Below are 143,593 nucleotides of genomic sequence, written 5' to 3'. Positions count from 1 at the left end.
CATAAAAGACCTTGTCTCAAAAATAAATAAATAAATAAAATCAGAGGCTGGCAAGGTGCCTGTGATAGCTCAGTTTTCAACTTAACACAAACCCAGAGACACCTGGGAAGAGAGAAAAGCGATTGAACAATTGCCCTCATCAGATTGGTCTGCGGGCATGTTGGTGGTGTATTTTCTTGACCACCTCTGTAGGCGCTGCCATCCCTGGGCAGGTGGGTGGGCCTGGACTCTATAAGGTAGTTGAGCAAGCCAGGGGAAGCAGTCTCGTAAGGAGCGCTCCTCCACAGTCTCTGCAGCGTTTCTGCCCTGAGCTCCTGCTTCCCTCAGTGATGAACTGGTGCTGAAGTGTAACGTGAAATCAATCCTGTCTAAGTTGGTTTTTGGTCCTGGTGTTGATCACAGCGACAGGGACAGAGGATAAGGTCTGTCACTTGCCACTAAATGTGAGGACCCAGTTCTATCCCCAGGATCCGTATGGTAAAAGGTTCTCTCTGATTTTCATGTGTGCTCTCCACACACATAAGTGAATGGATGAATAAATAATAAATAAATGTAATAAAAATACTGAGAACAGAGAGAAATAACTGAACCAACAAGACGGCTCAGCAGGCAAAGGCACTTGCCGTGCAAGTCTGGTGATCTCCAGAAGCAGTGTAAAGGAGGAAGGAGAAAACCAACTCTGCAAAGTTGTATACACACACACACACATGTACACACACACATACACACATGCATACACACACACACAGCTTTTAAAAATGCTTTAAAAAAGAAAAAGAGAAAGAGAGAATACAATGCCCAATTGAGGCCCCCGTCCTGTGTGTGAGTTCCTGTTTGTTGGTAGAGGAACAAGGCCCCTGGCCTTTTATTTTTAGTTTGTGCAAGTAACACAACTCTGTGAATTAGAAGTCTAAACTATGCTGTAAAATGCTGGGCCCTGCGTCTGAATATCTTCAACTATAAAACATACCCTTCAACCTACAGGCTGGGGCTCGGGCCCTTGGCTTATACCCAGAGCCTCCTGCACTGTCTGCCGGGTTTCAGATGGAGAGACTGAGGTGGTAAGAAGGTAGTTATGGGTTTTTTGCTCATTTCAGGAATAATAAATTCCCAGGGTGGGAATTCAAAGGGCCTTGGGAGTTATCTGTTTGAGGGGGTGTGTGAGCATTAGTTTGGGGAGGTAGCAGAGAAGAAAAGGAGGAAATAGAGGGGAGCTTACAGGGCCGACACCATGTCCCTGTGCAGGCCAGGCACTCCTGAGACCATGGCGTCTCAGCCCTGGCCTTCTTTTTAAGTTTTGAGTCAGTCTTACTACGCGTCAACGGCTGGCTTGAACTCATTCTGTGGCCTAGGCGGGCCTTCAATTTGGATCCTTAACTTCTCAGTAGTTAAGATTATAGGCTGGCCAGGCATGGAGGAATCTTAAGACTGGTCCTGATGGTGGTCTTACCTAAGGGAGGAACTCTAATTTTGCAGTAATGGCTTGGCTCACATCTACCCAGCCTCTGCTGGAGCAGGCACTCTGTCAGTATGGCTTTTAGGCCTTAAGGGCCAGGTCCCACATCGCTTTCCGTTACCATCATAGGAAACCAAGACAGGAGAAATTAAAAACCTGGTAAATTAGTGAGAGACAGAGATGGGTACTAGGAAAAAAGGGGGAGTCACACACAGGTCCTGACCCTGCAGTCAAGAGAAGAGAGGTGACAGAGATGAGGAGGGAACCGATGCCTCCAGCCGAAGACTTCCAGACCCCTTGAACTTTGAGGAGTGCCGCTGGGCCGGCTAGCAGGGCCTGGGGGTCCCCAGGCAACCTCCCCGCGGTCCCGCCCCCTGAGTCGGCGGCTCCTGACATCACGGACCGGGAGGCGGGCTCGGGAGAGGGCGGCGGGGAGGAGGCTCGGCGCCCGGGAGGGCGGAGGAGGCCGCGCAGTCCCAGCCCGGAGCTTCAAAACAGCCGGTGCCTCACCCCGCGCGCAGCCCGCCACTGCGTCCAGACGCCCGCGCCCGGTAAGTTGGGGGCGCGCCAGAGACTGCGGTGATGTCGGGATTCCGGGATGACAGGGGAGAGGTCTGTCCTCTTTAGGCCACGGGACAGGCCCAGGGATCCGTGGTTGACTGGGAGGAGTTGGGGTGCGGTCCACGAGGCCGTCCCGCTGCTCTTCTCCAGACCTCTGGGGCGCAGATTTCCCCCTGGGGACCCTCAAGGCCACCACGCCACCCCCTGGGTGGCATTTGTCGCCTTTTGCGCCCCAAGCGGGCGGGAAAAGTTTGGGGAAGAGTCAGGGCGGATCCCCTCTCCGCCACCTCTGGCCCAAAGCTCTGGAAGTCTTGGGTAACCCATTTGTCGCCTGTGGTACTAAGCCTCTGATTGCCAAGCAGTGCCAATCAGGCCGGACCTGTTGTGACCAGATCTAGTCCGCCGCTCCCCGCGGGCCGCGCGCTCCTCCGGGCCTGGGCTCCGTGGCGCCCCGCAGCGGGAAGGGGCGGCTTCCTTGGATTCTTAAAGGAGGACCCCGTTCCTGCCTTCTCTTGCCTACTGTGGCAGATTTGAGGGCTTTCAAGGGAGGGGGAGGTGGCACCCATGATTGCACGCAAAGTGAAGGTATAGCTGTGTGTGCGTGCCAGGCTTGGAGAAGGGTTGAAGCTTCTAACCTCAGTTCAGGAGGACCCCACGATTGTGAGACACCTAGAATCTGCAAGTTCAAAGACAGACCAAGGGATGGAGAGCGGTGGGATTTTGGAATATTCGGCAGGTACAGTTTTGGTTGAGGATGATGGAAAGTTTTGAGTAGATAGTTGTGAGGGTTACTCAATCTGGCTGGTTCGTTGCAGGCCATGTGCTTGTACGATCACACATTCAAATCATAAATGCTATCTGTATTTTACCACAGTGAGAGGGACAAGAGACACCTCTAGCCACCCCCTGCTTGGTCTTTCTCAATCAGAAAGAAATCCTAAAAACCAGGCATGGAGGCTGCCCACCTCTCCCTGGAATGTCACGTTCAGATAAAGGTGGAGGTTCCATAGGGTGGATGGATCCATGCAGGTTACAGGGGAGACCCAAGGGAAGAGGATGTGGAAAGCCCGTGGTGAGCTGTGGGAGTGAGCTGTGGAGGTGTGCTGTGGGAGTGAGCCGTGGGGGTGTGCTGTGGAGGTGTGCTGTGGAGGTGTGCTGTGGGGGTGTGCTGTGGGGGTGTGCTGTGGGGGTGTGCTGTGGGGGTGTGCTGTGGGGGTGTGCTGTGGGGGTGTGCGGGCTCCCAGTGCCCTCCCCTCCCCTCCCCCCACAGAGCCTTATCCTGGGCTGTCCCCAGCACCCTCCTGTTGAAGGGGGAGAAACCTGGCACAGAGACCTAGCAGAGTTGGTGACTCCAGGCCGTGGGGCTACATCCTCTCCCGGTCTCCCCTGTGTTCCCCTCATTCCCACCTGGAGAAACCTTTGTAAGAGGTGTGGGTCCCCTACAAGGTACGTGGGCAGATAGATGCCCAGCCCACAGCTAGGGAGGCACCAGGGGTGGCCAGAAGGAGCAGAACCTGTTTTTCCTCCGAGGGCTTTTGGCTCTTTTACCACCTCCACCCCCACAGGAACAGAGGAGTCAGATGCGAGGCAGAGAGAGCAGGTCGCACAGCCTGGAGCCTTCTCTGTAGTCCCTCAAATGCAGAAGCTGAGATTGGCCTGCACTCTGGGCAAGGGTGTTGGTGTGGGAAGCTGGGGAGGGAGCCAGTAGGGAGGAGCAGGGGAGGGCAGGGCTGGGCAGGAGCCACCCCACCTACAGAGGAGGGCCCCTCTCAAGCTCACATGGCCCCAAGGGAGAATTTAATTGTAAATACAGAGCATATCTATTTAGTGTGTGTGTGTGTGTACGCACGCATACACACACACACACACACACACACACACACACACACACTCCTTACAGGTAATGACATCTAGACTTCCTTCTTTCCCTGTCTTATCTTCACAGTCGGCACTAACCACAAGGAGGGCCAGCTGGCCAGTGTTCCTTGTTTGTGGCCAGGTATATACTGACACTCTGCTGCCCCTGGACTCTCCTCTTCCCAGAGCCTCCCAGCTCAGCAGTGAGGTGCACTGGAAGGCTTACTCCAAGGGACACCACAGGAACTAGAGAAATACCACATGGAATGGCTTGGGACCTTCAGTTTGGCCAGGAGTCAGGAGTCTAGCCACGTGTGTGTGTGTGTGTGTGTGTGTGTGTGTGTGTGTGTGTGGCGAGGCGGTACAGCTATATGCACATGTTGCAATGAGAGGCTGATATCCATGTTTGTCATGAGGTGGGGGCCTCTGACACAGGTCTTAAAAAGCTACGGTGGGGCAGGTGCTTAAGCTGTGGGAGGCTCAACTGGCACTGGGCATCGAGACCCAGAGGTGAGCTTGGGTCCCTATTCTGGGACTGGGGGTGGGGGGTGGGGTGGGGGGCAGGACTCTCTTAGAAGCTTGAGTGAAGGTTGTCAGAGAGAGGCCTGAGCAGGGGTGTGCACTCCTAGGAGCTAGAAAGAACTGGAGTCTGAGCCTGGGAAGGGATGGGGTCCCCGGGAGAGGGTGGAAAGAGGAGGTACCCTTGCCTCACTCCATCACTGGCTGGCATTGTTCTGCTCCCTGCAGGTGTTGCTTTAAGCACATGATTTAGGTGGAATGCAGGCCTTTGGCAGAATCGGGAATTGAACGCATCTGACTCTGGTTAGGGCCAGGCCCAGGGGGACTCTAAAAATATCAGAGGCAGGGCTGCCACCCAGCCAGAGTGCCCGCTGGTAACCGGACACCCCAAGTGAGGCTGGTGGCCCTGACAGATGGTGATGACAACGTAGGATGTCTGGATTCTAGCGTCACTTGGACTCCTCCAGGCCAGCCAACCTGGGGACAGCCGCCTGCAAAGGGCGGGCACTCCCTGCATTCAGTGGCGTGGGCAAAAACACTGGAGAATCCCAGGCTCTAAGGAACTTAGAAAGCTCCGTTTTTGACATCAAGGCACGACACCAGAGCCGTGGTATGAGTCGTCCTAGGCTGCACATTAGGTTGGTGGCCAACCTGCCCTTCTTTATGGACATAGAGCCCAGCTGAGTTCAGCGGCCAGGACGTGGTCATTGGGATCCCAGCCTCATGGGCTGAGGGACTTTTGTGGCCTATGTCATTTATCTAGGGTTCCAGTGGAGGAATGTTGGGAAAGACACTCAAGGAGTGGGTCACTTTCCCTAGAGCATCTGGGGACGCGCAGTCCCAGCTGCCGGGTTCTAGAGAAACTGGCTTGTCTTGGGGCAGGATGTAGGGTGGAGGGAGGCTGGAGAGAAACCAAGTAGATGGGCCGTTCCTCTTCTTAGCTGGGATACTGTCTTTGCTTAATAAGTTCCTGTCAGATGTAGAACTGAGCGCCCCCCCCCCCCCCCGCCAGCCACCCTCCCTGCCTTCCCTGGGCAGCCAGGCTTCTGTTCCCTGGGGACTGAGGGCTCTAGAGAGAAGAGAGGACTGCCCCACTCGTGGCAGGTCTGACTGCACCAGCGTCTAGAAGTTTCCTTGGGCTTAGGGTGCTGAGTGAGGGGAGATATTTGGTATTAATAGCATCCACAGAGATCTGGGATGCAAAATAGACATTATGACATTATGACGCAGGACAGCTTAGCTCTCACTACAAAGTGCTGCTAGACTAGGGTCAGAGTCCCTTGTATAAGAGTTCCTTTCCTATTATAAAAAAACATTATCACATTTATTTAGCATGTGTATGTATGTGCTGACATGTAAACATGTGTGGAGGTCAGAGGACAACTTGCAGAAGTTGGTTCTCTCCTTCCACCCTGTGGGTCCTGGAAATAAGACTCACGTCCCTGGGCTTGGTGGCAAGCACCTTTACCTGTTGAGCCATCGTGATGGCTCCCAGTTTTCCTTCTGATGCAGTGTCACCAACTTTTCTTGTGACCTTGTCTTTTTTTTAAAACTTTATTTATTTATTAATTCATTCATATTACATCTCAATTGTTATCCCATCCCTTCTATCCTCCCATTCCTCCCTCCCTCCAACTTTCCCCTTACTCCCCTCCCCTATGACTGTGACTGAGGGGGACCTCCTCCCCCTGTATATGCTCATAGGGTATCAAGTCTCTTCTTGGTAGCCTGCTATCCTTTCCCTGAGTGCCATCAGGCCTCCCCATCCAGGGGACGTGGTCAAATATGGGGCACCAGAGTTCATGTGAAAGTCAGACCCCACTCTTCACTCATCTGTAGAGAATGTCCTGTCTCTTGGCTAGATCTGGGTAGGGATTCAATGTTTACTGCACGTATTGTCCTTGGTTGGTGTCATAGTTTGAGCAGGACCCCTGGGCCCAGATCTGCCCATCATAATGTTCTACTTGTAGGTTTCTAGGACCCTCTGGATCCTTCTATTTCCCTATTCTCCCATGCTTCTCTCACCTAGAGTCCCAAAAGGATGTCCTCATATCTATCCCACTTTCCTGGTAGGTAAAGACTTTCACGGAACATGCCTCTTGGGCTAGTGTCCAGATATAAGTGAGTATATAATCATTTGAGTCTTTCTGCTTCTGGGTTAACTCACTCATTATGATCATTTCTAGTTCAATCCATTTGTCCACAAATTTTGGGAATTCCTTGTTTTTAAAGCTGAGTAGTATTCCATAGTGTAAAAGTACCACATTTTTTAATCCATGGGCCAAGATGGCGGTGACGAAGACGCACGCTGCCTGATTTGCAGGGAAGAGACCACAGACACTAACTGGACCCACAGACCTTGGGTGCTGTGGATAACTGGTCTTTTTTTTTTTTTTAATGAAAGTATTTTTAAACATTTGATTTGAATTAATGAGTTTTCCTCAAAGTGTTATGCAGTTCTGCTGGTGCCCCAGATGTTTCTAAAATAAAAGGTTTATGGCCTGACATAAAAAGAAGAAAGACTAATTCTATATTTTTCTTGATTGGCATCTGAAAAAAAATTGTAAAAGCACATGAACCTGTAGGACCACAGGTGCTGCTGTGTGGGGTCAAATGAAAGGGGATTTTTTTTAAAAAAGTAGGTGATCTCCAAGATTGGCAAAAATCTTGGTAGTGGGACAACTGCCTTTTTGGAAGGTGTTTTACTAACAGGGACTGGAAGGGACACATTTCACATATTTAATATAACATTTTTATTAATTTTCTGGGAATTTCATTCATTTCACACTTTAAACAATTTATTATTATTATTATTATTATTATTATTATTATTATTATTATTATTATTATTTTGTGTGTGTGTGTGCACGAAGGTGCATACATATTATCAAGTGCCTATGGCAGAAAAACTTTTGGGACTTGGTTCTCACATGCTACCATGTGTTCTGGAGGTCACATTCAGGTAAGTTAGGCTTTTGCCCAGTGTTTTTATCGTTTAGGAGCCATCTCACAGGGCCCCATTTCACATTTAAAGTTTTTATTTTGCATATTTATATTTTTGAGACACTTTGGGGGGAGGGGTTGAGACAGGGTTTCTCTGTGTAACCTTGGCTATTCTGGTCTCTCTTTGTGGACCAGGCTGGCCTCGAACTCACGGCGATGCTCCTGCCTCTGCCTCCCGAGTGCTGGGATTACAGGCATGCCACCGTGCTGGGCTTTTGATGAGGAAACTAATCCACAAGCACTGGTGAACCACCCTGCGTACTCACTCCTCTTCAGCAAAGCCCCACGCTCAGCTTCAGACAGGGACCATCCACCTAGTGCCCGACGGAGCGGCCTCATCTTCAGTGAGGGTCCCATGACCTTCACTGGCCGCTCTGAGGGTCAGAGGTGACCTGTAGATGTCTGAAGAAGTAGCAGGAGATGCTTGTGATTCGCTAGACGCCATGTGAGGCTGCGGAAGGTGGGCTTGCCCACGTCAGTCTTGGGGAATATTATTAAGCGGCTGTGTTCGACGAGCAACCCGGAGGGGCACCCCCTGCCGTCCAAGATGGGTATCATCTGGCTGGTGCTGAGTCGAGGTGTACCTGCTCCGAGACTGAGGCTTCCGTTCCAGAGAAGCTGGACTGCGGTCTGCTAGGGTTTCCTTAGGACGTGGGCTTGGAAAGCCCCTTAGTATTTTTCTAGTATCCATGTGCCTGGGGATGGTAAGCACAACAGCTTTAAGTCATTTTGTAGAATATTTTATAGCATATGCTGCGCGGTGGTGGCGCACGCCTTTAATCCCAGCACTCGGGAGGCAGAGGCAGAGGCAGGCAGATGGCTATGAGTTCGAGGCCAGCTGGTGTACAAAGTGAGTCCAGGACAGCCAAACTACACAGAGAGACCCTGTCTCAAAACCCTGCCCCCGCAAAAGAAGAAGAACAAAGTTCAACTATCAGGAAGGCTCATAGAGAAAGGTCCTCTACTACAGGGCTATGTTATTGATTGGGGGGGGGGCAGTGTCTTTCTTTCTTTCTTTCTTTCTCTTTTCTATTGAGGTTTTTTGTTTTGTTTTCTTTTTGAGTTTTTTGAGACATGGTTTCTCTGTGTCGACTTGGCTGTCCCAAAACTCACTCCGTAGACCAGGCTGGCTTTGAACTCACAGAGATCCGCATACCTCTGTGCCCTCTCCCCCTCCAGTGCTCAGATTAAAGGTGTGCGCCACCACAGCCTGGGGCATTATTGAATTAAAAACAAAAACAAAAACAAAAACAAAAACAAACTGTTGGGGTGTGGAGAGAGCTGAGTCAGAAAACAAAAACAAAGACAGACTTGAGTTTGGCCCCAAGACTCACAATCAAAGCTGGGTATGTTTGCAATCCTAGTGCTGGCAAGCAGAGGCGGTGGATCTCTGGGCTTGTAGGAAAGAAGAGAGGGAGCAAGGGAGGAAAAAAGGGAGGGAACGAGGGAAGGAAAGAAAGTAGAGTACACTGAGGTCCCCTGACCTTTACATGTATGTGAGCCACTTGCACCTGCACACACATGACCACGTACATGCATATCAAAAGTATATGTGGGGGCTGGAGAGACGGCTCAGCAGTTAAGGGCACTGACTGCTCTTCCAGAGGTCCTGAGTTCAATTCCCAGCAACCACATGGTGGCTCCCAACCATGTATAATGTCATCTGATGCCCTCTTCTGACCTGCAGGTGTGCATGCAGGCAGAGCACTGTATACATAATAATAAATAACTTTAAAAAAAAGTATATGTGAGGGACAATCAAATGGCTGACTGGGTATAAACCACTTGCTGTGGAAGTCTGACAACTTGAATTGGATCCCCAAAATCCATGGTGGAAGGAGAGAACCAACCCTGGGGGTTGACCTCTGACCTCCCATATATGCTGTGCCATGCATGTGCCCACACTGACCACACACACATGAGGAACAATAACAAAAAGGCTATATATCAAAACATGTAATATATATATGTGTATATATACATATACAAAAACTCTCATTACATGCTCTGTGTCCTTATAAGAATTATGATTCCTTAAGGAACATTGCCCAGAATGAGGCACTGGGTAGATTAGCCTCGGAGAAAAAGGGAGGCCAGGGCAGTGGCGCAGCCTGGAGGAGTGAGGGCCTTCCTATCTCATCTTAAACACGGGATGGCTGCATGAGTTACTTCTGTGTCTGAATTCTTAGTGACAACGAGTTGCTCTTTCCTGAGCTTGGGGAGCAGTGGGGTTTCATGGGTGTGAAGGTGGGCACTTCACAGGGTGCTCATGGCTCTGGGACAACAGCTGGACCACAGGCAATCACGCTCATCCAGGAACAAGATGGTTAGAGCTGTCATCCAGCCCTGTGGGCATCTCTGTGGGATGGCACATGGCGGATGCCCAATAAATAAAATAAGTCCTGCTCTGGGTGCTGTGGATGATGCTAGCAGAGGTTTGGAGACGAGAGGCCAATTAGTATGCTCATGGGCAGTCATCCAAGATGGTGACAGCATCAGGACTGGGTACCAGGGCTTGGCAGAGAACTCCAGCAGATGGGTGAAGAAGACCTGAGTCTCACACTATGCGTTAGCTTGACATTATTTAGGGCGGGAGAAAATGGCCCCTACTTAGCAGTGTTATCAGCAGTAATGATAGTAATTACCATTGCTGCCTTCGGAGCAGTTTGCTGGCCACGTGCGGTACCTCCCTGCACTCACTTAAAGGTAGAAACTGTTATTATCTTTGCTCTCATGAATGAGCCTGTTAAGGAACATGCTCCAATCTCAGAGCTTGCAAGTTAGGATCTGCTGTTGAGGCTCCTGGGCTCCATCAGACACACTAACCCCACTTCTGTTCTTCTTGTCAAAACACATGCTTTCTCCTCTTGAAATAATGCTGGTCTTTTGGGCCCAGAATGTTCGTTTGGTTTAGAAGTCCTGATGAGCATCTTGGATATCAGATATGCTTTCTCCCAAACAGGGGTCTCAGTCCTCCAAGGCTCTGTATGACAGGATGGCGCGAGTCACTTCTTTCTCTTGCTCCTCAGTGTTCTCTGTATATCAAAGTGTGTGTGTATATGTGTGTATGTGTGTGTGTGTGTGTGTATTTATGTTGGCATGTACTCATGAGGCCAGAAAACAACCTCTGTTGTTGCTCTGAGGTGCTGTCCACCTTGTTTTTTTGTTTTTTGTTTTTGTTTTTTGGTTTTGTTTTTGTTTATTTGGGTTTTTTTTCTTTTACTTATTTATTTTGTATACAGTGCTCTGCTTGCATGTATGCCTGCTTGCCAGAAGAGGGTATTAGATCACATTATAGATGGTTGTGAGCCACCATGTGGTTAGTGGGAATTGAACTCAGGACCTCTGGAAGAGCAGCCAGTGCTCTTAACTGCTGAGCCATCTCTCCAGCCCTGCCCACCTTGATTTTTGAGTCAGGTCTCTCACTGGTTTGAGACCTTCCATGTAGACTGAGCTCCAAGGACCCACCTGTTTCTGCCTCCCCAACACTTGGATGGCAAGCAGCCACAAGCATGCAAAGATTAAAAAAAAAAAACCATAAATTATAGGGATTGAACTCAGGTCTTTCTATGCAAAGCAACCACTTTTCCAGCACAACCATCTACCAGCCCCTCCTTCACATATGTCTGTGAATACATTTAATGTCATTAGACACTATGGTAGTGTCCAAAGGTAGCAGGAAAACTACCAATGAATGTGGCCCAAGTCCAGCCGGATGACTATGGGCTCTAGTGCCTAGAGGCTGAGAACAAGGTGTCTAGCCCTCTAACCTCATCACCAGCTTGCCACGGCTGCCAGGACTCGCTTTCCGCTTTTTCCTGCAAGCCCTGTTTCTGAAGCCCACCCATCTCTTGTCCACCATGGCCACCATCTTGGCCTAGACCATCACCATCTCTCTCACTGATAGGCCATCCAAGCTCCTGGCCACTGCCCCATGTCCACTCTGGCCCTGGACTCCACGTTCCATATCCACCCAGAAGGATGCGACAGAGGCAAAGCTGGCCAGGGAGCTCTCACCCACCTGACATAATGACTCTTCACTGGTTTCGATTGCTCCAAAAATAAAGCCTCCTCTCTGCCCACTCCCCCCCACCCCCCAAAGAAAACCAGGCTTTGCATGATCTGGCTCCAAGGTCCTTGGCTGGCTGCCCATCAGACCCGCCCAAGGAGCCGTGATAAAATGCAATTCCCAGTCCCCACCTGGAAGGAGTGACATCAGCCTTTCAGGAGGGTGAGGCCATTCACAGGTAGTTTTTCAGGTCCCCCGAGTATGCTGGGCACAGGACTGCTTCCCTCCCTGAACGCATCATTCTGCCCTTGACCTTCTCTGTACCTCACTTAGGTCCCCAGACCCTTTTTGGGGGTCACTGTGGGTTGAACCCAGGGCTCCTCCATGCTAGCCAAGAGCTCTATCACTGGTGTGTCCTGTACCCTAAGGTAGCCTGGGATTCCACTGTACAGCAGACTGACCTCAAACTCAAATGTAGCTGAAGATGACCTTGGTTTGTCATCTTCCTGTCCCCACTTCTAGAGTGCTAGGGTTATAAGCATGTACCACCACACCTGAGGTATGCTGGGCAGACAAGGACTCTACCACTGAGCCGCACCCCCAACCCTAGCAGGCCCCTGCAGGCTCCAACTCTAGTTTTGGTTTGGTTTGGGGGTTGTAGTTTTCTGGGGGGATTGTTTGTTTTGTTCTAGTTTGGTTTTGGGGTTTTTTGTTTTTGCTTTTGTTTTTGTTTGTTTGTTTGGTTTGGTTTTTTTTTTTTTAGTCTCTGTGTTAGCCTTGACTGTCCTGGATTTGCACTGTAGAGCAGGCTGGCCTCTGCCTCCCAAGTGCTGGGATTAAAGGTGTGTGTCACCACACCTGCTCTGGTTTGGTTTGGTTTGGTTTGGTTGGGATTTTTTTAAAAATATTTTTTTTTAAATTTGGTTGAGATTTTTTTGGTTTTTATGAGACAAGATTACTCTGTGTAACCCTGGCTGTCCTGGATTCACTTTGTAGACCAGGCTGGCCTTGAACTCCCAGCGATCCGCCTGCCTCTGCCTCCCGAGTGCTGCGATTAAAGGCGTGTGCCACCACTCGCAGGCTCCAACTCCTAATGCCCTCTTATCACTGCTTCTCCTGTTGTTTCCTTCCCTCTGGGAGCTGTGTGTTCTACATCCTTTCAGAGGCGCGCTTTCCTCAAGGCCTCCTCAATTCACATGCATTCTTTCTCCATCACTGTCAATGGCGTTGTTTTAAGACAATGGCTAGGGATGGCAGGCACAGAAACCCGAGTCTGTGTCTGCAGAGTCCACGGTTGCATCCCAGCAGCCATCACAGGCACTCCAGCCTTCTGGGGGGTGGGGCTAGGGCTGGGGAGTCTCAGTAGGAGAGCTCGGTGATCTGGGTGAACCATGGGTTGGAAGCTTCAGGCCCCAGGGATGAAGAGGGAGGCAGGAGCAGAGGAGGGCTCAGAAGACCTAAGGCATGACAGCCAGGGTCAGGGCTTCTACGCCCCCTTACACACACACACACACACACACACACACACACACACAGAGAGAGAGAGAGAGAGAGAGAGAGAGAGAGAGAGAGAGAGAGAGAGAGAGAGAAAGCGAGTGTTAGGGTCCACATCAGGCCGAATGACACCTGTTTATGTCCTAGAGACATGAGGTCACTCTTCCAAGCCAGTGTGAGGAACAAGTGCCTGAAGCTACTTAGAAAGGATTTCTATTATATACAGGAAATGTTAAAAACAAACAAAAAGCGACATGCTCAGATTGGCCCTCGAATGATTTTTAAGTGCCTGTAAGCATGGCATGGGAGAGGGTGCATGCCTGTAATCCCAACACTTGGGAGTTCACGTTCAAGGTACTTCTGAGCTGTATAGCCAGTTTGAGGCTAGCCTGGGCTACATGAGAACCTGCTGGGGAGAAAAAGAATACTTGTAAGATTAATCTATTTTTTTCTTTTTTGAGACAGGGTTTCTCTGTGTAGCCTTGACTGTTCTGGACTCACTTTGAGACCAGGTTGGCCTCGAACTCACAGCGATCCACCTGCCTCTGCCTCTCAAGTGCTGGGATTAAAGGCGTGCGCCACCACCGCCCGGCTAGATTAATCTATTTTAAAGGAAAATATGGTCAATAAGTGACACAGGAGTGTGAGGAGAGGATGGGGACGAGATGGCAGTGTGTTTCACACTCCCAGTATCTACCCCAAGTCTGTCACTGGCTGTGGACCTGTCTACCCAGATGCTGAAAGCATGGGATGCTACGGTCTCGCAGTTTTTCTGCCGTCCACGTCTGGGGAACTGTGCTATCACTCCCTGTCCCAGGTCTATTCTCCACGAACAGCTGTCGGACACAGGAGTAAGGGCCAGGCACTGAGTCTCAAGGTCAGACAAACCTGTGGTGCCGCTCACCTTCTGGAACCCCCTGCAGGGTTGGCAAATGTACGCCTTCAGCAAGCCCTCCCTGTTTCCCTCACCAGAAAAATCTCACAGGCTGCCCCCATGGCCCCCCGTGTCTGCTGCCACTCAGGGACTGACATGTGGACATGCTGCTTGCCCCGGCCCCTCACTCTGCCCACTTAGCTTAGCAGATGCCACCTGCCCCTGATTGCTCAGAGACGGAGTTGATTGGAGAATAAAGGTGGCGAAGGAAGGCCAGATAAAGAAAGAGCTTACCTTCCTTGATAGTGTTAGTGGTATAGCGTGTACCATTCTAACCATGGGGTCACGGTATTAGAAACATAAACCAAGCCGAGCCTGGTGGTACACACGTGTTATTCTAGCTGTTTGGGAGGCAGAGGCAAGGAGGGTTACAAGTTCAAGGCCAGGCAGGCCAAGGCAACATAGTAAAACCGTGAAAAGAGAGCAGCGAGTGCAGGTCAGCAGGCAAGGACCTGCTTAGCACGGAAAGCCCAGAATTCTGTCCTCAGCATCGCAAAAAGAAACCAATTTCCTCTCCCAGAAGGCAGCAGTCCTTCCTGAGTCTCAAGAGAAGATGGTTCCTGGGGGATTAGATGTCTTTTTTTTTTTTTTTACATAGTGTATGAAAGTGTGAACTGTTTATGGATTGAATGATATTCTAAACTCAACCTCAATTTTTACAATGTGAGGCAGCTGGCCCTTAAAATAGTACTACACAGGGGCCAGTGAGATTGCCCAGTGGGTAAAGGCACTTTCTGTGCAAGCCTGGAGACCTGAGTTCAGTCCCAGGAGCCCACATATAGGTAGGAGGGAACCAATTCCACAGAGCTGTCCTCTGACCCCCCACACGTGTGCTGTGTGACACACACATACACAATTATAGAAGTAATAAAAATTCTTTCAGTACGGTCAGAGGACAGCCTTCGCGAGTCACTGCTCTCCTCCAGCATGTGGGTCCGGGACGAAACTCAGTTCTTCAGGTTTGGCGCACCACGGTACCCGCTGCGCCATCTCTCCAGCCCCAGCCTGGCATTTCTATAGCTCTGATTTGTCCACACATTGGTTGGGCCCGCCCAGGCCTTGCTGTTTCCCCGAGTCCGTTTCCTTTTCCCTTTGGTTTCTGTAGGAGAGGTGAGGTTCGGGGTCTAACTGCGTAACCCTCAGCCCCACCACTCATGCTAGCCTGACCTTGGGCTCCCATCCTCAGTGCTCCTCCATTTTCTTCTCACCGAACGGCATGCGGTAATGACTCTCAGGAGATCCCGATTTTTATTTGCGTTTTGATCCTCCTGAGTCTTTATAGCAGGCACAGGAGAAGGCCATGTGCAGTCCTGCGAGGCATTAGGATGGGGTTTTTTAAAAAGCCCTTGAGTGTCAGGCATGATGGCTCACACCTGTAACCCTAACTTTAGGAGGCTGAAGGAGAAGGATTCCCACAAATCCGAGCAACCGAAACCAGCCTGGACTATGTTATAAGAATGTGTCTCGAGAAAAATCAAAACATGAGTTATATCTAGAATTTTCCACTTAATATTTTCAGGCTGTGGGTGATGGAATAGTTGCAGTTGTAGAAGTGGAATTATGGGTAAGGGGGTCTGCCCTATGTATATATGGAAAGAGAAAGGTGGTGATTTTATGTTAAAGATCCGGTTCATGCTGGTTCGAGACCTGCATGCGCTTGTGAAAGGTGAGGTGGCAGGCAGGAAACCCAGGGAGGGGCCTTTGCTTTTGCTGTCTTTGCTGGAGATTCCCTGTTTGTTTGTTTGTTCATTTGGTATTTTTGTTGTTGTTTTGTTATGTTTGAGGAGGTCAGCCTTTTGGGCTACTCAGGCCTTCGGCTGATCAGACAAGACCCACCCACCTCTGGAAAGGCTATCTGTTTGCTCCAAACCCCATGAATTCAAATGCGGGGCTCATCCTGAGTATGCTCCCAGCAACACCCAGCCACACTGGCCTGCAACACACCTCCCCTGGGCCTGGTAGCTCAGGCCTAAGATTCTACCGCTCAGGAGGCTGAGGGAAGAGAAGCAGAGGTTTAGTTTAGGACTAGCTTGGGTGGCTTAGTAAGACCCTATTTCAGAACTGATTCTTTAAAAGTGGCAGTGGTGGGGTGTGTGTGTAGCTCTGTGGTACAGTGCTTGCCTGTCGTGCAGGCAGCTCAGTCCCCAGTACCACACAGCAGCAGCAGCAACTGTACTCCCGCTGACTACTCATTTGTTTGGATGATGTTTACTTATTTATGTGTGTGGATGTGGGTGGACACATGTTTGCCAAGGCGCATGTGTGAAGAGTCAGAGAACAACTTCTAAGGGTCAGTCCTTTCTCTTCTCCAGTGTGGCATGGACTGGCATGGGGCAAGGGTCTTTGCCCACTGAGCCATTTCGCCAGCTCCCCCCACCAACACTTTAATGGGACCAGATACATGGCATTAAAAAAAAAAAAAAAGCAGAAGCCTTTTTCAATTCCCCTCCGGCCCCTTAAAGAGCTTCCTCTTGGTTTTGCACTAACACGTTTGAAAACTTCCCATCCTCACATGGCATCCTGTTTCAGCAGACAATTAGCTGGCCAGGCATGTGAGGCCTTCAACAGTGAGGCGTTCAGGCCCATAAGATGGCTTTGCTTCCTCGCCACTCTCACAGGAAGCTGTCGATGGTGACCGAGGCTGACCTCCCACACCGAGTAGACACACTTTGTCTTTTGAAGCTGAACACTTAAAGACTGAGCAAATGACTGTCCGGTCTGCAGGAGTCGGACATCATGAATGCTCTGTGGGGAGATGTTCATGTGGACCAGCTGGGGTGATTCCTAAACACCCCTTAATGGCCCCACAACACCTTCTAGAGGAAGCCCAGATGGCTTACATCCTACAAGAGCCGTGGTGGATGGGTGGCAGCAGGAGATGGGGGAGGGGATTCTGAGGCGTGTATGCGAACCACAGGTCTAGGTCCAAAGCGAATGCGAGCCGTGACCCAGGGGACATAAAGTCTTGGTTGCCCTGAATGAAATGCTCCACCGTGGAAGTGGTTTCACGAGCTTCTTGTAGCCGCAGAACAGCAGCAGGTCACCAATCAAGGCGTTCATCAGATGCACTGGTGGGCAGGGCAGCCCGTAGGTGTTGGAGGGTGGTCCCTGCTAGAGGTGTCAGATGCCGCTTGCTGACATTCTAGGCTTGTGTGGTTGGTGGCTGCTGCTCTGGCAAGTTTGTATGATCCAAAAGGATTCATCTGATGGCCACAAGACGTTAGGTCCCACAACAGAGGATGCCAACGAATTGCTGGTAAGGGGACTAACGATAGGACAAGGAAACTTGGCTCTAGACCTGCCACATTCAAGCATAGTGCTCTCATTGGCCAGCCTTGTAGGATCTTTAACACAGGTGTTACCCTGCTCATAAGGGTCTTCTTCACTGCTGGTGATCGTAGGTTCCCAGCATCTGCAGTGTGTCAGGCTCTAGGCAAAGCACTTTCATTTAACTATCTCCCAGCAGGAGGAAGGTATGCCCATGTCATCCCCATTTTTTGGAGTCAGGAAACCAAGGCACAATGGTTATGCAGCTAAACCCATCCAGTCTGCTTGGATCTGGCCTGTGGCTTTTTTTTTTTTTTAAGGTCTTCAGTAGCCCAGGCTGGTGTCAGTGTTACTTTATAGCCAATAATGTCCTTGAATTCCTTTTTTTTTTTCCCCCGGTTTTGTTTGTTTGGTTGGTTTTGGTTTTTGAGTTTTGGAGACAGGGTTTCTCAGTGTATCCTTGGCTGTCCTGGACTCACTTTGTAGACCAGGCTGGCCTCGAACTCACAGAGATCTGCCTGCCTCTGCCTCCTGAGTACTGGGATTAAAGGCATGTGCCTTTTGTGCAGTGTTGAGGATCAAACCCAGAGCTCTGTGCATGCTAGGCAAGCGCTCTACCACCTGAGCCGCACCCCCAGCCGGCCTGTGTTTGTGTCTCCTTCCACTGGAATTACTTCCTGCTCCTAGTCTGCTTTCCGGCTCCTTCCTCTATCGACTTACTAGTTAATTGGATAGACACCTGGTTTCCTAGATGATTCGCCTGCAAAATCCATCCACAGAAGTGACAGCTCTTGTCCCTTATGAAAGAAGTGGCCATTAAACAGAGGTCATTTGGGATCCCTTCCAAGTCACCAAAGTGCTCTAGAAAGTAAGGACAAGCCTTTGAGTCTCCGTTCAGCTAGAGGTGGGTACTCTTTTCTAGAGTAGCCTGTCTTGAACCATGTGGCCTTATGTCCTCCAGCTGGCCAGTCTGGTCTTGCTCATGTGGTCGCTGGACAAATGCACCTCTCAAAGCTGTCAGTCAGAATCGGGGCAGCTTCCTTTCTGCCACATTTTGCAGATGTAACGAGTTGCGAGGTCAGCTAAGGTCCAGCAGTGATGGATCCCACATGGCTTAGTTAGTTGCTTTTGTGTTCCTGACAAAAACAACTGAAGGGGGAACTCGCTCTGTAGACCAGGCTGGCCTCGAACTCACAGCCATCCACTAATTAAATCAGTTAACACTATTTTCTCATGGGGCCAGGGTCACTTGGTCTCCCAAGTGCTGGGATCCCAGGGGTGTCACCCTGTCCAGTTATGAGGTTCTGGGGGCTTTGTACCTGCTAGTAAGCATCCGAGCAGCTGGGCTGCGGCCCCAGCACCATTGCTGGGAAATGTTAACCTTTCTCCCTTGTGCACATAAGAGAATCTGCTGTTTTTGTTTGTTTGTTTGTTTTGAGATTATAATTTAATTACAACATTTTTTCTGTTTCCTTTTCTCTCTCTAAACTCCCCCGTATACACCTCCCTGCTCTCCTTAAAATTCATGGCCTCTTTTTTCACTAATTGTTATAGTCTTAAACAAAACCCATTCAGCTCATCCAATTTTACTTGTATGTGTGTTTTCAGGGCTGGCCATCCTTCTAATGTTTTTGTCTGGCTGGCGGTCAGGGTCCTGTCGGCCTCACAGACTGATCAGTGGGTAGGGAGGATCGTCGATCCCTTTTCAGCTCCCAGGAATTGGGGTTATTCTCCTTTAAATGTTTGGCAGAATTCACGAGTGAGGCTGTCTGGGCCTGGAACTTTCTCCCTGTGCCCTCCCCACAGCTCTTCAGTCCTGTTAACCTTCTGCAGTGGGAGGTTCAGCTCCTGTTGGGTCCATGCTCCCTTGCGTGGGTTCATCTAGGCATCTTGGGGCATTCTCTCTCTGTCTGGTTCTGCCTGTCATACGGCTCGCCTCGGAGACAAGCTCGAGTGATACTTATTTTACCCAGGGCATACCGTACCCACCACATATGCTACCAAGCCAAATCTGCTTATCTATACACCCTTGGACTTCCTGGGCTCAAAAGCTCCTAGGATGCACAGACCCACTGTACTCAGGTATCCATGTGTCATGGGGGGGTGGGGGGTGGGATGGCTGGTACACAGCAGGTACTCAATCAGTGTTCATTTCATGTATAATGGCTCCTTTGGGAGAGTCTGGTATACTCTTGGCAATAAAGCATTGGCTACCCTATCGTTGATAGCATGGTTATTATGCCCCTGGGTTGGATGATCTACAGGAGTGCGGACAAGTCACTCATTCTATGTGGCTTCCGCACTGGGGCTCTGCCAAATTCCAGTGTCCCGCCTGCGGCCATTCCCGGACAGAGCCAAGTGCTGGCCTTTAGCCCAGAGCCCCAGAGTGAATCCAGAGCATGATGTTGGGCCTCCCTGGGCCCATGGGCTTCCACTGTCCCCAAGACATCCCAGAAGCCTCGATAGTCTCTTCTGGCTGGTGTCCAGACACCAAGACAGGAGGCTGCGTGGCTCTCTGTCTTCCTAAAAACAGAAGCCAGAGCCACTTTCCGCTGGCATGCTAAGGGGATGGGAGAGGCCTGGGCTCCAGGCAGCCTGGGGTGGAGGCACCAGCTCCAGGGTGGGTACCAGATTTCTTCAGTCGGTGTGGCCCAGCATCTCCTTGGTTCACCCTTCCCAGTGCTAGGCCAGTACCCAGGCAGCAAGGCTGTGGGTGGACGGGCTCTGACTAGTGCTGTCTGACTCTCATCAAGAAGCTTAGGTCCGCCTTGGAAGGCCCCACACCTCCAGCCTGCCCGTGTGCCCGTCCCTCTGGGAGGGACCTAGCTGGACGCTGCAGGACGTTCCTTTGCACGGATGCGGCCTGTGCCAAAGCCACTTCCTCTTGGCGAAAGCTGAGGTCCTGGGCTCTTGCCCAGAGGATTATGTGGAGGAAGGACAGGAGGGGACCCCAGGCTGCCTGTAGGCCAGTTCTGAACCCTTCCCATCAACAGAACCCCGCTAGTGGTACCCCACAGTTCTCAGCAAGGGGAGTGTGGTGTCTGGGCACGGGAGGGCCAGTGAGTCAGTAGCCCTTCTGTGCTTTCCTTAGCCCCTGTATCTGTGAAAGAGCAGGAAAAGGGAGGACAGAAAAATGTCCCCCGATTCAGAACTGGCCAACCAAGGGGTGTGTCCCGCTCTGACGCCTTCAGAAGCCTCAGTTTGTCATCTGTGGAATGGGGATGATAAGTCCTTGCTCAGCTACTTCATGAGGGTTGACAGCAAGACACGCTGTGGAAGGCCAGCCTCCACCCTTCACACTGATTTTCACGTGGGGTGGCCCCTCAGGGCACCCATCCCCCGGAATCTGTTCTGGCTCCTACAGATCTCAGCGTTCCAGCCGCCCACAGTGGGATTTACTGGTCTTCCCTGAAGAATGCCATATGTGGATAGCTCAGCCTGGGGCAGCAGCAGCTGCTGAGGTTGCACGTGGCCAGGATCCCGGGCAGACAGAGCCAGGAGAGGGACAGGGAGACTGAGAATGCACTGGGGGGGGGGGGGACAGACTTGTATCTAGGGCTCTGCAACCAAGGCCCTGGTTTTTTGTTTTTTGGGGGGGAGTTTTGTTTGCTTGTTTTGTTTTTTAATGTAGGAATAATATAGAAAGAAACATGGAAAATAGAAGAGACAGAGACAGAGAGAGAAAGATGGGAGTGGCCTGGGAGGGGGGGGGGGATGTTTGTATGCTGACCAGACAGCGGTGACTGTTAGATACAGGGACACTTAGGTGATAGGAGTTGGGGAAGGGCAGCTGATGGCAAGGGAACACCCTTCTTTAAGAACTTAATGAGGGTGTGTGTAAGAGCAGAACCTTGAGTACAGCAGACACGAAAGACCTACCTCAGCACCACGGAGGGAGCGCACCCACTCCTGAAAGTTGTCCCCGGTCAGCATATGTGCACCCCAAACACACTAAATAAACAAACAACATCAAAACAAGCGCAGTTAACAGGCTGCCGTGATGGCTCAGTGGATAAAGGCCATGGCCTCAGGTCCTGGCTACCTGAGCTCGAGCCCCAGGATCCACATGGTGGAAAGAGACAAAGAGGTGGCTCCACAGTTATCCTCTGATCGCAGCAAGCATGCTGTGGCGTGCACATACCCACAGTCACGCACTGAATAAATAAATGTAATAAGCATTTTAAAAAGGAAGTTAATAAGGGGGCTGAGGAGACAGCTCAGCAGGCAAAGTGCTTGCCTGGCGAGCATGAGGACAGGAGTTCAGGTCCCCAGAAACCGTGTGAGAACCAGCCCGGAGCTGTAACACAGCTCCCCTCCGCTCCCCTCCGCTCCCTCCTCTCTCTTTTTCTTTTCTTTCTTTTTACTTTGGCAAGGGTTGGGGGGCAGGTTTTCTGTAGTCCAAGCTGGCATCAGACTATGTAGCCAAAGCTGGTTTTGACCTCCTGGTCCTCCCGCCTCCGCTTGGATAAAAAGCTTAACATAGTCATTGTCTTCAATCGATTGCTTTAAAACCTGAACAGGATGCTGTGTGTCACTACTATGAAAGGCCTTGTGAGAAAGAAAGAATCTTTTTAAAAAAACACAACAAACTGGACGATGCTATTAAACTCTATTTACAAGCTGTGTGGGGCTGGAGGGGGCAATACAGACAAGGTTATTAGCCAGCTGTGTCTTTTTCCACAGGGTTTTCAGAAAGGTTAGAACGGGCTCCCCCATGCTGTGTGGGGAATTAGTATTGTCTGATGCCACGTTGGTGCACGACCAAAATCAGGCCTTGGGCCGGCAGGATGGCTCATTGAGTAAAAGTGCTTGCTGCCAAGCCTGAAGACCTGAGTTCAAGCCACTAAGCCCACAGTTGAAGAAGAGAACCAGATCCCAAGACCTGACCTCTGATTTCCAGAAGCATTCTGTGGTACCTGTCCCCCTCCCACATACACACACACTGAAGGATTAAACGAATAGAGACGTCAGCTCTTATCTGAACACCATCCTTTTGAAAAGTGGGTTGAAGTTTTCATTCACTTTTTTTTTAGGACTGTGTGTGTGTGAGTGTGTGTGTGTGTGTGTGTGTGTGTGTGTGTGTGTGTGTGTGTGATGTGAGCAGGGCCCTGAAGCACACCATCGCAGTCCCCGAGTTTTGTCCTGGTGCCCGAGCTTTTGGGCATCTGAGGGTGCTGTGGCATTCAGCCTGGCTAGTGAGCTTTTATTGGAAGGTCAGAAGTGCAGCCATTTGGAGGCAGTGTGTGGTGGCACTGGGCACAATGCTGGCCTCAACAAAGGGCAATTTGTCCCTTAGGAAGGAATTGGAGGAATCTCTGAGTTGGTGAACTGGCTGTTTCAGGAATGGCTGCCCCGACCTTCCTGGGTGTGTTTTATGGCTGCAGAGCTCCTGGGGCTCACGTGATGAGTCTTAGTCTCAGAAACCTAGCCCCTGTGTGAGCCCACAAGCCTCCGTCAGTGCCAGAGTGTGTCAGAGAGGAGAGCTGACAGAGAAAGGCAGAAGGGTGTGTCTGAGGCGAGTACAGCAGAGGAGGTGGCAGGACAGTTGGCACGAGGAAAGCTTAGCCTTGGACAATTCCATTTTCATACCTGTGGGCGCTCAGACCCTGGGGTGAAAGTTCCGTGGAAGCTGGCTCCTTACTTTATCTAAGAATCTCTCTATGCCTATGCTATAATGTGGAGAGTACAAAGCTAAGAGGAGAAGCCAGGCACAAAAGCTCACACAAGCTGTTCTATTCCGTTCTCTAGCGTCCCCAGTCGACCAGTCCAGGGACTTAGGGCTGAGCGGGGGAGGCATGGCTGCATGCTGGGTGACAGTCTCATGTTAGGGTTGTTGTAGCACTGGGGTCGTGGTAACGGATATATAGTGTCTGAACATAATGACGTTAGGAGCAAATTTAATTTTATTCATATTTTACCACAATAAAGAATCTTTCCCTGAAAATAACTGTGTGTGTGTGTTATGGATGTGTGCACATCTGTGTGTGGACCCACTCGCCGGTGTGTGTCCACTCATGTACTGGCCAGAGGTCACTATCAGCTGTCTTCCTCCCTCAGTCTCCATCTTGTTTTCCAAGACAGGCTTTTCGTCAACGTGGAGTTCCCCGTTTTGGCTAGACTGGCTGGCCAGGAAGCCCCCAGGATCTGGCCATCTCCTCCCCGTTGCATGACATGGGGTGGGGAGGTAACAGGCGCACCTGGCCACCCCGGACTTCGTATGTGGCTCTGGACTCACTCCTCGTGCGTCACAGCTCCCTGGCAACAGACGGCTCTTGGACCGGTCCCTTTTCCCTTCCATCTCTCTCCTTTCTCCTGTTCTTTTCTCTCCATCTCTCTGTGTCTGTCACTTTCTCTGGGTCTCTCAGTCTCTGTTGGTCTCTGTCTCTCTCCCTCTCTCTGTCACACACACACACACACACACACACACACACACACACACACTACAGGATCTGTCGTGTTTAGGTCAGCTCTCTGTCACCAAGCTAGACCTCCAACCCAGATGGCTCTGTGGTTACAAAGGAAAAAGCAAGTGAGCATGGCAGCTCACCAGCTGACCAGCTGGCCCCACCAACCATGGGACAGACAGACACTCTGTGTGTGCTGGTGGCATTCCTGCTAAGAAAAGAGCCTGCACTAAATTGTGGGCGTGGTAACAGTCTTAGCTGTCAGCCTGTTGAGATCTGGAGTCGCTGGGGAGGCAGGCCCGTGTCGGACTGTCTTGACTACGTTAACTGAGGCGGGAAGACATGCACTCTGGGTGGCACCATTCCCTAGGAAGGCTCCTCGGCAGCACCGAGAAGAAAGCGAGCTGAGGACAGGAACCCATCCCTCTCGGTTTCTTTGCTCACACCCTGAGTGCCGTGGGAAGGCCTGTCTTTGACAAGTGTGCTATAGTGCTTGGGTTTCCCCTTGCAGTTGCTTCCTGGTCTATATTATTCATATGGTCCTATCAGAGTTCTTAAAAATTACCCAGAAATCCCAGGGGCTGAACATCCAGTCTTGTCAATCATAATCTCAGTCCAAGGTGTCAGGCTTCCGTGTCACCTAGTTGCACAGCCTCACGCTAAATGCAAGGGGTTCTGGGAAGTGTTGTCTTCCTGTGAGATCAGAGAAGAAAATGAAATCAAAACTTGTCTGCCATACATCAGAGGTACACTTCAGGAGCCAAAACGGTTCAAATGTACCTGCCAGCTGATCTCAGTGGCACAGAACTTTAGTCCCAGCACCTGGGAGGCAGAGGCAGGTGGATCTCTGTGAGTTCCAGGCTAGCCTGGTCTACCTAGTGAGTACCAGGCCAGTCAGTACTACACAATGAGTCCCTGTCTCAAAACAAAAAGCATAACAACAACAACAACAACAACAACAACAACAACAACAACAACAAAACCCACCCAAAATTGACATGGGTTCATGTAAGATGTGGGATGTGTAGGTGTGCATGCCACAACACACATGTGGAGGTCCGAGGACAACTTTGTGCTGTCGGTTCTTTCTGTCCACCTGTAAGAAGGTTCCAGAGATTGACCTCAAGGCATCAGGCTTACATTGCTCATGTGACAATGCGCATGGGCTCTGCTTTTGAGACAGGGTTTCACTCAGGCTGGCCTGTTGGCCTCTAACTCTCCATGGTGCTGAATACTTGGAATTCTAATTCTCCTTCCTCCATTTCCCCAGTGCTGGGACCACAGGCATATGACTCCATGCCTGTACAGTGTGTGTGTGTGTGGGGGGATCGAACCCAGGGCCTCATGTGTGCTAAGCAAGAGCTCTCCAAGTTGAGCTACTGTTCCAGCTGAATTAGAGAAAGATTTTAATTGGTCTTCACCCCCCTGCTGCACTGAGATCCAGCATTGCAGAGCCCTCCTGACTTTGGTATGGTGAACGCTCCAGACAGGAAGGTGGGAAGAGCTGTCCTCCATTTCTCAGGTCCTGTTAAAAGTTGTTGATTTGAGTCTGTCTTGTCGTTGCCAGGTTTGGATTTGTCTCTCCCGCCTGCTTTGGCTCCTCCTTCCTCTCTGGACTTCCCAGCTGCCCCGGTGGCCTTCACTGCCCTGTGAACATGTTGGTGATTCTTGCCTTCATCATCCTCTTCCACATCGTCTCTGCGGCGCTGTTGTTCATTTCCACTATCGACAATGTATGTTCCTCTTCCCCCCGCCCACCACCTAGGAGTCATGGGGCCCGGGAGACCATAGATCAGGGTGGAGAGTGGAGGGTGTGATCATGACCTGGGAGTGTCCCCTCTGCTGAGGCATCTCTCCAGCCCAGGCCTGGGTGCTCTCATCCTGGGATGAGGTCCCACAAGACAGGGTTAGTGGATGTGATGGGCACCTCCCAGAAGCCCCTGCAGGTGAGCTCAGCCCCTCCCAGAAGCCCCTGCGGGTGAGCTCAGCTCTGCTGAAGTTCTCAGCCTCCACACTATTGTCATTTGGAGCTAGATAATTCTCCTTTCTTTCCATTAAATATTTTTTATTTTATTCTTTAAATTTATTTATTTTATTTTATCTATATGGGTATTTTGCCTGCATGCTTTTGTGTATAACACCTGTGCATGCCTGGTGCCCAAAGAGGTCAGAAGGGACCTTGGTCCCTGAAACAAGAGTTACAGATGGTTGTGAACCACCATGTGGCTGCTGGGAATTGGACCTGGGTCCTCTACAAAAGCAGCAAATGCTCTTAACCACTGAACCATCTCTCCAGCTCCTGTTTTACTTTTTTTGTTGTTGTTGTTTGTTTGTTTGTTTTTCAAGACAGGGTTTCTCTGTGTAGCCCTGGCTGCCGTCCTGGACTTGCTTTGTAGACCAGGCTAGCCTCAAACTCACAGCGATCTGCCTATCTCTGCCTCCCGAGTGCTGGGATTAAAGGTGTGCGCCACCACGCCCGGCTCCCTCCCCCTGTGTCTTCTTACTAGCCAGACACTCATGTTACTAGCCAGACACCGTGCTAGTAGCTCACTTAGTGGATGACAGGCCTCTGACGTGTGAGTTGTTCCTTCAGAGTCTGGCTGGCAGCTGTATTATTAGCAAGAGATTATTTGATACCCTCTTGGCCCAGGCAGGAAGTGATGCTTCTGACAGAGATCTGGTCCTCGCCAAAGGCCAGCTTCATCTGATCTTTGCGAACTACAGAGACCATTAAGGGGAAGAAAATTCCTCAGAAGTCCAAGTCAGTTGGCAATCTCTAGGAATGTGTGTGTGTGTGTGTGTGTGTGTGTGTGTGTGTGTGTCTGTGTCTGTGTGTGTCTGTGTGGTGCATGTCTGTGTCTGGTATGTGTCTTTGGTGTGTGTGTGTGTCTGGTGTGGGGGGGTATGTGTGTGTCTATCTGGTATTTGTGTGCATGTATCTATCTGGTGTGTGTGTGTGTGTGTCTATCTGTGTGTATGTGTGTCTGGTGTGTGTCTGTCTAGTGTGGTGTGGTATGATGTGTGTGTGTGTGTCTATCTGGTATATGTGTATCTATCTTGTGTGTGTGGTGTATGGTGTGTGTGTTTTTCTCTGGTATGTGTGTGTCTATTTGGTGTGTGTGTATGTGTGTGTCTGGGGTGTGTGGTTGTGTGAGAGAGAGATGTGTATCTATGTATGTCTGATGTGTGTGTGTTTACGTGTGTGCGTGTGCAAATTTTAGATTGGCTGGCTGGGCTGAGTGGTCCAACAGCAGCCGTCTCATAGTGGAGAGGTCAAGAACCCATGGCTGCTGAGACCTCAGCAGCTCAGTCTGTCCCTGAAGTTGGAGGCTCCTGCAGGGCTGCTTGTATTCAGTCCATAGTGAATGGCCACAGACACTGCATTCCTGTGTCAGCAAAGGCTGGAGGCAGTGATGGACACTCTTGCTCAGGAAGACAAGGGCTTGCACACACACCACACACATACACATACACACATGCACACACACGTACACACGTGCCCACTTCACACACCAGACATGAACACACACATGCACACACGCATACACACGTGTACACACACAGTGCACACACACATACACACATGCACACTATACACACCAGACACACACACACACACACACACACACACACACACACACACACACACAAACTATACTGCCTTTCTCCAACTTCCTCCCATCCAGGCCACCAGTTTATTGGGTAGATAGTGCTGCCCATGTTCAGGGCAAGTCTTATTTTCTTCCATGACTCTCCCATGCCATCCCTCTTTGGAAACACCCTCAAGACACACAGAGGTGTGATTAGCCTCTCCTGGTCATGTTTGCCTAACCAAGTGGGCAGCCACAGTCACACATCCCAATAGCTGAAGTGTACTGCGCACATGGCTCTCAGTGCTGCCTGCATAGCCACCTCCTAATTAGTCACCACGGTGGTAACGTTACTTATTACACCTGTCACTCCAGTGACCCCCTCCCCAATTGGCAGTATTCACCCCCTTGTGTGTATCATCTTGGGTTATCTGGGAGGTAGGGGCTTGCCTCTGATGGTTCCCAGGAGAAGAGACTGAACCTACAGTCAGTCCTGGCCCTTGCCAGAGTCTACACTGTTGGTTTTTTGTTTGTTTGTTTGTTTGGTTGGTTTTTTGAGACAGGGTTTCTCTGTGTAACCTTGGCTGTCCTGGACTCACTTTGTAGACCAGGCTGGCCTCGAACTCACAGAGATCTGCTTGCCTCTGCCTCCCAAGTGCTGGGATTAAAGGAGTGCACCACCATGCCTAGCTGGGTCTACACTGTTTTCTAGGTAGAGCCAGGAGCTGAACCATCCCACAGGCTTCTGGTTCTAGATTCTTCTAGGGGACACAAGGAGTTCACTTTCTAGAGGGTCTTGCTGAGCTTCTGAGTGGACCGGGCAGTGGTCACATAGATGTGTTGGTTTGAAGTATTTGGAGCTGACGAGGAAAGGACCCACAATGTGTGTGTGTGTGTGGGAAACCTGGGAGTGAAGTTTCTTCTAGAGTTTCTGTTTGTTTTTTTCCTGCAGCTGGTCCTTTGGGATCCCAGAGGTCCCAGGCTTACTGGAAGGGTTGGACGGGCACCAGGGCAGGGATGTGCTCCCACACGCAGGTGTGCACTAACTGCGAGGTTGGGTAGAGGTGTGCCGGCCAGCCAGTCAGCCACTGGGTAGGATGCACTTGAAATTGTGCTTGCCCTTGTGGCTGGATATGAAGTAGGAGCCCCGGGGACAGTTACGGATTCAGTGGGTGGGCAGGAGGTGTCCAGCCTTTAAGAAACAGGAAACAGAGGGCAGGCTGACAAGGGAAGGGGCTGAGACAGAAATGTACGGGAAAATGACAGACGGCACGGGGCTGGGGCAGAGAATCTCCTCTCCGTTTGTCACAGGATGTCTCCCTCTTAATTTTCATTTTAATTTTTTGTTGTTTGGATACCTTAAATTTTTAAACATTTGCTTATGGGTTTTCATTCCTTTTTAGGGGCTCGGGGAGGCGTGAGCCATCTCACCAGCCAATGGATACTTCTTTAAATTAGTTTTTAGGTATCCCACAGAGTAATAGTTTTAACCGTGGCATCTTCATACATGAGTGCAGTACCTTCTGCTTCCCACCTCTTCTAGGTCCTGCCTCTTCCAGGTTCCGATCCCATGGCCTATGAACACGCGCGCGCGCACACACACACACACACACACACACACACACACACACACACATCCTGAGTCCAGTTCTCCATATACGAGAAATACCAAGCCAGGTGTGGTGGCGCACACTTTTAAACCCAGCACTCAGGAGGCAGAGGCAAGTGGATCGCTGTGAGTTCGAGGCCAGCCTGGTCTACAAAGCAAGTTCCGGGCAGCCAAGGCTACACAGAGAAACCCTGTCTTAAAAAACAAAAAACAAGACAGAGAGAGAGAGAGAGAGAGAGAGAGAGAGAGAGAGAGAGAGAGAGAGAGAAATACCAGTGTTTGTCTTCCTGAACCTGGTGTGTTTGCCCATCTTTCTCCAAATGTTAGGATGTTATTTTTTTCTTGTGGCAGCATAAAATTCCACTGTGTACGTGTGCCACAGTCATCAGACAGATGTCTAGGCTGCTTCCATTTCCTGGCTACTATGACAGGCTGTCCCCTTGATGTCATCTTTTCTTCTACACCTGGCCCCTTGCTGTTCCTGTAGAACTGGCCTCCATTTACCCTGGCCCCCGTTCACTCGCTATGTTTCTCCCATGGGTCCTGAGAGCCTGAGCCACCTCAGGTCCTTCTGAAGACCTGCAGCCTGGCACCCCGGGGCACTTGGTAGAGACCCAGAACTGATCTCAGGCCGCTTGACTCAAAAAAGTCCCCAGGGGACCCACTTGTGGTCTGTCCCTAGAGAAGCAGTGAGCCCTGCGGAGGGCCCACACCGACTCCTCGACCCAACCCTGCAGGACTCAGGCTCTGCGTCCTTAACCAGCAGCTTCCGTTCCCTCTGCAGGCCTGGTGGGTGGGAGATGGCTTCTCAGCGGACATCTGGAGAGTGTGCACCAACACCACAAACTGTACAGAGATTAACGACATGAGTGGCCCTGAGGCTGAGCAGTATGAAGGTGAGTGTGGGAGGGTGGGTGGGACTTTAGCATCCCTGCCTCTCTCCTCCCTACTGAGCTGCAGAGCAGACCCAGCCAGGTCCGTTCAGCAGGCCTAGGTTGGTCTGCTTGCTCTCTGTCCTGTATGTTGTGCCGATGCGAGCCCCAGGAATAGCCAGCCACGGAGGTAAACAGTGTCAGCCAGGACAGCTTGCTGTGCCCAGAGGCAGGGTTTTGGGGCCTCTGCTGTTGGTGTTCTACACCCTCCATGTGGGATTATGTCCATATGATTGTTCTTTAAATCACAGAGTCAGTGAACTACCATCTAAATCCAGCCCAAGACCTGTTTTGGTATGGCCTAGGAGCTAAGAATGGTTTTGACATCTTAAAAGTTGTGAAAAAAACAAAATCCCCCAAACAAAACACCTCCCCCCTAAAAAAAAAAAAACAATAACAGCAGCAACAAAAAACAAACAAACAAAACAATAAAGCAAAACAAAAAACACCAAAAAAACCAAAAAAACAAAACCAACAACCAACAACAACAAAAACCCAAAAACAAAGAAGTGTGACCAGAAGCCTAAAGTATTGATTGCCTGACTCTTTCCTGGGGTAGGGGTGGAGGAAAGTCTGCCCACTCTGACTTCTTCCACATGTAAGCTTATCTGCGCTATACCATCAGTGGTAACCTGGTGTCATGGGTCATGAAAGAGGAGGAAATGCTAGGCTAAGGGCCAGAGACCCTCAGTGAAGGCTGACCCAACTGGCCCCCTCTGTCTCTGTCCCCTAGAGGCCATGGCACTGGAGGAGTCAGTTCTCTGTCTCCTGTGTGGGTCCCAGGGCGCTAACTCTGGTTGTCCAACACAGTGGCAGATGCCTTAGCCAGAGCCCACCCTCTTCCTGCTTCTTTGTGCTAAACAAAAACAAAATATAAGCAACCCAAATGTAGTTGTAGCGGCCCCTCTAGATCTGCAGGGCTGGTTCTGAAACCCCCAGGAGGATCCCAAAGGATGCACACGCTTACTTGGAGCACATGAACACCTTCCTCCATACAACGCCGAACACAGTCTCTGCATGTCAATCCATTTGTGTGGATCCGGTATGGAACATGGCAAATTCAAAGTTTTCTTTCTGGAGCTTTCCGGGTTCTCTATTCAATGAATACACCTAAGACATGGTTGGTGAGTCCAAGAAGGCAGAAGTGGTGCCTATGAAGGACTTTCTTAGCTGATGGTTGTGAGGTGCTGACCCTACAAGTGAGCCGCTTCCTGAAGCCTGCAGGAACACCCAAACCACAACAAGGTCACAGCCTTCCCCCTGACTGACTTTCTGTTTTTGATGTCCCTGCTGGGCTCTACCTACACTGACATCATGGGCCACCCGTGGCCCACTCTGCGACTCAATGCCAAGAACCCCTCTCCTAAAAGCACACAGCCATTACATTTGCCTCATTGCAGGATATTAATCACCTGGGGTACTTGCTCAAACTATGGATTCTTGGCACCTACCCCAGAGTAGTGTCAGCCAGGTGGGGAATTTACATTTTAAACCAGCCATCCTAGGTGGCTCCTTGTTACATTTAATAAGTAATGTTCAAAGCCACAGAGTCACAACCTTGGCCCATTTGAAATTCCCCTGGAGACTCTAGAAGCCCCCAGTCGGTGTTCTCAATGCCTGGTGTTCCGGATCGTTTTGTCTTAGGGAAGTCTGGTAGCATTTTTCAGAATAGAGCTATCATTTACAGACCTAAAAACACATGCTTCAGCCGGGCATGGTGGCTCATGCCTTTAATCCCAGCACTCAGGAGGCAGAGGCAGGTGGATCGCTGCGAGTTCGAGGCCAGCTTGGTCTACAAAAGTGAGTCCAAGACAGTCAAGGCTACACAGAGAAACCCTGTCTTGAAAAAAACAAAAACAAAAAACCCCCACATGCTTCTTAAGGACTCCTTGGCTTGACAGTGGGGTTTGACAGTTGTATATATTCCTAGCAAACCACAACTGCACACTGCACACTAACTAGAGGACATCCGTAACACCCTTGTGTCCTTGGGCCCATTTCCCTCGATCCTGCCCAGGAAACCCTGTCCCTATGAAACTGTTTCTCGCCTCTCCCAATGGCTTGTTTTCACCTGTTCTTGGACTTTGAGGAATGGGGTTAGGTGATGTGTTTGTGCTAGAGGGTATGTTTGCTCACCATAAAGAATTAGGAAGTATATGTAGGCAGAACACTGTATACATGATAATAAATAAATCTTTTAAAAAGAAGAAGAAGAAGAATTAGGAAGCGGGCCAGGTGTTCTCTGAGGGACCCAGATGTGTAGCCAGAATGCAACCAAGACCTGCTCCTGTAAATCGAGCCGTTACAAGCGATGCTCCCTCCAGCTAGTTTCAGGCAAACTAAGAAGCGACAGGTTGAGCCCCGGGTGTTGTGATTTTAAAAGTCTCTGAGCTTCACGGGTAGGAGCCGTGTGCAACCTGGAGCAGGAAGAAGTCACAGTAATGGGCAGTGGCTCCATCTTCTGGTCAAGTTGGCATTTTGGTCAAGTGCCTAGCTGGGAAGACTCTAACAGCCACACCGGCCAGGCGCGTCCAATCTGTGGCCCAAGGAGGACAATAGTGACAAATGGGGCCCAACACAAAGCTGGAAACTTAATTTGAGACGTGAGCTTTACCTTGATTGTGCAGATCTCAGTGTGAAGTTTCTAGGCCGCAATGTTGTGTTATAATGCCCCAAGGCTGCGCTGGCATGCCTGGCTGTAGCGGGTGCTCTCTGTGAAGCCTTGGTCTTCAGCCATGCCTTCGCCCCCTCCCCACAGGCTACTCCGTCATGCAGGCCGTGCAGGCCACCATGATCCTCTCCACCATCCTCTGCTGCGCCTCCTTCCTCATTTTCCTGCTCCAGCTCTTCCGCCTCAAGCAGGGAGAGAGGTTCGTGCTGACTGCCATCATCCAGCTCCTGTCATGTGAGTGAAACCGGAAGCCGTCCGACCTGCCTGTCCATATAAAGGAAAAAGTCAGGAACTCAAATCTTAAATCATACGTCAGTCAGATAGGCTGCCAGTCTGGGGAGCCAGGGCAAAGCCCGCCTTCCGGATCCTTTTCTTGGATCCTTGTTGTGGGGAGCAGAGCAAGCGATAAAATCAGTCCCAAGCTCAGATGTGCCCTTCTGGTCAGGTAGCTCTTGTCTCTGAGACTTCCCCTTTCCATGATGCTCAGCTCTCCTGCAGACACCACGGCCACCAAGTCTTGCATTCCTTCTCCGTCACCACTTCGGATGGCACGTTGATTTAAGGTTAGCTTGGAACAAATAGACCAGTAGCAGGGAACACACATCCTGCGAAAGGAAGCTCTTCTTATGAGGCTTATGCGGTGCCCCTGCATTGTGCCTGCTCAGAAGGACAAGGGGAGGGAATCTGGGGAGCACTCAGAAAGGAGAAGCTGGCCACACGCTAGGGATGGTGGGATTTGGATTTAGTTAGGGGGAAAGGGAAGGTCTCCCCAAAGCATGAAGCTTGAGCTTGGGTCTGGGAGGAGAGCAGCAACTCCAGTATACAATGTGCCGTCTGGGTACAGAGTGGAAGCAACGGTGTGCTAGGCAGAAGTCCTAGGATGAAGACCCCAGAGCTGTGAGGGCCGGGATGTGGAGGGGCCAGACCAAATGGGCTCTCCTAAGCCATGGAAAGGACCTGAGGTCTGTATCCTAAGCTAGCGGGGAGCCGTTAACGGTTAGGCTAGTTCCAGACTACGGCATGGTCTTCCGTATGCCTGAACCCTGGCTTTGTTCCTGGCAGGTCTGTGTGCCATGATCGGGGCTTCCATTTATACAGACCGGCGCCAAGACCTTCACCAACAGAACTACCACATCTACTACCTATTGCAAAACGGCAGCTACGGCTACTCTTTCATTCTGGCCTGGGTCTCTTTTGCCTTCACCTTCGTCAGTGGCCTCATGTACATGATCCTAAGGAAGCGCAAATAGGTTTCAGAAGCCCAGCCGCTCTCCCCACAGTATGGCGGCATCCACATTCACATAACCATTTTGTATATAATCATTTTTTTGTGGTTTTTCTAGCAAACATATTGTTTCCTTTAAAAGTGTTTATAAAAGAAGAAGAAGAAGAAAAGAAGAAGAAGAAGAAGAAGAAGAAGAAGAAGAAGAAGAAGAAGAAGAAGAAGAGAGACAGAAAGAGGAGTTTCTGCACTCTTGGGAACACAGACCAGACCATGAAAGCTGGCATTCAGAATGCCTGCCCACCAAAGGTCTCAGCAAGATCCAGCAATGTGGGAATCATGGGATGCTTTTCACCAGTGGATCTGGGATAGGGTGTGGCCAAAATTAAAGAAAGCCTGTCTTTGGGGGGGGGGCAAAGTCTTTGTAGGTTTCTGCCCTGCCCATCTTCCCCTGCCCACTCCACTCTCACAGCCACAGGTGGGATGATGAGCCGCCCAAATGAAGGGCATCTGGCCTCAGACAGTAACCTTCAGTTCGTGTAAGAGGCAGGCAAAGCCTAGCCCTGGTTTGTCTCTAAGGGACTCAGAGTTCCTCAGCCCCACTGCAGTGAGCTGGGCCATCATCCAAGGTTTCTCATGTTTGCTCATGTATGCCTTAAGGATAGTGATCCTTGACCGAGGTGTCATGTTTAGGCACTGAGTTCCCACAGGTAACTCCTTGGGGCATCTGTTACATGCAGACTCTCAAGTTCATGTCCGTGACCCCCAAAATTCTTCATCAAAGGGATGGGCCTGGGTGTCTGAATTTCTCATAAGCTCCCTGTGATGTGCTTAGATGCATTAAAACTGGGGCTCAGAGTCCCAGAGCCAGAGGAGCAGAGCTACCCTGTAAATGTTCACAGGTTCAGCATGTGGAGATGGTCCCGCTGCCAGTCACATCTTGGCCCCTGGCAGTTCTTGCCGCCTCTTCCACAGCTGCTTATATCTGGCCCACTTGTGCCCCACGCCCAGGCCATAAGCTCACCTGGGAGGTGGGCTGGGCAGCCTCCTCTTGGGAGGTCTCTCTTTTTCTTCCTGCTCTTCTTTCTAATGTGGGTGCTTCCATTAGGCCTCCATTTCTGGAGTCTCAGAAGATCCGTCTTCCATCCATTCATCCATCCATCCATTGTCCAACATGAATGGGTCTTGCCACGTGCCAGGTGTAAGAGGATAACGCTCAAAGCAATTCCTTACAAGAGTCACAGGCTGGTGAAGAGCACACACCAGAAACCAATTAGAAAAAAACTACCAACCAGGACAGAGCAGCAGGAATCCCAGCGGATTCAAAACCTCCCCGGGAGGGGGAGCCCACTGTCTGCCTGCCTGCTCTTAAGTGCCTTGAGGTATCTAGACCGCTCTAAACAGAGTTCCATTCAGCTCCAGCAGATGCTGTTCACTGTGTGGTGCCCTCTGGGTTTTACCAGAGAATACTTCAGAGCCATGGCTCTTAAGATGGGCATCGAAGGAGAAGCGAGCTGCACTCCAGTCAGTTCCGAGGATATCCTGAAACAGGAGGCCATGGGGAGGTGGTCAGTAGCGCTGGAGGAGCGATGTGTCATACCTAAGAGCCAGGAACTCTACGATGGCCACCTTTGTCCTGTGGTACCCTTCCCCATTATTGAGCATCAAGTTGGGGAGGTGAATCTGGGATAAAGTGTGTATATTTGTGTTGTTTAAACACCATGTGAGCTTCTGTGTGCGTGAGGGGCGGGGTCGGGCCTAGTGGAGCTGGGTGGGGTGTGCGTCTGAGTGGTTTTAGGGACACAACTGACACCACCTCAGTACATTATTGGCGTCCCTCCCTCCCTCTCTTTCTTTTCTCCCTTCCATTGAAGAGACTGCCAAGGTGACATGTGGCAGAGACAGGACAAATAACCACCTCTTGCCTTGATGGAGAGCTTTCCATAGCTCGCTGCTGGGTGGATCATAGGGTTGGCTCAAAATGTCTCGTGAGGCCCAAGGAAGGAAGCCAGTCTGAAGTGTCCCCTACACCACCCCCCTTTTATGCTTTCCTGTAATAGTTGTTTAAGAATTGTTCCGATAGTCACGATGGAAGCAAACAGACCACCTCAGAGCCTGAGGCATGAGAGCCCGACCTGAGCCAGCACGAATGCCCACCTCAGAAATCCCAGGGCTGCAGAAGTGTCCCTGTCGAGTGCGATGGGACAGTCCCGTGGTTTGTCTTGGCTGCTCACCACTGTGGCCAGCGGTCAGTGCCACATCCATGAGACGTGAGAGGTGCCTCTCTCCTGCTCTGTGCCCTGCATTTGAGATGCTATAGAGAGGTGAGGGTGTGAGGGAGAACAGACCTACCCTTCTCCTATGTAGGACTCTCAATCGGTGCTTATCACTAGTTACCAAAGAGCAACAGAGTCAGCTGGGATATCCAAAAAGCAAATATTAGGACCAAACCTGTCACTGTATTTAAAGGAACTTTAGTTTGCACATCTTACAACATTTTTATAAAGTACTGTAATTCATTGGGTGGGGCATATGACAGAGACAGACTAACCCATGTTTGTCATTTGCATTAAAATTATTTTTGAGTCTCTGTTTAAAGAATCCAGATTGTGTTTGTGTGTTTATGGTGCTGGATGCAAGGGAAGCAACATGCTTCCTGTTTCTTCCTACCTTCTGCCAAAGGCTGTGGGCCTGCATAGACCCAAGCAAATAGGCTGACATTCTAGAATGTTCCTTATTAGCTCAAGCTAGATGTGGACAAACTGAATGTGGACCTACTATGCCCAAATGTAGACTCACTTCAAACAGCCACCTCCCTCCCCAGCTGCTGTATCATAAACACACTCACCTGGGGCTTGTCACTTACCACACACAGCAAAGCTGAGTTTTGTCTACCAAAAGCAGAGGTAACAGGGAAGTGCTATGGAAAATTAATGTTGATTCTTGCTTGAGAAAACACGTGTGATTTCAGGCAGTTAGATACTGTTGGCTACTTAACATTCCTTTAGAGTGGTCTTGCTTCTGTTTTCCATAACCCATAAGTGTACATGAAAAACTGTACGACCAAATTCTCCAAAGCCACCGTTTCTCAACATCCCCCATGGTGGTAGCACCTAGAGTCAGACACCGTGGTGGCAGGGAGCTGTGGGAGGTCCCATCAGGACGGTGATGCTCATACCTCACAGGCCTGCCATCCCAGTCCCAGTGCTCGGGAGGAGGTGGAGTCACCATCAAGAGCTGCCTGGGAAACTTGGTGAGACCCACTGTAAAAATATAAAATAAGAAGAGGGCTGGAGGGGTAGCTCAGAGACGAGGCCTTGCCTGGCATACAAGGCGCTGGGTTCCTGCCTCAGGGAGGGGGAGGGATAACATAAACTTTAGGGCAAGCAGCCAGTGTTGGTTTCTCATCACTGCCAACCCCTCCCCCCCCCCTTTCCATCATGGCTGGGTGTAGCGACTGCTCACACCTGTCCATAAGATCTTGGTGTTCGTTGGGTGTGGGTGGTTGAATACTCTCTAAAAACTCTTGGTGTTCACATGAGATCCTTTCTCAAAAACAACTTAGTGATCTTGGAGCAAATGGTCCCACGTGTTCATTTGTTCCTTCCCTGCTTTTTTTTTTTTAAACATAGATTGCTGGAATCAAACTTAGATCTTTGGCTTAGCAAGGCAAGCAAGCACTTTGTCTCCCAAGGTGTAGGCACAGCCCAAATTGAGTTCTTTTTGTTTGTTTGTTTGAGAAAGGCAAAAGCCAATATGGACACAAAGACTAAAACATATTGGTGGGAGAGCCAGCAATGGCCGCAGCCCTCTGAAGATGGCCGCAGCAGCAAAGACCCTCCCCACCCCATCCCCCATTGAGAAACTTCTGCGACGAAGCTTGGGGGTTACTCCTTGATGCAAACCTGCTTCCACCAGAACACAACCATGTGCTGACTTCTCTTTATCTCAGCTGGCAGGGAGTTGCTCCTTTTTCTCCCCTTGTAGAGTATTGCTACACTGAGATAACTTGATAGTTTGTGTTTGGATTCCAACTTAGCATTTACCAAGCAGTGGCTCTACTTATCTGTAGGTTCCACATCCGTGTGCCCTGGTTTCAGTCACTCCAGTAAAAGAAATTGTGTGTGTGTGTGTGTGTGTGTGTGTGTGTGCTGTGTGCTGCTTGTTAGTGTGGGTAGGTACACCTGCCTCTGTGTGTGTGTGTGTGTGTGTGTGTGTGTGTGTAAGCCACAGGTGGGTGTCACGGTGTCTTTCCTCGATTGCTCTCCACTCCTTTTTTTGTTTTATTTATTTATTTATTTATTTATTTTAAAGTTGGTTAAGAATGCACACTGCTTTTGCAGAGAACCTGTGTATAGTTCCTCGCATCCACATGGTGACTCACTGTCTGTAGTTCCGGTTCCTGGGGCTCTGGCACCCTCTTCTGGTCTCCGTGGTCATCGTATACACAACTGGTGCTCAGACATACATACACGCAAAAAAAAAAAATCTATACTCGTAAAAAATATTTTTTTAAGTGCTCTGGATGTAAGCACACTTGTCTCTCTCTCTCTCTCTCTCTCTCTCTCTCTCTCTCTCTCTCTCTCTCTCTCTCACACACACACACACACACACACCATGGTTTTTTTTTTACAAAGGACATGCACATTTGCTCTCTTCAAGTCCCCTGGCTGCTGGATCCCAGCAGGGAAGGCTGTGCATTTGGGTTTCGATGTTTGACTTGCCTATTGTCACCAGACGCTTTCAAGGGAAGGCTCTGCCTTTGGTGCAAACATCTTTGATGCCATTTTGAGTGCACATGTGTGAGGAGTGTTTTGTGCGATCTTCTCGGGTGAGTTTTCTTGTAGGTGATTCACGCAGCCCCTACAGGCAGAGGTCTTGGGCTCAGCACAGTGATGCTGAGGGTGGAGAATTCTCTGGTGTGGGCTGTGCCAGGGACTGTCACACTCCCCTCAGCATCTGTGGCCTCCAGCATGACCCCAGGACACTCTCCTCAAACATGGTGTCACATCTTCAGACACTGCTAAATGTCCCCTGTGAGGAGCTGGGGCACAGTTGTCCTGCATGGCTTCTGCAACGAGGTTTGATATGTGCCAGGCATGGTGGCACACTTCTTTAATCCCAGCAGCTGGGAGGCAGAGGCAGGTGGATTGCTGTGAGTTCGAGGCCAGCCTGGTCTACAGAGTGAGTCCAGGACAGCCAAGGCTACACAGAGAAACCCTGTCTTGAAAAATAAAAATAAATAAATAAATAAATAAATAAAAATGTTTATTTTTTATGTATACGTGTGTGTTTATATGTGTTCATTAGTCTGTGCAGAGGCCAGAAGAAGGTGTTGGATCTCTGGGACCTGGAGTTACAGGTGGCTGTTGAGCTGCATGATGCTGGTTCTGGGACTCAAACCCAGGTCCTCCGTAAGAGCAAGTGCTCTTAACTGCTGAGCCATTTCCTTTCCTATGCATCCACGGATGCAGCTCCCATGGTGCTCATGGGAGACCAGGAACAGGATGGGATCTTAACAGGCTTCCTGAAGGCAGCAGCGTCCTCACCACTGACAGATAAGACAGAACTGGGGAGTGTAGGATGGGTGGGTGGACAGATGCTGGGACTGAGGCGCTGCCTTGGGAATGAGGAAGACTTCCAGCAGCATTTGCTGCCAACTCACAGTAGACTCCACACCTTAGAGAGGCCTGGTCTGCAGGCTGCATCCATGCCTGATCGTCAGCTGATGTAGTCGCCACCAGAGTCCCCATAGAGTCAGCCTGCAAGCTTGATTTGTGACACAGATACAGGGAGGCAGCAGGCCAGAAAGGCGAGTGGCAAGCATTTTTTTTTTTCTGGGCACTCTGTAATTAAAAGGCTCTTCATGATTTGCTGGCTGAAAATAAGTTCTGTGAGACTGGCACTGTGGTGCAAGCCCATAATCCCGGCATCCTGGAAGGCAGAGGCAGGGGGATCTCTGTGTGTTCCAGGCCAACCTGGTCTACAAATTGAGTCCAAGACTACACAGAAAAACCTTGTCTCAAAAAACAAAACAAACAAACAAAAAACAAAAAGAAAGGAAGGAAAAAAGAAAAGAAAAGAAAAAGAAAGCCAGGTGTAGTGGCACACGCCTTTAATCCCAGCACTCGGGAGGCAGAGGCAGGTGGATCGCTGTGAGTTCGAGGCCAGCCTGGTCTACAAAAGTGAGTCCAGGACAGCCTAGGATACATAGAGAAACCCTGTCTCAAAAAACCAAAAAAAAAAAACCAAAAAAAAAAAAAAAAAAAAAAAAAGAAAAAGAAAAAGAAAAAGAAAAAAAAAGAAAAAAAAAAGTTCAGACACTGTATCCAGACATATAGAAGATGCAACCCGGTTGTGGTGGCGCACGCCTTTAATCCCAGCACTCAGAAGGCAGAGACAGGTAGATCATTCGAGGCCAGCCTGGTCTACAAAGCAAGTCCAGGACAGCCAAGGCTAACACGCAGAGATCCTGTCTTGGAAAGAAAAGAAGAAGAAGAAGAAGAAGAAGAAGAAGAAGAAGAAGAAGAAGAAGAAGAAGAAGATGCAGATCCTCGGGCCAAGCCCCAGGCTTCTTATTCGAGAGCCTTGGGGCTGGGACCCTGGCATCTGCTGCCTTATCAAGCCTACCTGAAGGATAACGATGGATTGAAGCCCTGAATATTTTGCAGGTTTCAAAGCTCTAATTAAGGGGATAGTTAGGACCCAGGGCACCTGAATTTGCCTCCTTCTCAGTCAGCCCCTTCTTTTCCTTTCTGAGGACAATAGATTGTGTCCTGAGAAGCTTTGAATATGTATGTGCAATTGCGTGTACACATACACACAAATATATGGCATGGAATGGAAAGGGACTATGTCAGGGAAGGAGGGGGCATAGGAGGGGGCAGGGAACAAAGAGAGTAATGTGCGAAAAGAGAGTAAACAGCTTTTTTCCTCATAATATGTATATATATTATGATAGCAGAAAATAAAATAAAAGTATGATGACTTAAATGGTGGTGTGGTGATATACTAACAATTGGGAGGCAGAGGGAAGGATCAGGTGATCCAGGTCAGGCAGGTGAGATGGCTCAGCAGGTAAAGGTGCCAGCTACCAAGCCTGACAAGGTGAGCTCAACACCTGGACCCCACATGGTGGAAGGGCAGAATTAACTGCTGCAGTTGTCCTCTGGTCTTCTCAGAAACATATTACACACACACACACACACACACACACACACACACACACACACACTCGAGCATGCATACAATGTTTTTTAAAAAGAAGTTCATGGTCATCCTTAGCTATGTGTTGAGGTAGAAGCCAGCCTAGACTCCACAAGATTATCTCAACATACATAGTCATAGAAAAAAAAAGAAACTAAATAAACATAATGCCTTGGTTTAATATTGTGAAGCCAAAAACACTTTTTAAACACAAAGCTCACGTCCTAAGTTTAGAAATTTAAAAACTACATACTAATACCAATTCCCTGGTCCCTGCTTTTGGACCACCCCCTGCTTTGAGTCTCTGTCAGGTCCTGTAACATGCTCTGAGGCCCTGTGTGCTGTGTTCTTTCCATAATTATTCTTCTTGCTTCATCTCTGGACCTCTGAACAGCCCAAAAGCTTTGTTCTCGTACCCAGGTCTGCTGCCAAGTTCTGACACCTCCCTCCATTTGTTTGGCTGGTTTGATTTTTTTTTTTTTTTTGAGACAGGGTATCCTGGGCTCCATCTCTGTGTGGCCAAGGCTGACCCTGAACGCTACTTCCCAAGTGCTGCATTACATGTATGTACTATTGTACATGGACTTGTCTGGTTTCTCTCTGGGAAAGGGGAAATGGAATATGAGAAACATTTTGTGTATTTTTTTTTTCATCTAAGGCATTGAACCCAGTGAGGGCTCACATGTCCACAACCTCCTTCTCCTTTGTGACAATTAGCCACCCTGTCAGATTGTAAGGTTGAGGTGAGATGAAATCACCACGTCTGCCAAGGATAAACGACAGATGCCATCTTAGCTTGGTGTGCTGCTCAGTAGCCATGTTGACTGTGCACTTTTTACAAGAACAAGTCGCCTTGCCAAGTTACTTTTGCTTTGTTCTTGTGTCCCTTTGTGTGCCAGCAAGATTATTCTTTCCCAACAATTTGAGGGCTCTCTTAGATTCTCTTCTTTTTTCTTTCTTTTTCTTTTTTCTTTTTCTTCTTCTTTTTTTTTTTTTTTTTTTTTTTTTTTTTTGGTTTTTTGAGACAGGGTTTCTCTGTGTAGCCTTGGCTGTCCTAGACTCACTTTGTAGACCAGGCTGGCTTTGAACTCACAGCAATCCACCTGCCTCTGCCTCCCATGTGCTGGGATTAAAGGCGTGCGCCACCACGCCCAGCTCCTCTCTTAGATTCTCAAGTCCACCTTGGGGGTGTTCAGATCTGCTCCCTTGGGGGAGGAACACCCAACTGTTGCTGTGGTGACCACCCTTGATCTTGGGTGAATGATACTCTTTTGGATCAGTGAAAACCTAGGACAGAAAGTTTCTCAGCAAATCAGGGACAGGCAAAGAAAATGCCAAGGCAACCAGACCAAGGTAGGGGGCACAAAGAATGCCAAAGCTCTTGTTGGCTGGTCCAAGAGGCTGAATGAGAGAGAGTAAATGAGACAAGTCTGCATGCAGTGGAGTCCACAACTGTCAGTGACATGAGCGCTCTAGGATTGCTGGGAGGTGCCTGACACTGAACACGGCCATAAAGGAGCTCGTTGGAAATGGACAAAGCATTTGAAATCAGAAACCAGGAGGTTGACTGTTATCGGAGTGTGAGACGCTGAACCCCTGATAGCGCTCATGAAGCCAGGCAGGGAAAGAATTTGGGAGGGGCACAGGGAAGAGCTCTAAAGAAACAGACTCCCCAAGTTGGGAGTGCAGGCAACTCATCTAGCTGGCCCAGAGGCTCCCTCACCCCACTCAATACTCACAGGTCCATCTGGTCTCAGCCCAACTCACTTTGTAGACCAGGCTGGCCTTGAACTCACAGCAATCCACCTGCCTCTGCCTCTCGAGTGCTGGGATTAAAGGCGTGAGCCACCATCACCCGGCAGGTCATCATTCTTGACCTTGAATGGCACCAAGGTCACCTTCTCCTTCTAAGCCACATGCCTATACCTTATCTACTGTCTCCTATATCCACTGGGACTTATGCCTTTGTGTGTGGGGGTGGGTGGGATTATGGGCTCATTTTATCATGGAGCTGAGCTCACCATAAGGAAAAAGTAGCCATACTGCATTGTCACTGTACAAGAATGGCCACAGAAACTACTTGAGCATCAATCTCAGTGAGATATTGATGGCTATTGAGTAAACACACACTCCAAGACAAGGCTGATTGCACTCAGGGCCACAGAAAGGACCAACTGTGGCACAGTCTGTTTCTGAGGCAGGCCTTTTATAAGAAAAACTGTAACAAGTGGAGAGGAAGGGGAAGGCAGCATCACATCATTTTGACCAGCTAAACACAAGAATTGGTTTAATCCAAGTACACTGTATGCAGGTAGCTAGAAAAAGCATTTTAAGCTTATTGGCTAGCATATAAGCTTGGGGACTTTCCAGTTCCCCACCATTCCCAAAGAAAGAAACATTGCAGGGTATTGTGGTTTTGTTTATGTAATTTCACCTTATGATCAAAATGGAGAGTAAAAAACGCTAAAGATGAAAGCAGGTGTTACAGAAGAGCTACAGTTTTAAGCAGGTTGCAACAGTCATCATTTTGGCAGGGTAACCTTATCAAGGTAGAGCTGGCCCTGTCACTTGGTTAGTGACCATGGGTAGTGATGTCATCAAGATGGTAATGACTTCACTGCCATCTTGGTTGTGGCAACCAAAATGGTGGCCCTCATAAGACTTCCTGGTACCCCTGAGCCCCAGGGGCCACCATACCCTAGAATTTCCTGCACTACAGGCGTACGGCCATACCTTCTAGTCCTCTTTTTCCTTTCTTTGTGGTTTTCAATTTGCTCGATGTCTAGTGGGATCATGGAATGGGAGGCTCAGAAGCAACTTTAACTTGTGCTGGTAGGTTTTGGTTTTTCCTTTTTTTTTTTTTTTTAAAATTTTTTTTTTTCCGAGACAAGGTCTCTCTGTTAGCCTTGTCTGTCCTAGACTCATTTTGTAGACCAGGCCGGCCTTGATCTCACAGAGATCTACCTGCTTCTGCCTCCCAAGTGCTGGGATTAAAGGTGTGTGCCACCACGCCCGGCTTCTTTTAAATTTGACATATTGTTTTACATGATATATTTCCTGGTTTCTAGAGGGGACTTAGGAGTTTTAACAGCCCATGTGCCTCCAAACCTAGCCAGGCCTCAGAGGGAGCTGACACTACAATGCAGAGAGCTCCTGTGAATTTGCAGCAGCCCAGGGAGAAGCTGGGACAGTACGATCCCAGCAGGTGCCCAAAGGACAGATGGCCAGGTGCTAGGCAAGCCGCCACTAGGGGGCAGCTAGGAGAGCTGGAGGCAAAGACAGGCTCTCCATTGCGATGAGCCGGCTGGAGGTGCCGTTATGCCGTTATGCCGGGCCTTCATGCCTGCTTGTCTGCATGCATTTCCAGTGCTGGCTTTCACTAACTAGGTTAAATCACTCCCCCCCCACCCTGCACCCCTAGACTCCTTTACTCCCTGTTATCTACTTCTCTTCTGCCTACTGAGCCCTGGGTACCCTGGCTTTTGATTTTGCTTTTAAAGATTTATTAATATTGTTGTTGTTGTTGTTAAATATTTCATGTGTGCGTGTGTGTGTGTGTGTGTGTGTGTGTGTGTGTGTGTGTGTGTGTGTGTGTGTGTTTACCACAAAGGACAGGGGCATAGTTGTATCCTCTGGAGCCGGAGTTACAGTCAGTTGGGAGCTGCCTCACCTGGGTGCTGAGAGTTGAATTCAAGACCCAAAATCACAGCTTCATGGGCACCCCTTTCATGCCACCCCTTTCCTGGAGTTCTTTTAATTCTGGCTTATTAATTTCAAGGGGTTCCTTAGCTGCGTTCTGTTGGATGCTGTAAACATCAATGTGCTGACGTCCTGCCGTGTGTCTGCTGCTTCTCTTTAGCTGCCTCTCATACTCTTTCAAAACTGGGTTAGTCAGGGACAAGACCGGTGCAACACACAACTTCTCCGTCACATGCCTTTAAAGGGACGGCACTGATAGGATATATACTTCTCCCTCACATCTCCTTCCAGGTGCCAGTCAGAGAATTGCTTTCCTTTTTACAATGGGCTTTCATACAAACAAAACCAGCAGTGCACTCTGGGGTTGCTCCTTGGAGGAGCACCATCACATAGCGAGCTGCCTGAATACTTACGGGTCATTAACCCCTAATGGCAGTTACCTCTTGTGGGGAGTGATCTTTTAAAATGTAAAAGGAGAAAGTGGGAGAAACATTTTTTATTAATTTATTAATTTATTCATATTACATCTCAATTGTTAGCCCTTCCCTTGTTTCCTCCTATTCCTCCCTCCCTCCCACTTCCCCCCTTCTCCCCTCCCCTATGTCTGTGATTGAGGGAGACCTCCTCCCCCTATATATGCTCTTAGAGTATCGAGTCTCTTCTTGGTAACTTGCTATCCTTCCTCTGAGTGCCGCCAGGCCTCCCCATCCAGGGGATGTGGTCAGAAAAGGGGCACCAGAGTTCGTGTGAGAGTCAGATCTCACTCTCCACTCACTGGTGGAGAATATCCTGTTCATCGGCTAGGTCTTGGTAGGGATTCGAAGTTTACTGCCTATATTCTCCTTGGCTGGTGCCTTAGTTTGAGGAGGACCCTAGGACCCAGATCTGCCTATCATAAAGTTCTTCTTGTAGGTTTCCAGGACCCTGTGGGTCCTACTATTTCCCCATTCTTCCATGCTACTTTCACCTAAAGTCTCAATAGGATGTCCTTTCCTCTAACCCACTTTCATGGTAAGTAAAGTTTTTCATGTGACATATCCCTTGGACTAGTATCTTGATATAAGTGAATATATACCTTTTGTCTCTTTTTGCTTCTGGGTGAAACCACTCATTATGGTAATTTCTAGATCAATCTATTTGTCCACAAATTTCAGGAATTCCTTGTTTTTAATAGCTGAATAGTATTCCATAGTGTAAATGTACCACAGTTTCTTAGTCCATTCTTCTACTGAGGGACATTTAGGCTGTTTCCATGTTCTGGCTATTATGTATAAAGCCGCTATGAACATGGTTGAGCATATATCCCTGTTGTGTGGTAGAGCATTTTCTGGGTATATTCCAAGGAGTGGGATAGCTAGGTCTTGAGGAAGCCCTATTCCCATTTTTCTGAGAAAGCGCCAGATAGATTCCCAAAGTGGTTGTACTAGTTTGCATTCCCACCAGCAATGAAGGAGTGTTCCTCTCTCTCCACATCCTCGCCAACATGTGGTGTCACTTGAGTTTTTGATCTTAGCCATTCTGATGGGTGTAAGATGGAATCTCAGTGTCGTTTTGATTTGCATTTCTCTGATGACTAACAAGGATGAGCATTTCTTTAAGTCTTTCTCAGCCATTTGATATTCCTCTGTTGAGAATTCTCTGTTTAGTTCCATGCCCCATTTCGCAATTGGGTTGTTTGGTTGGTAGTGTTTAATTTCTTGAGTTCTTTATATATTTTGGATTTTAGACCTTTGTCAGATGAAGGGTTGGTGAAGATCTTTTCCCAGTCTGTAGGCTGTCGCTTTGTTCTACTGACAGTGTCTCCTGCCTTACAGAAGCTTCTCAGCCTCATGAGATCCCATTTATTAATTGTTGACATTAAGGCCTGGGCTGTTGGGAGAAACATTTTTTTTTTCTTTCAAAAATAGTTAATCCAGCAAGTGCCCTCCCACACTTCCCCTTCTGTCAATCACGTCAGATCGTGGAGCCCCCATGGCGGGAAGAGAGGCATTCATTACCTATGTCGGACATAAAAGACAGTGACCGTCTTGGTCCTTCTTGCTCTCAGTGTTAGGATTCCAGTTCCGGCAAGCTCTTTTTACAAAAAGAAACTGTCTTCCTGAATCACGCTTCGTTTGTTCGCCTCCGCCAAGAGTGTTCTTTGCCTGCGGAATGGCTCACGTTGTCAGGCCCGCGTGACTGTCCACGGGAAAGCTTTCCTCACTCTCACAGACAGCTTCCACGGCGTCAGCTGACTTTGAATCTTCTTTCACGTATGTTGAATCTGCAGTGAACTGGCTTGAGCCTTGTGTCATCCCGGCACAGATTTGATGAGAAGGCCGGGACGTTTGTGTGGCCCAAGGTTAAAAAACCACCAGCCCTGGGGACTCATTTCTGGGTTGGCGGCTTCGGAAGGGAGGCTGCAATCAGGAAAATCAAGGCAGGGAAGTACGGCAACGCTATTCCTGGCGAGATTCAGGATGCAAAGGACAAAAAGCAGCGGAGACGCGGGGAAGAAGGATAAGGCTGGATAGAGTTGTCTGCTAACAGATGCTCCTTTAACATGACGGGACTGTTGCGTAGCACTGTGATGACCAATTAGTACGAAAGACGACAGAAAAGAAAAAAGAAAGAAAGGAAAAAAAGAAAAAAAAAAAAAAAAAAAAAAAAAAAAAAAAAAAGAGCAGTGTGGCCATGAGAAGGGACGCTGCTGCCACCTAGTGGTCTTTGTGAGAATTATTCTCTTAGATAAAGAATTCTAGGCTATCTAACTGCAAGAAAAAGTTTCTGCCTCCCTCCCTGCTCATTGTCCTTACAGACCACAACTAACTGCCCAGTGTCTTACGTGCACTTTCTGTGCCCTGGCTCTGCTTTCCCAGCAGACGGTGGGCTCTGGGAGGTCAGAGCCTGTCCAGTGTTGTTCTCCACCTCAGTGCCTGTTGCAGTGTCTGGCAACAGGTATCCCATAATCCCTTAATGAATGAATCCATAGATAATCTTCCTGTAAATTTCACAAATGGGTGACAGTGACAGGATAGTGTACGTTGCCGGCTGGCAAGCGGGCACCGTGTGTAAAGGTGTCTGCTGCCAAGATGGGCACCTGAGTTTGATCCCTGGGACTCACAGACTGGGAGGAAGGAACTGAGTCCTGCAAGCGGCCTGCTGACTTCCGTGTGGCACCCAAGCACTGGCTCATTCACATGCATACAAAACCAGTCAGCCAATCAATGTAAAAATCATTTACAATCTAATTCTCTCAGTTCAACTAATTTATCTTTTATCTGGGGGCTATAATCCAATTCACCCAAGTTTGGACTCTACATTTCCCAGAGGAATAACCGTGCTTGTAAATTTACAAGTCAGACTCAGAAAGAGCAGAAAACTAGACCTTTGGCCCTACTAAATCACCACAAATGCCTCTGTGCATACTACAAGTACATGCCAGACTGTGAATGAAACATATGAGTGTCCCTGGCTGATAGTACAATTGTTTACGTCATGGGCAAGATAAGTACAAACTGCCTAAAGCTGGGGTGGGTGATGATATTAGGAATCAGGTCAGAACCTGTTTGAGGCTGGAACAGAAACTAGCTCCACACTGCCATCTACAGCTTCTCGGGAGTATCCCTATTGCCACTTAAGTGAAAATAGAAAGCTAGGATTCTTTTCTTTCTTTTTCTTTTTCTTTTTCTTTTTTCTTTCTTTTTTTTCTAGACAAGGTCTTGTTATGTGGGTCTGGCTGGCTGACACTGAACTCGCCACCAGCCTCTGCCTTCTGAGTGCTGGGACAAAAGGCATTTGCCACAACTCTGAGCCAGCTCTTGGTATTTTGGATTCTGTTACAATTGGAAGTTACTATGTTGAATAGGTCCCGAGAGATGCACCTGATAGGATTATAACAGGACACGGGAAAGTAGGCAAGATCTTTACTCTAAACAGTTTCATTTGGGGAAAGGAACGAAGACCCTACCCAAAGCCATTGCTAGACTCCAATCGCCAGAGTCTATTCCTGGAAGCCCAATTGAGAGCCAGAGTCCAGAGTCGATGCAAAAGCAAAGGAATTTTATTGAGCCGAGGTGCCAGGGTCCACCAAGCTCCGAGAAGATGGAAGACCCTGTTCTGTAAAAGCGGAGGGTTTAAATAATCTTTACAGAAGCAGAACTCAGCAACCATAGTTAGGCTAACACTAGGTGACCTTTTAGGTGAATGGGGGTCTGAGGTAGAAAATTCCAAGTAGGGTGAGATGGAGGCAGTAAATTTCAAAGGCAGGGTGGAGATAGAGGCTAGGGGACCAATGCTGTTGTTAGGATGGCTGGCCAAGCCACCTGGAACCTCACACCGTAAGCGTCCAGTCCTGAGGCTGGGTCATTGTAATCTGAACACAAATGTCTCCACATGAAGGGAGTGCTGAGTTCGCAGCCTTTACAGCAAGTGTTGGTTGTGCTGGGGTCTATCAGCTGAGGGGGTTCACTCAGACTCCTGGTCCCTCATATTCTTCCTATCTGTCCTCACATCCTTACTTAGAAGCGGTGTGAGAAATTAGGAAGAAACATTGAGCGTTTTTTGTTTGTTTGTTTGTTTGTTTTTTGTTTTTTGGAGACAGGGTTTCTCTGTGTAGCCTTGACTGTCCTGGACTTGTTTTGTAGACCAGGCTGTCCTTGAACTCACAAAGATCCACCTGCCTCTGCCTCCTGAGTGCTGGGATTAAAGGCATGCACTACCACACCCGGCTACATCAAGCTTTTTAAGAGAGATGGCCCATGCCCTCTTTGTCTACTTTGTCCTGTAATGCAACCAAACACAAGATCTTTCCCCCCAAGCCACTCCCTGACCTTTCTAATGGGGTTCTAAGTTCTCTTAGCTCACAGGAATAGACTTACAGAAAAGCAGTGCATTTGAAAAGAAAAATGCAGGTGACAGATACCAGGAGGTCAAGGTCCAAGGTCTGGAAGACTTTCAAAGAAAAGCAGGACAGATTAAGCACCAGAGAGGAATCACCCAGGGTGTGGTTTCCCACTAAGTGTCTCATTTAACCCCTTGTATTCTGTAGAGGTTATATATAAAAAAAACCTGACTCTCCAAAATTGGGAGATCTAGGACAGAAAGGTCTCTTGTATTTCCTTCAGAGCCAGAAATAAAAGTCAGTTCCTTCGAAGACAGGTAAAATTAAAAGGACACAAGAAGGCTGGCTCTCACCACCAGGAAGGGCTTTGGTGGCCAGTGCAGGCATTTGCCCATGTGAAGGTGGGGCCAGCTTAGAGGGAAGCAGGTGGCATCATAAGGCCATTCCAGGATATATGTCCTGCAAAGCTGTTTCTTGATCATAGGAAAACATGCTTTGGAAAATGGGACAAAAGCTTTCAATAACCCATGTAATTTTAAATATGAAGCAAAACACTCCATGATCCTAAATAATTACTGCCATGAGTTGTGGGGAACTGGGCTTAAAGCTGCATGCTGTGACCTTTGAGTTGTTGACCTTTGCTAGAGGAGGTCACTGTGCTTCGGCTGCATGCTGTGACCTTTGAGTTGTTGACCTTGGATTGTCTACCGCTGAGAGGAAGTTCTGACAGGGAACTATCCCGAGGAATGTATTCTCAGCCTGCCTGGGGGAAGTGAGTTTGTAACAAGAGCTTGTGGTGTTTCCTGCTCTATAAGCCATGCTTGCTTAAACAAAGTTGAGCTTTGGTTAGGACTTGTCTTGGCTCCATTCTTTGTGTCTCTGTCCCCCTTCAGTCCCCACTCCATCTTTCAGGGACCCTGCTCCACTTGCCCCGTGGGATGGGACAATGAGTGGTTCCCACAGTGGTAGTGTAACTAGTTTTAGGGCAAAAGTCACAGCGCTGGCGCTTACAGCAGGCCAGTCTCAGACACCCGATATGCCAGTTACACTGATGGGGGAAGTTAGCAGGGAGGTTTATCCATACGGCCATATTGGCTTTTTTGCTTTTGGTTTCTTGAGATAGGGTTTCTCTGTGTAGCCTTGGCTGTCCTGGATTCATTTTGTAGGACAGGCTTGCCTTGAACTCACAGAGATCCACCTGCCTCTGCCTCCCCGAGTGCTGGGATTACAGGTGTGTACCACCGCACTCGGCTCATGTGACCATATTGGGAAGCAGTACGCATAATCAACTCTAATGACCCCGTTATCTTCTAGGTACTGACAAAAGGTTTAGGTTTAAAGAAATGGGTTACGATGTAGGGTAAGAGGTGTGCATGACTGTCCAGGTCAAGGTGCAGCCCTCCCTGCCCATCCTTCCAGCTCCCAGCCTTTAAGGCAGTCTAAAGAAGTCCTTGAAGAAATAAGGTAGCTGGGGTATAAAATGGTATTCCTGCTCCAGAGCTGTCTGTCCTCATCAATAAGTGCCTAATCCTGGATGTGGTCCATTCTGCACTGCTTTGTATGTCCCAAAGTCCAAGATGGCTACAAGGTTAGAACAATGACTTACCTTTGTGCCTTCAAAAGACAGGCAGGCTCAAAATGAAGGGATGAAGGTAGGCCTTTATCTTCCACTAGTGGACCAAATGGAAGAGCATATTGTTTTTGAGAGAGAGAGAGAGAGAGAGAGAGAGAGAGAGAGAGAGAGAGAGACAGACAGACAGACAGACAGACATCTTCAGTGCCTGTTCCAATTATGCCCCAGTGTTTGAAAACATCTCAGTCTTGAGAGAATTCAAGTGCTGGGTCATCTGGCTTTGCAGGCTTTTTGACTGAGTGGTAAACTAGTATGCAAGAAGGGGACAGGTAGTAATGTCAGTGTGGGGACTGGACAAGGGCTAGCTTCCCTGAGCAGAAGCTCCCTCTGTGGGAAGAATTGTAAGCTTTGTCACAGGTGAAAGCAGTCTTGGTGGGCTTTGCCCTTGGACACACCACAGATACTCCCTGAGATTAACCTTGAGATAGACTGGGTGGAGCCCTCCTGGGCCTGGAATTAAGGAAGTGGACCTAGGGACTCCACTTGGACTATTGTGTTTCTAATCGACCCTCAATGGGAGAGAGAGACCACCCTTTGCACGTGATATACAGGCAGGTGGAGAGGACAAAGAGAGCAGCAGGTTCAGACTGGGCTTGAGCGCACGTGGATCGGAAAGAGGATCAGCGAACAGGCTGGACCAGCGAACAGGCTGGACCAGTGTGCAGGCCAGAGACACCTAGGGACCCGTCCCGTGGGACAGATACTGGAAGGGCTGGAAAAGCAGAAGGCACTTTTGGTTAAAAAGGGTGGAGAAGGTCAGAAACCAGAAGAAAAGGAAGGCAGACAGACCAAAAGGTCTTTGGAGGACAATGTCCCGGTGTGAAAGACCCCCGAAGGGAGACCCTCACTTAAGCCTTGGGATGGCGCGCACCCAAAGACACACAAACGACAGTCTTGCTGTAAACACATGAGGCAGTTTATTGGCGGAGCTCCGGGTCAACACGTATCTCATGCAGGAGACAGAGGGGTCGACCCAGAAGCCCAGGGGTTTGGGGTTTATATGGGCAAGGGTCGGGGGGAGTGGGAAGTTTTGGCACGGCCACACACGATTGGTTGTTTCAAACATTTGAACATCAGCAAATTGTGTAGGCAGATCTGGGGTAAGCTCAGACTTAATCACATGGGAACAGTCCTTGGTTCCTGTTTTTCTTGGAACCCGAGGGTAGATGTTTATCTGAGCTAACGACACATCTGGTTAAACTCAAACCTGGAACATTGTGTGCGGGCCTCAGAGGGGGGATTAAGCAGACACCATAAGATCGGATGAGGGGTCTTGGCTCATTACTCACTCGACCATGTCCGGTACCTGTTTCTCTCAGGAATTTGTCCTTGTGTATTCTCCTTATCTTTTATGGCCAGCCGGTCCCTGGAACACTCAGTAGGCCTTTGTCTCTTATCTCCGCATTCTTTGTGACTTATCATCTGGGACCTTGGGCTAGCATACCTGTCGACCTGCACTTATGAGTTAGAGAGCTCTGCTGTTCTGGTTGCTTTAATGTTAATTAAAAATTTTCCCTTTCAGGTGGAGGACACCTCCAGAGTCGCCCAGACACCTTCAGCACTCTGCCTTCATTAAACAAATGTTAAACAGCTGGGCCACACAGAATAGACTTGTTCCCCAAGATTGGAAAAATTTAGTTTCAGCGGTATTGGAAGCAGCACAACAGTTACAGTGGTTATCATGGTGGCGAACAGAGGCTATAAGAATAGAACAAGAAAATATGACACAGGGAATAAATATTAATAGAGATCAATTGCTTGGTGAAGGACAATATACTAACTTAAGACAACAAATTCAAGCTGAAGATATAGTGGTTGAACAATGTCATAAGGCAGCCTTGAGAGCTTGGGAGCTGGTAGAGGAACCTGGAAAAACAACGATTTCATTTACTAAAGTATTCCTCTGGAACCCTTTACAGAATTTTTGCAGAGATTAGGATCTGCTATGGATAGGGTGTTGCCAGATTCTGACAACAAACAGGCATTAAAACTTATCATGGCTTATGAGAATGCAAATATTGAATGTAAGAGGGTGCTTAGACCATTAAAGGAGAGAGGCACTCCATTAGATGACTGAGTAAAGGAGACAGTTAATATTAACTCTCAGGAATATCAAAATAATATTGTGGGACAAGCTTTAGCCAGAGAGCCCAGATATCATAATACTCGGTGCTTTAATTGTGGTAAAATTGGTCATATGCAAAGAAACTGTAGAGATAGAAAGTGCAATAACCCAGAAGAAAACATAACTTGTAGGAGAGAACAAGGAGGTTCTGGCCATGATGGTAATGAGATGTTAAGACTTCCAGGGTACTGTAGTCGCTGTGGGAAAGGGAAACATTGGTCTCAGGATTGTCAGTCTAAGAGAGATATGCAAGGCAATATCTTGCCGAAGAGAAATGGCAGGAGGGGGCCATTGGCTTGGGCCCCGTAAACAATGCCAGCCGAATTCCTTTGGCCAGTCCAGAAGTGGCAAATCCACAGGAAAACGGGAACTGAGTATTAGTGATCTAACGCATGCCACTGAAGGCAATGCAGCCTTGGATCTGGCTTCAAATATGTCTCTTACCCCATCTCCCCAGGTTGAATGTTACAAATTAAATACTGGTGTTTTGGGTCCTTTGCCTTCAGGCACAGTAGGAATGGTTCTAGGAAGAAGTGGGCTGACTTCTCATGGTTTTATTGTGCATCCCAGTATTATAGATGGAGATTCTAAGGAGGAAATAAAAATCATGGCATGTGTAAAAAAGGAGATGAAAATCAATGCCGGGGATAGAATTGCTCAACTCCTACTGTTTCCTTATATTAAGGGCAAAGCCACTCCAGTGGAAAGGACTGGTGTGTTTGGAAGCACAGGGACATGTGTGTTCTGGCAAACAGTAATTAATGATCAGAGACCTAAGTTAATTATACAATTGAATGGTGTTAAAATAGAAGGCTTGGTGGACAGCGGAGCCAACATCTCAATCATGTGTCAGAAGTCTTGGAACCAAAATTGGCCACTTAGGAAGGTTTATACAGAAATTGTAGGAATTGGTAAGTTATCTCAAGTAAAACAAAGTGTGCAGTGGCTTGAGTGTGTAGGACCAGAAGGGCAGACAGGGAGGCTGAAACCCTGAAATCTGTGGGGAAGAGATCTCTTACAACAATGGGGTGCTCAGATTACTATTCCTGCAATTACAGAGATAAACAACGTTGAAACTAGGGGTGAATTGGTATGTGCTTCTGGGGAACAGATTAATGTAGGTGATCAGGGGCGATCACAAGCTATGCCCACTGTCCAACCTCAGAACTCTTCAGGTTTAGAGTGTCAAAATTTATAAGAGGGGCCACTGCTGAGATACCAAGAGCCCTGCCCCTAAAATGGATTTCAAACAGACATGTATGGCAGGAGCAGTGGCTCTTAACAAAAGAAAAGTTGCAGGTGCTTCACTGTTTAGTGAAAGAGCAGCTGGAGGCTCAACACATCGAAGAATCTTCCAGTCCCTGGAATTCCCCTGTGTTTGTGGTAAGAAAGAAATCAGGTAGATGGAGAATAATAACGGAGTTGAGGGCCATAAACAAGGTGATTCAACCCATGGGTTCACTTCAACCTGGAATTCCTTTGCTTTCCTTGTTACCTAGGTCTTGGCATATAATTACAATTGATTTAAAAGATTGTTTTTTCACCATACCTCTATATGAGAAGGACAGGGAAAGGTTTGCTTTCTCAGTACTTACTCTGAACAGTAATTCTCCAATGAAGAAATATCATTGGAAGGTACTTCCACAGGAAATGTTGAATAGCCCAACTTTATGCCAGTATTTTGTGCAACAACCTTTAGAAATAATTCACAGGCAGTTTCCTCAATCTATCATATACCATTACATGGATGGTAGCTGATTCTGACCCTAGTGTTTTAGAAAAAAATGTTTCAGGAGGCACAAAGAATTCTGCCATGCTGGGGTTACAGATTGCTGTGGAAAAAATACAAATAGGAGATTCAATTACTATTTAGGCTATAAAATAACTGAACAAAAAAATTCTACCACAAAAGGTACAGATCCATAGAGATAAATTGAAAACTCTTGATGACCTTCAAAAATTATTGGGAGATATTAACTGGTTAAGGCCTACAGTTGAGTTAGCTACCTATGAGTTAAGTAACTTGTTTCAAACATTGCAAGGGGATTCAGATTTAAACAGTCCTAGGTGTCTAACCGCTGAGGCAGAAAAGGAGCTAATTTTGGTGGAGCAAAAACTTCAAAAGGCATATGTGGATAGAATTGATCCTGAACTTGGTTGCATTCTGGTTATTTTGCCTTCAAAACATTCTCCTACTGGGCTTCTTATGCAAAGGGAAGACAGAATCATAGAATGGATATTCTTGGCAAATAAACAAAGCAAAAAATTGAAAACATACATAGAGAAAATTTCTGAATTGATTACAAAGGGAAGAATAAGGTTGTGCCAACTGTCAGGGATGGACTCGGCAGAAATTGTAGTGCCTCTTACTGATTCTGAGATTACGTCATTATGGGTAATTAATGAAGATTGGCAAAAAGCTTGTAGTAACTATTTGGGAGACATTAACAATACCCAAAAAGCAAATGTATACAGCTTATAAAAAGAACTAATTGGGTCCTTCCAAGTATTGTAAAGAGGTCACCAATCTCAGGGACACTCATCTTCTTCACTGATACAAATAAATCAGGTATGGTTGGTTATAAGTCTGATAAAATAACTAAGGTGATTAAAAGCCCATTTACATCAGTTCAAAAATTAAAATTATATGCAATCCTTATCGTATTGTTAGATTTTCCTAAACCTCTTAATATAACTACTGACTCTCAATATGCTGAAAGAGTTGTTTTGCATATAGAAACTGCTGAATTTACTCCTGATAACACTGAATTGACTACCTTATTTATAGAACTGCAACAGGTCATCAGAAGCAGAAATTATCCCTTATATATTACTCATATTCGATCCCATACAGTTTTACCAGGTCCATTGGCTCAAGGAAATAAAGAGATTGACAAATTATTGATAGGTAATGTATTCGAGGCCACAAAATTTCATGAAAAAACATCATGCCAATGGTAAGGGGTTGAAGAAAAGATTCTCTATCACTTGGCAATAAGCCAGAAAAATAATTAATAAGTGTCCTACATGTTCCTCATATAGTCAAATACCATTAGCTGCTGAAGTTAACCCTAGAGGTAACAAAAGGAATGAAATTTGGCAGATGGATGTGTTTCATTTTGTAGAATTTGGAAAAATGAGGTATGTGCGTCATACCATTGATACATATTTGGGTTTTAAATGGGCCACTGCCTTAAGTTCTGAAAGGGCTGACTGTGTGATTACTCATTTACTGGAAATAATGGCACTTATGGGAATACCTGCACAAATTAAGACTGACAATGCTCCTGCATATGTGTCCCTTAAGATGAAAAACTTCTTTATGTATTATAATATAAAACATGTTACTGGTTACCTCACAACCCCACAGGACAAGCAGTTGTTGAAAGAGCTAATTGTACCTTAAACAAAAGGGAAGGGTAAAGACACCCAGGGACCAATTAAACAATGCTTTGTTGACTCTAAATTTTCTTAATGTTAATGATGAAGGGACATCAGCTGCGGAGAGACATTGGGTGATAGAAAAAACTGAGGAGCTGGGACAACCAATATTCTACAAGGATTTGTGGAGTATGAAATGGAAACCTGCAATAGTTTTGAGATAAGGTCGTGGGTATGCGTATGTTTCCACAGGGAGTGAAAATATATGGCTACCAACCAAACTTATAAAGATTAGATCTGAGCCGGGCGTGGTGGTGCGCGCCTTTAATCCCAGCACTCGGGAGGCAGAGGCAGGCGGATCCCTGTGAGTTCGAGGCCAGCCTGGTCTACAAAGTGAGTCCAGGATGGCCAAGGCTACATAGAGAAACCCTGTCTCGAAAACCAAAAAAAAAAAAAAAAAAAAGATTAGATCTGACCATATTGCAAGTGAATCTTAAGAGCTACCTGGTTCTTACAACTTGGCATTGTTTCATACAGCTTGGAGAACTAATGCCCTCTTCTGGCCTGTTGGTGTACATGCAGGTAGAGCCCTGTATTATTTGCAAAAAGCAGGACAACACTGAAGACGAAGCAGGCAGCCTGGGTGATTTAACCCCAAGAGCATGCCTCTGGCACCTCGAGCAAGGTGCCTCAACTGATCTTTCTTTGAAAAATTATACATGTACTAACATACCTATACTAATAATTTCAAAAGTTTGCTTACTTTCAGAGAAAAAACAAAAAACAAAAAACCGGGACAATGATGAAAATCAAACTTCTGCCTCTGGCGCTACTGCTTCCTCAAGAAATTGCATGCATATTAACAATAAAATGGCTAGCCAAAAGGATCGATCCCAAAAAGACTGGACAAAAACAGACATAGCTAGCTTTTCCAGCGCTTGGCCAATATATTATTTTTCTAGGGTACCCAAAAAACATTTTTCTCCTAAATAGCATAAAGTAATTTTGAGAACACAATGCCCCCATTCCCAGTAGGTGGAGTGGGTGTTTTTGGTGGGTTACTAATGCTCATTTTTGCCTAAGGGGGTTAGTTACAATTAATAAAAGTTTCATTTGGAGATTTCTTTCTTCTATCTTTCTTTCTCTCTTATCTTTCTATCCCATCTAATATTAAGGAGATGGGGGGAAGGAAGGGAGGATATAGGTTTATAGAATAAAAAGTAGATTATTGAATCTACTAGCTTCAAAAATTTTACATTGGTATTGTAGATTGATGAAAATTTAAGATTTTTTATTGATGGAAATTTAAGACTTCAACTTTTGCTTTACATTGATAAAAACTTAAATTGTATATTGCTATTCATTTTTTGCTTTATGTATTGTATGTTATATGTTGACAAAATATTATATATTGTATGTTAGAAACTTAAGATCATTTTGTTCAATGTTTATTTAATGTATTATTCATGTGCCACTCATTCAAAAAGGTAATGAAAAACTATTAATAATCTATTCAGGAAGATTGGGTATAAATTGTTTAATTTCTTGTATATGTCTTCAAAGGAATAGACTGATAACTGTAAGAATAGATAGACAGTTGGTCTTCAAACTCTTCAGAGATCCACAGAATATGGCTTTTAATGATGAGTGCTTTCCTGACAGAGAGAGACATCCACTCCTGGCCGCATCTCTGTATGTATCATTGAAGATGGGGGCATCAAGAGACAAGGGTGACAGAATGGTCACTGGACTAAGAAACTGCTCTTATCTCTACTGCAGATGACAGGCTGACTATCCAGCAGTGATGCTGGAAAGTTGACTGTCCAGCTTTGAAGAGACTAGATGGACCAGACCGTCGGATTTCCTGCTTCCAAAAGCAGTTTGTTGGATGTTTGCCCCAATGAAGGAGAGAATCTGGTGACTGTCCAAATGGTCTGCTTTCTCTGTCCCATCCACACGTGGAAGTTGCCTGCCAGCACTTCCTTTATTAGATAGAATTTCCTTCTTGAGTCTCTGATGAGATTGAAGACTAGATAGCCACAGTGTTACTAGAAGCTTTAGTTTAAGAATTAACACATTTATAGATTGATAATTGCAATTTCTCATGAAGGTAAAGGACACTCTTTGGTAGGATAGTGGAATACTTTCTCTCAGGTTAACAAGCATAAAACGACTTGGTTATGTACTTGATACCTGATGATTCTGTATATATGTATATTTGTGTATATAGTTCTTAATTATTATTATTATTATTATTATTATTATTATTATTATTATTATTTAGAGAAAAGGAGTGTGTGTGGGAAGGATTGTAAGCTTTGTCACAGGTGAAAGCAGTCTTGGCAGGCTTTGCCCTTGGACACACCATGGATACTCCCTGAGATTAGCCTTGACATAGACTGGGTGGAGCCATTCTGGGCCTGGAATTCAGGAAGTGGACCTGGGGACTCCACCTGGACTATTGTGTTTCTAATCGACCCTCAATGGGAGAGAGAGCCCACCCCTTGTACGTGATATACAGGCAGGTGGAGAGGACAGAGAGAGCAGCAGGTTCAGACTGGGCTTGAGTGCACATGGATCGGAAAGAGGATCAGCGGACAGGCTGGACCAGCGCACAGGCCAGAGACACCTAGGGGACCCGTACCATGGAATGGATACTGTAAGGTTCACTCTTTTTTCCCTTTAACCTTTTTTCCCTCTTGTGTAAGCTAGTTGGGTTGTATAATAAAGTTTAATTGTTAAGAAACAGAGCCAACATCCCTCCCTGCCCTATGCTTCATCAGCTTGAAGTCAACATCCCTGGGAGCCAGACAAGGGGCTCACTTCCCTGAGATCCAAACAAAAGCTCACCTTATCAGATTAGGGCCAGCTTCCGCTTACCCAATTGTGTGGGAGACCCCGCAGTGTAACAGCTACAGCAGATGAAATGTCTAGCTAGGAGTCCCCTGCAGCATGACTCAAAGCTCCTCTGCCCTAGGCCTTATCAGTTAAGGCCAACTTCCCCTAAGCCCCTTACCCAATTATGTGATGCCAAGGCTGGGAAAGTCCTGCTTGCGGTTTCTGCCTTTAAAAACCTTGTACTCAAAAGGAGTCAAGGCCGCCCACCTTCCTCAGCCTCTGGGGAATGGATGGTCCTTGCTCTGGAGCAAGATCAATAAAAAAGGCCCTGTGTATATTACATCTGACTGGTCTCTGGTAGTCTGTGGAGGTTTCATTACTCGGGCATTTCATGAGGAACATTTAAGTGAAAAAGCCAGCTGTTGAAACCTAAAGTGGAAGTAGCACTCTAGAAAAGAATACAACAAGAAGCCACAGGCAGAAGACATGCAATTGGATCAATTCTATAGGGAACCATCTTTTCTTTCAGATAGCACTGAGTTCTAGTGGCGGGGGCGGGGGCACATAAGAATCACTTCTCTTGGCTTTAATTACTTTTGGAAGATCTAGCCTGAGTGACTTCAGGTTTTTGTTTTGTTTTGTTTTTGTTTTGTTGTTGTTGTTGTTGTTGCTGCCTTTGAGCCAGAGCCTCACAGTGCAGGCTGTCCTCAAACTCATGATTCTTCAGTTCCAGCCTCTTGTGTACTGAAGTCACACGTATGTACTGCCACCCCCAGCATAGTGGCTTCACTTTTATTCTGACTGTGACTTCCCTTTTGACTGAACATCCCTGGTAAACTGTCTAGTAATTTGGTCTTGACTGTCCCAGCTGATCGTTTCTGATCCCACACTGTAGGATATGTGTGAAGGGGGGCAGGGTGGGAGGAATGACAAGATACCCAGGGGTCAGTGCAAACAAACCTTTTTTTGAGAAGGAAAGGATTCAAGCAGCTAAGTGATAGGAAAGGAATGGCCCTCAGGCCTGGCTTCCCTGGGGTCCATTCTCAAGCTAATTTTGTTTGTTTTGGAGGTGACGTCTTGACATCTTAAAACCATTGTTGACCTTGTTGGGGAAATGGCTCAGCAGTTCAGTGCTTTTTCTGCTCTTGTTTGCTTCCCAGCACAAACATGATTGCTAGCAGTCATCTGTGACTTGAGTTCAAGGAGATCTCTCACTCTTCTGGTCTCCCTAGGCACCAGGCATGCATGTACACTTATGTGAAAGTAAAACAGTCATGCACACAAAATAGAGAATTTTAAATCCTGTTCAGATTACATTCGTTAGACAGTGTACTTATACAGAATGTCAACAGGCAACAGTTGGGGAAGTTTTACACTAAACACCATAAGAACAGATATTTAAAGAGCTAGTTGGAAAAATAGTCATTAGAGGCCATTTTTCATAAGTTTAATCGTAAAACAAGGATCAAAACTTCAAATGACAAAGACTTAAGACAGCCATGGCTAGCCTTGCAGAAGCATTAGCAGTTAACAAACAGTTCTTTCCACTGCATTCAGCACTTGAGAAAAATAAGTATGACTGACAACATTATGCTAGGACTACCAAGTTGTCCTCATTTTCTTCCCAGGAACACATTTACAGTCTTGTTTCAGGTTAAGAAAAAAGATGACATAATTTGTCAGTGATATTTTAGTGAACTAATCTACATTTAATTTTGTTTTCGAAGAATACGCAAAAATGTTTTCTAAATAAATCAGAATATCTGTGTTTACTGAAACACGCTCCTAGTGGCCCCTGTCAAGTCCTTACAATGGCAGTGTGTTCGGGATATCTAATAAACTCTGCTTAAAGAGGGTACTCATGATCTAGCTAGGAGCATGTGCATGCCCTAGACTGAAGCGGAGAGTGTTTGCGTACATGTGCACACACCTAAGGAGGGCATTTTCTGGATATAGGGACATATACCTATAACACCAGCACTGAGAGGTTGAGGTCAAAGGGTCAGGAGTTCAAGGTTATCGTTGACTGCACAGTGAGTTAAGGCAGATCTAGACCACACCAGACACTGCTTCAAAAATTAACAATTGAAAGATCACTTACTGCCGGGCGTGGTGGCACATGCCTTAATCCCAGCACTCGGGAGGCAGAGGCAGGTGGATCGCTGTGAGTTCGAGGCCAGCCTGGTCTACAAAGCGAGTCCAGGACAGCTAAGGCTACACAGAGGAACCCTGTCTCGGAAAATAAATTTAAAAAAATTAAAATAAAAAAGCAGGAATGATTGCTTACTGATCTCTTGGCACATATCCAACTCCTATACCTTTAACTCTTCAATTTATGTATAACATTCAGGTTTCGACATACAACTCTACCCATTTCTAGTCATAGTTACACAGGAATTCACTGTACTTGAATCATCACAGAATGCTTTATTATTAAGTGGTCTTGTAAAGGCTTCAACATGGACATACATGGTTAAGCAGCCCTGGTCAAGGTATGGTCTGGTTCTGCCTCTGAAAGGTGGCGATGGAACCTTTACTCTTGTCATTGCTTGAAGGACTCAGTCTAGTTCTTGCAAGACCTCACTTCTGCATCCTACTGCAGCTGACTGATCCTCTTCTAGGAGATGGACTCTCCCTGAAGGGTTTCTATTTCCTGGAATTCAAAGCAACTATAGGTTTAGAACAATGACTTATCTCTATGCTTCCAGTCAAAACACACAAGATGAAGGCAGAGGTGTCATACTCTCATCCTGGGTTTAGTTACCCCAAATGAGTCCCCATGAGAAGTCAATACTTCTCAGTGAAAAATAGCTTCTGAGTTCTGTTTTGGCTGCTCTAACTCCATGGACCACACTATAAGAGAAGATAAACTTCTACTCTGTCTTCTGATTGGAGCCTGTTAGTACAAGGTTATCTGTAACTGCTGGCGCTGAAGGCACGACCATGGTCACTGATGTTCTCATATGCAAATGGAGACTGCACTGGTTTGAATGAAAATGTCCCTTATAGGCTCATATATTTGAATGTGTAGTCATCAGAAAGTGGAACTGTTTGAAAAATGAGGAGGAGGCACAGCTTTGTTGGAGTGGGTGTGGCCTTGTTGGAGAAAGTGTGTCACTGGGGGTGGGTTCTGAGGTTTCAAAAGCCCATGCCCCCCCACCCCGCCTTTTGCCTGTGGGTCAGGATGTAAAGCTCTCAGCTACTGCTCCAGCACCATGCCTGTCTTCTTCCTGTCATGATAACCATGGACTCACCCTCTTAAATGAAACTGTAAGCAAGCCCCCAATTAAATGCTTTTTAAAATAAGAATTGTCTTGGTCATGGAATCTTCATAGAGCAATAGAGCCGTAATGAAGACAGCCATAATTAGCTTTTCCTTATTTTTGGAACAATATGGGTGCAAAACTCCTGATTAAACAGTCATGTATCTGAGGTAGAGGAACTGCAGCTAAACCATAGGAAGAGCCTTTTTCTTATTTGGAAGTATGAGAGAGAAAATTCTTAAACTCCTGGGAACATATTATGGATAAAATGAGGCTCCCAGTTCCGTAAGGGGATTTTTGTGGCTGGTGGGGTACTGAGGGCATTACCTGGAATTCAGAAGGCAAGATTGGCAGGAGTGGAAATTTCGGGAGGTTTTGGCTCTGTTTATTAACAATTAAACTTTATTATACAACCCAACTAGTATATACAAGAAGGAAAAAAAGGTTAAAGGGACAGAAGATTAAAACTTCCTGGAATCCGTTCAGCAGGACGGGTCCTTAGGTGTCTCAGTCCCACGAGCTGGTCGGGTCCCTTCCTCTCTCTCCGCGCTCTCCCCTCGCCTTCTCTCAACCTGTTGTTTTTCTCTCACCCTCTTCCCAGTCACATGCAAAGGGCGGTCTCCTCCTCCCTTCGAGGGTCAATTAGGAAAACAATAGCCATGGTGGGGTTCCCAGGTAGGCTTCCTGAATTCCAAGCCCAGGAAGGCTCCAAACAGTCTCTCACAAGGTATTCATGGTGTGCCCCAAGGGTAAAGCCCGCCAAGACTGCTTCCACCTGTGACAAAGCTTAATCTTTCCCACAGGGAGGAGTTAAGCAGAGAAGATGGACACACAGACTAGGCTGGCCCTGAGCTTCTGACCCTCCTACCCTGCCTCCAGTGAAGAGGGATTACACACTCCTTTCATGCAGTGCTGATAATCAAAGCCTGGGCCTGTGCATGTGAGCCAAGCACTCCGCCAAGGGAACTGCCCTTTACCCTTGAAATTTGTTGAAGTGCGTGAGGGATGTCATGATGCTGAACTCTGCCTGGTCCTGATTATTGAAGCTCAGAAACCACAAGTGTGAAGAAGGCAATATTTGGGTCATGGAAATCACAAAGCCTAAGTGATCCCCAAAGGCTGGGGAGAGATGTCATATAGGACTTTTAAAGCAAAGAAATAGAAGACAGAAGAAACTCCATAAGTTACAAGGAAAGGAAGGTGGCAGATAGAGGAAAGCTACCTTGACACTTGGCTAGTCTTGATGAATTGCTAGGATTCTAGGTGCCATGTTTAGTCTCAGTAGTTACAGTTCTAATGAAGTGACCTCATGAATAATAAGATATTTCACACTGAGAAAAAAGGTTTTCTTGGAATAGTTGTAGCTACCTCTTTTTTTTTTTTTAAAGATTTATTTATTTATTATGTATACAGATCTCATTATAGATGGTTGTGAGCCAATATGTGGTTGCTGGGAATTGAATTCATGACCTTTGGAAGAGCAGTCAGTACCCTTAACCTCTGAGCCATCTCTCCAGCCTTTCATTGTTAAGTGTGTGGCCTTTACAAAGTCTCTGGCCTTACCAAAGCTATCCCTATACCAAACTCCCACTCCCATGCCCTGCTCAGCAGTTCACATGTGTCTGTGGCTCAGGTTATACACAACTCCTGAACCTTGAGGTTTGCTGCTTCAACTCTGAAATGCTCTTTAAATGTTGTTCTTCAATACAATTTCCTTCCAGACTCATCTGTATTCCCAATAATTTAATTCTTCCACTAAAAGAAGACTCCAGAGTCAACAAGATGGCTCAGCAGATAACATGCAAGCTGGACAAGCAGAGTTCAACCTCTGGCGTCTATAAAGGAAAAAAACTGACGCCTGAGAGTTGTCCTCTGACCTTCATGTGCCAAAAGGCCAGCATGCATGTGGCATCCCCATGATAGTAATACGTTAAAATTTTTATAAAATAAAAGGTTCTCAGACTTGATCAAAGCTTTCCCTGCTAAAGGAAGTCTTTTTGAATGCATTCCCTCCTTATCTAAGGCAACATTTGAGTTTTGTCAGGCATGAGAGATTTTTTTACATTAATCTTTCACCTTCTGTATTTTTAGTAATTCTATGAGGAAAAAATTAAATGTATTTTGATATTTGAGGAAAATCACTAAAAATAGACAAACAAAAATAAGAAAAACAGTACTATTAGACAAGCAGACTTCCAGTAGAAGAAAGGGAAGGAGAAAAATAAGCAAACATAAAAAGAATGATGACTAGAAAAATACCAAATGTTATTTGTAACTGACATGTTACACATGGCTGTGACCACGATATATGATGCTTGAAGAATCTGTCAGAATAGCGCAATATTAGCCAATCCAAATGCTACAAAGATCTCAGAATGCTCAGCTTCTTTTGACACAGGTGCTTCGGGGGTTTGGGGGATCTGAACTAGGAGACTTTGGAGGTCTGATGAAGTACTATCATCATCATCATCATCATCATCATCATCATCACCATTGTTTGGTTTTTCAACATAGGATTTCTCTGTGTAGCCTTGGCTGTCCTGGACTCATTATGTAGATATGCCTGGCCTCGTATGCAGAGTTATAGGTCAATTAAAATTATGAGGAGATACAAGATTTCATCAGAAGTAAGATCTTGCCTCAGCTCAGTAAAAAGAGAGCAGCACTGGAGACAGCATTGGTCATGCACTGCTGGAGGTGTGGGATTCTATAGGAGTCCATGCCAGGAGGTTCCGAAAGGAAGTAATAAACTGCTAAAGCAAGGCCACTTCCACAGACTGAGTAGAGTGGGGGTGCTAAACGACTTTCATTGCTTTGGTTGCAGTTCCCACTGGAAAAATGCTCATGTATTATGATTTATATTTTTTTCTATGCTGGGTATGATGGTGCACACCTATTCCAGCCCTCAGGAGGCAGAGGAAGGTGGATCTGGCATACAGACCAAGTTCCAGAGCAGCCAAAGCTACACAGAGAAACTGTCTTGAGAAAACAACAAAACAACCCCCCCCCCCAAAAAAAAACCAAATGTTTTCTACCCAGATGGCTAAATAAATGTTTTCTACCTAGATAGCCAGCTCTGTGGCCTCCTTGTCCCAGTAAACTAGTAGTACGAAACAAGGCATTTCTCACCATCTTACTCCCTGCACCCCACGGCTTTGTTTCTAAGCATCACTACTAGTAAGGGCTTGTTTTTCTTTATCATCCCACTGTCACTTTCCTCTAATCCAATCTTGAAGGCTCCCTGGAAAGGCTATACACTCCAGCCCTGGCCCATGCACCTTTATGGTGTACCTTTCACAGGAAACTTCTTTCTCCTGGTGGAGGGGTTGGTCCCTCTCCGCTGCAGTCTGGATCTGGAATGGCCCGCAAAGGCCTCTGTGTTGAAGGCTTGGTCCTCACCTGATGACACTATTGGGAGACGGTGGAATCTTGATGAAGCTGGGCCTGACAGAAAGAAGGCAAATCTTTGGGGGCATGCTCTTGAAGGGGATACTTGGAGCCTGCCTCTTCTTTCACCACATACTCTCACCACGGTAACATGTCAAACAAAACAAAACAGGACAATAGACTGCAAACTGAAACACTCCAAATCAGTCTTCTTCTTCTTCTTCCTCCATTTATTTAAGGTTTTTTGTCATAGCACCTGAAAGATGAAGAACTGTGTCCAGATATCCCTTTAACAGGAAGCTTGTGCATGTGGGCAGTCTTGTGGCTCTTGGGAAAAAACACAACCCATTTTGTTTTTAACCAAGAGAACCATGCTCTGATTAAGATGAATCAGGTTCAACTGTCCCAGAGGAACGGCACAACAGAACACATGAGACAGAAACATTTTATTATTCACAGGTCTATGAGAGAAGAGGGCTGATCATAGGACTGAAGGGAAGTCAAGAGACAGCAAGGTGCTGAGGCAGTGAGTGGCATGGGCATGGGAGTTCTGAGGGACTGAAGCCTTCATCGGCATCCAGGACATTACCTACACAGGTTCCATCAAGGGCTTCTGAGAAGTGGCTTTCAAGCTCTACAGGTCACACCCTGAGACTGTGACTGCAGGGTGTAGGGTCAGTCAATCAAGTTGTATCTTGTCATCCCATGTAGCCTGTATATTCAAAGTTCCAACTCTCATTTGGTAGAACCTGTTAATTTTTTTTTATCAAATTTTTGGAAATTCACATCATGCACCCCTATCACACTCATCAGCCTTTCCACTCTTGTGACTTCTCCTACCAAAAAAAAAAAAAAAAAAAAAAAAAAAAGCAAAGAAAAAAAGTCCAATTTGTGTTGTCCACATACTCACTATAGCATGGTCAGACTCTCAGTGGCCAGCCCCTTAAAGAGAACTGAGTCCTTACCAATCCCCACCCCCACCAGAAGCCATCAATTGTGGAGAGCTACACATCAGCATTTTTAAAAGTTGACTTTGATGGCTTTCTGTTTAGGCTGTTACTTTTTCAGGGGGATAGTTAGGGGTTATCACAGAAGCTTTCTATGTCCCTCTCTCTCAACTGTGAGTCTACAGTCATCAAACTAGTGCAAAAGTAGCTTCTTCACCCCTTACAGTCGGCGGGAGCACGGGTCATGGACTTCTACATGGTTTCCAGCCACAGCATGAACTACAGACACACACTTCGTCTCTGGTGTTAGCCCATGCCATGGACCTCAGCATGGTCTCCAGTGGCTTTCTGCTGCAGCACTGACTGAGAACACTGTCATGGCCCTTGGCAGCAGCTCAAACCAAGGACATCAATATGACCTTGGGTGACAAATGCAGATCACTTACATCAACATGGTACCCAGTGACACCATGGCCCATGGACATCAACATGGCTTCTGGTGGCAGGACAGACCACAGATATCCACATGGTCTTCAGTGATAAAACAGGCCACGGACTAATCCCAGCACTCGGGAGGCAGAGGCAGGCGGATCGCTGTGACTTCGAGACCAGCCTGGTCTACAAAGTGAGTCCAGGACAGCCAAGGCTAACACAGAGAGACCCTGTCTCGAAAAACCAAAAGAAACAAAACAAAAAACAGGTCGCAGACATTAACAGAGACCCAAGCTACTATAGGACCACAGGTGTCCACATGAACCTTGGGCTTCAAAATGGCCTGGGGCAGTGGATCATGAATATCAATATGGCCTTTGAGAGCAGCACAGTACATGGAGGTCTTTCGAGGAGGTCCAATCCAGAAAAGGAACTGAAGGTGTGTTCAGGGGCTGAGTCTGTACAAGCTCCAGGCTGCTACACACCACCCTGATGGCCCTCCTCAGCAAGGATATGCCATGTGTCCCTCCCTCCCACAACTGCAGCCTTCCTTCTCTAGTTCTGCCTTTCTCTGCTGTGCACTCACTGGTATGTTCCTCCATCTCTCCCACTTCTCTATTGCATTATCTGTTCACTGTAGTGGGATTGTTTGAAACTAAAGTGTGTCACAATCTATCTTTTTTTTTCCCCTCAAAGAGCTTTACATAAAAACATTCATTCCAGAGTCATTGGTCTAGCTCAAGGTTTCTGGGGTTTTTTGTTTTTAATAAGATTTATTTATTTATTATGTATACACTGCTCTGCTTGCTTGTACCCCTGCAGACCAAAAGGCGGCATCAGATCTCATTATAGATGGTAGTGAGCCACCATGTGGCTACTGGGAATTGAACTCAGGACCTCTGGAAGAGCTTAACCACTGAGCCATCTCTCCAGCCCCAAGGTTTCTGAAGCACCATAAATACTCCACTTTTGCCAAAGCTTGTCTCAGATAACCTACTGTCATCCAGAGTCAGGGTGATGTTGCTGATAGGCAGGGCTTCTGGAGCCAGGTTTGGTGTGAGGTCCTGGCTGGCACACACCTGCCTGCCCTGAGACACTGGGAAGTTATAGATTTGTCATCCTCTATCACATGTGGCTATGTTCCACCATCTTTTTTTTTTTTTCAATTTCATGAGTCCGCTTTTAAAAGGCATTTTCCCATAAGACTAGCCTCTTCTTAGTTATTCCAGACTTAATGCAGGGTGCTGCATCACCCTTCTGAGCCTCCATGGGTCTCTCAGACTCCTTGAAGCTCCACAGCAGGTGCCAGAATCTTCATTTTTCCTTCCGATGGTCTTAGGTGACCCCTATGGAAGGTCATTCAACCACCAAAGGGGTCAAGACCCATATGTTGAGAACCACTGTTCTGGAGATTCCAACATTACTCCAACTTCTGTAGCTGGGCTTTAACATGCAATCCTAAGACCGCATCTATCCAGGCATCACAGTATGGTACACACACTGTGACTCCAGGAACTAGGTTGTTGGCTTTGAATCCTGCCTCTGGACTTTTGTGGGGTCAGTGACCATGGCTTCTATGAATTTTAGAATAATTTTCTCATCTATAAAAAGGTATGTCAAAACATAACTTTAAAAAAATCATCACAAGAGCCGGGTGTGGTGGTGCACGCCTTTAACCCCAGCACGTGGGAGGCAGAGGCAGGAGGATTGCTGTGAGTTCGAGGCCAGCCTGGTCTACAAAGTGAGTCCAGGACAGCCAAGGCTACACAAGTCTTAAGCTATAAAGGATGCTGCAATATGCCATTTCTCTCTGCTGTCTATTCTCTAACAGTCTGGGATTCTGAGCCACCAGCAACTATTACTCAACATAGTCCGTGTTGGCTGGCTGGCAAATTTCGCTGCTGTTTATTGGATGCAAAAGCACTTTCCTTTGAATGACAAGTTCAGGCAACTTTTATAGGGTTCTCTGTGCTGGGTGGTAGAAATTTTCTTGTCCCTAAGCTGGTTCTACTCTGGTGCCACTGAATTATTAACAGGTGGGAATTCCATTCCAGATTCCATCAAAGGACAAAAAGTTGGTATTTTGGCTCTCTCCTCTAGGTCAGATAGCAGCTTTCCTCTGTGCCATGGGATCTTGTCAGCTTTCTGGGTATCCTGCTGATTGGTTGTGGGCACACTGTTATCTCAAGTGTTGCAAGAACCTCAGGGGGAATTCCATTTTGTACCATCTGCTACAAAATGCCTGACAGCCGGCAGATTCCCACATCTGGAAGTAGTTTCCAAATCTGATTTTTTTCTCCCCCTTAGTTCTTTGAGAGGGACTTGAAATGTGGCCGTGGCTATACTGGAACTTGCTATGTAGACCAGGCTAGCCTCAAACTCAAAGAGGCTGCCTCCTGAGTTTTGGGATTAAAGGCACGTATCATGATGTCAGTCCCACGCTGATTCTTTCACTCAAGGTCTTGCAATACAAGCCAGGCTGCCCCTGAATTCATTCATAATCCTTCTGCATCAGCTTCCCCCTAACGGAGTTCTCTGTATGCTACCACACCTGGTTCACTCATGTTTCATAAAGACAGGAAAACTAAGAGAAACAACTTTATTTGTGAAGATGTAATTTCCTCAAACACCAAGGGAAACAGTTTCCTAATCATATCTCAGAACTTCCACTTTAAAACCATGTTTAAAAAAAAATCTCAGTTACTAGCTACCTAGTATCTCCTCTTGGGTGGTGATGCAGGTTTCTCAAGTCTCTCTTGGGCTGCCTGTACCTCACTTGAGTGCTTCTTTGGGGAGAGGTATGCATTGAGCCCTTTTATTAGAGCCTTTTAAGTGTTATGTTCTCTGAGTACTGATGGAAGCCAGGAAATTGGCAAAGAGAGGCATTTAGAGAAATTAAGAATCAGCAAATAAAGCCTCAAATTTAAGGAATTAACTCCGAAGCTGAAACAGCAGGTTGAATGATTTAAAACAAAAACAAAAAACTAAGAAGCACTGTGCATTTTCATGTCCATAGCATACAATGTCTAACAAAAAGGTTTTCTTGAAACAGCCTTTGATTTTGTAGTTCTGGCTGGCCTGGAACTTTGTATGTAAACCAAGCTAGCCTTAAACTCAAAGATCTGCCTGTCTTTGCCTCCCAAGTGCAGAAAGAAGAGGCATTCCCCCCACAGTGCCTGATCTAACCAACTGTAGTGTTTAGGCAAAACCTCCAAGCTGTTTCTCTCAAATGACTGCTAGCCAAACAAGCACAAATCAATAGTTTACTTTAGGATGAAAACAACAGGAAGGGATCTCTGTGTATTCTATCATGGCAGACACACATCTCAGGATGATCCACCTTTGGCAAATGATTGGCTTTGCTTATAGCTGATTGTCAAGAATGGGAAAAGTAGCTCCTTGTACCCGAGGGTTTCTGACATAGTAGCAAGTCCACAGTAACCATAGGAAAACACGATGGCAACATGGGTCCATGATAGGTTATGTGTGACAACACAGATAACAGAAGTACATACTGAATGCAAATTAGAAATACACAAAATTCCAAGACACTTTACAACACATGTAAAACTGTCCCCACACAAAGGGATCAGAAACTGCACCATACAACATTACAATGTACAATGTTAGAGAAACACTGTAAACAAAACATTCAAATATGAAAACAAGACATGTGTACAACATATAATTACTGAGGACTTTTAGGTCAAGTTTTCAGAAAACCCAGGAATAGATTTTATATTACAAAATGGTCCATATCGCCCAAAAATGTCTTTTGACTGGATAGCAAAATGATATCTGGTAGAAGCTAAAAACTGAGATATGGTGCAGGCCATCGGGAGTGGTAAAGCTTTAATTTCTGCAATTTTCTTCCAAGTCAAGTGATTAGTGTTCTCGCAGCACAGGAAGAGGTGGTAGCTCTCCACAGGAGCGCACTTGGGGTTGACCTTGGGAATGTTCCATGTCAGGGCAATGCCTATGGGACTCAGCACCTGCTTCACTCTCAGCTCAAGCTGTTGGGGAGGAAGTGTGTCGTGGATTTTGTCTGCCATCTCAGGGAGTGGTGGTGGCGGCTCTGGCAGAGGTGGCAGGTGTTCAAATGAATCAAAACCCTACAAACACATTTGCAAGAAAGTTCATCAAGATCATTTGGTGAGTAGAGAAAAAAGTGGTCACACTCAGGCCTACAAATCTACTTCTCGTTCTTCAATCCTTCATCAAAGCAATGAAAGGTTATTTCAAGAAAATGAGGCTAGATTCATGTTTTGTGTGTGTGTGTCGGAACATCTGTCAATATGCACACATATGGGTAGGTCAGAGGACAACCTCACATGCTATCTTCCTCAGGAGCCATTCACATTGCTTTTGTGAGACAGAACCCTCACTGGGACCTGGGCCTCACTGCATTAAGCTAGTCTGGCTGGACAGCAAACTCCAGAGATCCACTTGTTTCTGCCTTCCCAGCTCTGGGATTGTAAGTGTGTACCACTTAGCTTGGCTTAGTTTTTAAATGCAGGTATAGGAGCAAACGTAGGTCTTGCTGTTTGCAGTGTACTTTAATGACTGAGTGAGCTCCTGACCTCTAGATCCAATCTTTTCAAAATAGATGCTTCTTTTGGGGTTGAGATTTTTGTTTTGTTTTGAATGATCCTAGGAACTGGACCCAGCACCTTGCACTTGATAGGTAAATGCTCTACCTCTGAGCCACATTCCAAGCTGTTGGAAGAATGATTTCTACACTGTGGAATATTACTAAGCCATAATGAAGGATATCTCAGACCTTCCGGAGAGCAAACAATCTCACTTCAACATTGTGTTTCCAAACACTGTTGTAGTTTCTCCAATAACCTCATTAAAAATGGTTATTACTCCTAAAATATATGAAAAAGCATGCTTAATTTATTTTCTGGAAATTGTTAACTGAAATCTTTTTATTATATACGTGGATGAGGACCTTGTGAAAAGCCATTAAGGTATTTCCTAAGCTGAAATGTGGCTCAGGTGCTTCCCGTTCTGCTGGAGTGAACATCCTTACACAGCATTTCAGATTAATACCTCGTCTCCATTTTCTGCCACTGGGATTATTTCTTTTGATCCTAAAACAGCTTTCGAAGATGACTTCAGGGTGAATGCTGGGCTTTCTGTGAAGATGACAGTATAATTTAGAGCTGGGGGTGCATCTTAGTAATAAAGCACTTGTCTACCATTAGTGAGGAGGCCCCAGCACTGCAAGAAAACGAAAGTCAGTAAAGTTTACCTGGGACAAATTCCACAGTATGTAAACAGTTGTACATCTTGGGTACAAGGTACAAAGGTTACAAGTATAAAATTCATATGACTATATATACTTTTGATAGAAAATACATAGAATTTCCTACTAAGGCAATAAAAATTCCCTCTAAAAGTAAGTCCTTCATTATGCAACAAGGAATTAGGTATTTACACATGGGAAAGGGATTCACAGTAAGAGATAAAAGAGGTAGGTTTTTCTGTTTCTACAAACACTAAAGCTAAACACATATGAATATAACATGTACAAGCTTAAGAAGTCAAACAAAAATCCCCAAACAAAACTCCCTCAAGTTAGGGGTATTCTCTCCTGAGGTATGTATTCACATGGCAGAAATTAAATATAAGATATTGGCCGGGCTGTACGCATTTAATCCCAGCACTTGGGAGGCAGGGGCAGGTGGATCGCTGGGAGGCCAGCCTGGTCTATAAAGCAAGTCCAGGACAGCCAAGGCTACACAGAGAAACCCTGTCTCAAACCAAAATCAAAAACAAACAAACAAAACAAAAAACAACAACAACAAAAAAGATATTGATTGTGGGAAAGGGGAAAGGAGAGGAAACACAGACATGACAGAGAGAAAAGGAAGGAAAAAAATGGGGAGGACATAGAAGTTGTGATGGGACAGAGGGAAAGGTATAATAAGGCTATGGACAGTTTTAGATAGCTAGGTAGAGAACATATGGAGAAGAGTAAAATGGGTGGATAACACTGGAAAGTACAAGGACTAGGTCAGTAATCAGGACATGATGGTCGGTCTAGCTTGATGTACACATCCCCCGACCCCTGCAACGATCTGTTTGTATTTTACTTTATATATGTGTGTGTGTGTGTGTGTGTGTGTGTGTGTGTGTGTGTGTGTGTGAGTGATTCTTTACAGGTATGTATGTGTATGCGCGCGCGCGCGCGCGGCCATGCGTCTGTATTTGAAACAAAGCATCACTCTGTAGAGCTCTAGCTGCCTCAGAACTCAGAGATCCACCTGTCTCTGCCTCCTAAGTACTAGAATTAAATATGCAAGCCCCAACGGTCAATTATTTTACAGTTATTAAGAGAACTTCTTAAAAGAGGTAATAACTGGTTTTAATTTTGAGAGTCTATATAGGCTTTTAATGATGCTTTAATTAACCAAAACCAGATATGTTAAAATAGTAGTCTTCAGATTAATCATCATATAAAGTGATAAAACAGTTTCTAAAATTCAAGTAAATAATTTAATACAAAAAAATCCTAAGAAACACAATTTCCCAGAAATAACACTACTTATTTCAAAGTAATAATCAACAAGCCCTAGATAAAGCCACACAGACGAAGAGAAACCCAACTTTGTGGTGCTAAGAGACAGAGGATTTCTGCCAAATAATTGTTGGTGTTTGTTCTCACTAGTGATGCCAATGCCTAACAGGTGAAAACTATGGCCTAGTTCAACTTAACCTTTTAATGTATTTTTGAAATGACCTACTCAGAGATGCAATTTATGCCCACGATACACTCTAAGTTTTTGTTTGTTTGTTTTTAGGTTTTTCGAGACGGGGTTTCTCTGTGTAGCCTTGGCTATCCTAGACTCACTCTGTAGACCAGGCTAGCCTCGAACTCACAGCGATCCACCTGCCTCTGCCTCCCAAGCGCTGGGATTCCAGGCGTGTGCCACAATGCCCAGCTCGATACACTCTTAAGTTTTGATATGTATTTTTGAAACCTGAAACTATCACAAAAATAAGATATACTGTTATGTACCCATCCCAAAGCTCTCTCTCATCTGTGCTTGGTTTTTTGAGACAAGGTCTCACATAGCCCAAGCTGTTCTAGAGCTCCTGATCCTGTGGTTATACTGGAATTACAGGCATGCAATATTATGTCCAGTTTACCCACAGAAGTCCTTCAGTATTTCTTTTCAATCTATCTTACTTTTGACCCCACAGAATCAATGGTTTGTTGTCATTAAAAGTTATATATAAGCTAGGCAGTGGTGGTACATGTGTTAATCCCAGGGGCAGCCTGTGAATTTGAGGTCAGCCTGGTCTACAGAGTGAGTTCTAGGACAGGAATGGCTGTATGTAGTGGCTCTATCACAAAAAGAAGTAACAAGTACATAGACACATACATACAAACATTTCAGATGTGTCTCAGAGACAGAGCACTTGACTAGCATGCACGGCCAAGGGATCACTATTTAGCACTAAAAAAGGTTTGCCTTTTCTAGAACTTCACATATATGAAATCACACAAATATAGGGTTATATTACCGGTGTGTGTAGTTATCCATAGGACGCATATTTAAAATTTTGTTTGATTAAGTTATATAGATCAGGAATATATATGTTTATTAGTTAGGAGACTTTGAGCTGTTTCCAGTTCTGACCGTTTATAAATAAAACTGTTCTGAGAATTTGTTTTGTTTTTGGTTTTTTTGAGACAGGCTCTCTCTGTGTACCCTTGGCTGTCCTGGACTCACTTTGTAGACCAGGCTGGCCTCGAACTCATGAAGATCAGCCTGCTTCTGCCTCCCAAGTGCTGGGATTAAAGTCGTAGGCCACCACACCCAACTGCCACTTGGGATTCTTTGTAACTAAAAATGACTAAACAACTTAGTTTGGCAGTTTTAAAAAATATTACTTATAGCCATATGACTGGAATGGTCTGTTCCATACATTTATCCAAGAGAAATGAAAACTTGTATTAAAACCGAGCTGATTTGACAGAATCTGATAAGTAGATATTCTGGCTGTCAACTTGAGTTTTATCTCAGTTTTCCAAATGCTGGGATTCTGGGTTTACAGCTACATAGAGTAAAAACATAAAGGCGTGGTGGTGCACACCTCTAATCCCAGCCAGGGCTCCATAGAGAAACCCTGTCTGAAGGTAGGGGTGAAAACTCACAAAGGGCTACATGCCTTCACCAGCATATCACACCCTCAGCTTACTTTGGCTATTCTATTGGATGTGTCCTATAACTCATTACAGCTTTACTTTTCCTAATGATAACACTACCTAGGACATCTCTTTTGCTCACTTATTTCCTTATTTACATCAAAGTAACTTTCAGCTTTTAATTCAGCTTTGTTTTGTTGTAGAGTCTCTTGGATAGAGTATCTCGAAAACTCCATTTTATTGCTGCAATAGGTTTATTATTCTTCTACTTGAAGTGTTACCATATCCATCCTTACTGTATCACAGTCTGGTTAACACTTTATAATATAGATCCACGTTTTGTGTTGTTTTGAAACAGGGTTTCCCTGTGTAGCCTTGGCTGTCCTAAACTCACTTTATAGACTTTTCAGTTGTTATTTTAGTTCCTTTAATGAACTTCCTTTAGGGATGGGGAGACAGTTGAGTGGCTCATGTGAGCACTGAGTTTGGATCCCTAGAACCCACATGAAAGCTGGGCACAAGCATCTGTAATCCTAGGACTGGGGATGTGGAGCTAGGCAGATCCATAGGGCTTGCTGGACAAGTCTAGTTAAAATGGTGAGCTCCAGATTTAGAGAGAGACTTCTAAAAACTCCTGACATAAACTTCTGGCTACCATAATATTGAGAGGTACACATGTACACACACAAACATACAACATTCATTTCTGACATCCTGTATTTATTTAGTTATTTATTTATACATCCTTTATCTCTGACAGCGAAGACTGCTAGTAACAAATTTTGCTTGTCTGAAAGTCTTAATATTGCTTCTACTTTTGTTTTTGAGACAGGGCTTCTCATTGCCCAGACTGGCCTTAATTCTTAATCCTCTTGTCTCCAACTCTTAAGCGCTGAAATAGGTGTGCACCCTTTTTTTGTTTGTTTTGGTTTTTCAAGACAGGGTTTCTCTGTGTGGCCTTGGCTGTCCTGGACTTACTTTGTAGACCAGGCTGGCCTCATATTCACAGAGATCCCCTTGCCTCAGCCTCCCCCAGTGCTGAGATTCATGTTTTCTTTTCTTTTTCTGCGTTTGTCTTGTTTTCCTGTATAAAAAAAGGTCCCAAATATAAATCAGGGAGGGAAGAAAAAAGACACACCCACTCTTTAGTGTAGAAAAATCGGAGGGCAAGAGGGCAAGTCTCCTAGAAGGGGTGGGTGGGGAATGTCATTTAAGGCTTAAAATATTCTCTGTAAAAAAATTGGGAGGCTGCCCTTTCAGTAAGGTCCTTCCCACTCAGGTGTCCGTAAGTGCGGAAAGGCAGCTACTCTTCCCACTCCAGGTCGTCTTCTCTCTTGTGCAGATAAGGGTGCTTCAGGGCACGGAAGTCAGAGATTCTCTTATGCGGGTTAACAGTCAGCATTTCCCGCAGCAGCTGCGCTCCAGCCTTCTCCATCTCTGGCACTGGTGACTGCAATGGCCGAGGCCCTCTGGGGGAAAAGGCTCCTGGGGGCAGAGACACCTCTTGAGGCCAGTCATCTTCTGGCGGCAACCTAATGAGATCAAAGATCTTGCCCAACTGGTCCGCTTCAGTTTCCGCAGAAGAGGGGCTTTCGACGAGACATCTCTGCAAAGATACAGCCAATACTCCACATGTCCACAGGGGTTGCATATGTAGATTGCAGAAGAACTTAAGGGGCCCAGTACCAGAGTGTAACAACCACAAGTGTGGGGGCCATCCGGTAGCTGTAGAGTCTGGCTAGGCCAAGGTTAGCCAGCTTAACTGTCCTGTTACTTGTTACTAGAATGTTCTCTAGCTTCAGGTCTCAGGGAACAATACAATTTGCACGAAGGAAATCTAGGCTGCTTAGAAACTGATGCTTCAGATCCTTGATGGTGTCCACTGGCAAGCCTGGCGGGGCGCTTTCTCCAAATAAGTCCTCCAAGTCAGTCCTTAGGTCCTGGTCTATGTGCTCAAACAGTAGGGTGACCTTGATGTCGCAATCAGGAAGTAGGGTAACCTTGATGTTGTGATCAGTTAGGGAAGTAGTGCAGACATCCATCAGCCATAAGACACTGGGGTGCTCAAAGGCTTCCAGCCTCCTCAGTAAGGCCTCCTCCAGCTCCTCCTCCATTAGGAACTCGCACATTCTTGATGGCCACAAGGTGGCCACTGTGGGGATCTCGGGCCTTGTACACTAATTCCAGCCACTGGTTCTTATGGAGAAATAGCCATTCTTGGAGCAGGGTATTTCCTCTTGTCTGGAGGAGATCTGGATAGGTTGGCCCTTTACCTGGGCCCAGGAGGCAGATCCTGTGGCACCATATACCGGATATCCGTCCCAGGCAGCTGGACGCTATGGGCCAGACCCACAGGCTGAACTAGAGAGGCCCCCCCACATGTGACCAGCTGCCAGAGAGGCACCTGGTTCATGTTTTCAAAGAAATATCTACTAGAATAAGAATTCAAGGCTGCTATTTTTTTCCTTGAAATTTCTATAGTTAATTAGTTTTCTCTATGACAGGGCAAAAGTTCCTCCATTTTGTCTCAGTTGGAGCCATCTTTGATTTAACCTGAAACTGACTCCCTGCCACATACCTTTTTCTGCAACCAATATGAAAAGTACTGCAGGAAAGTGTCCAAGCTTGTTCTAGAAACTCAGGATTGAAACTCCCCAGCTAACTGCATGTTCTTGGCTTCTATGAAACTGCTTGCTTGCTTTACTCATGCAACTAACTGCCAAACAGTATGTTGTTTTTCTATGTTCTTGACCTCTAAAAGCTCTCTGTAAAATGCATTTGAGGCTATTCTGTGAGAAGTGTTTCTCTCCAGGCAGTCCTGGCCAGCTTAATATACACTACCAATTTGGATGGTCATGCTGTGTGGTGTTTGGGTCTCTATCCCACAACACAACATTCTCCTGAGACATCATGTCGCCAAAAGTCTTTGCCTATCTTCCTTTTTGCAGGACCAGTGTTGGCCTTTGTAGCCATCTCACCCCAATTCCCAAGCCCCCTTTCGTTTAGGTCTTGCATTCCTTTTGCTGTTTTCTTAAGCACCTCCCCCCAATATCTTGAAAACCTGTGTTTGGGTTTGTTTTTCCTTTGCATAATCCAAAGAATCATAAATCATGCTGAAGCCAGTAGTCTTGTTGCTACCAAAATGAGTTCTAAACCAAAACAAATACAAAGATAACATCTAGTAAGGCTTTGTATATTTTGACTGCTTTTTTGTGTTTGGTCTTGTTGCCTTTCCAGGATGAAAGACATTTGTTTGCTCTGAAATAGTCACAAACCTCCTGATCCAGTCATCCCCCTCCTCCAGCCTTTTAATGATGTCATTTTCTTTTGGCTTACACTCAGCTCCAGGTGAGAAATCTGTGAAGCCTTTGCTTTTTTTTGTTTTTGTTTTTGTTTTTTTTTTTTGCTCTTCAAGATAGGGTTTCTCTGTGTAGCCCTGGCTATCTTGACTCACTCTGTAGACCACACTAGCCTCAAACTCACAGTGATCTGCCTGCCTCTGCCTTCCTGAGTGCTAGGATTACAGATGTGGGTGCACTACCACGTCCAGCTGTTCTTCCTACTTTTATTGAGTTTTTTATTTTTATTTATTTATTTATTTATTTATTTTTTGTTTTTCGAGACAGGGTTTCTCTGTGTAGCCTTGGCTGTCCTGGACTCACTTTGTAGACCAGGCTGGCCTCGAACTCACAGTGATCCGCCTGCCTCTGCCTCCTGAGTGCTGGGATTAAAGGTGTGTGCCACCACCGCCCGGCTGAGTTTTTTATTTTTTGAAGTATGGAAATTTTATGCAGTTGTATGCTATCCTTGTACAGAAGCCATCCTAATCATCTTTGTGGTATTTTTTTTTTTTTTACTGGTTTTCAGGAAAATGAGTATATGTGTTATTATGTCAGTCCCGGTTTTGATTCTGCTTGAAGCTGATTGAATTTCTTGACTGTGCAGATCATACTTCTCAGAATGAAACTATGTATGTGGTTGACTTCCAGTCCCAGAAAATTATGTATCTTTTGGATCAAATCAGAGGAACGAGAAACTGTTGTCACTATTCTTCATTGTCATACTATATATGAATAACATTCCTCTATTCCTGATTCTGAGTGCAGTCTCTCTGGCACTACTGTTATGGTTAAGAAAGTGTGTGCCACAGGGAGAAGAGACTCAGAGTAGTCCAACAACCTAGGTATCCTTCAGTGGATGAACAGATGAAGAGGTTATAATATATCCATACCTGGGCTATTATTTGACCATAAAAATGAGTATGTTATTGATACAAAACAACATGAATAACCTGTCAAAAAAACCACACAGAAAGAAGCCAATGCCAGGGTGGATATTGCATGATCACACTGAAATTTCCTAATTATAGAGAAAAAAGTAGATTAATTGTCACCAGGGCTTAGGGAACGGGGTAGATGGTATGTATGCTGTACATAGGTAGCAGGAGGAACCTTGCAATGCCAGAACAATTTTGTAATTTCTGGTACAGTCACACAAACACACATACATTTTCTTGGAAAGGAAGATGTAAACGCATCCTTTACCTCTGCTGTAGTTGGAAAGGCCTTCTCTTGTCAAGTCAATAACAAAATCAAGTTTCTTCTCTGCAGCCTGAAGAGTTTTTGTAAAAAGAATTAAGTTTAACAGCAGAACATGTTTTTCAAATATAGAAGTAAACTTTTGCTTTTCAGTGCTGAGGATTGAACCTTGGCAGAGGGAGGTAGAGGCAGGTAGATTTCTGAGTTCAAAGCCAGCCTGGTCTATAAAACAAGTCCAGGACAGCCAAGGCTACACAGAGAAACCCTGTCTCGAAAAAACCCAGAAGAACCTTGGCCTTGTTTACATTCATGCTCAGCACCACTGAACTAGCCCCAGCCCCACCTTACCGCTAATTAGAAACTGGACACTCAACATTTTTAAATAGCTTACAGTTTAACTTGGCTCTACTATAGGCAGTCATAAAATACTTAAGTGTCTGAAACTATGTTTAAGAATCTCAAGGAACCAGGCATGGTGGCGCACGCCTTTAATCCCAACACTCCAGAGGCGGAGTGCTATGAGTTCAAGGTCAGCCTGGTCTACACAGAGTCCAGCACAGCCAAGGCCACACAGAGAAACCCTGTTTTGAAAAGAAAGAAAGAAAGAAAGAAAGAAAGAAAGAAAGAAAGAAAGAAAGAAATCTCAATGAATTACTAAATATGTGTAATTCTGAAATGTATGTAGTCGCTTTTCACTTTGCAAGATGGACTGGAATGTGGATGGGTGTTTGTTTCACCCCCTCACCCCCACTGAAGGAGAGGCAGTGAAAGGCCAATTCTCTGGAGACTTTCAGTGCACCTAGACAAAGAGTGGATAGCAAAAAGCCCCACAACGGGAATGTAACACTGGAGTGCCTATAGCATGAACATTTAGATGAAATATTCAGAGACAGCAACAGTTACTCACCCCAACTTCAATTATGGTATTAGGTGAGTTGCTAGAATTTCTTGATGTCTTTTTTCCAGTTACTGGAAGAAAAGGAATGAAAATATGAATACAACCAATTAAATTTATTAAACTATTAAACATGGTCTTTGGAATACAAGATACCACAACACAAATAGGGATATCAATTCCCTATGTAATAAAAATAACTAAATTTATCCCTAAAATTAATAAGCTGGTTTAAATTTTTTACTTGGAATTAAAATATATTCCTTTTCTTTCTTTCTTTCTTTTTTTTCTTTTTTAAAGATTTATTTATTATGTATACAGTGTTCTGCCTGCATGTACACCTGCACACCAGAAGAGGGCACCAGATCTCATTCTAGATGGTTGTGAGCCATCAAGTGGCTGCTGGGAATTGAACTCAGGACCTTTAGAAGAACAGCCAGTGCTCTTAACCTCTGAGCCATCTCTCCAGCCTCCTAAAACAATTTCTTTCTGCAACTTACAACTATATTAGTAGCTACTGCTTTTCAAAGTGTGAAACTATTTTAGCACCTGCAATTGTGACATTCTGTTTGTGACAGTATCTTTATGTAGAGTGCTTAATGAGAACCTTCCTGGAATGTATAGTTCCCCATTTCTTTGGAGCTCTTTAATTTACAAACTGTTGAGATAAATAGTTTTATATGTGGGATGGGTAAGTGCAAAGCCTTCTGCTATTAAGATGTAATATCCATTCCAACAGAGCAAAATATGACACAAACAGGAATCCTAGGTATTTGTATGCAAGCAATGTGGCTATTTTAAAGTTAGGAAAGCTAGAAATTTTTCTACAAAACCAGGTGTGGTAGCACATGCTTGTTAGTACCCCAACACCTGTAAGGTGGAGGCAGGAAGATCAGAAATTCAAGGTCTTCCTTACCTACACAGAGAGTCCATATCCTGTGAATGAGATGCCCCCCCGCACCCCCCCCCACAAAGCAGATACATTTTAAACAGAGCTCTACAAAAACATCATATCTCATTTTAAAAGTTGGTTTTTTTTAAACAAAGAGTTAGACACAAACCCTGAAACCAAGAGTAATTTAAAACATTTCAAAAACAATTATTAAAGAACAAACTTTTAATCTCAAATTGAATAACAGACACATAGACAAATTACCACTACCACCAGCAAAAGACCAGGACAAACAAAAATATATATGAAAAGAAATTTAAGTTGTAAATCATTAGATCAACACAGTAAAAAAGCAAAAGGCCTTAAGCTGATGGATACAAGAGGAAAAGAAATATCAATTTTATTAGTGAATCATTGGTTTTAGTTAGGTATTAACAGTTTGTAATCATAGATATAAACTAGAAGATTTTTCAGTAGACAATTTTGTGCCTTATTAAAAGATAACGGGGCTGGAGAGATGGCTCAGAGATTAAGGGTTCCTGCTGCTCTTCCAGAGAATCAGAGGTCAGTTCCTAGCACCTACATAAGGTGGCTCATAACTGCCTACGACTCCTCCAATTTCAGAGATCAATGTCCTTTCTGGCCTCCCAGAGCATCCACATATATGAGGTATACACTCACACAAACACACATAAATGAAAATAAAAATATCTTTAAAAGCCACTGTTCATCTGTTATTTTTAAGGTTTCTTATTTGACAGGTCATATTCTAATTATCTTAAGATACCTGTTGGACCTGATGTAATTGGAGTTGTAGGAGTTTCCACAGAAATCAACATAACATCATCAGTGTTACTAAAAGTTAAAAACAAAAACAAAAAATGAATGCATTGTCAGGCTTAAACAGGTAGTTAATGGTTAGAATTTGTCTAATTTTTTATTTAATAGCGCTATTTACAAAATTTATTAATTTATCTATGAATTCAGAGAAAAACTTGTGAGAGCATGTGGATCTGGGGCACAAATTCAAGCAGTAAGGCTCAGCTGCAAGCACTTAACTTGTTGAATTGTAGGGTCAGCCCTACATGTTTTAACTGAACAACTGGCAACTATTGGGGAGGGGGAGATAAAATCAAATATTTAACAAAGCCCATATACTATTAATTCATTATATGATCCAAAGTACAGGAAGAGCTGGTAAAATGGCTCAACAGGTTAAGGTGCTTGATGACCTGAAGTCAATCTCTGCAACCCATAGTGGGAGAACACTAACTCTCATGAGCTGCCCTCTGACACAACCAACACCCACAAAACTATTTCTAAGTGCATATAAAACAACGTTTTAACCCCCAAAAATCTGTGCCATAGTTGGGGGTCATCTTATATGCCGGGCACTTACCTGCAGCTTGCTTCCCTTGCTTCCTATGTCCAGCACATATACCGGGGGCGCTGCAGTGTGCTCTGGGCAGGTAGTATGAAACGAGAGGAGCAAGCTGCACACATCATCCTGTACCTCGAGGAGAATCTGAGTGTGGATTGGCTCTCCACAGAGCGTGCCTTTAAAGGAGCAGTGAAGGCTGGCAACGGCTGCCTCGCAGCACTTAATAAAGCACCTAGCTGTCTGTGGTCTGCCTGTAAATAGACACATGCCCAAGTCTACTGCCCAGGGTGCGTTGGAAGAGCAGTTGTCTTATACAGTGAGTATATCCCACACTCTATATTTTAAATGGAAAAGTTGGGAGTCATCTTATACGCTCAGTCATCTTATATGCTGGGAAATACGCTACAGGGAAATCTAGATATAGTCACAATATTTACAATATACTTAAATGCCAGACATGCAAACATATGAAATATGCAAATATCACTTTTAATGTATACAGTATTGTTCATAAAAAAAAATCAAGACCCATAAAGACATGCCACACACCTGTGATTCCAGCAGTCAAGAGGCCAGAATGAAGAAACAAAAATTATTAAAACACAGGTGCCACTACTTTATCACTAATTCTAGGCCAAACGACCTTAGTTTGCTATCATTTCAACTATAACCATATTCTTATAACCAAGGGTTTTTAAATAAGAATTTTAAAGAAAACATAAAGACAAACTGCATTAAGTTCATTAAAATGCTAGATCAATTTTTCATAACTCAAAATTATACCATTTAAGAGATGTCTTATATTTTTAGCATCTATATTCAGGATTCACTTTGATTCAAATTTTATATATAAAATATATAAAATGGTGGTACAAGAGGCAGAGGCAGAGGCAAGGGCAGGTGAATCTCTGAGTTCAAAGCCAGCCTGGTCTACAGAGTTGAGTTCCAGGAAAGCCAGGGCTATAAAGAGAAACCCTTTTGGGGTTTTCTGGAAAAAACAAAACAAAACAAAACCAACAAAACCAAACAAAATGAGCTGAGGTTTATCTTTTTACAAGCATTATTTTTATTAATTAGTATTATTATTGGGCCAGGGCATCTTAGATAGTCCAGGATGGTGTCATTATGTAGCCAAGAATGATCTTGAAATCCTGGGATTACAAGGCACACACCACCTTTCCCCCTCTAGTTATCCCAGGTCAGGGCTGGCTTGGAGCTGCTATGTAGCTACGATTCCTCTTTCCTGCCTCTATTTCCTGATTATAATCATTGAAGGTGTGTATGCATCCCTATGCCCAGCAACCCTATTTCTCAATGGTTTATAAATTCCAATTCTTGTTAAATTTTCTAGTGTTCACTTAATAATATTAACTTGGGCCAGTGAGATCTAGCAGGTAAAAGCACATTCACCAGGCCTGATGACCTGAGTTATATCCCCTGGGACACACATGATAAAAAGATAAAAAGATAAAACTAATTCCTGAAAGCTGTCCTCTTATTTCCATAAACGTGAGAGCATGCATGCAGTTGTGGCCTAAATGAAAACACCCCCCACCCCACCCCCATAGACTCATAGGGAGTGTCATTATTGGTGGTGTGGCCTTATTGGAAGAAGTGTGTCGTTATGGGGTAGGCTTTGAGGTTTTGGAAGCTCAAACCAGGGCCTAGTGTATTAGCATACCTGCCCCCAGTCCGCCTAGCAACCTATGATGTCATCACCTGCCTGCCATTAGGCGTGCCAGCTGCCCAGGATATAAAAAGGGCAAACACTTCATCTCTTTCTTCTTCTCCCTTGCGGTCTCTGTTTTTCTCTTTCTCTCCCATGCTTCTACAATACACTTCTCTATATCGTACCTGTTGCTAGAAAGAGCCTCCACCAAAGCCACAGAGTTTTGGGGCCCTGAAGCTCCCCAATATTATTTTTCATCTTTAGTATTGGCAGCCCATACCAGGAGGGCAATCCCATTGTCTGGTACTCTGGGACCCCTCTACTACCAAACTTTAAATCTACACTCATCTCCATCTGCTCCTCTGCTGCCTGCTGGAATAGCCTAGTCCCAGTCCGAGTGCCCAAGCCCTGCCATTGAATTACTCACAATTGTTCCCACCAAACTGTCTATTGTTGGTTAGCAAATGTCTGCCTCAATGGCCCCCTGCGACGTTGCTAGCAGCTTGCACCTGCCTGGGAACAGCTTTAGAAATTTATTTCTCTTGCTTGGTGCCTCCAGCCCCATGGAGCATGCGCAATTTTGGGGTTCAGCATTGGTAGCAGCACCATGCCACTGGACTCCACAGCTCTCTGGGACTGGATTGGACATGGGATCCCGAACGTGCAGGCACAGATCACAAAGGCCTAACTCCTAGGAAGCCCGGCAGGCCCTTGCTCCCTTCCCCTACAGCCCTGCTTGATGTGGACCCCTTCCCTCCTCACTTCCCCAGCCCGCGCTCTGCCACTGCCTCCTCAAATTTCTGGCCGACCCCACCAACCCACTCCTCTGCATGCTTTCTGAATGGGCACCCATAATCAAGCCGGTTGGTGCTTCCAGGGCCATGCTTGCCCCTCATGGACATCAGAACTATGTGCATGGGAACCAGAGAGCCCCAAAACTTTGGATGACTGTTGCACAGCTTTGGTAGAGGCTCTAGCTTGGAGTTGGGTCAACTCTGTGAGTTGTGAGCAGTATGGGCAGATGCTGCTTACATATAGCATGACACTGGTCGCCAGCACCTACAGCTATACTGACGCTGTTGACCCTGTGACACTTTTAAAATTCACCCCCACTGTGGCTAACCTGATCACCATGTCTTGGCTGAGGGCAATCACATGACTAGCTGCTATCTTTGTTTTGGGAAAATGGTGGCTATCCCCACCATCTTTATCAAGGGCTGCCAGCCCTATTCAAATCCTTGCTAAATTCCAAAGACAATGTCTTTTAAGCTTCTGCTGGTTGCAATTAATTACAAGATTAAGCTTTACTTAATTTCTGATTTTATGCTTTCAAGGTTATATTTTTCAATATGCTACATGTATATTTCAACCCTGGTTCAAAAAATTTTTATATGTTTTATTTAAAAGTTATAAAGGTCTATTTGGATAAACAATCTAATTTATCTATGTCTTTACTAATTCCTAGACAAATACATAAATAAATGCTGCTCCTCTTGTCACCAGATGCTCTGGACTCAACTATGGACTTCCTAGCTAGTGGGTTTGATATAGTGAATTTAAATACGGGTTTTAAATTGTTCTATAATGATCTGCTGTATTACTACATTGAAATATATTAATTCTGGGAACATTCAATGTTAGAACTTGATTGTTATGCCCATCTTCATTCTCAAAAGCTTTCTCTCTCTTCCTTTCTTTCTTTTTTCTAAGTCAGGGTTTCTCTGTGTAGCCTTGGCTGTCCTTGAACTCACAGCAATCGGCCTGCCTCTGCCTCCCGTGCCTGTATTAAAGGCACGTGCCACCATGCCCGGGGCAAATTTCTTAAAGAAATACACACTCTGGGCTATAAACCTTCCCTGTGAGCTTCGTCAACTCAGTTATTATAACATTTTCCAGTTTCTTCAGATTTTAAACATAAAATGTTTAACCTAAGTCACAGGCACAGAAAAATAATAGCAGAACTAATTTTTCCAAATAATTAGAAACCTCTGGAGGCCGAATAATATGAGGAACACATTTCTAATTTTGAATTTTTAAAAGATGGTTTCTTAAATCTTTTAAGAAATAAATTATAGGCCAGGCATGGTGGTACACGCCTTTAATCCCAACACTTGCAGAGGCAGAGAAAGGTGGATCACTTTGAGTTCGAGGCCAGCCTGGTCTACAAAGTGGGTCCAGGACAGCCAAGGCTACATGGAGAAGCCCTCTCTCAAAAACTCCAAATAAATAAATAAATAAAATTAAATAAAAAAATTTAAAAATTAAAAATTAAAAAAATTGCATTTATATAAAACTACATAAATTGATATGTAGAATAGCTCATGGTGGGGCCCTCACTCAAACAATTTTAAAAGCTGTACTTAAAAACATTTCCTCTCCCAGGTGTTGTGGTACACACCTTTAATCCCAACACTTGCAGAGGCAGAGAAAGGTGGATCTCTGAGTTCAAAGCCAGCCTGGTCCATAGACAGAGTTCCAGGACAGCCAGGGCTACACAGAGACACCATGTCTCAAAAATTTCTTTTCAACTAAGCAAATTAACAAAAACGTTACTTCAGAATATTAGAAAATTAGTAAGATAATGAAAACCTGAATGCCTAAGGGCCTGAGACCCTGAGAAGAGGATGGAGGGATAAGGCTCTGATGCCCATCACTGCTGCCCCTCAAAAGGCATTTCTTTGCCATGCAAGAATGCTAGGAAACCAAGCAAAAAGTGCTTAGAAATCACAGTAGACTGGCATGAAGACCAAAATCACAATAAAACATCTCAGAGGGGACTACAGGATACACTTGGGAGTCTACGTGAAACTTGGAGCTGTGTTATAAGAATAGGGAGAAATAAAAGATTAAGTGGGTCTTAGAAAAACTACAAATAAACTAGTGGTGGCACACACCTGTAATCCCAGCATTTGGGAGGCAGATACAGGCGGATTTCTGTGAGTTCGAGGCCAGCCTGGTCTACAAAATGAGTCCAGGACCGGCCAAGGCTACACAGAGAAATGCTGTCTCAAAAATAAAAAATAAAAAAATAAAAAAGAACCCACAAACAAACTCACAAAAAATAAGTTTCTTTCTGCTCAGTTTCAGATGCCTGAGTGTTGTACCATTCATCTAATGTTATGTAACAGTTTTATCTAAGACCACAATGACCTTTAAAGAAAACAAAAACCACATCTTTTATTTTTTGGAGAAGTAAGGAGTAGTACAGTTGGGAGATTCTGGCTCAGGGTCTCTTATGAAGTTAATGAGGCTGCACCAACTGAATGTTTGACCAGCACCACGAAGAGAAAATCAACTTTTACAGATTGTCCCATTTGATCTATTGGAATCTTACTTAGGATATATGTGAATCTATTTTGCCAGTAAATCATATATATAGTATTTTTAAAACTAATTTTAGTGTCAAGGCTCCTTTCTTTTTGGTTTTCAAGACAGGGTTTCTCTATGTAACAGTCCTGGCTGTCCTGGACTTTGTAGACCAGGCTGACCTCAAACTCAGAGCAATTGGCCTGCCTCTGCCTCCCTTGAATGCTGGTGTTAAAGGTGTTAACCACCAGCCAAGCTCACGGTTCATTTCTAATGAAATGAAATGAACAAGCTTCTTTCTTTTCACATTTTTTGGTAAGAATTTGTTTAATGTTTATATTATTTCTTCCTTAGATTTTTTTTTAATAAAACACACTTTGTGATGTGAATTGTGGTGTTACATGCCTTTATTCCTAGTACTCCAGAGGCAAAGGCAAGAGGATCTGCCAAGTTTGAAGGCAGCCTCATTTTACACAGCAAGGTCCTAGCAGATAGAGAGCACTGTCTCACAAAAAAGAACACAATGAAACACAAGTCATCCCGGCCAAGTTGCACGTTTGTTACACTATCTGCACACTGCAAAGGATGTGTAACGGCCTTCTACAGCTCCATAAACTGTAGGCTGTTTCAATATACAACAACATAATGTATTAGACAGGATCCACTGTTAAGTGGACACTTTTGCCTATGAAGTCACTTGCGTCAGGCGCACTTGCTTTTCCTTTTTTTTTTTTTTTTTTGGTCACTTCAAGGATTTCAGAACACCATGTTGATAAGTGGTAGCAGCAAATTCACCAATTATGACCCTGCCTTCATCAACTAAATGCCTTCTTTATAGTTTCCTCACTTAACACCAAAATACAGACCTCAACACAATTTTTAAAAAATTTTAAATACATCTTAAAAACGGGCTGGAGAGCTGGCTCAGAGGTTAAGAGCACTTAATGATCTTGCAGAGAACTTAAGTTCAGTTTCTAACATCTATAATGAGTGGCTCACAACTTCCTGGAATTCCAGCTCCAAGGAAATCTGATACTTGCTGCTGAACTGCATTTATGTGCACTTACAGACACATAAAATTAAAAAATAACTTAAAAAATGAAAATACATGGTTAAGTAGCATGGGGTTACTAGGGTAGCTCTTGAAAAGTCAAAACTTTATGTTAAGTCCCAAATATGCAGACAAGCCAGGGTAGCATGTCTCAAAGAAATAAAACAACAAAAAAAAAGACTCCACTCCCTGGAATAGCACTGATCTAAGCAAAAACCACCAAGTATGCTTGCTTCCAAAAACATTCTTCCTGACCAAGTCCAATTTCCTCAGGCTACAGACCAGTGCTTTACTATACAATTAGACAAGTAGGTGCACCCCAGTTGGATGTTATCATGATAACACTTTCAAAATGGAGGGACCCAACGTGGTCCATTAATCACTGTGAAGAAGATGGGGAATAGCACAGTGAAACCCATGACCTGACCAATTTAAGAGCCAAGTGCTGTTACAAAGAATCAACTGAATTTCTTCAGATTGTTGATGTGAATATGACATTTCAAGCTACTTTATACTTAACTAATTTAACTACGAACATATATTTAGATACATACTGTATTTTCTGGCATAGAAGACCCCCAAATTTTCCAGTTAAAATATAGTATACTCACCATATAAGCCTACCCTTCTTCCAATACATACCAAATAAAAATTTTAAAATATCAAATTTTATTTCAATATGGTAATTTAAATTCAAATGCTTATGAAATGTATGTACTTATCAGAAAAGCTATCATTTATAAAAATAAAGTTGTCATCAAACATGCAAACATAAACCAGTACAATAAACGTTTCCTAATTTACTCTAAAGCTGAATGGAAGGTTAAGACAATAAACCCATGGGAGCTACCATGCTGTTTGTATTCTAAGCTGTCAACCCACTGGAACCGATGATGATAGAAGGGGGAAAAAAACAATAGAGAACAAGTGCCTGGCAATGCCCATCATAGCTGCAAGCTACAGTATTTTTACCGGTTGATAGCATGACAGTTTCCCTTTAAAAGCCTTCAAAATCCTCCTGTTAATCATCTGATATAAGTACATCAATGACATCTTGTGAGACATTTATAAGGCAGTCATCATATGGATGGATTCCATATCAGATGGTGATGTCTCAGCGTTATCATCTTTTTTCATCTTGCCACAAGTAGCAGTCCTCAGTACCATCTAATGAATTTGATATTCCCCACTTCTTGAAAGACTCGATCACTGTGTCTGCATGAGTATCATTCCAGGCTCTTATAACAAACTTGCACAAAACATCCAACTGTGGAGCATGCACGTTTCCTCCTTTTGTGAATGACTTTTCTCTGCTAACCATCCATTCATTCCACTGTTCTCGATGTGGTCTTGAAATAGCTTGTTTAGGCACCCATCCACAGTGGCTGTAGCAATGGTGTCAATTCTGCAGGAATAACTGCTGCATGTCTCTAGTCTTGCAAGCCTTTCCTTGGTGCTGGGAGTTAAATGAGCCCTGAACATATCATATCCACACCAGTAGACTACACTGTTGAGTAAGTCCACTTCGTCACCCGCTCCATACATTACTAAGTCATAGCTTTATCCTTCTTCATCCTCCCAGCCTTTTTACTTTACGTGTACAAAACAACCAACAGGGAACTTGAGTTTTGACATATTCATTTAAAACTAATAATTGATCTCAGTTTGGCACCATCAGTTGTATTTCCTGGTAAAACTGGACCTCAAGTCCTACTGGTTTTTTTCCCACCTTTTTGATTGACAGTTTTATTTCCAATCATATCAAAATTCATTAGTTTCATCGATATTTCCAATACTACTTAAGGCAGAGTCATCTTTAGTGCTCTGTTGTATTATGTATTGATGGAAACTATTTACTTTGCTATCAAGACCTACAGGTAGTTCTGGGGTAGTTTTGTCTTTTGCCTCAGTACCGTATTATGCCTTCTCATGAATCTAGTACACCAGGATACAGTGGCCTTGACTCTATTGCTGTGATTTGGGTTAGATTTGGCCCACTGAAGGGCGAACAAACATATTTGATTTTATGTCACTATATAACCATTTTGGCGATGTTCATTCACCATGTCTACTACTTGTTTTTTGAGTTCTGGCCAATGTGAGTGCCTCTTCTTAATTCACATTTACCTCTTGGCATGCTCTTTAATGTTTTTTCATTTGTTTTCCAGGCATGAACCATCTTTTCTGTTACTCCATATTGTCTTGCAGCTGTGCAGTTATTCTGTTCCATGGCAAGGTTCACAACTTTGAGTTTGAAACTGGCTTTGTATTTCTTTCTCCTTGCTGGTGCAGCCATGATGGGGTTTTGACTGTTGGACATTTGTATATATGGTACCGTATGTATATATGCTTTACTATATGAACAGGTACGGATACAGATACAGATACTGATACTGGTACTTTACTGTATCTGGTACCCAGTATATAGCCACCAATCAATCACAGCACATGATGTGTCTTACAGGTCACTGGCTAGTTGTTACTTACAACTGCTTTCACTGGTTGGAGTGGTCTGCCTCTTAGATCTCACACATGCTCAACAGTGTGATCTGAGAGGCAGAACAGTACAGTAATTGGAGGAAGGATAAGAAAGGAGTGTATGGTGGCTTTCTTTTTCCAACAGTGACTCCTTGCTGATGCCTGCAGCTTGCTTCTCCCTACTTCATAGCGTCTCCATATGAAGCAGGGGGAGGCAAGCTTTTAACAGCTGTAATTTCCCTTTCTATATAAAATGTCCTCCCTTGAGACTTCAAATAAAATATTGTATATTTTATTACACAATCTATCCAGAGATAATAACCACACTCTCCCAACTACTGAAATCCCAGAAGTTCAGCACAAATGAGCAGCCACACTGTTTCCCAAGGTGGTCTCAGTCACCCCCTTTGCAGCAGACTCAGGCATGTGTCTATTTGTAGGCAGGGCACAGACAGCTAGGTGCTTCATTAAACACCAGCCTACACTGCCCCTTTAAGGCACACTCCACACTCAACCCGAAGATGCACAGCCTTCAAGTCAAATGGGCAGGTTCTGGTGGAGAGCCAAGCCACGTTTACATGTTCCTACTTGAGGTACAGGAAGATGTGTGTAGCTTGCTCCTCCTTGTTTCATACTCCTTGCACAGAGGGGGGAATCAGCCACAGCACCCCCATCATATGCATCGGACATATGAAGCCAGAGGAAGCAAGATGCAGCTAAGCACCCGACGCATAAGATGGCACAGATTTTTCGGGGTTAAAAAGTCATCTTGTACTCAGGAAAATATGGTAACTTTATGCATTTTTTTAAAAAATAGAAATGCCTACCTTTCAGAAACAAACTCAACACAAGCTGATGGCAAATCAATCCTTCCCCTTGTTTTTTCTGAAGAGTTAAAGGGGGTATGGTTCACAGAAGACATTCTTTTACTTAGTGTTAGATCTGGCTCTTGGGCCACACTCATATTCATATTCACGACCTCTGAATCTGTAACCTGTTAAATGGATGAGGAAAAAGTGGGTAAGTAGAAAGTAAAATTTCACATAGAAGAGTCTTGTATAGATATGTTAAAATATTAAATAGTATTATGCACTTCAATGGCTGATGACCATAAAGGTGATTTCTCTGTCAAAATGAGTCAAGGAAATAACACTGACACTACAAACCTAGACTTTGAAAACAAGGCAAACAAACACTGAGATACTTAGACAACATCTTATTTCTAGTAGGCTAAGTTTAAAAACTAAAATAAGGTGATTTTAACTTCCAGTTGTTACATTTACTTAAACCTTGGAGTTAAAGCACTGACTCCGTGCCTCAGCTGAGAATGAACACAGCCTTTTTTTTTTTTTTTAATCTTTTTCTGGACTTTGTTTTTATTTTTTAGCTTGTGAATTCAAGTCATACACACATACCAGCCGGAGAATGACAGCCAAGGCTACACAGAGAAATCCTGTCTCAAAAAAAACAAACAAAAAAACAAAAAAACAAAAAAAACACAAATAATCTTATCAACATTATAACTGAAGAGTCAATCTTTCAATTCTGGATGTCACAGATTCTAGTTTGTAAATGCGTCCATTTTACACTGTTGAGTAGAGAGTGAGATCTGACTCTCACATGAACTCTGGTGCCCCTTTTCTGACCATGTCCCCTGGATGGGGAGGCCTGGTGGCACTCAAAGGAAGGATAGCAAGTTACCAAGAAGAGACTCGATAATCTTAGAGCATACATAGGGGGTGGAAGTCTCCCTCAATCACAGACATAGGGGAGGGGAGAAGGGGGGAAGTGGGAGGGAGGGAAGAAAGGGAGGAAACAGGGGAAGGGCTAACAATCAAGATGTAATATGAATAAATTAATAAAAAAATGGTAAAAAAAAAAAAAAAGAACACAGCCTTTTCTAAGGGGTGGCACGAACACTAAGGTAGACACAGTAGGGCAAACGCTGAAATGCTAATATACTAAGTAAGCCACTTTGATGTGAATATGCTCAAGCAGCACCAGAAGGCAAAGCAGGACACTGATGGCCTTACACTTCCAGGTAACATGGATCCACTTTCTCCCTCTCCTCCACTATTATTACAACATTACAGCCTAGTAAATAATTCAATGGGTAAGCATAAAGCAGCTGAAAAGTTTAATGAAAAAGGACTAGCTAGGGGCCTTATGGCCACAGTGAGTTCTCTATATACATCCATACTAGATTAGAAGGATGTCAGACCTCTACCCATTCCTCGTTCCAAATAGGAGCTAGTGGTGGTGGTGGTGGTGACTCAACCCCAATGCCAGAAGAATCAAAGGTTCTATTTCATAAACCACAGTAGCAGCTGGGTTAACAATTAGGACAGACAGAGGAAGTCTAACTGGCTGCAACAACAGTAACAAGCAGAGTCCAACCATAGACCAATCATCAGACAGAACTCTACCCCAGGAAAGCAGCCAGCCAAATCTACTTCAAAAGCAAATCTGCCATCTTCCCCATGGAGGCCAGTGGCAGGGCAGAGATTACTGAAGCAGCAGCAGCAGCAGCACTCAGCTCCACAGAGGAGAGGGCCAACCCACTCAGTGACCACAAGCACAGGCCAACAGCAGTGGGGATTGAGGCATCACCTCCAGGGACTCAACAGGTAACGACATGGAGTACAAAGAATGAAGCCAAGCAGAAGAGCACATAAAAGTCATTAAAGTACATTGTTACTGAAATTACAGCTCAGAAGAAGCCAGGATGTACACACTAAGCCTAAGTAGAGTAACTACAAAGGGAGTAAGTGGCAAATACCATGACCTTTTGGTCCTTCCAAGACTAGCAAAAGCTGGTGGCTGTAGGTATACTTGTACGCCAGAGTTGTTTTTCTGACCATGAGGCCTAGAGTTGTGCTCTGGATATGGCGAGTTTCCCAGATTATCAAGTCCTGGCTCCTTTTCATTATAGTCCCTCATTCAATACAACCTCTGTATTTTTCACGTTTAACTTTAAAAAACAAGAAGCCAACATTGTTATCCAAGCTTTCTGCCCTCATTTGGAAGTATATTTACATCTTACAATTTAACAAACCTAGATTATTAAAGCTTCTGTGTATTTGTACGAACCTCACAGACTGTATTATTGGGTAATGTGTTTGATTCCAAACCATTTTCTTGATATGATAATACTTTTTTGATATGTCTTTGAAGTCTTCTTATTTTTACCTAGAAGAAAGAAAACTAAGTGAATAAAAAACCAGGGTACTAAATACTATAAAAGAATGAGAACTACTTGACCAAGTAGTCTTGTGAAATGGAGGCATCTACTCAAATACATGAAAAGGTCTTCTTTTCCACGATCCGAGACCTAGATGACCCATAGCAGAGAATGCCTTCTATTCTTGCATTAGCCAGCATCTTTACTCTCTAAATGTACTTATTTGTTGTTTTTTGTTTTTGTTTTATAGATATGGTCTGATGTATTTTAGGTTAGCCTTGAATTCCTTATGTAACCAAGGAAGTCCTTGAATTCCTGGTTTTCCTGCCTCTATCGTTAGGTAATATCTCAAGTTGTTCATCAATACGCCCTGTTTACGGATGCTGGGAATCAAACTCTGGACTTAGTGCTTGCTATGTCAGCACTCCAATTTAGCTATATCAGCAGCCCCAGTGATAAATTCTTACACAGTCACCATTTGCTATCCATGGAGGAATATTGTTCCAGGTCCTACTGATAAAAATCTACAGATGTTTAAACCACACACAGATCCTCTTTTGCACCTTATATTATCTTTACTTACAGTGTTTAGTATAATGGCAATGCTATTACATAGCTGTTACACTGTACTGTTCAGCAAATACTGACCAAACAAAAAGATGTTACATGTTCAATGAAACACTTTTTTCCCTAAATGTTTCCAGTTGGCCTGTGGTGGTGCACACCTTTAATCTCAGCATTCAAGAGGCAGATGGTCTCTGATTTGAGAGGCCAGCCTAATCTCCATAGTCAAATGAGACCCTATCTCAACAACAAAGAAAAAGTAAGTCTGCAGTTAGTTAGGCAGAGCCACACAACCCAAAATGTAGAAAACTGATAAATGACATTTGGCTACTAAAGATAGTTAACAATGGAAGGGGCTTGTTCTGACAGTGCATGGTTGCAATTCCAAAATTAAGGGAACTAAAGCAGAAAGACAAGAGAGTTCAAAGCCAGCCTAGACTGCATACAGCCAGCTCTAACCTCAAAAAAGAAAGCATGAGTAGTAAGACAAACAAAAAATAGTAATAGGAAACGTAATCTGTTCACAATAAAAATGATGTTGGTAAAAGAAAAATGAGTGAAGATAGTAATCCTAGAAAACTTAAAAAAAAAAAAAGGCACAGAGTTACAAAGACCTTAAAACAGATTATGTAAGCTCTAATAAAATACGTATCAGAATGCAAAGAAAATGCCTACTACAGATAACCACCAATGGACATAGAATGCTTATTTGCTTATTAGAACTAAGAGTATTTCTTAAGCCTTAACTTAAACTAGTAGGTCTTTTTTTATTGCATGGTTCTCAGTATGCAGGCCATGGCATGACAATTCATAACAGTAGCAAAACCACCATTTTATAGTTGGTGGTCACCACACACGAGGAACTATAAAAAGGCTGCAGCATGAGGAAGGTTGAAAACCATTGTTTTATTGCCTCCCTTTCCCAACAGACAGGATATGACCACATTCTACATGTAGTAAAAGGAAGAAAATGAAGCCAGATGTGATGGTGCACACCTGTAATCCTAGCACTCAGGGAGGCAGAGGCAGGTGATCTGTGTGCATTGGGAGGCCAGCCTCGTCTACAAAGCAAGTCCAGGGACAGCCAGGGCTATACAGGGAAAACCCTGGAGAGAGAGAGAGAGAGAGAGAGAGAGAGAGAGAGAGAGAGAGAGAGAGAGAGAGATGACATTAAAAACTTACAAAGAGTTGATCAGCTATTGCTTCATGCTTATTTCTGCACTGGGTCTTCCCAATGCGTTCATTCAATTCATTCAGTTTTTTATCAAATAAATTATAGCTTATCATGTAGACCTCCTGTCGAATCCAGTGTTTAACCTAGGATTTAAATAAAAGCCAAAAGTCGTAAGCTTCAAATTGTGAAATAATTCCACTCCCTGCTTTCTATTTTTATGTGTATTAATACTTTGTCTGCATGTATGCATGTACTACATTGCAGCAGCCAGAAGAGAGCATAAGATCCCCTGGAACTGGAGTTACAGATAATCATGAGGTGCCATGTGTGTGCTGGGAACTTGGACCAGGGTCCTCTAAAAGAAAATTCAGTATTCTTAACTTCAGAGCCACTTCTTCAGTCCGTTCTACTTTTTTTTTTTTTTTGAGACAAGATTTTTTTTTTTTTAACTATGTAGCCTCAGCTGGTCTGTGGTAGACAAGACTAGCCTCAACCTCAGAGAGATCCACTATGTATCCCGGGTGCTGAATTAAAGATGTATACCACCATGCCCAGCTTATTTTCTACTGCTTAAAAATTGCTTTCATGATGTTTTATAAAGAAAAACTACTATACAGTACTATACCAGTGTTATAAAAAGTGATACTAAATTTTGCACAGCACACAAGTAGACATGTTAGAATTAAATTCACCCACAAAATATTGACTTCAACTTATATAATTCCGGTTGACTACTGTTTCCATAATATACATTAATCACTTGACTCATCAAAACAGAACTGGAACACAGCTATTCCTCTAAAACTGAAGATTATATTCTTCATTTCCCTTTTTGCTTTGTTTTGCTTTTGTTTTTTCGAGACAGGGTTTCTCTGTGTAGCCCTGGCTGTCTCTCTTTGTAGATCAGGCTGGCCTCCCAAGGCACAGAGACTGCCTGCCTCTGCCTCCTTGAGTGTTGGAATTCACAGCATGTGCTACCATGCCTGACTTTGTTTTGTTTCTTTGAGACAGGATTTCTCTGTATAGTCCTGCCCGGCTGTACTAGAACTCACTCTAGAGACACGGCAGGTCTGAAACTCGGAGATCCAGTTGCCTCTGCCTCTCTCGGGCTGGGGATTAAAGGCATGCACCACTAAGCCTAGCCTGAAAGACTGTATTTCATTTCACAGTTGACCAGACAGACATACCATGTAGAAACACGTAATTGGATAAAAATAGAAGTGTTGAAAAGCAGTTTACCTAGGTTAATTTACAAGAGGAGGATGCATCAAGACTCTAAAATAGACTAAAAGATTGTCTGAATCTATGAATTAGTGAACAACTGTGATGCAAACAAACAGCTATTACTGCTGATCAACAAGCCCCACGGCCAAAACAAAATGTTGAATTGTGAAGTAAAGCTCAAGGCCATCTCATGTCTGACTTACACATTTGGTAGCCTATGAGTTAAAATGTCCAGCTTTTTCTACAAGACTTCTACAGAATGTAATTATGTAGATTACTTGGTCTAGAATAATTCCTGAAAATAGAACTATACTGGTAATATAAAGGATTTACTTCTTATTGGTTGTTTGAATTATGACCCTGCATCGGCTCCTGCCTCCAGGTTCCTGCCCTAACTACTTTCCTGAATCATGGACTGTGATACTGAAGTATAACAAAATAAATCCTTCCCTCCTCACAGTTTTTGGCATGGTATTCCATCACAACTATAATAACCCTAACTAAGGCATAAAAGAGTGTGAGACAGAGATAGAGATAGATAGTGAGAGAGAGAGAGAGAGAGAGAGAGAGAGAGAGAGAGAGAGAGAGAGTGTGTGTGTGTGTGTGTGTGTGTGTGTGTGTGTTTTGTGGTGTGTGCACATGAAGGAAGAGGCATCAGAGTCCCTAGAGCTGGAGTTGCAGGCTATGAGCTTCCAGAAGTGGGTGCTGGGAACTGAACTCAGGTCCTCTGCAAAAGTAGCAAGTGCTCTTAACTGCTCCTGTATCTCCAGCCCTTTCAACATTTTTCACTAATCAGAAGTATACGTTCTTAAAACAAATATTTTAAGCCCAACATTACCTGTTCTAGCAGTGCTGTATGCCTTTCCAGAGCTACACAGGCATTCTCATTATTTTGCTCTGAAGTTTTCACGGCCTTAACATTTTCTTTGTTTTCTGAAAACATCTTCTTTTGGTTATGGCCTTGGAGAGACAGAAAGATTACAGATAAAAATATTTCTTCCCAAGAAGGAAAATTTAAAAACCTCTAATTTAGGGAGTCTAATCAAGTGGAAAAACTAAAATGTGACAATAGTAGTACTTAATTTTTTTAATTAATATTTTTAAGCTGGGCATGATGGTACATGATTTTAATCCCAGCACTTAAGAGGCAGTGGTAGGTAGATTTCTGTGGGTTCAAGACCAACCAGTGTTACATAGTGAGCACACTTTTTTTTTTTGGTTTTTCGAGACAGGGTCTCTCTGTGTAGCCTTGGCTGTCCTAGACTCACTTTGTAGACCAGGCTGGCCTCGAACTCACAGCGACCCACCTGCCTCTGCCTCCTGAGTGCTGGGATTAAAGGCATGCGCCACCACGCCCGGCCTGTGAGCACACTTTTTAAAGTAAATGTAACTGCACAAAAACTTTCCCATAAAAACGTTCTTTTAAGTAGTGGGGGAAGAGGTCCCCTCTTCTGTCACAGGTCTGGGGGAGGGGAATAGGGCGAAAGAGGGAGGGAGGGGAGAATGGGAAGATAAAAGTGAAGGGATTACAATCAGAGGAGATGTAATTTGAATAAATTATTTAAAAAATAAAAATTTAAAAATGTTAAGAAAGAAATCTTTGATAGGATTCTGGTCTCAGCTATAAACTTTTTTCAGTCTTGTTTCACAGGATAACCACTGAGCAAGGTGGCACATAGTTCAAATTATATTTGGCAGGATCAAGAATTCAAGGTCAGGAGACAGAAGCAGAAGCAGGCGACCACTCTGAGTTTGAGCCTAGCTTGGCCTACAAAGTGAGTCCAGGATAGCCAAGGACTCTGTCTCGAAAAACCAAAAAAAAAAAAAAAAAAAAAAAAAAAAGAGAGAGAGAGAGAGAGAGAGAGAATTCAAGGCCAGACTGGGCTATATAATGAGACGCAGTCTCACCAAAACACATAAAACAAAACAAAGCAAAAACCTGTCAAACACATAACCAAGAAACAAAGCAATAACCAAGCCCCCAAACAAAACCCTACATAGTGTAATTTGAGCCTCTATACATAGTCACTTAAGGAATCAATTACATTAATGAAAGTATTCAGCAATTTAAATTACCGTGTTAAAAATAATTATTCTGTACAAAAAAATTCTACATAATGTGCGTATGTGTACCAGTACATACTGTGTACGTTTGTGAGCAAGCCATGATGTAAGTGTGGGGGTCAGAGGACATCTCTGTAAAGGCAGTTCTCTCCTTCCACCTTTGTGTGGGTTCCTGGAATTAAACCGAGGTCAGCAGGCTTTGAAGAGAGTGCCTTTATCTGCTGGTCTGTCTTGTTAGCCCTAATCAGCATTTCAATCAGCCAACATAAATATCCTATTTCTAATGAAATTTATTTTGATATTTTATAACTCCAGAACTTCCAAGTATGATTTTTCTCCAGAAAGCTCTTTGTAGTTGGGCCTATACACAGACACACATATGAATTAACTGTGTCTATCACCTCTTATTTGGCATATGACCTATAAATCAATTCTATGAAAAGAAATAGATTCACCAACAACTTAATGTACCTATTCACTAGGGGACTTAAAAGCTTCTACCTCCCAAGGAGCTACTGGCAGTTAATGTTTGCAGGGAGTGAGGGAGACATTTAGTTTAGTGATGTATCCACCAATAATATATCCATGTACTTTTCACAACACTAATTAAACTCATTGGGCCACAATAAACAAACATCCATAAAGGTCTAAGAGGGTTATCTGCTCCCCTCTTTTGCTGTACTGGGAATCAAAGCCAGGAGAGATAACAGATCTACCATTCAGCTATGTTTTCTATCTGAAGAAGGGAATCTTCAAGGAGATGAGAGATGGGAATGGGGTAAGGGGCAAATATGATCAAAATACTTTATGCATGGAAATGTCACAATGAAACTCATTATTTATAATTAATGTTAATAAAAAAACTATGATCTAACAAACAAAATCTTAAAATGAGAGGAGACATAGTTAAAATGAACCATCTGCCATAAACTACCTTTTGAGATTTTTAGTACTTTCATGGGAAAATGATTTCTCTCTTTTTTTTTTTGGAAAACTTTTCACTTTCCTTTGATATAGCAGATATCATTCAATTAAATCAAGTTTGGCCTAAAGCTCCATGCTTACTTATTTGTCTTTCTCTATGTGGTAAAGTGTAATTTTAACTTATGTGTCTACAGGCTGTAGCTCTTTTTTATTTTTTATTTTTATTTTTTAGCCTGAATGTAGATATCCTTAGTGTAATGTGTTTACCTGATACCCTGGGAGACCTAAAAAAGAGCATCAGATCCCCTGGAAATGAATCCATAGATGGTTGTGAGCCAACATGTGGGTGGCTGGGAATCAAACCTAGGTCCTCCACAAGAGCAGCCAGGGCTCTTAACCATTGAGCTATATTCCAGCCTATGTAACTTGCATCTATGGAAACAAGCTGTTGCAAAACTGAGAGATTATTAAATGATCAAGTAAAGTCGGTGGTGGTGGTGGTGGTGGTGGTGGTGGCGGCGGCGCACACCTTTAATCCCAGCACTCGGGAGGCAGGGGCAGACAGATCACTGTGAGTTTGAGGCCAGCCTGGTCTACAAAGCAAGTCCGGGACAGCCAGGGCTACACACAGAGAAACCTTGTCTTAGAAAAAAAAAAGATGATCAAGTAAAACTGATACACTCTAACTACTCAGGCTGCCTCTGCCTGTATCTCACTTCTCTTTCTTTGGCTATAATTTTGCCCTGCCCATGTGATACCAAGGTTTGTTGTTGAGATACAGGATCTCATGTAGCCCCATCTGGCCTCAAATTTGCTATGGAGCTGAGGATGACCTTAAAACTTGTAATCCTTTTGTCTCTATCTATCTAGTGCTCTGGAGTGCAGGCATGCATAATGATCAGTTTATATGGTGCTGGGCTGAACCCAGAGCTTCGTGCACAGTAGGCAAGCACTCTGCCAACTGAGCTACATACAACCTCAGCCTCAGGAAAAGCTCTTTTAACAGTATTCGGTCCTGCCTGTTGCCTAGCATTGCAAACAAAGCCAATAATCACAATGATAAGGCACAAATTTCCTTTAACAAGGTATCTTTCCATCTCAAAATCAAAAACAGTTCACAAGCAAAACAGTTTGAAAACAAATCCATCATTAACTTTTTGTCCTATCTGTATATACTCTACTTTTTTGTCTGTTGAAATCTCCCTAAGAAAGTGACTATTTGAATTTTTTGAGAACACAGAGCCATGCACTTACTGTTACTACTGTCAAGACCAAGCAATGACTGCCTCTTTGAGTATACATGTCCACAAGTTTAAAAGCCAGTGACAGGTCCTACTACAATCTTCAGTTTTCACAATGGCACCAGCCCAATTCCAAAAGCAGACTAAATTCACCAAGTTAGGTGCTTTCTCAAGTCTGAACTTAATTTTTACTTTTCTCATGAGACTCTCAAGTGGCATATACTTCTAAACTGGAAACCATCTTGTTGAGTCTCTTGTCTTCCAAAGTATTGTGGGTTATATCACTCAACTTTTTAGTATAAAGTTATAACTCTCCTCACGTTTAGAAAAAGATCTTGATGCACTTAACTCCTGTTTAAAATGAGTTTCAGAAGTGTTCTGCCACTCTGTTGCCTCTTGTGTGGCGTATTTGCCAAAGGAGCAATAGTGGTCCTTGGCTTTGTGTAAGGACAGCCTGCTCATCAGTGTTCCCTGATCTTGTTTCTGAAGCAATTTCTGCTATTGCTTTAATTAAATTTGGGGAAAATGCTAAACTTTTCTGTGAAAATACTGAGGAGTCCACATTTTCAGAATGGGTGTACCTGTTAGCTATAAACCCAGGACTTAAAACTCTGATTACCATTTGGAATATTAGTTTCAAATGTTGGCTTTGGAGGTTCAACATTCTTTAACTTGTTTAGGATCTCCAACTGCTTCCGGCAACTTGTAGACATTGTTTTTTTGGCCTTTAAAACCTTCTGTTTTTTTCTGTCTGGACTTTCCATATTTCATATCCTAGAATTTAAAGTATATTTAACATGAGACTTTGTCTCAAAAAACAAGATTTAAATGCATTGTCCCAGTGAAATAATCACTATAATATTAAAATAATGAGAATATCTCTCCATATTTATTTGTACTTGAAAATTATATTTTAAACAGAAATAATTAGATACAAAGTTTTAAATAGGTCCTACTATAATGGACAGTGGTACCAATAGGACAGGATGAAAACCAGAAAGAGCCTCACATATAACCATTTGACTTCTTTTGAAAATGTTATCTGGATAAAGAATAAAAAGACTGGCATTAGTAATACAGGATTTACGTTTACTATGGGGAAGAAATATACATTAACCCTTACCTCACACCTTGCCTTAAAATCGATTCCAAAATAATAGGGAACAGAAACACAGCAAATTAATACTAAATGGGTCACATGTGTCAACATGGATGGTTAAAAGTTTATAGAAGAAAACGAGACCACACAGTTCTCTCTTTGAAGTGGGAATACAAGCAAGTACTACGACTGCCATCATTTTAACATGGGAGTGGGGGTTGAACTCAGGTCCTGGTAAAACATGTTACAAACGGCACCATTCGTCCTGCCTTGTACTTTTTTCTTTTCTTTCTTTTTTGTTTTATACTATTATACATGAATTCTTTGCTTTCCTTTTCTCTCTGTAGCCCTAGCTGTCCTAGACTTACTTTGTAGACCAGGCTGGCCTCAAACTCACAGAGATCCGCCTGCCTCTGCCTCTAAGAACTAGGATTAAAGGCTTGCACCATTGCACCCAGCTATGAGCTCTTTTTTTTTTAATTAAAAATTTTTTATTTTAATTTTATTAATTTATTCAGATTACAACTCAATTGTTATCCCATCACTTGTATCCTCCCATTCCCCTCCCCTAGGTCTATGACCGAGGGGGATGATCTCTTTTCTTAACATCTTTTCTGGACTCTTCATTTAAAGTTCTGATGTTTCATGATGATTGGGGTTCTATTCTGATACACACCAATTGAAATGGATGCCCCAAATAAGGTCACTTTTAAAGCTGCCAACTTTTTTTTTTTCCTTGACTTTTTGAGACAGAGTCTGATGTAGTCAGAATGGCTTTGAACTCACAACGGAGCTAAAGTGGTCCCTGAATTCCTGATCTTCCTGCCTCTATCTCCTCAATTCTAGGACTGTAGATATTTACTAGACACTCAGTTTTAGGAGGTGCAAGGGATCAAACCCAAGGTTTTGTGTGTGCTACTGTGCTAGATTAAAGCTGAGAAACTGATTTCCAACAAATCCGGTGTAAAATTTAAAAGTTCAATTACTACAGGACAAAAGACAATCTTGTATCTTTTAACTCTGGTGATCTTGATTTTATCTCCAATAATTTTTATGGGATTTCTTACAATTTCATACTTCCTAGCTTATTTTTAAAAGGCTGAAAGTGTCATTCTTTCTAATATCTATAATATTAGTTTACTTTCATTCCTCATCATCCTCAGACATCCTTTGGTACAATGTTGAACAGAAAATAGAAGAGGCAAGAGTAGTCATTGTGGTCCTAACTCAGAAGGAAAAACTTCTAGTCTCATCATAATGATGTTATCTGTGGATTTATCACAGATGCTTTTGACAGAAAAGACTCAAGTTTTTTTTTGTTTTTGTTTTTGTTTTTGTTTTGTTTTGTTTTTTTAAATCATGAAGCAGTGTTGCAGAGCTGGTGATATAGCACAGCTTGTAGAGTGCTTGCCTATTATGCACACAGCTTTGGCTTTCAAACTCAATACTGCATAAAAGCCAGTCATGGTGACACAGGCCTGTACCGCTAACATTCAGGAAGAAATAAAGACAGAAAGATCAGGAGTTCAAGGTTATCCTTGACAACACAGGGATCCATGCTAATGATAAAACAACTTCCATCCACAATTTTAAAAACCCAAAAGATTAAAAAAAAAAAAAAGCAAAAATAGGCAAGAATTTTAAACCATAATTTTAAATTATATCTACTTAAACAAACAAATAAAAATATGGGCTGGAGAGATGGCTCAGTGGTTAAGAGCCCTGGCTGCTCTTCCAAAGGTCCTGAGTTCAATTCCCAGCAATGACATAGTGGCTTGAAACTGTCTATCATAGGATCCAATGCTCTCAACTGGCATGCAGACTTTTGTGCAGACAGAGCACTAAAAACAACAAATATATAAGTAATAATAATAATAAAGGCAGCAAAACCAAAAACACCTGTGTGGTGGTTTGAATGAGACTGACCTCCATACACTTGTATGTTTGAATATTTGGCCCCCAGTTGGTAGAAACATTTGGAATAGACTAAGGGGCCTTACTGGAGGTGTGCCACTAGAGGCAAACTTTGAGGTTTAAAAAGTCCAAGATATTTCCAGTTAGCACTCTCTAACTCGTTTAGTGCAAAGCCTGCCTACATGCTCCACAGTGATCATGGGCTCTAAACCTATGGAACTGTAAACTCCAAAAAACAATAGAAAAGTAACTAAAAAAAGTTGTTACAACTGCTCATGCTGCTCTTTGGAGGACTTTGGACTAGGAAAGCATGTGGATGCTCTAAGTGGGGCTTAATAGACGATCCTCCTAGGAGCTTGGAAGACAGTAGTGCTGAGAACAATGTGGACTACCGGCAGTTCAGATGATGAGGCAGAGACCATTCTTGGAAAAAAAAATGTGGCTGCTTTTTGTCCTTGTCCTGAGAATCTTCCTGAGCCCAAACTGAAAAGTTCTAGACTAATTTCCTTGGCAGAGGAAATTCCAAGACAGCTTAATAGTAACTACTGAGTTATTAGTAATCACTCTAATGCAGGATTATAATGAAAAAGTGCAAGCTGGGCAAAAGAAATGTAAAAAAAAATGTACAGTTTGAAAAAGAAATACAAAATGCACCATATGAATCAAAAAAGAACACAAGAAAATTCAATTTTGGAGCCAAGGCTATGCTGAGAGATTAAGACCTGTTGTGAAACAGAATAAAGGTAGTGTACCCTCTTCAGGGAAAGACCTCATACACCTAATCCTGCAACTTGTAAAAGAACAGGACTGAGTTTTTTTTTTTTTCTATTCCTAAAAAGCAACCACCAGCCAATGATTATGTACAGTAATGGGGGGAGGAGATAACTGATCATTCCAAAGCAGGTAGCTGAACTTGTCAATGTTAGCCATGTGGCTCTGGCTTTAGTCATGAAGGAAACAGGAGATAAGGGGGTTCTGGAATCTTCTGCTGCTTCAGAACTACGAAGACCAGGCATTTGGCAAAGGAACCCTGCATGGAGGCCTTGAGGGGCTAGTTCATGAATCGTGCAAGGGAAGCCTGGGTTGCACTGGAGACTCCAGGATATTAAGGGGCCAGAGTCAAGAGCCAGCTGCCAAGGAAAGCTGCACAGAGGGAGTGGAACCTGCGTGTGTAACTGAGACACCTTGCAAATAAAAGTATTACACCAAAATTGACCCAAACTTAATGACCTTATATATAATCAGACCCCTTCTTTGACAAAAGAAAAAGATATAAAATTTTAAATGAAATCATTTGACTTAGGCCTTTTCTCCTAACTCATTCTCATCCATTGTTAGATCTCTACACAACTTTTCTTTTTCACTCAGTTTTAGCAATTTGTGTCAATCTGGGGATTTTTCTATTTCATATAACAGCATAACATACAACTGTATTGTTTTGTATTATTTCTTTTTTGTTTGTTTGTTTTGTTTTTTCAAGACAAGGTCTCTTTGTGTTAGTCTTGGCTGTCCCGGACTTGCTTTATAGACCAGACTGGCCTCGAACTCACAGCAATCCACCTGCCTCTGCCTCCTGAGTACCGGGATTAAAGGCGTGCACCACCATACCCAGCCTGTATTTTTTTTTTAATATTTTCAAAAAATGTTTAATTCTATGTTCATCAGTGTTCCACCAGAATGTATGTCTTGTGTACCTTTTGTGTGCCTGGTGCCCTTCCATTCTTGCTTCTCTTAGTAATGAGTATGACCTAATTACCTTTTGTTGCCATAATCAATACCTGACAAGAAACGACTTAAGGGAGGACAGGGCTAGTTTGGCTTACAGTTTTAGGTGATGCAGCAGATTGTGACGAGCCAGGCATGGAAGCAGGAGGATAAGATAACTGGTCACACTGGTCTACATTTAGGAACTGCAGTGCAAACAGGAAGCTGAGTTGGGCTATAAACCTCAAGGTCCATTCCCAGAGACTGATTAATCCTACAAGACTCCACTTGCTAAAAGATTTACAACCCTCCAAACAGCCAGTGGCTGAGGACCAAATATTGAACATTCAAGCCTATAAGGCAGTGGTTCTCAATCTGAGGGTAGTGATCCCTTTGTGGGTTGAATGACCCTTTCACTGGGGTTTCCTAAGATCATACAAACCCACAAATACTTAAATTAGCAAAATTACAGTTATGAAAAAAACAACAAAAGGAATTTTATAGTTGGGGGTCACTACAACATGAGGAACTGTATTACAGAGTGACAGCATTGTGAATGTTGAGAAATACCGCTATAAGGAACTTTTCACATTTCAAACAACAGTCATTTCCTGCCCATTGGCTTATGGTCATTTCATAATGCAAAATATACTTTAAAATCTCATAGTCTTGGGGGCTGGAGAGATGGCTCAGAGGTTAAGAGCACTGATTGCTATTCCAAAGGTCCTGAGTTCAATTCCCAGCAACCACATGGTGGCTCATAACCATCTATAATGAGATCTGATGCCCTCTTCTGGCCTGCAGGATATGTGCAGGCAGAACACTGTATACTTAATAAATAAATCTTAAAAAAAAAAAAAAAGAAAGAAAGAAAAGAAAAGAAAAGAAAAAGAAAAAGAAAATCCCATAGTCTTTAACAGTCTAAACACTGTTCAAAAGTACCAATCTCTTCTGAGATTGGAGTCAATCTGTCTTTTGTTCATTTGTGCCAGGGTCTTACTATGTAGTCCTGACTGGCATGGAACGCAATACACAGACCAGGCTGGTCTTCAACTCAAAGATCCACTTGCCTCTGCTGTACCACCATGCCCAGAGTTCCTGCAAAACAAAACAAAAAAACAAGTTACCTTCAGTAACCTTGCCACAAGACTCCATGACCCTTCACTCTTACATCCTTCACACCTGTAAAACCAGTGCCATGTCACATTCTGCTGTCATTTTGAAATGTAGCCTTGCCCCTTTGTACCAAACCTGTACTGGCCTCAGTATTTTTTTTTTTAAAGATTTATTTATTATTATATATACAGTCCTCTGCCTGCATGTACACCTGCAGGCCAGAAGAGGGCATCAGATCACATTATAGATGGTTGTAAGCCACCATGTGGTTGCTGGGAATTGAACTCAGGACCTCTGAAGAGCAGTCAGTGCCCTTAACTTCTGAGCTATCTTTCCAGCCTGGCCTCAGTATTCTTTGGTGTCACAATCTGTGAAAATACTTTCCTAGTAGGTTGTTTTCAACCAAGGAGCCCCTTCAAAAGCATTTAAATTAGGCTCTCTCCTTTTAAAGACAATTTGTAAGCATGGTGCTGGCAGTAGTGTATGAATTTAATTCCAAGCCAGGCATGGTGGCGCACGACTTTAATCCCAGCACTGGAAAGGCAGAGGCCGTGAGTTCAAGGCCAGCCTGGTCTACAGAGCAGAGTCTAAGACAGCCAAGGCTACACAGAGAAACCCTGTCTCAAAAAAAAACAAAAAACAAAAAACAAAACCAAGCCAAAAAAAAAACAACTTTAATTCCAGCATTCAAGAGGCAGAGGCAGCTGGATTTTTGTGAGCATAAAGTAAACCTAGAGCAAGCTCCAGGGCAGCCAAGGCTACACAGTGAAACCTTGTCTCAAAAAAAAAAAAAAAAAAAAAGGAAAAAAGTACAATTTGTAGACCAGGGGAGCCTTAGAGATATGCCTGTCTCTGCACCCCAAATGCTGGGATTAAGTGTGTCACCATGCCAGGCTAGACTTTTTTTAGTCAGTATCTCATGTAGCCTAGGGTTAGCCTACAACTGATTAATGGAAAACTAGATTGACTGCATAACATAATTATTCTGCCTCCATCTGCTATGTGCTAGAATTATAATCTTACCCTACTACACAGGATTTTTGTTCAATTTCTGTATAAGATTACTACCAGTAAGTGCTTTCTTTCTTTCTTTCTTTTTCTTCTTCTTCTTTTTTTTTTTTTTTTTTTTTTTTTGAGACAGGGTTTCTCTGTGTAGCCTTGACTATCCTGGACTCACTTTGTAGACCAGGCAGGCCTCGAACTCACAGAGATCTGCCTGCGTCTGCCTCCCAAGTGCTGAGATTAAAGGTGTGTGCCACCACGGCTTGGCTAGTAAGTGTTTTCTTTCTAATACTATGATATGGTGTGTAAATTTCCTCCCTGATGGAAACACTCCATCCTGCAGGGAAGGTTCATGACTAGTCAACAACTGATGAAGAAGTAAACAACTGGGCTGGAGAGGTTAAGAATACCAGCTATTCTTCCAAGGGTCCCGAGTTCAATTCCCAGCAGCCACACGGTAGCTCACAACCATCTATAATGAGATCTGGTGCCCTCTTCTGATATGCAAGCAGACTGCTGTATAAACAATAAATCAACAACAAAAAAAGAAGTAAACTCAAAACTTCAGGAAGTCCCGGAAACTGCCCAGATATACCAGGATCCTCCCTGCCAGAATAAGCAATAAAAGCTCAGAGCTCCTTTGAGATGAGCAGAACAAAGCTGCAAAAAAAGAAAAAAAGAAAAAAAAAAAAAAGAAAAACCAGCTGCCTGGAACACACAAAAACCAGGTGAGGTGCCTGGAATACATTCAGACTGACACATCTAGACAGGACACTCTTCAACCTGTTGTGCTGCCTGCAGGCTGTGTACTGTGCTGCAGATTCCCCTCTCTGTGTCACTGCAGCACAGGTATACTTTGGCGATACAGCCATCTTTTAGTCATTTCTACTACTGTAAGTAAACACAATAAAACACATTGGTTCACCAAATTGGACTTTGGTGGTATCCATACTTTGGTCTATCATGTAGACCTGTGTGTTCTGTTTCCCCAGGAAAGGATGTATATGTTATGTGGTAAATATACACATATGGCCCAATGAAACCAATTTTCTTAACTATGCTGTTCATGAACTTCTGGATATCAATAAAATATTAAGAGTCTAGATTTGTATACCTATCTTAATTTTTATATTGCAGTTTAAATATTTTATGTGTGTATGCCTGAGTGTATATATGTATACCATGTTTGTGTAGTGACAGTAGAGACTTACAAGAGACCATGAGATCTCTTTAGCTGGAGTTGATCCCTGGGGAAAACAGAGGGTTGTAAAACACCATGTGGATGCTGGGAACTAAATTCAGAATTACAAGTGCTTTAATCATCAAGGTATCTCTCCAACCCCTAAAACTGTATTTATTTACTTATTTATTCACTTAGAGAGAGAGTGCATGTGAGTGTATGTGTGTGAAGGAATTTTAACCCAGCAACCATGGATACTCTGGCTGGAATACAGACAGTTCTTTAACCTAGGAGACAGAGGCAAACAGATCTGAGTTCAAGGCCAGCCTGCCATAGAGCAAGTTGCAGGTAAAGAAAAGCTTAGGTCCAGTCATGGTAGTATCTTTAATCCCAGCACTTAGGTGACAGGCATGCAGTTCTGAGTTCTGTTCAAGCAAAACTGTTGGGTCAGTGAGGCAGTTTTTGCCAGGAAGAGTTTTACAGAGACAGGTTGAAAAGAGAATAAGCTAGACACAAGCAAAGACAGAACAGGCCAGAGAATAAGGAACTAGGTCAGAACAGATTGCTAGAGTTAGAGGCCAAGCAGAACAATTCAGTGAGAAACTAGAGAGGAGTTTGGGCCAGACAGCTGAGTTGAACCAGCCAGAGTTCAGAAAGGACTGAAAAAGGTGAGCTCATTTTCAGCAGTCTCACAGACTGCTTCCAGGACTAGGCCTAGGTTAGCAAACAGGGGTCGTAAACTTGGGGGTTGACAATTAGGCAAATAAAAATCACTTTTGCAGGGCTAGAGGTTAAGAGCATTGTCTGTTCTTCCAGAGGTCCTGAGTTCAATTCCCAGCAACCACATGGTAGCTCACAATCATCTATAATGTGATATGATGCCCTCTTCTGACCTGCAAATGTACATGCAGAGTATTATATACATAAACAAATCTTTTTTAAAAATTAAAATTAAAAATTAAAAAAAAATCACTTTTGCTCATGAGCATGCATGCTGTATGCCCTGAGTAACTGGCAGTCACAGGACAACTTGGGTAGTTGGTAACCTCACTCTACTATGTGGATCCTAGGAACCAAACTCATGTAGTCAGGCTTGGTGGCAAACTCCACCTGCTGAATCATCTTCTTAAAATGTATTTTAAAATATTTACTATTAAATAGTATTACTATTAAAAATAGTACACATTTACTATTTGGCCTTATTTTTGAAAAGTTAAAACTTTAGTATGTCAGAAAAATTTTTGACGCTAAACTCATCTTGGGTAAACTGGCTAGTGGTCGGTCAAGCAGACCAACCATAATTTCTATACAAGTATCCTTGACTTCAAGGTTATGAGAACATCCTAATGGCTTGACTGTAAACAATGCTTGCTTGCTCCCTGCCAGTGTCCACAGCTGCCTTTCTGAATCTGTCTTTGCCTTTAAAATTGAAGGTCAGGCTGCTAAAACTTTAGTATGTTGACTATTATAAAATAGTCAACAAGATAATAAAAGCTCTTCTTAGAGACCAAGTTATGGTAGGTGAGTTAACCTTATGAGAATCAACTGTTCCTTTCAATAATGTCTGGCGAATAGACTGGCATATAGCATCAGGATCACATGATCACCAGCATACCTTGGCCTTTACTTTCATATTCATCAATTTACATTCAGGTCTTTTGGTCCCAGTACTCGGGAAGCAGAGGTAGGTGGATATCTATGGTTTGAGGCCATCCTGGTCTCCACATAAAGTTCCAGACTAGCCAGGACTACACAGAGAGCCTGTCTTTCAGAGAAAAAAAAAAATCTGGTAAATGAGAAAAGTCAGAGGACAACTTGTGGGAGTTGGTCCCTTCTTTCAACCAGGTGGATCCAGGGTATGCAACTAAGGAGTTAGGCTGGGAAGCATGTACTTAAGGTACATTCTTGCTAACATCTTTTTTCAACTGTATGAATGTACATGTGTTTGTTCAAGTCTGGGAGGTTAATTTTGGGCATCTTCCTGGATCATTCTCCATCAGTGTGTTTAGTCTCACTTACCAGCTTGCTCTAGTAACCCCATCTAAGCCTTCCACATGCTGGGCTTATAGGAATAGCCCCACATTGGAACTGACATTTACTGGGATTGGAGATATGACTTCAGTTCTTCATGTTTGTAACTGCTTGACCCTCTGAGCCACGTCCTCATCCTTTAAATCTGCATTTAGTTTTGTTTGTTTTTCGAGAGACATGGCTTCTTTGTAGAGCCCTGGCTGTCCTGGAACTAGCTCTGTAGATCAGATTGGCCTGGAACTCAGAGATCCACCTACTCCTGCCTCGCCAAGTGCTGGGAATAAAGCATATGCCACCATGTTAGGCAATTACTCTACCACTAAGCTTTTCCTATTCTGAGACAAAGCCTCACTATGATCCCCAAGCTGACCTTGAACCAACTCTGTAGTGTTCAGGTAGGCCTTTACATTTTGATCCTATTGGCTCACCCTCCATAGTACCTGGAACTATAGCCCTTAAAACTTATGGTTTTCATCCATAATGAGATCGGGTACCTCATTGTATACATAATAAATAAATCTTAACAAACAAACAAAACCCTCGTGGACAGGATTCTTTAACCTATACTTACAAAGATGAGTAAGAATTATCCAAGTCTATTGTTTTAAGTCTCAGAGAATAAGACAGATCAGTAGGCAAAAGACCTTGCCATGCAAGCCTGATCCCTAGAACTTAGTGGAAAAAGCAAATACAGAAAGTTGTCCTCTGGCCAAGGCCTTTAATCCCAGCACTGGGGAGACCAAGGCCAGCCCGATCTACAAAGCAAGTCCAGGACAGCCAAGGCTACATAAGAAACCATGTCTCAGGGTGGGGGTCGGGGGGAGGAGAGTGTTGTCCTACCCTCCATATATGAGCAGTGGCATATTCAATGCCCACTCAAACACAATTTTATTATTATGCATAGATCAGAGAACTATGGTATAAATGCAAGCAGAGATGAAGTGATTGCTAATTTCCATGTCAAAATTCAAAACATTAAGTAGCAAGGAAATATAATAGAATTTAAAATTGATATTAAGTACATTAAAGTCAAGCCAAAAAAAAAATTCAAGACATACCTAAATTGCACTAGGTGTTCAATATTTTAACGCACTGCTTACATATTTCTGCCGAGGCAGGAGTTATTCTTAGCATACAGATGATCTAGATCTGTACTGAGTTATGGAGACTAAGTTGATTAAAGTTAGATTCATCCTTTCTAAAATAAATTGAGAGGTAAATGAGCCAACATAAAAGGAAGCATTCACAAGGTTGGGGATTCAGTGTATGCAATTAACCTATTTTGCTTCTTTTCACATTTATTATTTACTTATTTATTTATTTAGGCAGTGTCTTGCTGTATAGCTCTGGCTGGCCTTAACTTACAAGAGATCCTCCTGCCTCTGCTTCCCAAGTACTGGGATTTAAACTGTGCCTCAGGACACCAGGGAGAAGTCAGTTTTCCTTAAGAATTTTGTTGTTTCCTTTGTTGAGATACATTCTTTAACTTGTTTGCTAAAACTGGAAAAAGATGAGGAAAAATAAGAAATTGTTGGTTTTATTTTTAGACACTTCTACCTGAAAGGAGTTCAGCATCAACTCATGGTGTCCTATTGCAATAGGTTACTGAACTGTATAAAGTTAACATTTTTTTTCTTTCTTCCTCCAGAGACAGGGTTTCTCTTGTAGTCCTGGCTATCCTGGACTCACTTTGTAGATCAGGCTAGTCTCGAACACCTAAGAGATCCTCCTGTCTTTGCCTTCTGACAGCTGGGATTGAAGGCCTGCACCACCATGCTCAGCTAATTACCACACCTTGTAAACACATTCTGAAGAAAAACTTTTGACTGCTAAACTTACCTTGGGTAAACTGGTTAGTGGTCGGTCAAGTAGACCAACCATCATTTCTATACAATGTATCCTTCTAGACTTCAAGGCTATGAGAACACTCTAATGGCTTGACTGTAAACAATGCTTGCTTGCTCCCTGCCAATGTCCACAGCTGCCTTTCTGAATCTGTCTTTGCATTTAAAATTGAAGGCCAGGCTGCTCCTCTGCCTGAGACAGCCCTGACGGTGGTGAATAAAGGTTTCACCTAATTTGATCTATTCAGACCTGGTGTGTACACCGTAACACTACGGTGTAACAAGCTCACGAAAGGCTCCGTAGGCTTGCTCCAGGTGCCAGTCTTTTCTAGCAAATTAGTCCAAACGTGCTGTCTGTCAGCCTAACATAAATCAGTGTAACAAGCCGGACGTGGTGGCGCACACCTTTACACCCAGCACTCGGGAGACAGAGGCAGGTGAATCTCTGTGAGTTCGAGGCCAGCCTGGTCTACAAAGAGAGTCCAGGACAGGCAAGGCTACACGGAGAAAAAAACAAAACAGTTTCATAAGGCAAGCTCCAGGTAGTTAACCGTTCAGGCACCTACATTACTCAGAGCAAAACGACCCCATCACTGAACCTGACCGCGGGATCCATGGGATGTCGGGATCCGTCAGTTCACCTGCCATGCCCAGAGAGTGAAGAGCAGAGCACAAGGCATTTCCGCCCACACACATACCGGGAGTCGCCTCAGGCAGCGGTCAGCCAGCGCTTCCGGCTTCCTTGCCCCTTGGCCATCCCTGAGCTCCCCGAGGGCAGTTCCCTCCAGGTCCGGCCCGGCCCCTGGGTGCACACTTCACCTGGCCTCCGAGGGCCGAACGCCGCCATGGAGCCGGCCGGCCCGCCAACCGCCTCCCTCACGGAGCCATCGCCGCCCCGCGACGTACCTGTTGCGGTCGCCACTACCCGGCCGCTTCCACACAGCGGAGAAGCCACGACCCAAGACAAAATGACCCGCCTCGGGCCAGGAGCGAGACTAAACCTCCCTCCCTCCGCCCCCTCCCGGACCGCTGCCAGCCAATGAGAGCGCGAAGCTGAGAGAGCTCAGCCAATCACGGCGACGGTGGGCGGGGAGCGAGCGGCTGAGGGAAAAAACAAACTGACCCCGGGCGGGCGCGCCGCGGTCGCCTGGCGTCGAGCTACAGGCCAGGGCCTGAGGCGTCCAGAGCGGCCTGTGAGGCGAGGGCGCGCGCCCGGGAGGCCTCGGGCACAGATTTGGATGGCGTTTAAGAAGCTAGTATAATGAAATCGTCACCAAAGCAAAACCCCGGAGAACAAGGGTTGAAATTATTATGAAACCTTCTTCGCCAAAACAAGCCCCGGAGAAAAAGGGCTGTAGATTCCAGCTGTGAAAATTCTGCAGGAGTAGAACCTGAGGTGGCGATTGGCCAGTACCCTGTGAATTCCAAATACAGCAGGGGACTCAAGGCTCTGCAGCTCCAGGGAGCCTTTGGTGGCGTTCTGTGGAAACTTTATTTACATAGCTCAGTTCAGAGAAGTGGCTGAGAAATCATGAAAATCAGTATTTCTCAACATTAAAATATGATGTGCTCTGGAGACAGAAGGTCTCAAAGCCTAGTGCGAGTTGTTTGCAAAGTGTCCTTGAGTGGCTGAAATGCATTCCTTCCAGTCATGGTGGCGCACACCTTTAATCCCAGCACTCAGAAGGCAGAGGCAGGTGGATCAATGTGAATTGCAGGCCAGCCTGCTCTACAAAGTGAGTCGTGTACACAGCCAAGGCTACACAGAGAAACCCTGTCTGGAAAAAAAAAACCCAAAAACAAATAAAATGCATTCCTGAGGTGGGGGAGGAACCATCTTGCTGGCTGCCACATTCTTCCAGGCAGTTTGGGAAAGTACACCTGGTGGCCCACTCCTTTAATCCCAGCAACCCCAGAGGCTGATCTCAAAATAAATAAAAAATCACTTTACAGAAACAGGTATCCTCGGTGCTGAGTTTTCAGATGTTAGCCCCTTAGAGTTTTCTACATGGTCCTGTGGGCAGAGGAGATGCTCAGTGGTTTACAACACTTGCCCTCATGCATAGAGGCAGCTCACAACTGCCTGTAATTCCAATTTCAGGAAATCCAACACCCTCTGGCTTCTGAGGGCACTTGCGAACATGTGCACACAAATTCATGGAGGGACACTCACACATTAAAAAAATATATATTTAAAATGTGTGTATGTGTGTGTGTGTGTGTGTGTGTGTGTGTGTGTTTCTGCTATATAGGACTTTTAGGGATCATTGTGCGCGCTGCAACAAGCCAGGCTTGGCCATTCATCCTCAATAGGCCAACTAAAGGAGCCAAATACATATAGCAAAGCAGAAAAAGATTTCTTCAATATGGCCACATTTGGAAGAGGGACAGAGATCTAAGACAACTCCAAAGTCAATCTTCAGGGTATAATGGGGATGTGGCTGTTAGCTCCATTTGTTCTGTGGAACAGGAGAGACATTGACTGTCTGAGAGAAACAATAAACCAATACACAGGAAAGCCATAAGACTGAACATCAGAAAACTATAGGAGGTAGGCTGATTGTCACCTGTCAGCATGAGAAAGGGAACCCAACTGGGAGTCTGCCCAGGGAATTCTTTGTCCTCTTGTTTCCTCAAGATGAAATGCTTGTTGCTGAATAGGCCTTTCCTTCTCACTGCCTTTCCCATAAGAAAGACCATAGGTGGCCTGTTGAGGGCCATCTTGGACATTCGCCCCTTTAGATCCATGGCTCCTCCCCTATCTGTCTGTCTGTCAGGGAGGCTAACTCCTAGTCTTTCAAGAGAATAGCACAACCCTGCACAGTAACTACTCCATCCTAAGCCTCCACGCTAGCATAGCTTCCTCCCATTCAGATGTCCCACATTATGCTTGTTTCTTATTGGCTTTAAAGGTATAAATTTATTGTGTTCTGTACATCTTGGTTAAAATCTTTAAAATCTATAACAAATAGTTATGCTTGTAATTTAAGGCCAGAGCCATTCTAACATCAAATTAAATGAACCAACTTAAGAAACTGATCTCTAACAGTAATATACTTATAGAAAATAAAAAATTTAAACAATGTTTCCTTAATAAAGATGTTAAAACTGCATCTCCAACATATATCTGTAAACTTTCATCTAAAGATTAATAATTTGCTTATTAAATATAATGTTTAAAATTTAAGTTCAAACTCTTGTTTAAAATATATGAGTGCATATGCATTTGTAACACAGATATTATGTGATTCAATGTTAGTTCAAAGCACTATAAAGATCTGGTTTTAAGTTCTAAAAATTATGACTTCATTCTTAAACAAATGTAATGGGACTTCTTTGTATTAAATACGTTACAGTCAATATAAAGTATTAATAACTTTAAATTTTTCTATAAATTAAATATATTAGTAACACTGAATAATTTTCTTTAAAAACTGTTATATTCTATAATGATATGCCATATGGAAACCAGAAAAGTTTCCAATCTCTATATTTATAAATCTTGATGCTGAAGTAAACTCTAATTTAATGGTTATCATTTATGTAACTTCTCAAGATCTTATTGTACATCAAAAATCATGGTGTGTAAAACAGGAGATACAAATTAATGCAGGGGATAAAATTGTTCAGCTGTTACTGTTTCCCTAAATTAAGGGCAAAGCCATTCCCATAAAAAAGAATGGGTATAGTTGAGAATACAGAAAAATATATGTTCTGGCAAACAATGGTATATATTCACTTATAAGTAGATATTAGCCCAACATACATGCTCTCTGAGAGACTCCACTCAGTGAAGGATTGGGACAAATACTGGAAATCATTGCCAAACTGTAGGCAAAGAACTATGAGTTATATAAAAGAATGGCCCAGATAAAATACATTAATAAGCATTTAAGGTTATGAATAAAAGGTAACAATAAAAATCATTATAAACAGATGACATGGGATTGAGACAAGGAACCCATACCTGCCCCACGTTGGGCGCCAGCTGACCCGACCTGCGGGGTTCGACTAAAACTCGCGAGGGAGGTCACCTGTTGAGAATGCAAGACACAAGAAAGGGGAGCAAGTTTGACTGAGCAAACTCTCAATCTTTATTAGTCAGGCAGCAGCTTTTATAGTTCAGAAGGCAGGGAAGCTACTGGTATAGCAACCCAACTGCAGGCTTTTCTCAAAACATAGAGAATTCCAGGCAGGGTCAAAATGTCCTGCCACACAGGGTATCTTGCTTTGTCTTCATCTAGCTTTAGTCTAACTGCTGACTCACAACAGGGTCGCTCCATCCCTATTGGTCTTTAGTCTAACTGCTGACTCACAACAGGGTCAGCTAGTTTCTGGTGAAAAGCAAGCTCTGGGAAAGACAGAGACTTAAAGGTGCAGACTTAGACAAGATGGCTGAACATTGGCCATATGGCCTATCGTCCCCAACAGAACAGGATGTCCCACCTTATTCTCTTATTGTTCAGCATTGGCTAGTTGGCTTTTATTGACAATACAGAGAACAAATTGTGACATGTTTACACAAACTTGAGATGTTATACCCAGATCAAGAGACCATCCCACAAAGACCACCAGGAGTAGGAAGCCAAGTCATAAGCAAAAGCAGAAAGCCTTTATTCTGCAGAGATTGAGAGTACTGGGGTCACTGCCTATGCAAAGCCAGATGGTGAAAGACCATCTAGTGTTAATGCCCGGCTGGTGCTCTGGAGAGGGTCCAGGGTGGGGTCTCTGGTGCTGGATGTGGATGCCCTTCCAGTTTGCTTCATCTCTTGGGTGGCTAGAGCTGATGGCTCAGATAACCGATCAGGACTGAAAGAGAAAGGAGGGAAGGGGGAAAAGAGCCCAAATTTTCTTCTCTAGGGACTTCGGCCAAGAAGGAGAATTTAAACTGAGCACAAATTTCCTATGGCTGAGGCTGTAAACGTGTCTTCTGGCTAGAAACTGCACGGGGGTCGTAAAAGGAGGCTCTTTGCTCTGCAGACAGGCCTCCTTGCGGAGATCTCCAGTCAACTAGTGTGAACTTAGGCTGGGTAAAAAGCCCTGGGTCTGCTAACTTGTTTGTGAATCCACAGAGAAGTAAGAAGTAAAAAAGAGATAAAAAACAAACCACTCACACACATACATTCAAGAGAAAAGGTAGATGGAATTAGGCATCTTGACTTCAACTGAAGTCAGGTTTCCCAATTTTCAGCACATACATTCAAGAGAAAAGATCAAGAGAAGAGGTGGATGAAGTCAGGCATCTTAACGTCAACTGAAGTTAAGCTGCTCAATTCTCCCCCACGTTTATTGTAGAAGACCATACTTATACTTCTGAGAAAAGGGAAATACCTCATAGTCAAGAGCACAATTAATCACAAAAACAGACGAATTCTAAAATATAACAGGTTATATGTTTTAAATCTACACATTTCTTATCTATGTATCCACTACATAAGTTCATAGTGAGTTCAGAATGACAAAGCTTGACAAAGTCTAAGGTTAATAGGGTTTGAAACTTACAAGAGTATACAATTTATCAATTAGGACGGACTTAACTATACACTATCCAGCTATCTCTTAGTTCATTATGAGCCCAGGACAATAATTCTTATCTGTCTTTCATTCTAAGAAACAGAGTAAATTCAGACATATCTAGGTAGCTTCATTCCACTTAGGTCATGAAAAGTTTAAACAAACTTGCCCATATTTATGGTGAAAATACCAGGATTCGTGGTGCCATCTGTAGTGGAGGCTTATCTGAAGCCACAAATCTGCTAGTAGGCTATCCTTAGTGAGGCATCTCGAGGTCCACAAAGGTATTTATTGCAGCCATTAACTAACTTTAACTTTTAAAACTATTTGATTCAAATCAGGAATTCCATAATCAGGGATTAACTCATCTGAATAACAAACAGTACATCTTCAATAAGATCCTGTAGGAAGTTTGCTCAATCAGAGCTGGTCAGTGCCCAGAAAATAACAGTTCACACCAATGCCAGATGTGTTTACTTTTGGTTTTTCAAGACAGGGTTTCTCTGTGTAATCCTGACTATCCTGGACTCGCTTTGTAGACTGGGCTGGCCATGAATGTAGTCCTGGCTGTCCTGGACTCGCTTTGTAGACCACACTGGCCTTAGACTCACAGTGATCCACCTGCCTCTGCCTCCCTGGGTGCTGGGAGTAAAGGCATGCGCCACCATGCCCGGCTCTAATGTCAGATTTTAGAGAGATGCAGCAAAGCACAATGGACAGAGTAGTCAGAGGTTGGAGGCAATTCTGGGGTACATCACGATACAGATGTTGCAAATACTGGATCACCTCCAGAAATTTCTCATGCCTACTGGACTTCCCCTAATCAATGGCTCCCGACAGCATGTCAGAGGCTGGAAGCAGTTTGGGGGTGCATCCTGGTATAAGACCTGGAAACACCAGATCACCTCCTAGAAAGCCCACATGCCTAGTGAGTTCCCTTAACAGGGTGGCTCTTGGCAATCTAGTTGAACATGTAGGCTTTTTAAAAAAATAGGTAATCAAGGGAAGTTCCAAGATGGGTTAAGTAATCATTACTTCTATTGTCATAGATCAAGTGCTAGGGTACAAGTTCTTGAGGCTACATTACTCTGGTCAGGAGTTGGGGGGGGGATCTTCAAATTGGTAGTTAAGCAACCTTATCTTCCTCAGGCCAGGTGTCCTGACTGTCTTTGACTGGTAGCCTGAGGGTTATGGCTTTTCCAGGAATTCTTTTACAAAACAGAAAGACAGAAACTCTGGCCTAGTCACAAGATGGAGTTACATTTGTACAATTACCTGGGTCCTTCAGAGACAGTAGATACTTAGAATAAACATCACTGGGAGGCAGAGGCAGGTGATCACTGTGAGTTCGAGGCCAGCCTGGTCTACAAAGGAGTCCAGGACAGCCAAAGTCACACAGAGAAAACCTGTCTCGAAAAACAACAACAACAACAAAAACCTAAAATAAACATCTTAATGCAATGTCCAGATTGAAACCAGATTGTGGGGTAGAGAAATCAGCATTTGAATGAACAAGGGTAAACTGTACACAGTCCACAAGGACACGATGCCCACACAGTCTGTATTGAAGTCAACATTAAATGATACAACAGAAATACAGTGTGTTGGTTTGAATTAGAATGTCCAGCTGGGCTGGGTGGTGGTGGTGCACCCCTTTAATCCCAGCACTTGGGAGGCAGTGGCAGATGGATCTCTGTGGGTTCTGAGGCCAGCCTGGTCTGGGACAGTCAGGTAGACCTGTTACACAGAAAAACCTTGTCTCAAAAAAAAAAAGTACATCGGGGTTTGGTGGCACACACCTGTAATACTAGCACCCAAAGAGGCAGAGGCAGGCAAATCTCTGTGAGTTTGAGGCCAGTCTGAGTCTGATTTACACAGTGAGTCCAGGACAGCCAGTTACCTCTGTCTCTGAAAACAAACAAAACAAAGCAAAAACCAAAAAACCCAGGACACAAACTGGGCGTGGTGGCTCACACCTTTAATCCCAGCACTCAGGAAGCAGAGGCAGGTGGATCGCTGTGAGTTTGATGCCAGCCTGGTCTACAAAGAGAGTCCAGGACAACCAAAGCTACACAGAGACTTTGTTTCAAAAAATAAAAACAAAAACAAACAAACAACAACAAAACCAGGACAGCCAAGGCTACACAGAGAAACTTGCTTTGAAAAACAAACAAACAAAACAAACACATACAGTTGAATGCTTGGTCATCAAGGAATAGTAAGAACTCTTTGATCGGATTAGAAGGATTAGGAGGTGTGGCCCTATTGAAAGAAGTGTGTCATTGGTGGCTTTAACAAAATCCCAGATGTTCAAGTTTACCAATAAAGACTCAGGAGGGAGATGCTAACTCAGAGAGTTAAGAAAGCATTCAGCTGACCTTTTTCCTCAGCCAACAGTCCCAGAAGGAAAAAGCCCCATTTTCTTCTCCACACTGTCTTAAATACCCTCCAAACTGGGCTGGAGAGATGGCTTAGTGGGTAAGAGTACTGACTGCTCTTCCAGAGGACCAGGACCAGGGTTCAATTCTCTGAACCCACATGGTGGCTCATAACTGTCTGTAACGCCAAGATCTGACACCCTCACACCAACCTACATGCAGGCAAAACATCAATGCACTTAAAATAAAGATAAATTATATATATAAAGCCCTCCATATCCCTACTTTCCCTACTTTCTACTTCCTAAGAGTCTCAGTTTCTCTCTCTCTCTCTCTCTCTCTCTCTCTCTCTCTCTCTCTCTCTCTCTCTCTCCCTCCCTCCCTCCCTCTCCCTTCCCCCATCTGGACTTTCTTTCACTCTGTTTTTTTTTTCCCTATGTCCACTCCCTGTCAACTGGTTGCCTGCTCCACCTATTGACTTATAGTTGACTTTTTTAGTCCTGTTTACAGAAAGCTCTTGGATTGAAGGTGTATGGTAGGGCTGAGCCACACCACAACTAGAAACAAGTTTTTCCAGTCTACAGTCTTGGGCTTCACAGTGTGATTAAATATCCTGCAACAACTGGCTGTAAACTTTGGGCTTTCAAAAGCCCATGCCAGACCCAGGGTCTCTGCAGGCCTATGGATCAAGATGTAAAGCTCTCAGCTACTGCTCCAGCACCATGCCTTTCTTCTTCCTGCTACAATGATCATGGAGTGACCCTCTGAAAGTATAAACAAGTCTCCAATTTAAATGCTTCCTTTTGTAAGAGTTGCCTTGGTCATTGTGTGTGAAGGGACTGGTGTCAGCCCAAAACCCCCAAACCAGGTTCTCAGAACAAAGGAGATTTATTTGGCCAAGAGGGACAGAGGGCAGGGAATAAGTGACAAAGACAGGAGACAGAGGATGAAGAGGGGAAAGGAATATTTGTCCTGGGCAGGGAGACAACGACAACAAAGGACTACTTCAGGATAGAGAGGAGACAGATGCAGCCCAAAGGCAAATGGCAACTTATAAAGGTAAAGGGAGAGCCAGGTAGGCATGGTGGCCATGTTTTTAATCCCAGAACTTGGGAGGGAGAGGCAGGTGGATCCCTGTGAGTTCGAGGCCAGCCTGGTCTACAAAACTAGAGTCCAGGACAGGCAAAAATACACAGAGAAACCCTGTCTTGAAAAACCAAACCAAAAAAAAAAAAAAAAAAAAAAAAAGGTAAAAGGGTAACTCCATGTTAGGATGAGGTATTTAATTTTGATTGGGCATATTAATTAGATGAGCTAAAAGGGAACTTTTGATTGCTGGATTTCAACCCTTTGATACCTGGACTTGGTAGTCAGCCTCAGAAGGAGGAAGTGTCCTGCTAAAGGAACACACCCTGGTGGTTAGGTTTAGGGATGGAATGTAACGGTTTTTAGCAAGGAGGAAGGAAGTGGGGAGAAGGGCAAGGCCTGCCAGAGTCGTGTTTGCCATACTTGGGCTGGCCACAGTCCTTTCTTCCCAGCGATAGATCAGTGACTAAGGCAGACAGCCCCTCCCTTCCTTGAAGATATACGGCAGTTACTGAGCAGTTGGGGGTGGGGGCAGGGAGAGCTTACAGGGTCCTACTACCTTCTTAATGGTTAGCAGTTGCTGGAAGAGGTGTTTTCCTTTAGTGGTGTAGATCCCCAAAGTCACATGTGCTTCTCTAAGTAACACCAGTTAAATTAATTGGTTCACTACAATTACAGTGGTCTCTATGAATATCATTAGATGATAGCAGAGAAATAAAGTATGATTATTATGGTTAATTTTGTTAAGATTATGGTGTCCAGATATTACTATGAATGTATATGTAGATTTACTACCTATGGTCATCAACTCTTCCGAATTCAAGGAGGTAATCCTTAATATTGTGGTCGAGCCTCAGGTAATTAACTCAAGGTGTTAATAACAGAAACAGGATTCCCAGATCAGCAGCACGTCTGCTTCCATATTTTGCTGTGTTTTCAGGTTGCTAGGCTGCTGTACAAAGTTTGAAAGACCATAGCATCCACTTTTATTGTTTTTAGTTTATTGGCTTTTTTTTTTTTTAAGACAGAGTCTCACAATGTAGCTCATGTCATCCTGTAAATAATTCAGGCTATACCAGAACTCACTATGTAGACCAGGCTGGCCTCGAGGTCACAGGGCTCTGCCTGCCGCTGCCTCCCAAATGCTGGGATTAAAGATGTTCTCCACTATGCCTGGCTCACAGCATCCAACTGTTTGAATCTGTAGGTTGCTCTCAACATTCCCAATTTGACAGTTCCCCACAACCACATGAGCCAATTACTTTAAAATCTCTACACACACACTATATTTAATAGTGTATATAAATGTCCAAATGCTCTGTCTCTGTGGGGGACTTTTATTTTTGTGTGGTGGTGGGGACATGTGTCATGATACATGTTCCGAGGTCAGAGGGCAACTTTGTGGAGTGAGCTCTAGAGATCAAATTCAGGTCACTAGGCTTTTGATGGAGTGCCTTTATTCACAGAGCCATCCCACTAACTCTCTCTGGGGAATACTGACTGGGAGAATACTAGCATCTGACTGTAAATGGAACTGTCATTTTATAAATGACTCTTGCAGGTAAGGGAGAGGACTGATCTGAACCCTTGCCCTAGATAAACCCAGGTACAATTGGAAAATACAAGACTCTGCTTACTATCTTGCCATAATGGCTCACTAGAATACAGTGTAATGCTTGATCATTTTTGTTTTTGTTTTTAACTACATTGTATACTATCCTCCATGCATCGCCTGGCTGTTGCCCTGAAGAAACTCTGCACAAGATTGAGCCTGTTAACATTACATCATTTAGTGCAGACAAGTTCACAAAGTCATACTGCTTCACAAAGATACAGTTAACAGTTTCTAGGGAAAACAGACTCAGGAGGCCCCTCCCTTCCTTGAAGATGGCAGTTAATGAACAGTTGGGGGTGGGGGTAGGGAGGGCTTACAGGATCCACTCTAAGGATCCTTTAACAGTTATCAGTTGCTTGGACAGTTGTTTTCTTTTCATTTTGTTTTGTTTTTCAAGACAGGGTTTCTCTGTGTAGCCATGGCTGTCCTAGACTCGATTTGGAGACCAGGTTGCCCTCAAACTCACAGCAATCCACCTACCTCTGCCTCCCGAGTGCTGGAATTAAAGGCGTGTGCCACCACCTCTCGGCCAATTGTCTTAATGGTGTAGATGCCCCCCAAAGTCACATGTGCTTCTGTAAGTAACACCATTTAAGTTGGTCACTAAGCTACACATGGGTGGGTGGTTGCTTTCATTGTTGGTGCCCTACGTGGAGTGAGTAGACTTTTATTTACATCTCTTTGGAAAAAGCTCATAACACATTCTCAAGCAGATAGTTTCTATTAGAATTGCTTGTTATGAAATGCTGGGTAGGTAGTATTTATACCAAAGGACACAGTTTAGAAAGTATTGACAGAAAGGCATAAAAAAGGATTGGTAAAGACTTCCATATATGGTAAGGTACAGTCCAGGGCTGACCATCTTTGGCAAATAAAGTTTTTTTTTTGTTGTTGTTATTGTTTTTTTTTCCCCCAAGACAGGGTTTCTCTGTGTAGTGTGTACCACCAGTACCTGGCTATAAAGTTTTACTGTAACAGAGCATGATTCTTCATACATGTTATATTGGGGTTGATGGGAGCAACTTGAAAATGGAAGAAAGCATATTTGGAAGCAGAATCATTCCTCTAATCTGAACTGAAGAGTTGCAGTTACTCCCTTGGAGAAGAGGCAGTGTGTACGTGCCATTGGGGTCTAGGAGTTTTACAGTGTAGTGGATTACTTGTCAAGGCATTCTTTATAAAACCTTTAAGTACTAAAATGATCGTGTGTGAACTGGTCACTAATCACATAGACTCAGCCATACATTTCTATACAATTGTATACAATTGTGTCCCTAACCTCAAGGTTATGAGAGCAGCCTGATGTTTAACTGCAATTTTCTCACTTCTGTAAACAATGCTTGCTTGCTGCAGATGTCCACAGCTGCCTTTCTGTGTATGTCACACAATGGTAGGTTTTGCCTTTAAAAGCTCTAACAAATTGGGAGTTTGGGACATTCAGTACAGTTGAATCAAATAAACTTCTTTAGGGGAGTGAAAACAAACAATAGCTTCTGGCATTTCAGGAAGTGTTTGTCATTGGGCAAGGGTCTTACAGGTTAGAGGCATTTTTGTTTCATGGATCTTAGGCACAGAAATTGAAACTTAAAATTATAGCTTTGGCTCTCACAAAAACTGCAAAAACTACTAAGGTATTAAGTTAACAGCACAGAGCCAGGCGTGGTGGCACATGCCTTTAATCCCAGCACTCGGGAGGCAGAGGCAGGTGGATCGCTGTGAGTTCAAGGCCAGCCTGGTCTACAAAGTGAGTCCAGGACAGCCAAGGCTAACACAGAGAGACCCTGTCTCGAAAAACAAACAAACAAAAAAAGTTAACAGCACAGGAAGCAGTTAAAATCATTTACAGGGAGAAGTCATGTCAGAAATGTGCCAAAGGATTTAAAGTCACTTATTTTAGAGACAGTCTCATTATAGCTCTGGGTGGCCTGGAACTGGCTTTATAGACCAGGCTGGCCTCAAACTCACTGAGATCCACCTGCCTCTGCTCCTGAGTGCTGGGATTAAATGCGAGGCAACAGCCACTCTTTATCATTTGTTAAATAAGACATACAGCGAGGATCAGAGAACAATTATTGATTCAAAAAGAAACCTAATCTCAACAGTCACATAAAAAGACTGACAAATTGGTTTGCTGGCATCCTCCAAGCATTGGGAAGGCCGAGGAAGGCGGAGCAGGAGTTTGAGGGTAGTGTGGACACCTCTCAATCCACAACTCTCCAAACAAGAGCCAGGATGTAGCTCACAGATAGAATACTGTCTGTTGTGCAAAAGTTCCTGGTTTGCTATCCAGAGCCACAACACAAACAAAATAAGTTCTAACACACAAGCCAATATTTTTCTTCTAAACGAAAGGTTTCACATATTTATTCCTGAATGACCCTGCAAGAACACAGAAACAAAGAAAACCTCACTTTCCCAATAAACACACTCAGCTGTCCAGACAATGGCAATGTTTTAAGCTTGGTACAGAAAGTTAACGGTGACATTCAGACAGCATAACTATGTGTGGTTCCTTATAGACCCAGTTTGGTTCGCCGCCAATGTCTCCGCTTGGAGTTGTACATGATTTTATTGCCGGTTTTCATCTGAATCCATTGTGGAATGGGGCGATTTTGCTTCTGTTTCTTAGCCAGGAATCTCTTGATCCTGAAGGTCTTGTGAGAAGCCATGGTGAAGAGCAAAGCCAGTCAGGCCCACACTGTGAGAGAAGGGCAAGAACCTCCAGTCATTAGAAGAAAGGTGATGATGAAAAGAGGCAATCAAAAGAAAAAGCAAGTGAGGCAACCACAACAGTTGATCCAGAAACTGCGGTTAAACACCAGAAACTTCCACCTAGAATCCAACCACTAAATGAACCTACAGTTCTCAAGGCCATCCTGCACTGAGATCCTGTCTAAAAACAAGACAAAACAAACAAAGAAAAACAGAGGGAGTGAAGAGGGCAGAGGAGCCTCCAGATCGGTTGACTCATTCTGGCAAAGAATTTGATAATCAGAAAAAGGGTTTTACTAAGTAATTCATTTTCTACATGGATCAAGCAATTGGCAGAAATACATTCTCCTAAGAATGACCTCTCCCATGCCTTGTGGATTAAGGAATTTTATAATCTCAGCTAGGCTAGGCAGTAGTCGCGCACACCTTTAATCCCAACACTGGGAGGCAGAGGCAGGCAGATCTTTGTGAGATTGAGGCCAGCATGGTCTACAGAGTGATTCAATGACAGCCAAAGCTACATACAGAGAAACCCTGTCTCAAAAAAAAAATTATCTCATTCTTATGACATTTTAAGTACTTTCTCAAGCAGTATTGCCTGCATGTGTATATGTATAAATATTTGCTAGTATTTTAAAGTCCTTTGAGTACTAAAATGACCAACTATTTTTTATTTTACTTTCCTGTACCAAAAATAGTCTGAAAAATATTTAGCTAGACCAACCAAACAAACAAAACAACCTAGTTTTGATAATGCAATGGTTCCGTTTTATTTGAATAATTCAAGTACACTACAAAACAAAAATATGAGCAAGGCATGGTAATGTAAGCTGTTATCTCAATAGTCAGGAGGCAGGTGTAGAGGCAGGAGAATCTGCCAAGTTCAAGGCCAGTCTAGTCACAGAGCAGGAGTCCAGCCACCTAGACAGTGAGGACCACTAAGTCAGAGCCTGACTTGGGAAAAGATAGATAGATAGGTAGATAGACAGACAGATAGATAGATAGATAGATAGATGGATGGGGAGGTGGTACTGGTGGGGTATCCTCCTCACTATGTAGCCTTGGCTAACCTGGAACTTGCTACAGAGACCAGGCTGATGTTGAACTCAGAAATCTGCTTACCCCTTGCCTTCTGTCTGATAGGTGGGGTTAAAGGCATGTGTTACCACGTGTAGCTTGTGGCTGGGTGTGTGTGTGTGTGTGTGTGTGTGTGTGTGTGTGTGTGTGTGTGTATATATATATGTTTTGGGTTTGGTTTTTTGAGACAGGGTTTCTGTGTAGCCCTGGTTGTCCTGGACTTGCTTTGTAGACCAGGCTGGCCTAAAACTCACAGAGATCCACCTGGCTCTGCCTCCCAAGTACTGGGATTAAAGGTGTGCCCCACATTATGGGTATATTTTAAAGTCAACATAAATCTAGTCATTGTATCACTTTTATTATTTACATTTGCTTGTGAGAGGGTCTCATATAACTTGTATGACCTCAAATTTCTAAGTAAGCACGTCTAGTCTTTAATTACGGAGCCTCTTGCCTCCCTTTGGAGATCACCTTGTGCCCTGGTCTAAGTTACTCAGTTTTGTCTAACACAGCGATGATGTTCAGCCTATTCCTTGCCGTGAGTGCAACCTCAGAGGCATCTCCTTTGTACACAAAGAAACCAGCTACCATGAGGCTCTAACTGATAAACTATAAAAGAGAAGACAGTACATTAGGACCATGTGAATATAAAGGCATAATAAAACCCTCAAAATAAACAACAACAACAACAACAACAAAAACCAGGCCTCAAATATACTGACCATAATACCAGATTAACAAAAGCCACAACACCTTCAAACGGACCCCATTTAAAAAAGACTTAATGCTGTCATAGTGACAACTGATGTGTCACCGGGCCACCTGTCGTGTGGATCTGACAGGGAAAACCAACCTGCGCTGACCCTGAAGCTCAGCTCTGCAAGCCTCCAGCAGCTCTCCAAATGTGTTCTTGAATAGTTTATTAGGCAACCTGAAATGACTGTGTGATCTGAATCAGCCATGGTTACTATGTAACAAAAACTATGACAAATTGTCATCTTTGCCTTCATTTCCTGTTTCCTTTACTTATGTCAGACTCCTGCTTGAGTCCCAAAGGCATTATCATCACTCAGTGTCTGTCTTCCTGTACCCCGTCTTTAACTAGTTAGGTATTGACACACTTTGGAGGACACTGAAGTCAGGGCCCCTGGATACATATAATTAACCTCATGTAAAGTCAAGAACTGAGATTGCACTACTCTTCAAATACTAGTCACAGGAACAGGACCCTGAGTCACATCTTTGGCTCTGTGGGAATACGTGGTATCCTGAATTGTACACAAGGTTGTAACTAGATATTTAAATCAGGCTCAAAGCCCCAAGCATTATAACTACCAGAGAAGAGAATTTCTAAGAAATAAGGGGCTATCACTGCTCCCTTCTGTAATAATCCATCCAAATAGGGTTATAGCGCTGAGGAGGTGGTGCAGGTACTTGTACAGCGTACAGTAAACCCAGCCCCAGCAGTGTATAAACTGCCTGTGGTAGGGCTTGCAATCCCAGTGCTGCAGGAGTGGAGGTGAAAGGATCTTTTTTTTTCTTTCTTCTTCTTTTTTTAAATTTGATTTTATTTCATGTGCATTGGTGTGAGGGTGTCAGAATGCCTGAAACTGGAGTTACAGACAGTTGTGAGCCGCTATGTGGGTGGTGGGAATTGAACCCGGGTCCTTTGGAAGAGCAGACAGTGCTCTTAAGCACCGAGCCAGCCCCAAGAATTTTTTTTCTTTTCTTTTTTTTTTTTTTTTTTTTGGTGTTCTTGAGACAGAGTTTCTCTGTGTAGCCTTGGCCATCCTGGACTCACTTTGCAGACCAGGCTGGCCTCGAACTCACAGCGATCGGCCTGCCTCTGCCTCCCGAGTGCCACGCCCAGCTAAGAATCTTAAGGTAGTGAAAATAGACGGGGAACAAAGAGGGACTGAAGGGAACCGAGGGACTGGGAAGGGAGAGGGAGCAGTGGGAGATAAAAGTATAATCATGTTAAGCAAATCTACTTATCTGGCGGGCGGGGTGGCACGCGCCGTTAATCCCAGCACTCGGGAAGCAGAGGCAGGTGGACTAAGAATGAATTACAGTGAAGAGCTTTTAAAAAACAATTAAATTTCCAAACATTATTTCCTCTTACCTCCGCTCACTGAGGGAGTTGAGAAGGTAGCGGAGAAAACACGAACAGAACGCCCAACTCTTCCAGGTATCCTGGGGGGGGGGACGAAAAAGACAAAAAAACATTTCCCCGGATGCAGAGAGGCAGAGGCCTTGTGCCCGGCAGCTAAGGCAGAAGCACAGGCTAGACCACCACACAGCAGCCCGGCACCTACCTGCGAGCGCTGCCCAGCGGAGCCCCTGGGTCGCACACTGGAACCGGCACCCAAGCGCGCCGGCTCGGCAGTTAAAATGGCGGCCGCCGGAAATCCGGTCAGACCTCGTGGCCGTGAGTACGCAAAGCAGCGTCTGCAGCGTCAGCTTCCCGCCAAGGGGAACGCTAGGCTGCCCGGGATGACGGTTGTAACTGTTAATTGTCTCAGGAGCTCACGATCCAGAAACTGGACGTGCAGTCGTGCAGGACGGAAGTGCCACTTCTCGAGTATAATAGGAACGCTGCTGTCCACCCCCAAGACGCAAAACTTTTACTACTTGTGGGTCATCAGCAGATAAAGAGGTTGCAGACGTGAATGGGGCTAGAAAACAATGTCGTGTGCCTGGTGGCTTTTGTCCATAATCCCAACGCCTGAGAGGTAGAAGAGAGAGGAAAACAAGGTCACACTTCAAAGCCGGGTGCACGGCTCAGGCCGGTAACTAAGCGTACCACTTTTAAGATTGAAGGCTGGTGAATAATCGGGGAAAGGCTTCGGACCTCAGGTCCATAATAAACAGCACCCAAAAAAGTAGGATTCTGCCCAGAATAGTTCTATAACAGATAACGTCACTTGGTTTGGGGGCTCTCTCGACACATAGTGTCAGGCATTTTGTGCCGAGTTCCTGCGTCAGTGTCAGCCCCATTTTAACTAACGCACACAAGATACCCACATCAGCACCATTTTGTCTAAAGATAAACTGGCCCCTATTAAAGGGTAAGAATATCTCCACCTGTCGTGGAAGCTATCTACACTCAAGAGTCCCTGATAGTGCCTGGTGTGGTGGCGCACGCCTTTAATCCCAGCACTCAGGAGACAGAGGCAAGTGGATCGTCGTGAGTTCGAGGCCAGCCTGGTCTACAAAGTGAGTCTAGGACAGCTAAGGCTACACAGGGAAACCCTGTCTCGAAAAACAAGCAAACAAACAAAAAAAGAGTCCCTGATAGTACAGCTAACCTTTTTAAACAAATGCTCTTTATCTGAGTTGCAGGGTAGACCCCACCCTGATAGGCATTTCTGCCTACAAAGCTTGCAAAGCCTCACCCTGCAGCGCTTCATTACACAACTTCCAAAGAGATAGCTTGTTGCTTCATTGTTTCAGAGGACAGCCGGCTTCTAGTGAGGTGGAGTTGTACTCTTGTTTCTTTTTCCTGTTGTCCCAGTTCATTCCCAATCTAACACTTAATGGCCTTCTCTTCCGAATAGTTATACACAACCCAGTTGTGGGTTATCCACCAGAAAAGACTTGTCAGACATAGATGTTTTTTTAGGCCAATAGAAAGTCTTTTTTTTTATTTAATAATCAGAAATGTTTTTAATTATGAGCATTAGCCCAAGTGGCTTTTGTTTAACTATGTAGTCCTTGGTTGGCCTAGAACTCAGGTCAGCCCACTCTGCCTAGAGTGCTAGACAAAAGTCATCTCCCACCACGCTTGGCAGTCACTTTTTAGTCAAAGTTTAGAATTAGGGGGTCATGTCCTGTAGCCTTCACAAATACAAGAAAGTCTTCGGGACTCAATCCCATGGTTGTAGCATTAGTCATTGGGTGAAAGTACATTGGGTGAAAGACTTTTTCATGTCCACCTTCCAGAAAAGCTGAATCCAAAACAAACTTAACCTCTCCATCGTCACAGAAGAGTGCCAAAGGCGTGACACAGCCTTGACCAACTTTCAGTTTTTCTAGCATGGCTGTTTCATCGGCAAACCGAAGATTTCCACTCCCAACTCCTAACTGTTTGCCAAGATCATTTAAATTAACTTGTCTATCATGAAGAACTGTCACCAGCCAATAATTTTTCTTCTTTTTGTCTTTAAGAAATAAGTTCTTACTATGTGCTCCTTTCAAATGTTGAATATGAGGCATCATTTCTTCAACTGTAAACACCTCCGGATGCTCCACCACCTCTGTGCGGATGGTGAGGCGCTGAGCCTCTGCTCTAATGCCGTCCGCAACTCTAAGCCCGCCATCGTCCCGCTGCGTTGGCAGGCTGAAGGTAGAAAGTCTTTATTAGCTAGCTGGTGACTGGGTATTTCGGATCCCAGTATAGTTCTGAGACTATGTCAGGGTAAACTTTTAAGTGCGGAAAAACCTGTATTCTGAGTTGACACGCTTCAGTGAACAAGAACAGTTAGCCAGAAGCAGAACAACCGAAACTTTAAAAAAAAGCCAGGTTAGTACATTTAGAGACTTTCCCAGAACCATGGACTTTGATGAATTAGGGTTTTTTGTTTGCTTGTTTGTTGTTTGGCGGTGGGGGGGGGGCGGCATTTGGTTTTTCGAGACATGGTTTCTCTGTGTAGCCTTGGCTGTCCTGGACTTGCACTGTAGACCAGGCTGGCCTCGAACTCACAGCGATCCACCTGCCTCTGCCTCCCGAGTGCTGAGATTAAAGGTGTGCGCCACCCACCCAGCTGAATTAGGTTTTTATTTTATTATGGTGGGTAGTACTGTCTATATACTAGTTTTTTGTTTTTTCTTTTTCTTTCATTTTGTTTGGTATTTTGAGACAGGGTTTCCCTGAATAATAACCCTGGCTATCCTGGAACTCTCTTTGTAGACCAGGGTGGCCTCAAACTCAGAGAGATCCAGCTGCTTATGCCTATGGAGTGCTGGGATTAAAGGCGTGCACTCACACGTCCGGCTGAGCTTTCAGCCCGAATGGCACTTACATCATGGATTCAGTTCTGCTAAGGTCTGGGGGCCTGACACTGCCTTCTTGTTCTAATGTTCTTCACGGCCTGTCTCCTCACCTGCATGTCCTACAAACACACGCACCACTCTCCAAACAACACATATAGCAACCCGCCCCATCTCCAAACAATGAGAAGTGTCTGGAATCCTTATCATGATCAAATTTAGATAGTTTCTATTCAAGGTATGCTCTCAGGGTACCTGAGTATACAGAATAGTGTTAGGTCCAAATCAGGCCTGCTTAATGGCAGTGCTGGTGGCAATGTCATAAAGAGGACTCTGACCTCCTAACAAAGGATTGTTGTTAGCTTACCAGTATGGCCTAATAATGTTTATTACTAGGCCTATAATTGTTGTTACATCAGAAATTTCTAACCCGCTAGAAATCTATCAAGACACAGACATCTGTTATATTTTAAAATAGCCTTGTTAACCTGGGGTAGGACAGATATTAACCCTTTCTTATTGTTTTTAAAAAATTATCTGTAGGCCCAGCTAGCAAACAACCAAGACACAGACACTTGTTAGTCTATTTTAAAATAGCCTTGTTAACCTGGGGTAGGGCAGATATTAACCCTTTCTTATTGTTTGTTTGTTTTTTTTAATTATCTGTATTATCTGTAGGCCCAGCTAGCAAACAACCAAGACACAGACACTTGTTAGTCTATTTTAAAATAGCCTTGTTAACCTGGGGTAGGGCAGATATTAACCCTTTCTTATTGTTTTTTAAAAAAATTATCTGTATTATCTGTAGGCCCAGCTAGCAAACAATCAAGACACAGACACTTGTTAGTCTATTTTAAAATAGCCTTAGTTAACCTGGGATAGGGCAGATATTAACCCTTTCTTATTGTTTTTTTTTTTTTTTAATTATCTGTATTATCTGTAGGCCCGGCTAGCAAACAATCAAGACACAGACACTTGTTATATTTTAAAATAGCCTTAGTTAACCTGGGGCAGGGCAGATATCAATCCTCTAAACTACCTCCCATAGTGGGGCAGGCATGGGATCCCTGCCTCACTCCCATGCCATCTGCTTCCAATAACTTCTATCAAGCTACCTCCCATCCATAATCCCGAATACTTGCTCATGTTCTTTATCTGGGCCGGATTCTCCATACACGCTACCAGCCATGTCCTCCAGCTATCCCACGGCGGCCTTCCTCTCTTCACTTCAGGTCCCTCTCCTTTTCCCGTGGCTATCCTTTCTTCTTCCCAGAATTCCTTTCTCTAAGCCCCACCTATCTCCTGCCCTGCCCAGGTGGGATGGTTTTTTATTAAGCAAAAGGTGAGTCACAGACAGCAAGCAGTAATTAGCATCAAAATACATCAAATTATCCCCTAACACTTTCTTTTTTTGTTTTTTTTGTTTGGTTTTTCAAGACAGGGTTTCTCTGTGTAGCCTTGGCTGTCCTGGACTCACTTTGAGGACCAGGCTGTCCTTGAACTCACAGTGATCTGCCTGCCTCTGCCTCCCGAGTGCTGGGATTAAAGGCGTGCGCCACTACTGCCTGGCTACAAGACCTTTTCTTAAAAACTAAGGTAAAGAGCTTTAGAGAAAAATGCCGAATCTGGGTCTTCACCAGATGCTGACCTCTGGCTGCCACAGATGCATGTACAGGTGAAAACACATTCCTCCCCGCCCTCACCCCGCCCCCCCCACCCCCCCCATCTCTGCAAACACCATGACCAGCAGAATAATAATTCACATGAGGCAAAAAGAAAATCCAGGTCATCTCAATTCAGTAGCCAGTGTTGGCTCAGACTTCTAGAGACTGACTCAGGCTGTTTATTTTATGTCATTCAGTGCCTGGTGTTGGCCTGGGTTCTGAATCCATCAGGCTGGTCCAGGTACTGCTTGCTTCCAGAGGAGAACAGAGGTCCTATTTCTCGATCAGTGCAGGTTAGAACACTGAGGGTGAGGCCTATGTGCTAGGCCAAGTTCCTGCTGTCACCGGGAAAGGTAGAAATTGAGTTTTCTACTGGTTGTTAAAGTTAGGTCTTTTAGAATGAAATTGCTGGTATGAGATGGCAGCGGAGACTCCAGAGCTCCACAAGCCTGTGATACCAAAAGTGTTACAACCCTTTGATGGTAAGCAAAGCAGAGGACGCAGGTAGATGCCCCAAGCTATCTAGAAGGCAGGTCTGGTGAGATGCAGGCCCCGAGGGTGCTTTGCTGGAGGTGAGCACTGCTCTCTTAGCTTCCGGGTGGTTCAGAAGCTTGGGGCTGCCTGGCTAGTGGCTGCCCGATTAACAGCCAAGTTCAGGCATCTAGCTGTGATTCTCCAGGGAGGAGGGGAACCCTCCCTTCCACAGAATAAATGGAGTCTCAGATGGTCATGGTGGAGGAACAGCTCAAGCATAAGAGAGTGCTTATTTCCTGACTCAGATATTTATCTTGGTCAGTGGGAGGGGTTCCAGGGTGAATGCCTCTCATTCGATAGGGTAGGGGGTATCAGGATACTTAATCTACATGTAACAAAGTATTCCTAGCATAAGAGGGGAAATGCAATACCTAATTATCCTATGGGTGGGGGAAGATCTCCAGGTAAAGTTAAAGGTCATTGGTTGAAAGCAAACACACTAAGATATCTTATTAGCATAGGGTATGTGTCTCCAGGAATCTCCAGGTGTTTTCTGAATCGGTTTCTTATCAGGAAAGGACTGGGCTTGTAGTCTCCCTGCTAGCTATGTGATATTCCTTAGAGTTTCTAGGTTAGAGAGGGGACTCTAATGAGAAAGGAAGTGCCGTTGCTGTATACCGAGTTCAGAGGCTATCTGGAAGCCCCAGACTTTGACACTTTTGGAAGAGCTCCACAACTTAGACATATTTAAGCACTGCACAATTTTGAAAAAAAATAAAAAGTTCTCTGGTGATAATTGTGCTGGTCTGAATAGAGATAGCCCCCAAAGGCACGTCTATTTGAATGCTTAGTCTTTAGCCGTGGCACTACTTGGCAAGGATTAGGAGGTGCAGCCTTGTTAGAGAAGGTGTGTCACTGGGGCTGGGCTTTGGGGTTTTAAATGCTCAGGGTAAGCCCAGCGGCTCTCTGCCCTTTACCTCTTCAGCACCATGTCTGCCTGCATGCTGCCACGGTCCCCACCATGACCATTATGGGCAAAACTGAATGTGAGCCAGCCCCAATTAAATGCTTTCCTTTATAAGAGTTGTGGTGCTCTTGGTATCTCTTTACAGCAATAGAACACTGACTAAGGCAATAATTAACTCAACCCCATGTGCACAACAAAGCTTAAGTCATGTTTATATGAAGCTCTTTACAAAGTACGTATGACCTTTTTCATGAAGATGGGTTCTATTGACTGAGATACAATGCTCAAGATAAGCATCTAGGGAGAATGACTGGGATAAACATAAAAGTCGGTGGGAGTCAGAAGTGGCCTGTCATACAGACAGCATGGATGTCAGTCACCTAGCAAAGTAGATGTGGTGCCTTCCATAAGGATAGGTTCTACCAACTGAGAAACAATGCTCAAGATAAAGATGTGGGAAGGAAGTGACAAGGAGAAACATAATGTCTGGGAGATTCAGATGTGGCTGGCCCTACAGATAGCTCAAGTCACTAGGCTATTAATCACATACACTCCCAGCCTTCTGGGCAGAAAACAAGTAAACATTTCTTGGCTTGAGGAATCAACCCTTCCCGTTTAACATTCCTGCTTTTCCTAGGGCTCCTCTGTGAATACAAGGGCCTCATACCTTTTCCCTCGCCCTGCAGAACTAAACAATATAGAACACAGTCAGTCAGGTAGTCCTCTGACTGATAGTTCCAGGACTAACCAACCGGCTAGCATATTATTTTTGCTTGTTTGTTTTTCATATATGGCAGATTTCAACTGGCCACCAGCACCTTTGCCTGGGTTAGCACATTAGCTCTTTGCTGCCGCCTTGGCTTGCATAGAGGCTCTTGTCTCACTGCTAGCAAAGGGCTTGCTTCCCTTTGGTAGGCCCTGGGAAGCTGAGCTTATGGAATTGTGGATTTATGGTGGGGCAAGGTGGCACACACCTTTAATCCAACACTCAGGAGGCAGAGGCAGGTGGATCCCTGTGAGTTCAAAGCCAGCCTAGTCTTCAAAGCAAGTAACAGAACAGCCAAGGCTGTTACACAGAGAAACCCTATCTCAGAAAACCAAAAATAAAATAAATAAATAATAAAAGAAAAAACCCTGGATTTGTATGCTCCTTTCTTGGAGGTCTATTTCCATGACAGGTTTTTATAAAAGTCTGTCATCTTGCCGTTAATAGACAACCAGGAATATAATATGTCCCCTTTATACCATGTTCTGTCTTCAGAGTCTCTCTCTCTCTCTCTCTCTCTCTCTCTCTCTCTCTCTCTCTCCTTCCCTCCCTCCTTCCCTCTTTTCTTCCCTCCTTTCCACCCCCACCCCCTCTCTGAATGGGATGTCTCTTTTTTAGAGGCAGCGTCTCATCCCATGGAAGCCTAGAATTTATCATGCAGCCAAGGATGACCTTGCAATTCTGGTCCTCTTGCCTCCTGCCTCCACATTTGGAGTGCTAGGATTACAGGTGTGTGCTACTATACGCGGTACCTCTTCACCTTTATTGACTTTGCACAATATAGCCATTTTTCTAAATGACAGGAGCCATTATCTTAAGATTTCAGGGTCCTAGGACAGCCACTTGTTCTTGTGAGTGGTGCCTGACTCTGGTTTCTAATTACAGCCCTTGTGAATCCATGTCTTCTCTTATATAAAGCGTATAGCCATATGCTTTGGGGACAGTATTCTACGCTTTATAGCTTACCTCATTTTCTTTGGAGTCTGTCAACATCAGAGCATTTCCATTTGGAAACAAAAAGTACTGAGCTTTGGTTGAAGGAAGCTGGCTTTTCTGAAGAGGAAGTGGTGACTTAAAAGAGGCTGTGTGGGAGTCTGTGTCGTGGTGACAAAAACAATGAAACTGGGCCTGTCAACTAGCCCCTGCTTAGAATGCACGTAGCGTTTGTTCCCAGCACTGTTTTTACTGTCCCACTTGGATTTGAGCCCATCTTTACAGCACAAAATCACCGCAAGCTTTTACGAAATGAGGTCATGGGCTCTCTCACCTCACACTGAGTATCTATGAGAATGGGTATAATTTTCTGGTCCTGAGTTAAACGATGTTTAGACCAAGGATGCTTTCAGTATCCTTACATTGAAGAGTGCTGGGACCAGGCACCCAACGCTGAGATTCTTGTTCCCTCCTAAAAGGTGTGACTGAGAACCAGCTCAGACAGGTAATAACTAAGAGTTTCTTTTGGAGCTGAATGTAGGGTTTAGGGCCATGACTTGCAGGAAACCATGGAGTTGGCTTGGCCTGGCTGTCTTGAGAGGCATGCATCAAAGGTTTTTCAGGGCACAATGTACCTTCTGGTTCCTGAGAGCAATGCACTCCCTCAGGCAGGGAAATGTTCAGGCCTCTTTGTGTTTCTCTCTATGTTCCCTTAGTAGTCAGGGAAGGCTTGACAGGTCAATTGGTCTTAGACATTAATCTTGTGTACCATGTGTAGCTTGCAAACGTTATTGTATCCTGGAAACTACAACTGTATTGATCCTGGCAATTGTCATTATAGCCTGTTTCTAATAATGGTATAAAGATTCTCATTGTAGCCAGGAGGTGGTGGCATTTGCCTTTGATCCCAACACCTGGGAGGCAGAGGCAGAGGGATCTCTACGAGTTCTAAGCCATCCTGGTCTACAAAGAGAGTCCAGAACAGCCAGCACTACACAGAAATTCTGGCCTGAAAACAAACAAACAAACCATCTGATTGCTCTCAGTAAAATTGCCACAGCCTCAGGTGTTCTGTGACCTCTCCAACCTGGGCAGATTTAATTTCTCAAGGCCATATCAGGAGCTTACGATGGCTCAGTGGGAAAAGTGTCCTCGGCATAAGCATGAGGACCTGAGCTCAGAGCCCTCAAAAAGGAATGGTTCACATGCTTCTAATTCCAGGTCAGGCAGGCAGAGGTCGAGGAGAGAGACGGGGGAGAGGAGAGGATAGAGGGAGCTGGTCTGGTTTCCTAGCAACCATATCTCTGGTGGGCTGTAAGAAGTACAGTGAGGCTGGTCCCTCCCTGTGTTGGACCCTGGCTCAAAATGTTGGACCCTGGGGGTCCAATTAGGGAAGAGGGTCACCACAAGAGACCACTCAAGTCACACCAACTGAGAGGTATAGGTATAGGTAAAATTTATTACTGCCACATCAAAGGTCCCAATTGTTGATGTGTCAGGGTCCCTCAGCACTCAGGAGGCGAAGGACTCTGAGTAGCTGTTACAGGCTAGTTTTAAAGGCAAAAACCACAAAGCAGGTGGGGTTGCTTATCACTGGAAACCATATGGACATTAGGACATCTGGCCTGAGGGAACCTCTTATGAGGACATCTGATATCTGCAAATTTGCAGGTAACTATTCTGGGAATTAGGGTGGAACTCTTGAGGTTAGCAGTTCTGAGAACTGGGAGAGGTTCTCAGGCCACTGGGCAAGCAAAGTTGGACAAGCAAACAAGCATCTTATAGTTTATAATTTTACAGTTTCTCACCTGCAGCTGTATTCAGGAGTGCAAGGTTGGTCCCTCCCCACAGCTGTGTTCAGGGAGTGCAAAGTTGGTCCCTCCCTGTGTAATACCAAGATTGCCCAGATCTTGAGACCCCCCCAAAAAGACCACTAGGACTCAATACCGATGCAACATACACAGGGTCCTGTATTATAGGCTCAGAGCTCAGGTCCCAATCATTTCTGATGCAACAGGATAGGAGAGTGACTCCGAACTTCAAAGGCAGTGGGTTAATAAAGGGAAGTTGAGGTTGTGGGTCACAGGAATGCCAGTCCTTAGGCAGGTTGGGTGGAGGCTGAGTCTGAAGGGGAAGAATTTTTTGTTTTTTGTTCTTTTATCTCAGAGGAACATTGGGAGTTAATTGTATCTAATCGCTCCAGGGGAGTTTCTGGAGACTGTTGGCAGGTCTAGTTTATGGCAGTGCGTGGTCTTTCCAGGAATGCAGGAAAAAGTGACATCACCCGGAGAATAAGTTCTCACAGACCATGGCATTAATTGTAGAATATACAGTACATATACAATATGGCATTAAATTTACCCTTATACCTGCAGCTGTGTTCAGGACTTTCTCTTAATGTTTGCCCTAGTGTCCCTGAAACATGAATTTTAATTCTCTTTGGTCTCTCAAGAAAACCAAAATGGCAGGGTTGTGGTGGCACACGCCTTTAATCCCAGCCCTCGGGAGGCAAAGGCAGGAGAACCACTGTGAGTTCGAGGCCAGCCTGGTCTACAAAGCAAGTCCAAGATAGTCAAGACCACACAGAGAAACCCTGTCTCGAAAAACAAAACAAAACACAGAAAGAAGAAAAAAAAAAAAGAAAAAGAAAACCAAAATGTTTGGTTTGTATAGTGAAGAGCCTCTGGGGGGAGAGGAATCCACACCCCTGGGCTGAGTAGGGACTGAGGATGCTGAGAGAAACTGAGGCCAGACCTTTGGCATGTTAAATAGGCACCTCATTGCTTGTTCCACATCTGAATTCCAGCACTTTCCACTTTTGTCATTTTAATTGGCTGATTGAGTATAAGAGATTGTGGTAACAGGCTCCATACCTTAGCACAGATGGACTGGTTGAACCTACCAAGAACTGCCCCAAATAAACCTGCCTTGGCTCATTTTATTAAAGGAGAGTGCCTATCAGAAAGCAGAAAAAGGAAATTTATTCACTGTGGCCACACTGGGAATAAGAGATGCAGTCAATACCTCAAGTTCACCTTCAGGATCCTTTATTGATATTAGAGTTTCAATAGAGGATATGCATATCCAAGCAGAATTAGTCGAGGTGTGTCTGGGCTTCAGTCTCATCTTAGAGGGTGGTCTGATAAATTAGCATTGTGCATCATATGTCCAGTTGCATCAAATTTCCTTGGTCTGATGCCTTTTCTTTCTCCCAGGATGAAATTCTCAGGGGAAATTTCCATTTCTTTGGGCTTGGTCATTTTAGGGGCCTAGCCTTAGACAGACTCACGGATAGGGAGACAGCTAGGGAGAGATAGGTGTTAAGTATAAAGATGGTGAACTTCCAAGATGGCTGGCTTCTTCTTCACCCTCCTGACCTGAAACAAAAGCTTGGCAGGGTTTTTTTCTACTGCTGGTAGTCCCTGCCGAAGGCCTGGGTCAACACATTCAGCACTGCATGGGGTTGGGGGGGCAAGTTATACAACAGTTGTGCCTCAAAGGCTCATAGTTTTTCTGACCAACCCTAAATTAGGGAAGGGAAGTCTTCAGAGACTTAACCCCAGTTCTGGAGAAGTTTTGAGTTTTCAGCTTCCTGAGTTCCCCTTCTGCTTTGTGGGGGCCTTTTTATTCGTGTGTCTGCTGCAGGTGCGTTTCCTCACCCCAATAAATGGCTTTCTTCAACCGCTGATTCCATCTGCTCCTGTTTGCTGTGTTCATAATTTCTCCCTGCTACCCACAGTGCTCGAGATTTTCCTGCCTTTTAATGCTTTTTGTTGGTGTTGGTGTTGGTGTTGGTGGTGGTTTTTTGTTTTTTATTTGTTTTTCGAGACTGTGGGAAGGATTGTAAGCTTTGTCACAGGTGAAAGCAGTCTTGGCGGGCTTTGCCCTTGGACATACCACGGATACTCCCTGAGATTAACCTTGAGATAGACTGGGTGGAGCCATCCTGGGCCTGGAATTCAGGAAGGGGACGGGGACCCCACCCAGATTTTTGTGTTTCTAATCGACCCTCAATGGGAGGAGGAGACCAGCCCTTGCAGTGAGAGACAGACAGGCAGAGAGGACAAGAGGAGGCAGCAAGTTTGGTCTGAGCTCAAGTGCATGTGGATTGGGAAAAGGATCATTGAACAGGCTGCACCAGCACGCAGGCTAGAGACACCTAGGGACCTGTCCTGTGGAACAGATACCAGAAGGTTTACTCTTGTTTCCTTTTAATCTTTCCCCCTCTTGTGTAAGATAGTTGGGCTGTATAATAAAGTTTAATTGTTAAGAAACAGAGCCAACAAGTGGCGCCCAAGGTGGGGGCCCAATGGGTTCCACAATTTCTAATAGTATGAGAAAAGATTCAAAATTAAAAGGTATAAAAATACTGTTTCAGAGTATCAACAAAAAGCCGCAACTACCATTGCAAAACTCTTTCCTGCCTTATGCTTACAGGGAATTCTCCGTTTTTCCTTGTTCTTTTATTGTATTTCATTCTTAAAAGAATTTTTTAAAAGGCTAATAAGATAAAAAAGCCAAAAGGAACAGTAAATTCTATTCTTTTGGAAAAGATTATAGATTTGACTAGACAGAAAAAAAAAAGACTGAAAAAAATAAAGGGATGGGAAAACAAATAACATTTTTGGTGAATGAGAGTGATAAAGGAAAAAAAAGAAAAAGAAAAAAGAAAAAAGACCAAAAGAGTCAATAAGCTCTATCCTTTTGGAAAGAATTACTGACTTGACTAAACAAGTGGACAAAAACAACAACAACAAAACCAAAAACAGACAAACAAAAACCCTGAAAGAGCTGGAAAGCAAAAGACACTTTTGGTTAAAAAAGGGTAGAAAAGGTAAAAAACAAAACAAGGAAAAAAAAAAAGACAGACAGACCAAAAGGTCTTTGGAGGAAAATGTCGCAGTGGAGGACACCTCCAGAGTCACCCAGATACTTTCAGCTTTTCCAGTCACTGTAAGATATGTGCCCGGGCAAAATGGTGCTGAGGGTTATGACAAAATGACCTGGCATCCTGTAGACATGATGGATTTAAAACATTTTTTTAAATCCTTAGTCAAATATGATATGCCTTCTACCTTCATTAAATAAATGTTAAACATCTGGGCCACACAAAATAGACTTGTTACCCAAGATTGAAAAAATTTAGTTTCAGCGGTATTAGAAGCAACACAACAGTTACAGTGGTTATCATGGTGTCGAACTGAGGCTATAAAAATAGAACAACAACAACAAAAAAAAACACTGCAAGGAGAGTAAATATTAATAAAGCCCAATTGCTTGGTAAAGGACAATATACTAACTTAAGAAAACAAATTCAATCTAAAGATAGAGTGATTGAACAATGTCGTATGACAGCCTTGAGAGCTTGGGAGCTGGTAGAGGAGCCTGAGAAAACAACTATTTCCTTTACTAAAGTATTCCAAGGACCTCTGAAACCCTTCACGAAACTTTTACAGAGATTAAAATCTACCATGGATAGGGTGTTGCCAGATTCTGACACCAAACAGACATTAAAACTTTTCGT

At 44.5% G+C, this 143,593-nt stretch overlaps 3 protein-coding genes and 2 pseudogenes across 17 annotated transcripts; 1 reads left to right on the top strand and 4 right to left on the bottom strand.

Moving 5' to 3' along the window:
* Window positions 1–1,850: 1,850 nt before the first annotated feature.
* On the top strand, window positions 1,851–36,129 carry EMP2 (epithelial membrane protein 2). The gene is made up of 5 exons (XM_084760993.1): window positions 1,851–2,007; window positions 25,072–25,237; window positions 29,488–29,599; window positions 32,394–32,540; window positions 33,369–36,129. The coding sequence occupies exons 2-5, from the start codon at window positions 25,160–25,162 to the stop codon at window positions 33,554–33,556; spliced, it is 525 nt and encodes a 174-aa protein (XP_084617119.1). The 5' UTR covers window positions 1,851–2,007; window positions 25,072–25,159; the 3' UTR covers window positions 33,557–36,129.
* A 25,510-nt stretch (window positions 36,130–61,639) lies between these two features.
* Window positions 61,640–130,656, bottom strand: ATF7IP2 (activating transcription factor 7 interacting protein 2). 13 transcript variants are annotated; one of them, XM_084762474.1, is made up of 13 exons: window positions 130,592–130,656; window positions 130,399–130,469; window positions 107,722–107,819; window positions 102,624–102,778; window positions 98,614–98,735; window positions 96,560–96,694; window positions 94,723–94,821; window positions 92,460–92,626; window positions 82,535–82,602; window positions 80,868–80,929; window positions 79,967–80,033; window positions 65,787–65,939; window positions 61,640–61,885 (listed from the first exon to the last, which is right to left on the bottom strand). In XM_084762474.1, the coding sequence occupies exons 4-13, from the start codon at window positions 102,766–102,768 to the stop codon at window positions 61,791–61,793; spliced, it is 1,113 nt and encodes a 370-aa protein (XP_084618600.1). In that variant the 5' UTR covers window positions 102,769–102,778; window positions 107,722–107,819; window positions 130,399–130,469; window positions 130,592–130,656; the 3' UTR covers window positions 61,640–61,790. The 13 variants fall into 13 exon arrangements, with proteins under 13 accessions (XP_084618600.1, XP_084618598.1, XP_084618603.1 ...); XM_084762472.1 differs by lacking the exons at window positions 61,640–61,885; window positions 65,787–65,939 and adding exons at window positions 69,847–71,373; window positions 72,317–72,402; XM_084762477.1 differs by lacking the exons at window positions 61,640–61,885; window positions 65,787–65,939 and adding exons at window positions 69,847–71,373; window positions 72,317–72,402 and having other exon boundaries at window positions 107,792–107,819.
* On the bottom strand, window positions 76,122–79,957 carry LOC311586455 (cyclin-dependent kinase 4-like; annotated as a pseudogene). The gene has a single exon. The product of its transcript is annotated as a cyclin-dependent kinase 4-like (transcript).
* On the bottom strand, window positions 126,819–130,659 carry LOC311586457 (large ribosomal subunit protein eL39-like). Its single transcript, XM_084762485.1, has 3 exons — window positions 130,592–130,659; window positions 130,399–130,469; window positions 126,819–127,185 (listed from the first exon to the last, which is right to left on the bottom strand). Exon 3 carries the CDS (start codon window positions 127,154–127,156, stop codon window positions 127,001–127,003), a length of 156 nt encoding a protein of 51 aa, XP_084618611.1. The 5' UTR covers window positions 127,157–127,185; window positions 130,399–130,469; window positions 130,592–130,659; the 3' UTR covers window positions 126,819–127,000.
* Window positions 130,660–131,912: 1,253 nt separating this feature from the next.
* LOC311586456 (prolyl-tRNA synthetase associated domain-containing protein 1-like) lies at window positions 131,913–132,903 on the bottom strand (annotated as a pseudogene). Its single transcript has one exon. The product of its transcript is annotated as a prolyl-tRNA synthetase associated domain-containing protein 1-like (transcript).
* Window positions 132,904–143,593: the final 10,690 nt, after the last annotated feature.

Source organism: Acomys minous, assembly GCF_964271855.1.
Source record: "Acomys minous genome assembly, chromosome: 16".
Taxonomy (NCBI): Eukaryota; Metazoa; Chordata; class Mammalia; order Rodentia; family Muridae; genus Acomys; species Acomys minous.
The sequence above is the reverse complement of the archived record's forward strand: the minus strand, read 5'-3'. Positions and strand labels throughout refer to the sequence as shown.

Excerpts from the sequence above, each read along its gene's own strand:
- EMP2 (XM_084760993.1), top strand. The coding sequence starts at position 25,160 with ATGTTGGTGATTCTTGCCTTCATCATCCTCTTCCACATCGTCTCTGCG. Across the intron at positions 25,238-29,487 it reads TCATTTCCACTATCGACAAT|GCCTGGTGGGTGGGAGATGG; the intron begins GTATGTTCCTCT and ends TTCCCTCTGCAG. Across the intron at positions 29,600-32,393 it reads TGAGGCTGAGCAGTATGAAG|GCTACTCCGTCATGCAGGCC; the intron begins GTGAGTGTGGGA and ends CCCTCCCCACAG.
- ATF7IP2 (XM_084762472.1), bottom strand. The coding sequence starts at position 102,768 with ATGGAAAGTCCAGACAGAAAAAAACAGAAGGTTTTAAAGGCCAAAAAA. Across the intron at positions 82,603-92,459 it reads GTTGAGTTTGTTTCTGAAAG|TAACACTGATGATGTTATGT; the intron begins GTAGGCATTTCT and ends TTTAACTTTTAG. Across the intron at positions 80,930-82,534 it reads AATTACATCAGGTCCAACAG|TAACTGGAAAAAAGACATCA; the intron begins GTATCTTAAGAT and ends CTTTTCTTCCAG.
- LOC311586457 (XM_084762485.1), bottom strand. The coding sequence starts at position 127,156 with ATGGCTTCTCACAAGACCTTCAGGATCAAGAGATTCCTGGCTAAGAAA.